Raw genomic sequence first — 122,782 nt, 5'->3', positions numbered from 1 at the left:
CTTAGGGCCTTTTAGCACATTCTCAATAATTTAGTCGCCAGTATCTATGCCACCAGTGCATGTGACTGAGATCCTTTTAGCACACAGCAGTGGAGCTATTTTACTAGATGTGGTTTTCATCAATAGCTTGTTTTATGTATTTTTTTGACAGAGGTCCTTTTAGCATGTGCCAATTTATTTTTTATTACTTTGGTAACTAAGGCAACCAAAGCCAATGTAATTTGGGATTTTAAGAATAAGGATAATAAAGATCTTCCCAAAATCAATCTTACGGCGCTGTTGGGCCAAAAACTTAACAGGGTTGACGGACACTTTCACTTGTTGCAGCAATTGAAATAGAGAATAACGTGCCCCCGGTCGGAAAGTGGTGGAGCAGCAATTAAAAACAAAACAGGAGTAGTTGTTGGAACACAGGAGAATGCGTGATTGTGTACCCAGGTACCGGTGTTAATTGGTATAATCACTGTTGTTAAACGACATTTAAAACTAGTAAAAATCTCAAGTGCCACCTCGCCAAAACGCTTCAGTGTGTTAAGGTCTTCTACAAGTGCATAAAAGTGCAGAGAATATTGCAGAATCTTGAGAAACAAATACATAAACCGCATATGTTGTCTTTACAATTTTTGAATCTGCAATTGTTCAAAAAAATCATTTATTTCATTTGTAAAAATTTGGAAGACGGAAATAGAATATTTAGACGGTCCTATAGTCAAAGTCAGATTGCTGTTTTTTTAGTTCGATTGTCCGGTGCTTTTTACTTATTCTGATAGTTATTGGAATATTGGAATATCTAATACTGCTAGTCAGAAAGTCCAAGTCCGATTCATGTATTAATCCAATATTCCGATATTTTTTTCTTAGTCCGATACAATTGGAATATTGAAATATTGAAAAGAAGTGATTATACCAAGTACCACCAGTACCTGGGTGCACAATCATGCAACCTCCTCTGTTCCACCAACTACTCCTGTTTTGTTTTTAATTGTTGCACGATATTCCGTGTTTGAATTCCTTCAACAAGTCAAAATGTTCGTCAGCACTGTTAAGTTATTAGCCCCAACAACTCCGTAAGATTGATTTCGGGTAAGATCTTTATTCTCCTTATCCTTAGAGTCCCAAATTACATTAGCTTTTTTTTTTTTGCTTAAGTTATCTAAGTAATACGAAACGTATATATATATATATATAAATATATATATATATATATATATATATATATATATATATATATATATATAAATTGCAAATGATAAAGTAAATGAAAATTACTGCTTTTTTTCTTTACAAATGGAGAAGTAATATTTGTTGTATTTTTATTTTTACTACTATTAATTATATTACATTTTTTTGTTTTTCTACCTCCTTCTACTTTTTATTTCATTGTATTTATTATCCAGTTGAGGTATTTTTTTGTTATGCGTCGCTGACTCAAGATTAGAATGAAAGTTACACTTAAAGCACAAGGTTTTCTCACTTCGAAGGATTAAAGAAATTGGTATGTATTTATTAAACATTTCTTAAACATAAAATTTCGACAGTTTAATTATTTGCTTAAAATGTCGACTAATTCTCAAGTTCAAATAGCTCTCCAAACAAAATCGGAGAGCTATTTGAACTTGAGAATTAGTCGACATTTTAAGCAAATAATTAAACTGTCGGAGCCAATCGGAGTTAATCCACTGGAAAGAAAGATCGAAAAAATATATTACTTGTTTTAAAGACAAACACCCAAATATGATTGTTGTAGAAAATATTAGAGGTTTAGACACCTTTTTAACAAAGGATTTTTCGGAAAAAGATTGTGGCAATTTCATTTGTTTAAGGTAGAAATATTTATTTCGTTTCAGTAATTTTTTTTTATTGTTAAGCTTTATTTTATCATTTTTAAGCTTTCTTATTATTATTGTTAAGCTTTTTTTATTAAACAATTATAAATTTTTCTTTATATGAAATTCAATGTAATAATAACAATAAAGAACTAGTTTTCTTACAAAAATATTTTTCATTGAAAACATTGCAATTGAAAAACATAATTGTATAGCTATGTTTTTATATTCATATCAGGGCTCAACCAACTGGAAACTGTCTGTACAGTTCTATCTCATTAGTCATCACTGGGAATAATTCTGTAGTAAATGAATTAAGATTGTCATCAATCGAGCTTTTCTTAAATGCAGAATTCTACTCAAACCATCCAACTTTTCAATAAGTTTTTTGTAAAAATAGAAATGTTTTTCCTTGTTTAAAAAACATTCTGCCGTTGTCAATATCAAAAAATTCTTTACATACAAGAAAGGAAAGCAAAGAGTTAGTATAAGAAGAAGCTGTTCATAATTGCAATTATAAGAACTGGTCTTCTTTCATTTGTGCTCTTGGATTATCAAGCATATGTGGAAAAAAAATAGAATGTCTTTACCCAGATTATGGCCTTACTAAGTACAAACTATTATTAAGCCAAATTATTTATCCCCGTATGAACTCTTTTGAAAATTAGGTGTCTTTATATCTTCTTTTTTGTTGTGAAAATTTTTTAAATGATTTTTCTGTCCCTTTTCAACACAATCATTATGTTTCATTAGTACTAAAAAACAATTTGAAACGTAAAGCTTCCAATGAAAGTGGCAGGAAATTACTTTTCATAGCAAATCCAAAGATCATGATGGCCTTATGAAATCTAATTTAAAAAATAAATCTTCTTTTTTCTAACCAATTACCAATACCTAGTTTTAATAAAGTAACTCAATATATACCATTTTCTATCACTTCCTATAATTATGATATTGGTTATTTGGTTTCTAATTATGATAGTTATTCCAGTGTTGCTTAAAATTTAAGTAAGTTTTCCATGTTTACTTTTTGGTCACAGCTTTCCTTCAGAATTTATTATCACAGAAAGGCTGCTCCGTAAACCATTCAACTACTGGAACGATGGTTTTGCTCACTTTAAGAAACATGTATTTGGAAAAATTAATAATAATCTAACCTGCAGAAACAAAGGATTGCATGTTAAAACTGCTGAAGTTTTATTTTATTTATCATCATTTTGGTCTTTTAAAACAGAGCCATTTTATATAACCTCTCGAAAAATAATTCAATCACAGTATTCTGAAAGTCGTACATTGTTGTTACCAATTATTGAAACAATTATTCTATGTGGGCGCCTTGGTCTTCCTTTAAGAGGTCATCGAGATAATTCAAAATTTCATCCTGGTAGAAGCGAATCTCCTATTGCAGGAAACTTCATCGAACTGCTTCATTTTCGTGTCAAAGTTGGCGACATAATTCTTGAAGATCATTTAAAATATCATCAAAAAAAAGGAATCTTATCAAATAGATCTCAAAATGAGCTGATAAATTGCGGAGAAGTAGTTACCGACAAAATAAAAGAAGAAATTAAAAAGTTTTTCTATCATTGCTGATAAAGCTTCAGAAAGTTCAAATAACGAGCAACTTTCTTTGGTTATTAGATTTGTTGATTCTAATTTAGACATAAAGGAAGAATTTTTTAAATTTATACATTGCTCTAATGGTGTTACTGGCGAAGGTTTATTTAAAAAGTTTTTTTTAAAAAGTTTGCTGTTCTTTCTTTGAATTTTATAAATTGTAGAGGACAATCTTATGATGGTGCTCGAGAAATGGCTGGACATACTAAAGGGTTGTCTGCTCGTATTTTAAATTTGAATGAAAAAGTATTTTTACTCTTTATTACAGCCACAGACTTAATTTAGCTATTTGTACATCATGCAATGTGCAGTCTATTAGGAACCTTTTAACTGATGTAAAAGAGGTATACTTTTTTAATCTTTCTTCATACAGGCAACAAAAATTAAAAGAGTATAATGATAAAATTACTCCATAAGCTTCAAAAAAAAAAAAGTTAAAAGATGTTTGTAGAACACGTTGGAATGATAAAGTACATTGCATGGATACTTTTCCAGAGCTTTTTATACCTGTAATCTCCTGTCTTGAAGAAATGTCCTTAAATATCAATAAAACATTCAATCGTACAACATCTACTTCTGCTTCCTCTTTACTGAAGTTAATAACAGGTTTTGATTTTGTTGCACTTTGTATAACAAGAAATGTTTTTGATATGACTCTTCCAATTACACGATTGTTGCAGGCAAAAAGTAATGATATTTATAATGGTTTGAATCTTATCCAGGCATTAAAAGATGCTGTGTCTTCTCTTAAAAATAAAGTGGATGAACACCATCAAATATGCTTTGAACAAGCATTAAAAGTTGCATCCAAGATAAATGTTATAGAAGAAAAGCCTAGAACTGCATTTATTTCAAAAAACAGAACTAATACTCCTTTTGAATCTGTCTCTCATTATTTTAAATTGGTTATCATTATTCCTTTGGTTATTACTATTTCTTTATTATCACTATTCCTTCGACCATCTGAGTACTGAGTTAAACACAAGGTTTAATGATACAACTTTAAAGTGTTGTAAAGCACTTGTCTTAGTTCCTTCAAAAATGAGTGCAGATGTTTAGTGTTCTAGTGATGCTAATCAACCAATAAGTTGACTCATTTACTCTTTGCGTGCTCTCCCTAAATAAGTCGATGCGTACTCTCCCTAAATTTAAAAAAGTGCGATAGCAGGGATTTTTAAGAATTTTTTTTGCATTATATAAGAATAGGTCGTGTGTAATTGTTAGGTGTTGGTGCTGACTATGGTTATCATCATTTTCTTCTAAAAATAGATAGCGAGCGAAGCGATGATGCTTGATAATAGTTAGCATCATGGGCAATAAAATATCGGGCGATTGATAAGCTATCTTATCTCATATATGCGTTTGTCAATGAGGAAGGGTGTAGGGACGCAAAAACTTAACATTTTTGCAGAGAGGTTAAAATTGCGACTTACCCAAAAAAAATCCTGTACTCGCCTCTGGGTTCGTTGTGCGATTCTTTTTTTTGTTGGGAAGTCATAAGAAGCATTAAAAATTGTTGTCGAAGGACAACAATCCTAAATTTTTCTTACAAAAATACGTATATATTATATATATATCCCAGTAAACATTAAGTAATCGGACCGGCGGAGGACAGCTGTCAGCACTTATGCCGTGCCTACGTCGGTCGCCCGCTGTGGTGCCGTGCTGTCTTGCACATCGTATTTATATTGGTTCAATTATTTGCAACCTGACATTTGCCGCCTTCGGTCCAACATCGGACCGAAGGCGGCAAATTGCAACTTTTTAATAACGGTCCGTTAGCGGCAAACCAATGAAGGTACGATAGCGGTTCAATATAGGACCTTTAGTGGTTTTTAATACCATTTCTAGGGATAGATATACTTGTTCACTTGCATTTTTAATTTTTTTTACGTACTAATCTATTGCAAAGTTAACTGATAATTTCTTTTTCAAGTAATTAAATCCTAAGAATAAGCATTTTTATTTTAAAGTTGCAACAGGGCGACACAATCTTGGATAAACACAGCCGATACTTTTGACCAAATGCTTAGATATATAGACATAAATAAATTCATAGATCAATGCAAGTTTTTGAAAAAAAACGAATACAAAAGTTACTCAGAAATGCTAAAACATTTTATTATAAAGATATTACAAATTACATATTAAAGTCATAATGAAACTGTTATCAATAAATATAATATACAAGAAATTGGCGGATAGTGTTTAATTTGTGTTTGCTAATCGATTTTAATTCTTCCGATATACGCAGTTTATTTTGAAATCTGCTGTGCTTTAGCTTTAAGCCATGTTTATCATCATTTCGATCAGATGCAATTTACAGTAGGCAAGTCATTTCGTGGTAAAAATCACTTTCTGTTACATTACTCGTCTGCAGATTTCTAATTTTGCCCTGAAAACAGACACAGATATATAATCATAATATAGCAAGCAGACATTTAAGAGATATTGCAATGAACATATTACAAAAAACACTATGTAACACTATACTTACACATATAACACAACAGAACACTAGCCATCTCAGGCTTTATATGCGTCTTTTGTCTCATCGCAAGTTTTTAGCTAGGAATTCTCTTTTCATGTGTGCCTACATGATAGATACAAATATAGTTTGCATATTGAAAATTTTTGCTGATCAAACGAAAGCATAGCTTAATGTAATAAACTATAAAAACTCCCTGAAAAAATTAAAAAAAACTATAAAAGAGGTGCATAACTGGCATACTGATTCCATACAAATGGTTGAGGGTTGTAAATAAGTATATGAAACAATTTCTTTTCATAAAATAATATACCAGCAACCGTATAAAGAACAAAAAAATATATCTTAAAAAAAAGTGCATTAGATCAAGTTTGCAAGTCAAACAACTTTGTTAACTCCATGCAATAATAAGGCATTGGTTAACATAACTTTTTGCCAAGATAGAGGTATAAGCTTGCAAACCTGTAAAAGAAATAGCAGTAAATCATAAGCATAACATTAAATCACAACCGTGTTTCCAGATGCTGAATTTTACAAAAATCCTTTAAAATATTGCGTTGTAAAATAACAAAGGCAACCTCGCAGACAAATTTTGCTAGATTTTCGTTCATCTGCTTCAGTGATTGAGTACCAAGTTAATTGAAGAGCGTTTTTTCAAAAGGGGCACTGTTGTAAAAAATGACTAAAAACTACTTTGAGCTGACCCGAGAAAACTGCTTTGACAGGGTGAAACTACAATGTTTCCTGACTCCAAAAATGTAAAATTTGAAACCTAACTATTTCGTCCGAGAAAATAATTTTGATTTTTAGTTTTTAGTACTTTGCACAATAGGTCGAAATGACAGCTTTTCAAATTTTGTATTTTTACAGCATTCAAAAACTCTTCAAAAAGAGCATTTATTACTCCAAAACATAACTGTCTAAAATTCACTTGAATAATAGTTTATTCTGACACAACTGATATAGTTTTTCATTAACAAGATGGAAATAATAAACACTTTCTTAAATAATTCTTTTAGTTATTCTAAGCCAAAACACAAAAACAACCTCTTGATTCTAAACACATAAAGAGCAAATGGTACATAAAATAAATTCTTCTCAATATTTGATTCTTCACAAATGCTTGCTGTTGTAGTCCACAACACATGAAAGAAGCCTCTTTGCATACTCAGGATGATTGCGGTCTCTTTTGTATCTCTGCCAATGTGAGCTGAAATTATGATGCATTGATTCTGTTGCCTGCTCACTAAAGATCCCCAAGGGAGCCCTTTTGATCTCAATGAATTGCTTCACATGGAAGAAAACAGGATGAACTTTTGGAGTCACACTGATGTTCATGATTGCCAAATATGAGTCTCTGAAGCGATCAATTTTTTCAGAAAAGTCATCCTCCAGAACCATACCAAAACATGCTGTCACCACAGACTTAAACTTTCGAAGGGCATCAATGATTCCAAAGACTTGAAAAGCAGACTCAGTCTCTGCAATTCTTTGAAGGAGGTCAAGATTGCTGAGAAGCTTGTGACAGGCATTCACTGCAAACTGCCCACCATGGTATGGTTCTTGTTGAATGTGGAGAGCTGAGGGCCACTTGACAACATTGGGCCAAACTTCTGTCATGGCTTTGCACATGTGATTGACCACACCAAGGAGAAGATGGAGTTCCATTGGTGGTATGAGCTCCAAGATGAGTTTGTTTTCAGAACCAGATAGCAAAGGCTCATGCACTACATTGCCAAAAGATCTTGCCTTTTTGATATCACCACCAGACTTAGCAAACTCTTGATAACAGGCAACAAGTGAGCTTAATGTCCTCAAAGATCCTGATTGAGAAAGATGCTTTGATTCTGTGTTGCACCAAGAGCAAGGGTGAGTACTTGCATGGCTCTGAAGGCCACAAAGGATGTTGGCAAGTTTCATGTCGCATGAGACAACAAAGTTGACTTTGTCTAACTTGATTAAAGACAAGATCTGCCTTACATTTTCAAAGTTTTCTGGTAGTCCTTCTGATAAAGCCACAAGCATTTGACGCTTTACACTACTGTCTTTGACAGTCCTCTGAGTTAAAAGTTTTTTCCGTGGTGGTGACCTTGAATCACAGTGAGAATCCAACTCCATGATGCCAAGAGAAACTTTCAGAAATCCTCCACCTCCATCAATTCCCAACTTGACAATATGATTCTGGAAAACTCTTCGAGAAAGCAGGACTTCATTCAAAAGCTCGGCAAGATCCTTGCAATGCACAACCACAAAGTCAGTGGAGTTACTCTCTGATAAAACTTGGATGCTGGTTTGAGTAAAAAACTCAGACAACTGTTTGCCAATGGCTTCAAACTTAGCAAGAAAACTAGTCTCCACAATCTTGGTGTCACTGACTCTGTTGATGGTTGATGCCAATATCTTCATGCCAAGGTTGGACAGTCCTGTGTTTAGCTGAACTTGTACAAGATCTTCAGTTTTGATGCTGGGTTCAGGAAAAAGAGCTCTTGCACTTGAGCTTCCTAAAAATGAAATTATATTAACACTTTTTGTAATTTTAAGTTTTAAAATTAAAGGTATTCCCTCTGAACCTGCCATCTTTATATGTATATATAAAAGTATCACCTGTTTTAACTCTAAGTGGTGGGCCGCCTTTAGGATGCGATATTTTGACAGTACCACCAGGTGTGGAAGGTTTAGTAGAGATGACTTGAGTAGCTATTTGCTCTGCAGCGAGTGGATCAGCTGCAGATAGCTGCTTGAGATTCTCTCTAAAAGTGAATGGAGTGCACTGATGTGGCAGACCTCTTCCAACTAGACTCAAACAATCACCACATCTTTGAGGGGTACAATCTTCCACAGGTTTAGAATAGTCCACTGGGCTCTTCTCATTCAACTTCAAATGTCCAACTTGACAAATAAGACAGTTGCAACCTTGATCTCTTGTTGTTGGTCTAACTTTTATAGATGAGAAAGGACACAAAGGTGGCAGGTTAACATCTTTTCCTTCATCTTTTCTCCGAAGAATTGTTCGACATGAGTCACAAATGCCTCTTGGCACTCTGGTATCAGTCAAATCAAGACTTGTATGGTAATGCTTGAGGATCTTTTCAACAAGGAACTGTGTCAACTCTCGAGAGCACTTCTTCAGACACAAGACACAGACAGATTTCCGACAATCTTCATGATTTTTTGAAAAATTTGGCATTTTGAAATTTTTCTCACACAACTGATAAGTGAAACACTTTAAATAAACATGTTCACTGCCAATTCCCGGAATTTTCGGCTTGTTTACAATTTTGATGCAAAACTTAAAATAAACATGTTCACTGCCTATTCCCGGAATTTTTAGCTTATTTACAATTTTGATGCAACAAAATGTTTATAATATAGTTCAACCATGAAATTGTAGGTAAAATTTTATCTTCTGAGTTAAAATAAATACAAATTATACTTGCTATATAGACTGTTATGTTTTAGAGTAATAATTGCTAATTTTGGAGAGTTTTTGAATGCTGTAAAAATGCAAAATTTGAAAAGTTGTCATTTTGCCCTATTGTGCAAAGTACTAAAAACTAAAAATCAAAATTATTTTCTTGGACGAAATAGTTAGATTTCAAATTTTACATTTTTGGAGTCAGGAAACATTGTAGTTTCACCCTGTCAAAGCGGTTTTCTCGGGTCAGCTCAAAGTAGTTTTTGGTCATTTTTTACAACAGTGGGGATATAAGTCCATTTTTACCAAAATTGAGTTTTTTTTACTTTTGGATTCTATAGTTTAAATGGCACGAATCTAACTATAATAACATTGATAGAAAATTATTTATCCACTTTACTTTCAATATTAAAATCAACAAGTTTTTTCAAAAGGGCATAAGTCCCAGTATTAGAAAAAATTATAGCAAAAACTAAAGTAAACGCTTGCGCAGTGGCATCTTCCGTTACAAACTTTATCTAAAAATGGTACATAAACAGAATGATTTTCTTCTAAAGTTTGTTAAATTAACTCAAGTTAAAAGACACAGGCCAAGGAATGAATATCTTTGTTCAAGAAAACATTCAATAAACTATATTACTGCTGACAGAAGTTGTAAAACAGTTCCAGTTTGTGAAAAAACATTTCTGTCCATAACATGTGTTGCAATAAAAAACTACTCTAAAAATGGATGTCTGAGACCTGAAAAATGCAGAGGATTTAGACAAACTATAGGTGATAAAGAAATCACCAATTCAATAATGAATTTTATCAATATAAAGGTTGTGTTTCACACTATGGGAGAGGAAAAAGTGTTAGTGTATCTTTCGCCTGAATTAAATGTTGAAAAATTATTGAGAAACTGGAAATGTTATAGAAACCAAGAAAATATGGGTATTTTATCACTTTCTAAATTTAAAAAGATTTTTTACACAAAGTTTAATGTTGGATTTAGAAACCCAAGAACAGATATCTGTTCTTTTTGTGAAGCACAAAAGAAGTTGATAAGAAAAACATTTGATATAAAACTAAAGGTAGAAGAGTTTGCTAAATATCATCTGCACAAATTAAGAGCAAAATAATTCTAATCTCTTATGAAAGAGAAAAATGAAAATCTTATTAAATTGTGCTTTGACATGCAACAAAACTAACCAGTTGGTGAAGTATTTTCTGCTCGACAAAGTTGGCTCTGTAATTTAACATTTGTTCAACATGATCAAACAGTGCAGGATCTAATGAAGTTTCTTTAGCCTGGTTCACTATTTTTCTAAGTTAGAAAAAGATTTTATTACAGAAAGAGGAGCTAAAGTGAAATTAGATCCACATTTATTTTCTGATGCTTGTTCATCACAGAACAAAAACTTTGTTGTTTTGTGTTGTTTGAAAAATTTTGTGGAAACGAGTGTTATGTTAAATGCTGTTAAACATTTTTTTCCAATTAGGGGTCATAGTTTTTTACCTCCTGATTGTATTTTTGGACCTATGGAAAAAGTGGTATGCAAAAAAGAAGCCATTCTTTCTCCTTTGGAACATTACAAAACTTTTTCAGAGAATGGAATAGTGCAAAAACTAGGAGAAGATTGGTTTCCTAAAGATTACCAAAAAATGGCTAAAAAGATTCTTAAAATAAAAAAAGCTATTTCCAATGAGAGATCAGAAAATTATAATTTAATCTCAAAAGAAAATCGAAGTGCAAAGTGTATATTCTGCAGAGCCTGGTCTAGTTAGTTCTTTATTAAAAAAAGGAAAGTTATTTGCAAAAATGACTGAAGCAATACCAAGACCATTAGAAAACAAAGTCGAAAAGGAAAAGAAAGCAGATGTAAAAAAGTTAATGGCATTCTTTGAGGTACCAGATGATGCAAAGGACTTCTATGCCTGTACTCTTGATGGTATTGAGGGAGTAATGCAGAATGATGTTGATGAGTTTGATGAAAATGAACTGTTTGTTTAAACTTAATAAAAAAAATTCTACTAAACTTTTGTTTTATTTTTGGTATCATAAAATGTTTTCTATTGTTGTCTTAAAATAAGATTGTCTAAAAATATTTACTAAAAAAATTTAATATTAAATCCATTCAAATAAACTTTTGTCCCAAACATAAAAGGGTCATTCATTAATGACGTCTCTGCAAAAGAGGGTAGGAGTATCTGTAAATTAATTCAGATGGTAATTATAGGTAAAATTTTGAATGAAGACAAAAATTTTTGATTAAACAATTTAGTTATATCATAGGCATCTTTAATTCCTTAAAAACTCTTTAACCAATTTTTGATTAACTTAATTGAGCATTTTTTTGGGTATAAAAATCTGATCTGCAGCATGCTTTGAACTGGTATGGCTGAAAACCATAGAGAAACGTTTAAAATAATTTCGCCTTTCAAATCTCCATTAAATGGATTTCTGACATCAAACAATTGTTTTTAATTTTTTATACAGCGTATGTATGAATTTTAAACTTTTACAAAAAAAGACACACAGAGAGGGTCTTCACTTATCATGTAACAAGGATAAGGTGGTCAAAATATTAGGAGTGTTTTAAGAACTTATGTTACAATTTTATAAGTTCATCCAAATAAACTTAATTCGCAAACAATTTGAAACGCAATTTCGTCACAAAAACTTATTTTTCTCTAAAAAAATGTGGACTTATGCCCTTTTTGAAAAATTTCTTACATTTTAACCCATTATAAGTATACTTCAAAAAAAGAAAAAATTTTAAAAGTGAAATTATTTTTATGAAAATCACAATAAACTACCGCTTACAAAAATAAAAATTTATATCTGTTGAAAATTTAAATAGATTATTAATTTTTTTTAGTTTTCTCAAAATATTTAAAATGTGACTTATGTTCCTTTTGAAAAAAGGGTCTTCAATTTACCCTTCCTTCATCATACATTCTGACTGTTTCACATATTTTTTAACTTAACACTATCAAGTTCAATTAAATTAAATTTAAAAATGATATGATCAAACATAGATCAAACAGTAACTTATATTATGGATGGGGTATTTCTTTCAAAATGAACATTAAAAAATATTTAACCAAACATTAATAAATAAAAAGAAAGCTCATCATTACATAATAAAGAACAATAAAACAGCCCTTATATACTCCATTTACTGGTAACATTTAATACGATGATAAATATTACACTAAATTCTCATATACAAAAGGTTACACTAAAAGGGATTTATATATATATATATATATATATATATATAAATCCCTTTTAGTGTAACCTTTTGTATATGAGAATTTAGTGTAATATTTATCATCGTATTAAATGTTACCAGTAAATGGAGTATATAAGGGCTGTTTTATTGTTCTTTATTATGTAATGATGAGCTTTCTTTTTATTTATTAATGTTTGGTTAAATATTTTTTAATGTTCAATTTGAAAGAAATACCCCATCCATAATATAAGTTACTGTTTGATCTATGTTTGATCATATCATTTTTAAATTTAATTTAATTGAACTTGATAGTGTTAAGTTAAAAAATATGTGAAACAGTCAGAATGTATGATGAAGGAAGGGTAAATTGAAGACCCTTTTTTCAAAAGGAACATATGTATATATATATAAACGGACTCAACAATATTTAATATCTAAATGATTTTCTTTTTTTAATTTCTGGCTTCATTGCTTTAGATTTTGAATGGTTTCTTATGTAATGTTCTTTCAACGTGCTTTTCAAGTGATGACAACCTTTCATGTGCCAAAATAAACAATTGAGATAGTTAAATACAACATGCAAACTTTCCTCACCTTTTTTTTCCCCATAAACTTTAATTTCTAATCCCTGTTTTAGAATAAATTTAAAAAATATGGGTTTTAAGCAAATGCGTCATTGGAGTTACAGATTGCTCATTCTAAAATTAAATTATATACTTATACGCAAAAGATTTAAAATAATTCAAATAAGCTAACCGAATTTCTACCTAAATAAAAGCAATCAGCAACAATTGATACTTTTTAAAGTATCTTAAGTATGGTAATTTACAATCTGCTAAACTCAAAAGATTTTAAATACCTCTCTAGTTCCTGAATATCATTCTCTTGAAAAGACTGCGAGCTGTTCATGAACTTTTGACATTTTGAATAATATTGAAATAACTGTTTAAATTTTTGGCTTACATTACCAGTAAATGACCATAAACTGTTTCAACAAAACCAAGATTTGAAATTAGTTTTGGAGTATCACAAATCAAGCTAAGTTTGAGGCAAAATTTCATCTCTATGTACCTAACAAATTTTATTACTCTTACTCTTAGCCCACCAGATAATAATTTTATTATAGTTTTTTGGAATTCTTGAGCTTTTGTTTAATGACATGCAACACTGCATCTTCAATATCATGTGGAATATGACTTGATTTACTAACTTTACATAAATCATCAATAACTGTGCTGCAGTTATTGCCTAAATGATCTTTCTTACACTCATGATTTACATATTTATCTTTAAAAAATTTGTCTTTGAAAAGTCTATTAATCATGACGTGGGTTGAGAATAAAGGACATTCTGCTTCACTTTCTAGCTAGACTGCAAAACGAGAGCTGACAATCATTGTTCATGAATGTTTAATGCAATATTCTCGCACAAAGTTTATATTTATTTGCATCCATCTTTAAAAGTTCCTGGTCTTCCAATATTGGGACTTGGTTTTCAACCTGCCTTACCAAAAATACATTTACACTCTTTTGTCGGACATTTTAACCAAGTTTTTGGTTAAGCACTGAAAAGTTTATTTCTTTGTTTTTCAATATTTCTCATAGTTGTATAACATTTCAAGCACATTTTTGATGGGTGAACTTTCCCCCATCAAAAATGTGCTTAAAATTGCACATTTTTGATGGGTGCAGATTGTTTCAAAGGTATTCTTTTTGAAAATCTTCAATTTTATATATTTTAAAAATATCAATTATTATTTCAGCCTTACTAGCAGTTGTTAAAGAATCTTTTCCTGTCAAATTTCCACAAATTCTGCAAACTCTCAATAAATTTTGTTGATGTTTTCCAGCCATCTATTAAGTTTTTGAAATGCTCTTAACTAAATATTGAAATTTCATTTCATAAAAAATGACAGGTTAAAGAAATCAATATTTTCGGAGAGATAATTAATAATTCTTTTGTTAAAAACTAACCCAAAATCATAAAAATTTTGCTTCGTTCATAATAGAAATGTATATAAAGTGTTATTTTAAACAATATTAAAATTTCTGTTCCAATTAGTGTAGTAGATGTTAAAACATAAACTTCACTTTGACTTTGTGCATATAACAGCTCAAATATGTATTTGTCCAAATATTAACAATCACTTAAAATTGCTTTTAGAAATTGGAAACAGTGCTGCAAGCTACATAATAAGTTTTTAACACGGTTAGTAAAAATTTAGATATTTGACTTTTTGGGCTAAACGTATGCGCATAATAAAATCTCAAGCTTTTATAAGTATTGAATCACCGTGCAAAACATAATACCAGAAAAGTCATTACGTTGGTACTACTGCGTACCGTATTGCATTTACCGATGTTGACATGCCTTTTTAAAAACACGTTTACAACGAAGCGTTTTACCGCTCTGCAGCTGATGGCGAAAGCCAAAAAAAATGGCATAATGGACCTTCATCATTTTCTCAATGACGGAAAGCCGCGCTTTAGATCACAGTGGGCCAGCATTGGCATGCCGCCTGCGGCTTTACGCATCACGTTCCGCTGAAAGCATGTTTACTTGGTAGGTATATATACATATACACACAGTCCCTGATCAAGTTATAAGCCACGTTGCTATTTTTTCTCATTCTAGTTGTAAAGTTTGGTTTTTTCTTCAAAAATACAAAAAATTTTTATTTATATGAAATATAGTTATTTTCTAACATAAAACACATAAAATTTTATTAAGAATTTGTTTATTAAGAGAAACTCTCTATATATTGCTGATCCTCCCTTATTTTTAATTACTGCACGAAGGCGATTTGGCATACTATAGAGACAATTTAAAGCCATTTCTTTCAAATATGCATTATGGTTCCAATCCTAAAGAACTTTTTCAATCAACTGGGTCCTATTTGTGACCTTTTCGGTGGAAATTTCTCTCTTTATTAACTCCCATACATTTTCAAGAGGGTTTAAATCCGGGGAGTTCCCTGGGCAATCAATAGTGAAATTTTTTGTGAAGCTTTTAATTTTTTAATGGATTTTGCTGTGTGGCATGGGGCTCCATCTTGCATTAATTTTTTTTTTTTTTTTGCTTATTTGGAAACCACTCCTTCAATTTAGGCAAAAGACAAGTTTCAATAACTTTTTTGTATTGATCCTGTTTTAACATTACATCTACAATGAACAGTCAACTAAGGAATTTCCCACTGATTCCCGACCAAAACATTACTTCAGAAGGATGTTTAATTGTTTAGATTATACAATCTTCATGGAAATTTTCATTGATAGTCCTTTGGACATATTGAGCCTTTTGAGTCAAAATTTTTATGGTAGACTCATCGCTGAACATACCTGAAGAAAACAGAATAAAATTTACCACAGAATATTAAGACTGAAATATTAAGAAAAGAACTTCTAATCATTATATTATAATGACTTTCCAATATCCAGTCATCAACAGTGAAACTACGATACTTCTTCGCCCAATCCAGGCGTTTTTTTCTCTATGCTTTGGTTAATTTTGGCGTTTGTGCTGGCCTTCTACTTCTAATGCCCAATCCATAAAAAATTTGTCGAAAGTGAATTTCGCTACATTTATTCCCACCTCATTTAACTTGCTGGTTATTGCAGAACACGTTGCATATCTATTTTCTTTTACTATTTTTACTAGCATTCTCTCATTCCTGGGTGTTATTTTCTTTTTTCGACCGCATTTGCCTTGTCTCCGAACACATAATGGGAGACCATTTTTTAATTTGTCTTGGATTCGTTTAACAGTGCGGCTTGATATATCATATTTTCTTGATGTTTCACTTATTGAGGAATGCTTGTTGGTCAAAAGATATTGAAATAACTGCTTTTTTTTCAGAACTGATGTCTTCTTTTTTTCCCATTTTGTAATTTAGAGCTTTTAAACGATTTTTTTTTACTGGAACTATTTTAAGAAATAAAAATTGGTTTTTATAAAAAAATACATAATAAAATATTGACATAGTTGCTTAAAAATTGTTCCAAAGTATACTATAGTACAAATCTTATGTAATTAAATAATAATGGTTTAAAAAACATCACTACAATTTAAAAAAACATGAAATCAGTATGGGTGACAAAAATGAATTTTATGAATTAAACAGGTGCCACTTATTCCCCTCAAATTGTTGTCACCCTAATATAATTTTGTATTTCTAAAAGCTTGAAAGTATTAAGTTATAAACAAAAAAATATAAATGAACCAGTAAAAATATTCCGATCAGGCTTAAATAGCACCAAAAATATTTAATCCCAAAAAATTAACAAAATTGATAGGTTGGGCTACCCAGCAAGCACACAACGTTGAAATAACGTTGATCAACGTTGATCAACGTTATTTCAACGTTGTGTGCTTGCTGGGTAATAATTTGATCAGGGACCATATATATATATATATATATATATATATATATATATATATATATATATATATATATATATATATATATCCCATTTTCCCAACAATCAATCAAATTTCGTAAATTGAAATTTACGAAATAATATTCATAATAATAATTGTAATAGCAATAACAATAACAAAAATAATAATAAAGATAAAAATAATGATATTCGTTTTTTTGCTGAATACTCGGCTCCAGCCAACTTCTCATTTTTTATGCCTGTTTCAACATTCCTCTTAAAATTGAAATTTTTATGTGGGTTGTGTCTTTCTGATTAATGACTAATTCAATTTCAGCTTAGTCCTTGTATTTCTTAACTGTGTCAGTATTTCCTCGATTGTTTAACAAAGGTGGGGTGTTCTGCGGTTTTATTGATTTTAATTAGAATGTACTTTAAGTATATTTTTTCACCAAGTTCTACTCGTTTCAGTTTACACAAATATTTGTGTATACCATTATCACTCATATGTGTAAGCTGATAAAAAAAGGATCATAATTTTTCTTTCTACGTATAAAAGAAGGTCATTATTTCTTTTGGTTATTTAAAGCGGTTATTGATAGATAAATGGACTGTTATTTGCATATATTGATTTTTTGTCTCAGTTTAGTTACAACTGGTAATAATTGCTCTTAAGTATTACACTGCAGTAATTCATGTAAATATAACTTCGCGTACTGAGAAATTAAGACATAACACATCAACACAATATATATACAAACTTTGCAAAAAAAAAATCTTACACCATTTTATTGTTAACAGACTGGACTTAACTGAACTGGACTGCACTTATCATCAGCACAAAATCTTTATGTTAATATAAACAAATACGAGACATGATGTTTTATTAGTTCTTTTGATCTTGGATCAAATCATCAGTGCTTTGATCCAAGATCAAAGCACTAATAATACTTGTTTTCAGCCCCGCTTTTTGTTTTTAGATAATATACTCCGTAAGGGAAAAATTACGAAGGGTTGTCGCGTGAAGTTTCGGAAAACGTTCCTTTTGATCGTTTTTTAATAAAAGCTTCTTTCTATCATTTTTTAGTCACCAAAAACTGAAAAGAAAAAAAGGTTTGCGCAGTTCTTTTCAGCATATTTATTAACAACTTTGCTCAGTTTTAATTTTGCACCTCATTCATTACCAACACTAATTTCTTTACTGTTTAGTTTAGGTAACCATAAAGACCGTATGATAGATGTTGTTGAAAGTTTTGGTGAAAGAAGGTCACAAAGTAATAATAACGAATTAAAATTCTTTTTTTTTTTGTTTTTTTTTTACAAAGGGAAACAAGCAAAAATCGATGTTTGTTAACAATTGAATAACTAACCAACTTAATTTACCAACTTAAAAGAAGTAACTTAAGTAACCAACTTACTTTACATAATCATTTCAAATTTAAGTTTACAAATCGAGTTTTATACAATCCTCCTTTGTGGAAAACAGACTTTTTCGTTAAGCATTTCTTGTCCTACACTTTTAACCCTTTTACAATGTAATTTGATCCTATTATTTGATTAAACCCTCATATTTGACGAAGACTTGAACTCATCTATGGCTTTTGTTATATTAAGTAAAAAAATCTGATACCATTTGAAAAACTGAGTTTAACCTCACTTAAGTAAGTTTATTTACATGAAACATTACTAACACAATTACATCGCTCTCAGTTTGGTTCATCGCAGATCTCATTTGCCAAGTTTTCATTTTCTAAAACCAGTGCAAACTTTTTATGAATTTGATATGGTTTTTTTTTGTCTCTTGTTATTTATGGTTTGCTGTTGCTTGATTCAGTTTCTTTCTATTTAGCGCTGAGGTTAAAGATTCAAATTTAAATTCTTTAAGGTGCTGGTTTAATTAAGTTCAAGAGAAACTGCAGAAACAAACACTGGCTTCGTCAATCAACCATTTGTTCACATAAAAATTGAAATAAAATTTGAAGAAAAAATAAAAATTGAAGAAAGGAACATCTACAGTAAGGAAAATGGAGATGCTGGAGCAAGAAATGAACCGGTACGTCATCTACTTTTGTTCTACTTGTGCTAATTGTTACCTAATTCTTCAACAGTTTTGCTTTCATAAATAGAAAAACTGGAAAAAAAAAGGAGAACAAAAAATGTTTTTGCAGATTTGAATAAGTAAGGGAGAATGATGCAAGAGTTCTTAAATAAGAACAAGTTTTGTAACTGAATATCAGTACTTAAATATGAGAAATTTAATTAACATAAACATAGCATATGAAAACAGTTTCAGAGAAGCTTTCTTGAACTGAATGAAATAGAATCCAAAATCTGTTCAACGATTTAAAATTTTATAACTTTACTTGTTCCCAAAAAATATTTTGTAAGTCTTTTCCAATTGAAGATTGGGAAAACTAACTGGTTTGACTTGTATTCATTCTCCTTGCGAGTTTTCTAACTTCTGAAAAAAGTTAAAGATATCAGCGAAGTTTAAAACCAGCATTAGGTATCATAAGTTACATATTCATAACATTTAGCTTTAAATTTCAAGCATACATTTAATAAATTCAGTAAGCTCCTTCAACAAACAAAGCAAGAAATAGTTTAAAAATTTCGAAAAATTAAGGTTAGGTTTGAATTCAACTCACATTCTGTGTTTTTCGTTTTTTAAAATGGCTGCTATTAGAATTTGTTAGATTTTTTTCCTCTCATTCCTAAAATGTTTAAGTGAAAGTGTTTGTTTAAGTAAAAGTTAGATAAAATGTTTGTTTAGATGGCGTTCAAAGGATTGTATCTCTTGAGACATAGAGCAAATCTATCCCTCTCATTGTGGGTTTTTTTCTAGAAAATCTACTTGTTCATTGAATTATGATTAGTGACTTCAAAAAGTTTTAACAAAACGTTATGTTAAAATTGTAATTGGAAGGTTCAAAAGAAAAAAAAAAAAAGAATCCTTGATATAGAAACAAGTTAATCTTTTGAAAACAAACGAGGATTATTTTGATAAAAGTTGAATCTGTTGTGATAGATAATCTATCACAACAGATTCAACTTTTAATTATTCAACTCTTAATTATTTCATTATTGTTATCATAATTATTCAACTCTTAATTATTTCATTATTGTTGTTCAAATAATGAAATAATTAAGAAACACTTAAAGTTGTTAACAGACGTTAAGAAAAAAGGTTGAGCAGAAAATATAATTTTTTTCCCATAGCTTCCACAAAACGCCTTACGCGCCAAGGGATTTCAAAATGGCGTTGGAATTTTCAAAAATTATCATAAGTCTCGATCATTTTTTAAAGCAGTTAGAAAACAATTAACTCATTCAAAAACACTAAAACCGACCATCGATCTCATCACCAAACCTCATCACTGACTATTTATGAGAGATTACCTTTTTTGCACAAATCCAATCTTTAGAGGTAGACCCCAGTTGTCATCTCTTTCTTAATTTGAGAAATTCGGATTTGAAAAACATTTATCAATATCGATAGCATCTGATAATAGCGGTTTTTCATGAATTGCTTTTTTTTTTCTTTTGGGTTTTTCTTCACATACAATGTTTGGCTTTTTTTTTTTTTTTTTGTTAATTTGATTTAATAATTCAGAATTATTGAAAAATGGAGGAAATAGTTGCTGCTTAACATAAAGTGGTCTTTTAAACTTTTGTTATTGAAATTATTAAAGCGGTTTGTTTGCTTTTTAATTTATTCTTACAATAACAACTCATTAATTTGTCATTAGAAGAAATAGACAAGCAACGTAAGGTGAACTCTGTTGTATTTCTGACCACATTTTGATTTCGTGCTTTTTTCCCTTGACTATTGAGTCAATTTAAACCATTCAATCTTTATGTTTTTCTCATATTTTGAGCAAAAATTAAACTCTTGAATTATTTCTCATTTGACCCAAAAACAACATCTAGAAGTATAATTTTTGAGCTTTTTAGAAAAGAATCAAATGGTAAATGTTACAGCATATACTTCACCATTGACCTTAATGCTATTGTTAGAAAATCATGCATTTTTTGGACATTTAATATTATGGTTTTGTTGAATATTATAAAGAAACTTCTGGCCAATCTAATGTCAATAAAGGCTTATATAACCATTTTCTATGCAATCAAAGTTGTCTAAAATAAATCCAAAAAATACATCCTTGCGATTTTTGGGAGATTTTTGTACCAAGAACTTTTTGTTCTTCAAGTCAAAAAAATTTCTTTTTTTTTTTTTTAATCCTTTTTTAAGTCTTAAGGAGATCGGTGCTGCGACTAGTTTTAACCAGAAAACATTTGTTGGTCTAAAGTAAAGTATTTTTTATTTCGTTTATTGTTTTAAAATCATTTATAAAATAATTTTTGTAGTTCAAGTGACTGATCTTGTTTTAAAGAATGACTACAAATTAAGGCATTACATTATTCTCCACTTAGTTTGAGTGTTTTAATAGATCTTGTTTTATATGACTTTATTTGGTCTTGAACAAAGAGCCATTTTTTTCCGTGTCTTAAAATACATCAAAGTTCAAAATTATTACGCGTAAAGTTTCTTATAGCAATACCATAAATAATTTGGTGATATCTCCATGAAATGCAGTTACAGTTTATAATGTATATACCTTTTTGGCCAAACTTATCTTCGTGCTTTTAAACCACATAATATCGTAAACAGTTTTAAATACGCAGGGTTTTTTCCTTTAATGAAATGAAAGGAAAAAATCCTGAAATGAAAGTCATTTTACAGTCAATTTGACAGTTTTACAGTCATTTTAAAGTCAATTTTACATTCAATATCTAATGAAAAACAATGTCAAAAACCCTCTTCAAGACAAATAAAACCCAAAAACAAGAAAATTATTGGCAAAACAGATTATTTTTAATCAACAGTCTGACACAAATTTTAAGGGTTAAAGTTCTGATGAAATTGATTTTGGAGTAAATATACCTGAAAATAAGTCAGAAAAGAGTGCAGATGTTTCATTTCTTACTTGGCAAGTTGAGTGGAATAAAATTATTTAGTCATATGGCAGAAGTTATTTACGCTGTTAATTAAGTTTACAATATGAAGAAATCAACAGGCAATAAATTCATGCAAGATGAAAATATTTATGATATGGAACTTAAAGATATTATAACGATAGTTCTACCACCAAGTGATGATCATGGATCACTTAGATGTTAGTTTCTTATGTTTGACGTTTTTCTGACATCTTTTACTGTACAGTAATATTTAATATAAAATATTCTTTTAATTTTGTATATAACTCAAAAAAGAATATTTAATAAAGAATGTTTTCAGAGAAGAAAACAGTGCAAAAACTAGGAGAAGATTGGTTTGTTAATGATAACTAAAAATTGGCTAAACAGATTTTAGAACATAATAGCCATTTCCAATGATAGATCAAAAAATTATAACTTACTTTGAAGGCAAGATTGAAGTGTAAAGAGCATATTCTGTAGAAAGCAGCTATGAAAATTGAATGGCTTTCAATAACATAGCAGTTGACGTGAGGGACTTCTATGCCAGTGTTCTTGGCAATGTTGAGAGGATAACGCAGGATGACGTTGATGAGTTTGAAGAAAACAAACCGTTTGTTTAAACTTAAAAAAAATATTCTAAAATTAAACTTCTCTATTAGACTTTTGTTTCGTTTTCGATATCAAAGAATATTCTATATTCTTGTTTTTAAAATGAGGTTGTTACAATTTATGTACTAAAAAAAACATTAACATTAAAACAATTCAAATGAGCTTTTGTACCAAACGTCAAAGGCTCGTAGATTAAAAACGTCTCTGCCGAAGAGGGTAGGATTATTAGAATGTTAATTCCGATGGTAAGTACATTTAAGAGGAGGATAAAATATTGGTTTAAGACAATATTTTGTTTGATTCAATTAATTCAATCATATCCTAGACACCTTTAATTGCATAAAAAAATCTTTAACCAAAAATAACTAATGTAATTGAGCATTTTTATGTGGTTAAAGAATCTACTTGGTGTGAACCAATACAAACCATCGTTAAATCTCCTCTTAACATTTTAAAAAATATTTGCGTCACCCCAATCTAAATTAAACGCATTTTGACATCAAACAACATCGATGGAGGTTTACTTTTAAATTACGATCGTGAATTGATAACGCATGAAGTTTAAAGTGTTTCAAACAAATGCAATCCCGAAGGAGAGTCTTCGTTTATCATTTAAACGAGAACGAGGTTGTAAAAAAATTAGAAGAGTTCTAGAGATTTGAAGTTATCATTTTTATAAGTCTATCCAAAATACACTTAAGTCGCATCAATTAAATCATTCGAAATATGGTTTTGTCGCAAAAAAGTTCTTCTCTCAAAATGTGCCTTACTTGAAAAACCTTTCACATTATAAATCGTTATAAGTATTGTTTTAAAAAAAAAGCATGTAAAGTATGACCTATATCTCTTTTGAAAACACCCCTTTAAATTATGCTTTTAAGTGCGTGTTGGACTTCAAGACTGTTCTGTAACTTATTGTTTAACTAATCATTATTTCAAAATAATGCCACAAATCTTAATTTAAGCAGATCTCAATCATGCAGGCATTGCTGCATTACTTGCATGAATTGTCAAATTTTTTAAATATTTATTATAGGAAAGATGAATCGTTTACATCATTTTTGTTCTTAAGATCCAGAGACCCCGTAAGTCAAGCCACAATAACAGTCAATTAATTCATTTATTGGCGGATAAATAGAATGCCAACAAAAATAGGTTTACTGGGATGACAACTTTGGTTTATTTTGCAACAGTTTATAATCAGCGACTTATGGGGTTTCTGAAATATCTCATTTTAATTTATCAAATGGATTACACTAGCTGATTTGCTGATTTATGAGTGGAATATACTTGCTCGGTATCTCATTGAAATATATCAAACGGTTTATTCAACATCTACATCTCCACTCATTTATTTTGACGAAGCACATTTTTTCCTTGTACTCGGTTATCAACCATGAAAATTGTTTGCTAATGTGTTTAGGAGCGTTTATTAAAGTTTATCGTTACCAATAACGGTATTCTTTTTCGTAGGACGACTTTAAAAGACGAAGTAATCATGGAAAACGAGTTCGATGATGTTAAGGGTGATTATATATTTTAAATGTTTCCATTTTGAAACAATTTGTCCATATTTCAAAAAAAAAAAAACCTCTCTTAGTTGAAAAGTTTCCGCAAGATGTATTTACGACGCTAGCTGATTTGCTGACTTATGATTGGGAAAAGTTTGCTAAATTTCTTTCGGTCGATGGCTTAGCAATCGATAACGTAAAAAAGGAATTTGAAACTACGCGAGAACAAACATTGCAAATACTAAACCGATGGCGTAAGAATAATCCATCAAAACAATGGCGAGATATGAAAAACGGATTACTTTTTTGCAACCGAAAGGATTTGGTCAGTGAATGCGAACAAAGTAAGTATTTTGAGCTTGATAGTTTTCATGCCGACCCTCCTGCGAATTTTTCTGACTGCCCCTGAATATTTATTGAAGATAAGGAAAAAAAAAGAAAAAAGACACAAAAAATACAAAAATGATTAAGACACTACAGGCCATTAAGATATTTTTTTCACACAAAACGTAAATTTTGAAAAGGAAAAAGTTTCTTTATTTAGTAGTTTGTCGCAAATCTTTCAGGCGATTTTTGCCTGCAAAAACATTTTTCAGCAAAAGTAACATTCCGGATTAAATTCACACATCGTCAGGTTAGAATTATTTTGTTCTATCTCCCATTTTAAACGTTGAAAAAAAGTTTTTTGAATTTTTCTATAAGTAAAATTTACTTAAAATTTTACTATTACTTTTTTAAGAAATAATAACTTATTCTTCAGATAATTTATCAATTTATATCTAAAGAAACTATTTAGAAAAGAAATTTTAAAAATAAATTGTATTTTAAAGTAATCATTATTTAGTAAAATCAACAATTCATTTTCTCCCAACGTTTAAAATTGGAGATAGAACAAAATAATTCTAACATGACGACTTGTATTAGTACAAAAAAAGGTATATATCTGGCGTTATCACATTTAGTTATTTAGATTACAATGCTAATTATTTTAAGATATAAACTAAAACCTAAATATGTGACAGAATTCAAAGTTTGCTTTCTGAATGTTTTTGCCGCCCTAGTGCATTGCACGTTTTTACCTTATCCATCCACCCCACCCCACCCTTCTACAAAGACTGCATAAACTACTATTAAAAATAAAATTAAGTTTTTAATTCAAAAGTTTTAAGAAAATTGTTTCCGATAACGAAATAATGATAATTTCACTGCGACTTTCTTAAAATAAATTTCAAAATATTCCACTGGAAGTCTTTTACAAAAAAAAATATTTCTTCTAAAAAAAGAGGTAATTGTTTCATTTTTTAATTGAAACTTTATAGAAATAATACTAACTTATACACAAAATAACTCAGCAGTTAGTGATGATTTTTCTAAATACAAGTTGTCGGTTTAATTATCTTTAAAGCCTTGAATATTTACTATGTTTTTCATATCAAAAAGTAAAAAACAGAAAACAGTAAAAAACTGACCATTCAAGAAATATTTTCCAAACATGCTTCAAAAATATGATCGCGTGGTTAAAATGAAATGTTTTTGTATTTTAGAGTTAATATCCCGAAAATCCAATTTCGGTGTCCTACCACCGACAAAAGACTTCTTTTCACGTGACGATGAACTCAATAAAATTCACAAACACGTTCTCCGAACAAACCATTCGTGTAAGTCAATCACGGTTTTAACTGGAATGTCTGGAGTAGGAAAGACTCAGCTCGCTAGAAAGTATGCTGCAACTTATAATAAGCATTTTGAAAGTGTTGTGTGGGTAGATGCAGCATTTGACAAAATACAAGTTTCTATGACTAATCTTTGTCACCAACTAGGGTTAAGCATAACAGATTCTCAAGGTGATCCGTTCGGTATTAAAATTGTTTCTAAAAAAATATATCAGTATTTTGAAAGAGAAAAAACCTTATACATCTTCGACAACGTGGATAAGGAAAGTGTGAAGAACTTTGAAAAATACGTGTCAAATAATAAAAACGCCTTTACTTTGGTCACATCGCGATGGAAAATGTGGCCAACCTATGTCAAACAACTGCAAATTTATTCTTTCTCGCCTAAAGATGCGTTTCTTTTTGCAAAAAAAAATATTAAACAAAAACTAGCAAACAATGACGATAAACTGAAAGAAATAGTAGAGGTGCTCCGATATCACCCATTCGCCATTAATCAAGCCATTCTCTACATAAACAACAACAGCGTTTCTTTGCAGGAATATTTAGATATTTTTCAATCGCATCCCATTGAAATGCTTGAGGAAAAAATCTTCACAGAAGTGGAAACAAAGTCCGCAATAACATTAACTAACATAGCGTTAAAAAAAGTAGAAACATCGATTGAAAAATCACTTGAACTTTTAAACCATTTCAATTATTGCGACGGTCAACACATTACCAAAATATTTCTTCACGGTATTTCAAAACACCTGCAAGTAAAAGAAGAGCGTTTAATAAATCAAGCAATCAGATTTTTAGTTAGTTATTCGTTGCTAGATCTATTCCACAATGATAATAACAGGTACGCGATGCACGAAATGGCTCAGCAAGCGTGTAAATGTTATCAAAGAAATAAAGAAATAACCGTAATATGCAACAAAAACATCGTCGATGTTCTAAGATTGCATTTGGAAGAAATAAAGAAGCACGTTGACGATGGGAAGCACTTTTATAACCATTTGATCCAAATATTTCAAATTAACAAATCAAAATGGTGTAGAGAATTCCATCAACAGAGTTCGAATTTCCAATATCTCTTGTCAAACAAAAGCATTTTCCTAGCAGGAATAAACATGCTCAATGCCATTCAAAACTATAGCAAAAAATCTTATGGAGCTGAAAGTGAAATAACTTTAGATACAAAAAATTATAAGGCACTCTGTTTAGATAATTTAGCAAAATGTATTGAAGCTTTAGAAATTTATTATCAAATTAATAAAATACAAACTGACAGTTTAGGTACAAAACACAAATCAATAACGGGTACAAAAAATAATAAATCAATTTGTGTAAATAGAATGGGAAAATATAATGAAGCTTTAGAAACTCATCATCAAATTGAAAAGTTACAAACTGATGTTTTAAGTATCAAATATCCATCAACATTGGATACGAAAAATAGTGCAGCATTCGGTTTGATGAAAACGGGAAAGTATAATGAAGCTTTAGAAATTTATTATCAAGTTGATAAAATACAAACTGATACTTTAAGTATCACTCATCCATCAACATTGGCTACAAAAATTAATATAGCAAGCTGTTTGAATGAAATGGGAAAATATAACGAAGCTTTAGAAACTTATTATCAAGTTGATAAAAGTAAATCTGACCTTTTAGGTATCAATCATCCATCAACATTGGATACAAAATGTAATATAGCCAGCTGTTTAAATAGAATGGGAAAATATAATGAAGCTCTAGAAATTTATTATGAAGTTGATAAAATACAAACGGATATTTTAGGTATCACTCATCCATCAACATTGACTACAAAAAATAATATAGCAATCTGTTTGATTGGAATTGGAAAATATAATGAAGCTTTAGAAATTTGGTATAAAGTTGTTAAAATACAAACTTTCATATTAGGTATAAATCATTCATCAACATTGGATACAAAATGTATTATAGCAAACTGTTTAAATAGAATGGGAAAATATAACGAAGCTCTAGAAATTTATTATGAAGTTGATAAAATACAAACGGATATTTTAGGTATCACTCATCCATCAACATTGACTACAAAAAATAATGTAGCAATGTGTTTGATTGGAATTGGAAAACATAATGAAGCTTTAGAAGTTTGGTATAATGTTGTTAAAATACAAACTTTCATATTAGGTATCAATCATTCATCAACTTTGGCTACAAAAAAAAATCTAGCAACCTGTTTAATAAATATGGGAAAATATAATGAAGCTTTAGAAATTTGTTATCAAGTTGATGAAATACAAACTGATATTTTAGGTATCAAGCATCCATCAATATTGGCTACAAAAAATAATGTAGCAATTTGTTTGATTGGAATCGGAAAATATAATGAAGCCTTAGAAATATTGTATCAAGTTGATAAAAGTAAATCTGATATTTTTGGTATTAATCATCCATCAACATTGGATACAAAAAATAATCTAGCAAACTGTTTGAATGGAATGGGAAAACATAATGAAGCTTTAGAAATTTTGTATAAAGTTGATAAAATTAAAACTGATATTTTAGGCATCAATCATCCATCAACATTGAATACAAAAAATAATATAGCAAACTGTTTGAGAAACATGAAACGGAGAGAATTGGAAAGTTGAAATATCAATTATTCTAGATAATTGTTTTTGAAAATGTCGATTTATTATCTTTTATAAGTAAGATATATGTATATAGATTTATATGAATTTTTTTCCTTTCTAATTGGAAGTTCTTCATTCAATGTTAGATAAAAAAAGTTTGATTGCGATAGATTTTATGAACTTAATAAAAATATGGTGGAAGAATTCAAAGGAAAAACAGAATTTTTATTTAGTTTATGAATGAAGTTAGTAAATGAATAAATATTTGTTCGAAAGATTGTTATTTTAAAAATATTAATTTTTTTTAAAGCTGGAAATTTAGAAACGTTAAGTTTCAGATAAGAACCTCGGAACAAGTTTTAAAATTCAAATGTTTTTATTTAAAAGTGGAATAAAGTATTCTAAGTTCTTTAGTTTCTTCTATAACTTTGTTTAAATATTATGCTTATTAATATCATTATTATTATTTTATTTATTGTTAAAACTTCTTACCTCATAATAATAGCATAATGAATAATAACTATTTTTCTTATAATTTTTGTTATTAATTAAAGTTTATTACTTTCTATATCTGGAGTGAGCATATTTTATTAATATTGAGTCAGATTACTTTACATTGAGTTAATGAAGGAAGTTAGCAAAGGAATGAGAAGTAGACATGCAGTAAGTAAATCTCTATATCAGAAGTGAGCGTATGCACGTGTAAATATTAAAGTTAATAGAAAAAAGTGCGCGCAAAAAAGTTACACGTCAAGCAAAATCAAATCATATTTCTTCATTTTATAGAATATTTAAGCATATCCACATCAGTAAAAATACAACTATTTGAAACCCAAATTCTTTACGAAAGCCTTAAAATAAGAAAATTAGAAAAATATATATATTCGAAAAAAACAATAGAAGTCACCGAAATATTCGATTGGGGTAGCTAGTTTGGCTTTAAAGAGAGAATAGCACAGAATGAAAGAGGTTATATTATATATTTTATGAAGATTTCCTCAAAAAGTATTACAATAATACAGAAGCGCTTCTATTTAAATTTGAAGGAAAAATTAAAAAAAGAAAACAAAAAAACTTTGCATAAGATGTGAGTGGCTAAATTAAATACAAACTTTAATAAAGGAATTAGAAAACGAACATTTAAGACGAAATATAAAAAAGACAAGAATAGAAGAATTTTTTAAACTTTTATATAAAAGAATTTATAGAAAAAGTTTATAGAACAATTTTATAATAAAACAACAAAAAAATTCAATGAGAAGTTTAAATAAGAAAATTGGATTAACAAAAAAATTAAATAGAAATTTATACAAGATTAAATGCTTAATTTAATTTTGAAATATAAACTAGAAAGTCAAACAAGAAATTCAAATTAGGAATTTAAATTAGAAACTTAAACTTGAAATATAAAATAGAAACTTAAATATGAAATTTTAGTAAGAGGTTTTTTAGTGAGAGTTTTTTAGTAAGAGGTTTTTTAGTAAGAGGCTTTTTAGTAAAAGTTTTATTGTAAAATATCAAGTTAGATGTTTAAGTTAGTAACTTTAAATTCGAAACTTTTATTAGAAATTAAATTAGAAATTCAAACAAAGAATTCGAAACGAGAAGTATTAATTAGAAACTTACATTAGATAAATAAGATAATAAATTATTTGAATCAGAATGTTAAATTAGAAATTTAAGTTCGAAGTTTAAATAAGAAACAAGAAATTGATAAAGACAATTTATCACACTTCAGCTTTTTTTAAATTACTCTAAATTCTGCTGATTTTTTCTTTTTTAAATAATTTTAGAGAAAAATTTAACGCCTTTTTCTTCTAGCTTTCACCAGTAAATATTTGTGCTTTTCCACACCGCTCTAACACCTGAAGAGTTTTTCTTAATACATTTATGACAATTTTGTGAAATTCTTCTCCAACTCTATCCTCTCCTAAATGTCGCTCAAATAACGTTTAAACAAGCAAAATCCGTAAAGTTGATTAAGACTAATTGCTAATTAATTATCTGTTATAATAATGTTATAATTAAATTGTTAATTAATTGCTCTATGTAGAGAAATATACTATTATTGGCGAATGGTACAACGGCACAAACAACCGTGATGGTTCTTCTGCTCTCTCCATACTCTGGAAAAGACAAAAGGTAATGTCTTTTTTCTACCTCGCAACCATCATGAGTAGTTCGGCAGGTTTCACATATCACATGAGGGACCCATGGTTTGTTCTGATTACCCATGGGCATTCCGAAATGTTTTTCGTACGCTATCCACGATATCATACCTTTCACAATCTTATGTAATACCTGCTTTTTACCAATATAATGTCTACATACATAGCAAGACATATCAGGAGGATTTCAACATCTTCTAGTAGCCAAGAGAAGAACAGAACTTATTCAGCGCAAATACGTATATAATGCGTATTAGATTAGCTGAAGATGTTTAAAAACAATTTTTTTTGGTTTTGAGTGCAAACTTTACCCAGAGACATTTAAAAGATGACTTTTATAGGCAGTTTTTTGGTTTTGAAATCGTCTCCGTAGACGTCTAAAACATGAGACGGTAAGACGCTTATCGAAAGTTATCTAAAATAAGTTTCTATTGCGTCTTTTAGATTTCTTCTTCTTTGCTTAACTGAAGCGGTTTTCTTTATGATCTTTTTTTATAACTATTATTAACTTAATATCATGGGAAGAAAATTAATAACAAGTTTTATTATTAATTGTCCTTCAATAATATCAAGTTAATAATAGTTAATGCATAGGAATATTTTATAAGATACATTTGTTGTGAATGTTATAAGATTTAAATATGCTGCTACGAGGTCATCTATATGGATAATATTAGGAAAACACATATTTATTCATGTCATATATATATTTGTAAAATACAAATAGTTTACACTCACGATACATATTAATATTGAGTGAGAAATGGGTTATTATAACTATTCATTATTATATGAAATGCACTAAATTTTTTTTTTCCTTTTTCTTTTATATGACATTTGCACCATTATAATCTTGCACCATTATATATTATTATCTTTAAAAGTTGTGAATATCACAAAAAAGAGAAACAATGAGAATCATAAACAACTTTGATTAATGTTTCATTAGTTTCTAAGTTCTTTGGAAAAATGCGGTTAAAAATATTTTTTTTGACTGCCAATGACCATCATTTATACTAAATACAAAATGATTTATATTATCTTAATCATCTCAATAAACAATTTTACTATGTGCCATCATGAGCAACTTCGAGCTGAAAAAACAGAATTAGGGTAGACCGGGGCACGTTGGCCCGCTTTTTTTTCTTTGATTCCTAACTTTTTCGCATTGTGTGTTTTATTTTGTTTCTTTATGGGAGGTTGCTAAAACTATATAAAATAAAAAAATCTTTGATTGAAAGCTTAAATAAACTTGTGAAAATTTTTAAAATGTTTTATTTAAGGTGATGTTCCTTGGGCCAATGTGCCTCTTACTTGGGGTAAGTTGGCCCATGGGTTGGGACAGATCAGTTCTCAAAATTTACTTACTGTTATTACATTCTTACATAAATTTACATATTCCCTACATAGTATGAGATTCTAACAAAATTATTAAATACCTAATTGATTTATTAGGCTTAATTCTTACCTAATGTTTTGAAACTGGCTAAAAAGTCTCAATCAGATTAGCGTTTTAATAAAAACATTCTATCACTGGCATTTTGTTCCATCACAAGCAGTTTAATATGAATTTAAAAATATGCATGCATAAACGGGGTACGTTAGCCCACATGGCCAACGTGCCTCGTTTGTGCTGGGTCAACCTGCCCCATTCCCATGTTTAGAGTAGAAGTTACTTTTTTCTTAACCCCTCAACAGAAATTGTGTAACATTGTATATTAAAATAATCCTCAGACTTTAAACTTCAAACAAGATACTTACCTATAGCACTACTGTCGAAGACTATTGAACACAAACACATCAAGCAAACTATTCAAAATATACTTCAGCTTATCCAAAATCGATAAAAAGATACAACACTGGCAACTGTGCTCAGATATCAGTGATACTTCTGAGGAATGAGGGGAGGAATGCTGTTGACCTTCCCCTTGATTCCTAGCGCGCCAAAGCGCATAGTCATAGAGCTAACTCTAAAGGGCCATCCTGCCCCTAGGGCCAACGTGCCCCGGTCTACCCTATAGCATTTTTTAATAAACAAGAAAATTGGTGGCTTGATAATATTAATTACAAAATGTTTGTTGCAATAAAATAATCGAAAAGCTGGATATTTCAAATATAAGTATATACTTTGTATAGTGTCTTTTGCGCTCTTTTTATTTTGTTTTTTAGACCATAAGTGTTGTGAAAAAAGCGCTATCTAAGGAAGGGAAAAGATTTTAATGGAAAATTCAAGTAGATACAGTTTCTCTACTAGTTCTTTTAATAAATATGTATTCAGTTCTTTACTCTATTTCGTTGGATATTTTCCTAAGCATTTTCATTCTTACTCAAGACAAGATTTTAATTACTTACCTATTAATAGCATTAGTAAAGAATGGCGACAGTTTTAGAGAAATTGGAGCTTTTTGAATTTTTTATGTTGGTTACCCAATCATCACAGATTTTTGTATCTTTTGAAAAATAGGGAACATACTATTGTGAAGGCAGGAATAGTATTTCTTGTAAGTATTTATCTTTGTGGAGCCCAAATTACGGAAGAAAAAAAGGTAAATGTTCTATGAAACATTTACCTTTTTTTCTACTGTAATTTGGGCTCCACAAAGATAAATAATTAAAAGAAATATCTAGAATCCTTGGAAAGAGATTCGCATTTTCTTAAAGTGAATACAGTCCTTTTTGAAGGAAAAAAATAAAGCGTTTGTGAATTAAGTATAATTGAAAAATAAGCATTGTAAGAAATTCGATGACGATTCTAAGAAAAACTTACAACAAGAAAAAAGAAACTCTTTAACGCGAACTCTTGATAAAGTTTATTATATTAAAAAATTTCCTGGTTATACATAGTTTTATTAAATGGGTAGAACAAGCAATTCCATAAAAGGTTTAAATCTATGTATGCAATTTATAAACTTTTACAAACTTTATCTTTCTAAGGAGTTTCTCTATACGAACTTACTAACTTTAATTTTAAGAAAATCAAGTACATGTACTGGTTCACTTGATTTCCTAAAAGCAGTTTGTAAAATGAAGTTAAAGAACCTCATAGAGGTTCGAAATATTTACGCTGGAACGTACCTTACATTGTAATCTTTTGTGTTGGTGTATATTTGAGAATGGGGATGAAGCTCATCTTTTTCAAACCGATCGAAGTCCCCATCATTGGCAACTCTCCTTTTAAATAGAATAAAAGTAAGAGACTTTTTCTGCAATCAACAGCGTCGTAACGCTTAGCTGTGAAATTATAATGATCCAGCAAATTGTCTTCGAATACTTGTTGCCACCATGTTAGATGGGGCTAAATACTATCAAGCTATTTTCTTCCGTGAAATTTTGCATCAACTTTGTTAATGAAAATATCAAACAGATATTTCTGTAAAGTTAAAGACACCTATTTTCGGGAAAGCAACTTGGGATATAAGAACTCCCAACGTTTCTCCTTTTACTGTTCGGGTTGGGGTTGATATCCGCAGCAGAGAGTAAAAAAGTAGCATTAGGCTACTTAAAAGTTGATTGTAGCCAATGCGTTGAATTCAACTAAACAAAGTATGTTGGGTCTGACTTGTATTGCTTCAAAATTTAGGATTTTAAAGAATGAGGTTTTTACAAGCCGTAGCTTTAACCTTGTATATGCCAGTGGGTAAGCTTATCGAATTCGCAATTTTTAGCCATTACTTCACCGTAATTTTCTAAATGGAAAGTCTATTAAAGAACGGTATTGGCAACAATATTTTTAAACATAAAGTAATTTAAAAAATATAAACAAGAAACCAGTAATTTTACATTTTCAGAATCATTAACTAATATTCGTCAAGTACCAAACGCAAAGAAGTCAGTATAAAAGAAATATTTAAACATCGAAGTTTATTGTTTGAGGTTGAGGTAAATGTTAAAGGGATTTAAAACTTTCGTAAGATGTAGCAAAAACAACTTTATAATGAAATAACTAATCAACTTAATTTACAAAACTTTTTTAATATGAAGATTGCAAATCTATTTCAAGGCGGTCCTTCTTAGTGGCAAATAGTCTGTTTTGTTCAAAAAATTGTCTAATGCTTTCATAATGTAATTCATTCCTATTATTTGGGGATGACTCATTATTTGATTATGACAAAATTTCATTGACGACTATTTCCTTAAGAAATAAAGAAAACCTGACACCAATTTAATAAAAATCACAATACAGGAGAGTTTATTTACCTGACGCTTTCGAAAGTGAAAATTCAACACCTAAGATACAATGACACCGATTTCTGCCTAGCTCATCATAATTCTTGTTAGGTAAAATTTCGTTTTACGAAGTAATTAAAAACATTTTATTGATTTCTTGGGTTTTATTTGGCTTCGTTTTTTAACGTTTGGTGGTGCATGGTTCAGTTTTTTTCATTTTAGCGTTGAAGTTAAAATTTCAATTAACAGGTATGTCTTCTATTTTTGTTTTATAAGTGCTACTTGTTAATAAATTTATGAAAAATTTCAGTTTGGCAGTTTGAAAAACTGGGAAAAAGAGGAGGAAAATGATTTCGCAGAATGAAATAAATAAAGCAGAATGAAGCAAGAGTTCTTACAAAGTAATAGATTTTGTAACTGATTATCAGAAATTAAATATAAGAAATTCATTACCAAAAACTTAATATTTGAAAACAATTTTAAAAAACCACCAATAGCGGCATGAAATTGAGGCTGCAAACTCTGTTCAATAAAGAAAGATTATATATCTTAACTCTACTCATCTAATTGGGTGATAGGATTGTTTAAAAACTAAGTTTTTTTAAAAAAAAACTACAAAACCTGATATCACTGCTATGCATCATCAGCTCCCGTCCAAGTTTCCAGAAGTGATTCCTTTCTATAGCTATAACAGAAACGTTTTGTAAAGAGATTTTATACTTTCATACGGATAAGTTCAGGTTGATAATGCTGCATATAACTTTTAGACAAAAAAATCTTAAAATGTTGAAGGATGTTATTGAGCGTATGACTTAACTTTACTTTTTTTTTTTTTTTTTTGAGGCTAAGCTAAAAATTTCTTGTACAAAGCATATCACTAGTGCGCATCATGAGCTCTCGTACAGAAGTTTCCAGAAGTGATTCCTTTCTATAGCTATAACATAAACGTTTTATAAGGAAATTTTATACTTTCATAGGGACAAGCTCAGGTTGACGCATACTATGTATGTGTAGAACTTTCAGTCAAAAAAAACCTTAAAATTTTGAAGGATGTTATTGAGCGTATAACTTAAACTCACTAATTTTTTTTTTCTTTTTTTGAGGCTAAGCTAAAACTAAAAGGATGGTGCATTTAAGTCTGTTAACGATGCTAATTAAAGTATTCTCCTTTAGCAATCTCAATTGAAGAAAATTATGTTTTTTTTTAATGAATATAGGGCAATAAAGCAATAAAACTTTAGTTAGGCTGATATCAGCTTTGGTATCGACTAAAAAGCCTCTTTGAATCCACCAATATTCAATTTAAGATTCCTTGTTCTTTCCTTGCGACAGGAATTTTTCTATTTTAAAAAGAAATATGATTCATATAATCAAAAACACCTTGATCAATCGAGCTTTAAAGTGCATGTTGGCGTCAAAACTGCTGTTTAAACTTATCACTTTGTTGACCATTGTTTCAAATGAGAGACGTGAGTCTTATTTTAAGGAGATCTAAATCATGCAGGCTTTGCTGAATTATTCACATTTGCTTAAGTTTTCTTTTAAAAATTTTACTTTCAGAAAGATTAATTAATGGCATAATTTTTGTTCTTAAGACGCAGGGATGTCAAATATTAAGCCACTATAACCACAATTAAGTAGTGGGTGTGGGACACCTCTTAGAGTACAAATATATATTCCATGAAAAGGATGCTTATTGGAAAAAACAGATTAAAATCATTTCTCAACGGATTTCTGAAAAACGGATTCTTTGACTTTTGAAAATCCGTGAACATTTTTTGGCGCAGCACCAGTTTCCTTACACGTTTTAACCGCATTAACCGCGAAAAAAGTTTGCTAACGTATTTAATAATGCGTTTTAATGTACTTTATAGTTCCCAATAACGGACTTTTTACTCATAAGACGACTTTAAAAGACGAAGTTGTCATGGAGAACGAGTTCGATGATATTAAAGGTATTATATTTTATACTATATTTCATGTTTTCCATATGACAGGAGTTTTCGGTTTTAAATAAAAAAAAAACCTTCCCTTATAGTTAAAAAGTTTCCACAAAATGTATTTACGACGCTTGCAAATTCGCTAACATATGATTGGGAAAAATTCGCTCGGTGTCTTTCGATTGATAACTCAGCAATCGATAATGTAAAAAAAAAATTTGAAACTACTCGAGAACAGACAATTCAATTACTAAACCAATGGCGTAAGAACAACCCATCAAAACAATGGCGAGATATGAAAAGCGGATTACTTTTTTGCAACCGAAAAGATTTGGTCAGTGAATGCGAACAAAGTAAGTATTTTGAGATTCATAACTTTCATGTTGCCACTTGTGCAGAGTTCTCCGATTGACCAAGAATATTTTTTAGGGATGCTGGGGAAATTCATGTATAAAAACAAAAAATTAAAATTTACAAAAGTAAAGATCATATAACTTTTTAAAAAAGGCCATCCAAATTCCAAAACATTAAAGTCATAAAAACGTAAAATATACATTTTGAAAAAAAAAACAATTTCATTCATTCTAATAGTTGATTGCTGCAAGTTAATGTCGCAAATCAATCAGGCCTTTTTATCAGCAACAAGAATGAGCACTTTCCGGACTTAAACTCACATTTGTAATGTCTCTTAAATTAAATTTAAAAATATTCAACTGTGATAATAAAATACTAATTTTTTATATAGCGTTTGTAACTGTAATAAATTTTTATGTTTTGAAATAAAGTTAACATAATGCCTAAATGTTTAACCATAATAAAACCGAGCGCACCGTAAGTTAGACTAAGGAGCAAGTGATTACTTATTTTCTATGACTCGTCAAATTAATCATCTTTTACAAAATAGATGTAAGTAGTAATTTTTTCTATCAAAAACAAAAATAATACTGTTTCAAAATGCTGTGCTAAAAAATAAAATATTTCAAAACATAGTTATTTCGTGAAAAAAAAAAGTAAATGTTTTGGTAATTTAGAACTAAAATCTCGACACTCCGTTTTCGGTGTCCTACCACCAACAAAAGCATTCTTTTCACGTGAAGAAGAACTTAATCAAATTCACAAACACGTTTTCCAAACAAATCATTCGGATAAATCATTTACGGTTTTAACTGGAATGTCTGGAATAGGTAAAACTCAGCTCGCTAGAAAGTATGCAGCAATTTACAGCAACCATTTTGAAAGTATTGTGTGGGTGGATGCAGCAAAAGGCAAAATACAGGTTTCTATGATTAATCTCTGTCACCTATTAGGGTTAAACGAAAAAGATTCTCAAGGCGATCCATTCGATATTGAAGTAGTTACTAGAAAAATACATAACTATTTTGAAAGAGAAAAAACGCTTTATATCTTCGACAACGTCGACGATGAGAGTGTAAAGAACTTTGAAAATTACGTGTCATATAAGAAAAATGCCTTTACTTTGGTAACATCGCAATGGAAATCGTGGTCTACCAATGTCAATCAAGTAGAAATTAAGTCTTTCTCGCCATCAGATGCGTTCCTATTTGCAAAAAGAAATATGAAACAAATATTAGCAAGCGATGACGATAAACTGAAAGAAATAGCAGAATTGCTCCGATATCACCCACTCGCCATTAATCAAGCCATTCTCTATATAAACAACAACAGCATTTCTTTGCAGGAATATTTAGATCTTTTTCGTTCATATCCCATTGAAATGCTTGAGGAAGGAACTCACACCGAAGCGGAAGCAAAGTCTGCAATAACATCAATTAGCTTAGTGTTGTGTAAAATAGAGTTATCGAGTGATAGATCACTAGAAATTTTACACCATTTAAGTTATTGTGATGGCCAACACATTGCAAGAAAGTTCATTGTCGGTATTTCAAAACACCTGAAAATAAATGAAGTGATTTTGATTAATCGAGCAATCAGATTGTTAGTCAGCTATTCCTTGCTTGATCATTTCGAGGATGACAACGACATGTACGCGATGCACGAAATGACACAGTTAGCCAGTAAACTATATCAAAAACGCAGAGAAGTAACTGAATTATACACCGAAAACATCGTCGATTTTCTTAGATTGCAGTTAGAAGACGTAAAGGAGCACGTTGACGATGGGAAGCACTTCTATAACCATTTCATCCACATGTTTCATATTAACGAATCAAAAATGTGTGAAGTGTTCCATCAACAGAGTTGGAGTATCCGATGTTTCATATCAAACAAAGGCTTTTTTCAAGAAGTAATAAACATACTTAATGCCATTAAAAGCCATAACACGAAATCTTATGGGGCTGAAAACCAAATAACTTTAAATACAGAACATATTATAGCACTCTGTTTAGATGATATGGGAAAACATAATGAAGCTTTAGAAATTTATCATCATGTTGATAAAATACAAACAGATACTTTAAGTATTGATGATACATCAACATTGGCGCCAATATTTGCTACAAAAAATAATATTGCGAACTGTTTGAATAGAATGGGAAAATATAATGAAGCTTTAGAAATTTATTATCAACTTAATAAAAGTAAATCTGAAATTTTAGGTATGAACCATCAATCAACATTGGATACAAAAAATAATATGGCAATCTGTTTGGATACAATTGGAAAATTTAATGAAGCTTTAGAACTTTATTATCAAGTTGATAAAATACAAACTGAGATTTTTGGTATCAAACATCCATCAACATTTGGTACAAAAAATAATATAGCAATCAGTTTAAAGAATATGGGAAAATATAATGAAGCTTTAGAAGTTTGTTATCAAGTTGATAAAATACAAATTGATATTTTAGGTAAGAATCATCCATCCACATTGAAAACAAAGGAAGTCATAGCAGGCTGTTTGGATCATATGGGAAAATATAATGAAGCATTAGAAATATATTATCAAGTTGACAAAATACAAAGTGATAATTTTGGTATAAATCATTCCTCAACATTGCTTACAAAAATTAGTATTGCAAACTCTTTGAATGGATTGGGAAAATATAATGAAGCTTTAGAAATTTATTATCATGCTGATAAAATACTAAGTGATAATTTCGGTATCAATCATCCATTAACATTAAGCAATAAAAATAGTATTGCAATCACTTTGAAAAAAATGGGAAAATATAATGAAGCTTTAGAAATTTATTTTCAAGATGATAAAATACAAACTGATATTTTAGGCATCAAACATCCATCAACATTGATTACAAAAAATAATTTGGCAAACTGTTTGAATGAAATGGGAAAGTATAATGAAGCTTTAGATATTTTTTATCAAGTTGATAAAATCCAAAATGATTTTTTCGGTATCAATCATCTATCAACATTGAATACAAAAATTGGTATAGCAGGCTGTTGGTATGGAATGGGAAATTATAATGAAGCTTTAGAAATTTGTTATCAAATAGATAAAATACAAACTGATATTTTAGGTATCAACCATCCATCAACATTGAAAACAAAAAATAATATAGCAAGCTGTTTGAAGGATATGGGAAAACAAAATGAAGCTTTAGAAATTTATTTTCAAGTTGATAAAATACAAACTGATATTTTAGGCATCAAACATCCATCAACATTGAATACAAAAGTTGATATTGCAATCTGTTTGAAAGAAATGGGAAAATGTAATGAAGCTCTAGACATTTTTTATCAAGTTGATAAATTACAAATTGATATTTTCGGTATCAATCATCCATTAACATTAAATACAAAAATTAGTATAGCAAGCTGTTTGTCTGAAATGGGAAAGTATAATGAAGCTTTAGATATTTTTTATCATGTGGATAAAACACAAATTGATAATTTCGGTATCAATCATCCATCAACATTGAATACAAAAATTGGTATAGCAAGTTGTTTGTATGGAATGGGAAATTATAATGAAGCTTTAGAAATTTGTTATCAAATAGATAAAATTCAAACTGATATCTTAGGTATCAACCATCCATCAACATTGAAAACAAAAAATAATATAGCAAGCTGTTTGTCTGAAATGGGAAAATTTAATGAAGCTTTAGATATTTTTTATCAAGTGGATAAAATACAAGTTGATAATTTCGGTATCAATCATCCATTAAGATTAAATACAAAAGATGATATAGCACTCTGTTTGAAAAATATGAAACTGTGATAAACGAAAAACTTAAATTGTCAGCTATACTAGATAATCGTTTTCGAAACCTCTGAATTATGATATCTTAATTAGTGATATGTATGTGTTTAGATCTCTATGTTTTTTATGAACTTGTTTATGTTCTCTTGTACTATTTATAACTTTGTTTTAATAGGGATTATCTTAAAAAAATGATTTGATCGCCTGTTTTTTTGTGTTGTAATGTTTTTAATTGTCTTAGAAAAATTTCTTTAACCCTTTCGTGCCGAAGGCGCACATACGTGCGCCTTGGATATTTTTTATTTATATTTTTGTTATTTATATATATATATATATATAAATAACAAAAAAAATATAAATTTTTTACTTTCTTAATTTAATTTTTGGATTCTAAATTTTGCCTGCTTTCCAATGATATATACTTTGTTTAACTTATTTTGTTAGGAAACTCATCTATTTTAGTGTTTCCCTGGCCCAGTATTGCGCTTTTTAAATCGCCTCAATAAATTCCGACACGAAAGGGTTAAACAGTGTAAAGTTATCCGCCGATTTTTTCAATTTGGTCCCGTGTGAAGGTTTTGGGAGAATTGCTCACACGATATTACAAATAAATATTACAAATAAAATATTTAAATAAATATTTAAATAAATATTTAAATAAATATTTAAATAAATATTTAAATAAATATTTAAATAAATATTTAAATAAATATTTAAATAAATATTTAAATAAATATTTAAATAAATATTTAAATAAATATTTAAATAAATATTTAAATAAATATTTAAATAAATATTTAAATAAATATTTAAATAAATATTTAAATAAATATTTAAATAAATATTTAAATAAATATTTAAATAAATATTTAAATAAATATTTAAATAAAGATTTAAATAAAGATTTAAATAAATATTTAAATAAAGATTTAAATAAATATTTAAATAAAGATTTAAATAAATATTTAAATAAATATTTAAATAAATATTTAAATAAATGTTTAAATAAATATTTAAATAAATATTTAAATAAATATTTAAATAAATGTTTAAATAAATATTTAAATAAATATTTAAATAAATATTTAAATAAATATTTAAATAAAGATTTAAATAAAGATTTAAATAAATATTTAAATAAAGATTTAAATAAATATTTAAATAAAGATTTATTTAAATCTTTATTTAAATATTAGAACCAATTATTTGAGATTTAAATCAGAAATTTAAATTAGAAATGTAAGTTAGAAGTTTAGAAAAGAACCTTTTATTAGAAAATAAGTTTGAAATGTAAATTGTAAGTCTCGTTGTTAGAAGTAACATCCCCTTCATCAAAAAAGGTTCGAAGATATAACACATGGTTATCAATTCATTTAAGATCTCCATTTTTTAAAATTGCATCATGTCTTCTGAAATTATCTGTTTCATCAAGAAAATGATGTTAACATTGAAAAACTGCTGGAGCTTGCATAAAGTTGAGCTTGATTGAGTTAAAGATGGCTTTGATAAGATATTTTGGTTGGTAAAAGTTGTTGGTGAGTTTTCCCGTTGGAGTTCTTGTTGTTGGTGTAGAATTTTTGGAATACTTCAATGTTATACCTTCATTCTTTTCAAATATTTTTCTTCAAAATGATTGATACATATCTCAGAGATTTCTGTAAAGATCTCATCAGCTTTGTTGTCAAACTCAATCCTGCAAATCAAAAATCGGTGCGTAGTTGCTGTTATTGGAGCATTCTTCGTTCTTTTGCTTTCAACAACATCTACAAACTACTACTGAACATTTTTTTGGCATTGGAAAACAAAGTATACAGTACAATCTCTCTTATTCGAATCTCCTTAATTCAAAAACCTCCATTATTCGACTAAGGGGGCATCCATAAAGTTCATACGCAAGTATGGGGGGGGGTTCAAGACAGCGACCATCTTTTTCAAGAATTATTCCTAAAACTTAATCTGTATATTAACAAAAAGCAATTAATTTCTCGAATGTAAAAAATCTATATCTTGCTTTTTTCTGACTTCGGTCACTGAAAGCGAGTGATCGTTGTTCAAATTATTTTTTATCTTCTGCAGCGTCGCACAGTGACTCAGTTTAAGCAAAAAACGCCAAAAACTCAATAAAAATTGTAAATAAAAATTTTATATGTGAAAATGATAGTTTTTTGGGTCAAAGAATTCAAATTTGTTAAATAAATTATTTTTTACGCGCACCTTTGACGCCTTTATTGCGTGTATACGCGTTCACGCGCTCTTAAGGTTTGGCTGCACTCGTAAAAAATAACTTTAATTAAAATTTTAGAATTTCTAACCCAATGCACAACATTTTGGTTCATTAATCTACTTGATATTTGCATGCTTCTGGCAGAATTACCATCATTTATTTCAGCTGCTTCTATTCGCGAGGTTAGAATTATTTTGTTCTATCTCCTATATTAAAAGTTGGGAGTAAATGAGTTATTAACTTTAGTAAGTAATGATTACTTTTAAAATACACTATGTTTTAGAAATTTTTTTCTAAATAATTTGTTTAAACATAAGTTACGTAAAGTATAAGTTATTATTTCTTTAAAAATAATTTTTACTTTAAGAAAAAAATCAAAAACTTTCACCCAACGTTTAAACTTGGAGATAGAACAAAATAATTCTAACCTCGCGTATTGGTATTGTTATACCATCTATGTAAACGCAGCTTTAGCAATATTAATGTTAGCAGCTGAAATTAGAGGAAAAATTTTAGGGTAGTATTTAACTTCCCCTGAAACAACGCGCAAGAATGGGACAAATATGTGTCCAAGGGCTAGGTTTTTGATCATTTAATACTGTTTATCGCCATGGGCGCCGGCAGGATTTTTTACAAGGGGGGGGGGGGGGGGCAAAATAAAATTCAACAGTGATATTTCAAAAACTACATAGATGCATCAATTACTCAATTCATTTTATTAGACATGTGACAACAGAAAATTAAAGAAAATGTAAAAATAAAAACACAAGAATTAAATCATTCTTATTCAGTAAATAGAAATTGTAGTCGTCTGCGTTCACTGCTAAATTTAATTACAATTTGTTCGATAAATTCAGATTTTCTGGAGCGTATTTTTTCACGATGCACGCTCAGCATGCAAAGCCCAGACAAACGCTCATAATGCTAATGCTAAATTATACCTAATAGTGCTAAATTATATAATAATATAATGATTAGTTAAAAAACATTAAATGATTTATTAAATACAAATTAGACATATTCCAAAAAACAAAACAAAAATTAAAATGCAGCATGTTAATGCAAATTAATCAAATTAAATATATACAATTATAGCAGCCGAGAGAAATTTTGGGCCCTGGGGAAGTTTTCTTAAGGGTCCCTCATTATGATCAATTATATACCCAGGACCAAAAGAAGCGTGCTCTGGTCATTGAAAATTAAAAATAAAAGTTAATTAAATCTTTTAAAAGTCAAAACTATTTAAATCTTTTAAAAATTACTTAAAAAAATTATTTTAAAAAATTATTTGTACACACACGGGGCCCCGGGAATCTTTCCCTCCCCCTTCCCCCCTCTCGGCGGCAATGTATATAATTATAATAATCAACATTTAGCTAGCAAAAAACACAAGGTAATATTATTACTAAAATGAGTATAACACAATAAATTGGAAAAAAAATAAATAGAAATACAATACAAACAAGAAACATTTTGCCAACAAACAAAAAAACAACAGCACAAAAAAGTAAATGAAACTGACACATTAAAAAATAATTTAAAAAAATTTGATCACTGCATCCAATTCTTTTTTCGTTAGTTCGAAGTTTATTTGTTTGCGCAAGAACTTTGTAATTGTAATTGTAATTCGATTTCTTTTTTTTTTATTATTATTTCCTTTATTTTCCTTTTTTTTCTTCCTCTCTTCTTTTTGTTTTCTATACTTCTCCTTTATCTATTGATTTGTTCTATTTATTCCTTTTTTATTTTTCTAAGATGTATTTCTATCGTATTTTTTTTTTAACTTTTATTCAAACTTTTTTTTAAAATATAAAATATGCCTTTATAAAAAAGCTTTCGCTATCGTGGAAGTCATTGCATTTGATAGTAATATTTCATTTAAACTGTAGACATTTACATTACTGTGAGTAAACTATAAATGAGTTAAATTGATGAGATATCGAAATAAAATCTTTTAACAGTTAAAAGAAATTTTGTGAATATTAAAGTTTGTTATTTTGCTTTTCCAGGGAGGGGCAACTACCCCCACTTGCCCCTGCCTGCCGGCGCCCATGTTTATCGCTGAGGTCAGCATTCACTTTTAAATTAAGAGCTTGCTTTACACTCATATTTAAAGAAGAGGTTTTATCTAAAGTGTCTTTACTTTTTTTATCTCAAAAAACATTTGACTTTTTTTAAAATGTGTATTTCTTGCAGAGACTAAAAATAGAGCATGATATTCAACAGCTTACTCTTATTTTTTTTTCTTTTGGTTCGCTCTCCAAATACAACCCATTGTTTATGGGGTTTTCCAGAACCAAAGTGGCTTCTTTTATTGGTCATAAGATTTTCTTCAAGCCATTGATGTTTTTTTCTATAAATGAATCATAATTTCTCGGAAAACAAGATTTTATGAATTCACTTACATTTGTATTTCTTGAATAACTCCCTATACCGCAGGTGACCGCAGCAATCTCTTTATATTCTAAAAGTAAAAGTGTTAGTGAACTAAAAAATATATATATCTCCTAGGAACTCGGTGGAACATTTTTTTATTGAGATTTAAAACAAAAAAGTTTGCATATATTCTAAATTATTTTAGAAAAATCTTCTAATTTGAACAAAAAAAATCAGTTTTGCAATTTTTTTTTCAATATGCTTGAAATATATAAAGTTAAAAGATTATCGTAAAAGTAAATATAGACTTTAATTTAGATTTAAAAAGTCTCCATTTTTAATAAACAAAATTCTCTCATTTTCCAGATTTGTTTGAAAATAATAAAATTTTTAACTTCTTTTAACCATAAAAAAACAAAATATAAGTTTTATGAAAAAAATTGATTTTACTTTTTAGATAAATAATCATTGTCATTTAAGCAGAGTTCATGTCTGCTTTCCATAACATATTCAATTTATTTAAGTCACCATTTGTGGAAATAAAAAACATGAATCCCTTTTTAAACCATTTTTCTTTCCTTTTGTTAGTAACTGCCCGTTTTTTAGTTAAGTACAGAAAAATCTCTAACTAAAAATGTTGATCTTTTTTGTATTTAATGTTTTGAAAGCATTTTTTTTTTTTTTGGGGGGGGGGGGGGGGAGGGGGGAAGGGAGTCTTATTTTTTAAATAAATAACGCGTACGTACGTATGCAGAGGGGGAGGGGGTGGTTAAAAGCGTACTAGTGCGTACAAGGGGGGAGGGGGGGTCGAAAATCATTGATTTTACTGCGTACGTACTTTACGGACGTCCCCTAAAAGTAAAGTCACCGCGAAATGCGCTTAAGTGACACTTAAAAATAAACATAATTTTGTTATCATGTTTGTTGCAATTTTGCAGTGTAGCAATAGGTTATAGAAAACTTATTGTGAGTAATAACTACAACTGTTGCGATGAATTTTACTTTAGAGGGTATGTACTTTGTATTTTATTGAAAATTTAATTCAAATAAGTGACACAACTAGTGTCCTGTAGATTTTAAAAACACTGTAAAAAATTGCGACTTATATTTGGTTTTTAAATTTTCAAAGCATGTAACTAAATTTATCCACATATATCCAAACTATTTTTTTACATACAATAACCACAACCCTAAAGTGTTTAGATAAGAAAGTTTGGCTACCCTTGTCTGCCCGCTCAATTTAGGCATAATTTTTTTCAGACCGAGTGTATTCTTTTACAAAATTGGAATTATTTGAAGAATGGCGAAAACTGAACGAAAAAAGAACAAAATTCTCTTCTATCATTTGCAAAAAAAAAAAAAATACAATTAAAAAACAAATAATACAAACATAATATAAATATACATAATAATACATAATACAAACAAAAAACAATTAAAAATTACAAGCTTATTCACTAAATTTGTACAAAAATGAAATGCAGCCAATAGATCAATGGATACTTTTTTAAATAAAAATTAAAGTGATTTGAGAGCAATAGTTTAGAATTTAAGATTAGTTTGCATCGGTCCTGTGCTTCAACGACATTTGAAGAAAGTCAGCCTCAATGTCGGCCAAAAAAAAAACTTTGATAACTCTTGTGTAAAAACCAAAAGACATAGAGTTGTAGACTTAGTGCAATCGCGGAGTGCCAGTGAATTAACCACAGCTGCTGAAATAGTACATCGTTTATCGGGTCAAAGAAGCGTAGCTACATCTATTAGAAAAAGTACAAAATCACTAAAGCGAAGAAAATCTTTTGATGTGATTTGTGGCGGCAGACAGTTGAGTAGCCATGAGGCATTAGCTTATTATGTAGATTCCAAGTGTACTAGTCACTCTTATAAACAAACAAGAAAGTGGTCTCTGAAAGCAGGACATGAAGTATTTCTTGCTTACAATAGTTCATGTTAATACAAAATGTTCTGTTACCCTCCATAAGACTTTATTTCTGTCTCAGAAACCATAACGAATAAAACAACTAAACAATTAATGGAAACACAAAGTCAATTTCTCAAAAATTAACCCTCTAAATTGTCACCTATATTAATAAGCAAATGAAAAGTGACGGAAGTTCTGGCAACAGTATCTACAAACAAAGATTTGAGAACTCCGATGCTAATGATGAGTTTCTGTTTGTATTTGCATTTCTCTAATTGAGATTGAGTGATGACTATCATAATATTATTTGGCAAATTCCCGGCCATCATCAATACTTTATTGCCGACCAATTAAATTCATCTTTTCAAAAGAAAAACATGAATTTAAAAAATATTATATCAGTGGTTCTACTCTAAAAAAAGATGAACGGTGAAGTAAAAAAGCATGGCCGATTAAAAATAAAACACAGTTTTGGTTTGTCTACCTTGCATACTTGGATCCGTACCTTTGAATGCTTGCTACACTTAAGCTACCTCTTGGACATAAAAAAGTGGCCAGCTAAAAGCAACGAGGATAAATTTCGTATCAGATAACGTTTGGAAGAAATCAAACAAAAGTTTTTAAAAAAAAATGGGACTTATTGTAGACAAGCCGAAACCTCGTTATGGCAGTACAAATGATGGCAACACAGCTTGGAAGTTTTTCTCTAAATCTGGAAATGAGCGGAGAGATTACACGATCAAACGCCGAAATAATTAAAAATTTAAGTGTTTCATTAAGAACGCTATCTTTTGGCCGTGACATTTATTGCGTCAAATTTGAAAAATTTTGCTCTGAACTTGGAACTTTATATTTAGATTTGTATTCGTGGTATGACGTGTAACTATAACGTGCCAGTTGCAGGTGCAAAGTTTTAATGTGAAGTACTGAAATTATAAAGTCGTATATTCTTTCGATCGGCCTGCTCTCGAATGAATCTCAAGAAGTCCAAAATATAGATAGCTGAAAATTTCGAGAGCATCGTACTAGGAAAAAGTCGCCTATTTCTAAAAATAAAGACTTGCTGAATATGCTCTTAATAACATCTGACCCTGTTATCAATTCACTAAGAGAACTGCCTTCAAAAAGAAGCAAAAAGTTGTCGGACGAGGTTTTGAATTTGATTGTCCCGCTTCCAAAAAAAGCAAATTGTAATTTTTAAGATTTCACTAAACAATTACAATATACATATTTTTAAAATACAATTCATTTGTGATTTTGGTATTCCTCTTACCTTATCCCTGCAATGCAACAGCTGCAGAGTTACGCGAAATTTTGTACTCAATTGTTTTTCTTGCCCATTTATAAGGATGTCTTTTAAAGTCGGACCAAGTCGGACATGAAACTATAATTATTGAAATCAACATCATGAGAATACAATAAATCTATAAATAATTGGTGACATTTCTAGACAATTTAAGAAAATTAACAATGAAAATTGGCTGTATTTCCTAAAAAGTAGTTATTTAATTGCTATGAAGAAATCTTTCTTTGGTAGCTGAAAAAATTAAAAATATTTTATGAATTACTATTATATTTCAATTACACATTTGTGTATTTGGTTTTTAAGAATTATCATTATACGTTTTATATCAAAAAATCCTAGTTTTCTTCTCTTGTCCCAAAAGCTCTTATTTTGCGTGGAAGTTTTTTTCTCTTCTGGTTTTAACAACTTTGTATTGAATTTCTTCTGGTTTTTTCAACTTTGTATTGAATTTCCTCTGGTTTTATCAACTTAGTATTGAAATTATTTTAGGTGTTCGTTATGGTATGGAGTTTTGTCACGTGATATTTTATCGCGGAAAAAAATATATCGTAGGTTTTTGAAAAACTTCGTCCAAAAAACGCAATAAATAATTTTATGTAGGTGTAGAAGAATAAAAACCCACCCATGAAAATAAATAGTATATACGTATATATAGATGTTATTTTTTTTAGAAAAGGTTGCACTACAATAATTTTTTTGGGGACGTCGTTTTGCTTTAGAATTGATAAAGTTATTTAATTTTAAATGTTTCAGTTTTGTTTATATACAAGTAAATTAAGCTAATTCTTTCGTCCCCACATAAAAATATATTCTGCAACTATTTATTTATTATGTCAATTAGTTTTTATTTTTTTTTTTGGTAGTCTAATAGGGTGGGTTTTTTGTTTTCTAAGTGGAGATTTTATAAATTTCCCCCGTCTTTAGATATTTTGTTGTTAACGCAACTTTTTACGCAAGAAAAAAATAAGAAAAAAAGTTTTTTTTTCGGTGCCAAAAGTTTAACGAGATACTTTAAGGAAATATTTCATAAAATGTATATGAATTGAAAATATTAAAACACCAATATCTTTGGAACCAAATAAGCTACAGAAGTGGTTGAAACCATTTTGAAAATAAAATATATTAAGGAATCCAATGCATTTTAAATAAAAAAGATTTACATTTGCTATAAAAATTGCCTAAACTCCCTAGTTATGGTAATTTTTATTTTTTATTTCAATAATATAAGCTATTAGCTTAAAGTAAAACCCGGAAATTTAAATAATAAAATTAATTTTTATTCTTTTATTGTAGCGCGATTTTAGGCAAAACTGAGCATTGTGGGGGTAGAAGGGGGAGGGGGTTGTGACCGAGGGGGTTTGCCCCATCCCTCCGCAAAAAAAAAGTCTTCTAAGTTACTAAACTTAAGGTAATTATTCAATAAAACAATAAAGTATTATTTATTTCAACCATTTAAGACTAGAACAATCGAATTGGTAAAGAAAATGTTTTTGTCCAATTAACTTGTATTAGACGATTTACCGTGAGTTTGTGACAATCTCTCCGTAAATCGAGCTTTTTAATTTCTGACGTAAATCGAACTTTTTAATTTCTGATAAGTAAAAACTCGTTAACTATTGTGCTCTTTTTTCAAATTTCGAATGTTTTGAGTTTTTGAAAAACGATTAACGTGAATTATCTTTTCTTTAAAAAAACATTAAGGCATCAAAGAGACCGCATAAAGAAAACAATTTAAAGCAGAAACATTTGAATTGGAAAAAGTAAAAACAAATAGAGGTTTCGAAAACCTTTGATATTCCACTAAATATTCTTTTAACTTGAAAAAAGAATAAAAATAAAATCTTAGACTCTTTTCGGTCAAGGAAATCTGGCTAAACGGGTGAATGCTGAAAAGTATTATCATGTCAACAAAGCTGTACTAAAATGGTTAAAACGAATGAGAGCTTTTATTCAAAAAAAGTCAATCTAAAATTGCTGACTTTTTTTGAAAATGTAAAATTTTAAAACACAATCTATATTGCATGTAGGCCTAAGAATCACAATTTGCTTGTTTTTTCATTTCTATTTGTTACTTTGACCAGAATATTCGAAAATAGTCAACTTTCTATAATTCGAAAATCTCTCTCATTCGAACTTTTATTTTTACCCATAAAATTCGAATCAGAGAGATTGTACTGTATATTTGAAAATTTTTTCACCTTTAAGGCAACAAATCGGGCTGCGTTATATATTAGGCCATGCGTTTATGTTTGGTAGATTTAAAATAGTTAAGAAAGCGAAGAAGAATAGTATGCAGCATCATGATGAAATTGAAACACAGCGAATTTGTAGGCTCGCAACTGATTTAACTAAGTGCACACGTGTGTGTACAAGAATGTGTTTGAGATTTGCAATGTTTTTTTTTTTCTTCAATTTAAAGCACTCCCCCTCTCTACTTTTTTTACCGTAATGAACGCCAAGACGTCAAAAGACATGGGTCTGAATATTCAACTGTATATTCATTAAAAATTATTCATTTGTTATGTGTGCATGCATATCTTATCTTCTGTGCTCTCAATTTAGCTTTTGATTTAACTTCTGTCAAATTGCGAAGTGTATCCTGACGAGTAATAATCCAGAAAACACCGGACAACAAATTTTTTTTTCTTCTTGAACACTGTCAGGTGTTTCTGATAGATTTTTGGGCGCTGATCACGAATATCGCATCAAAGTTTTCGTATCACATTTCGTATCTTCGGTTTTATCATTATTTTTGCGTAAATTTAAGAAAAATATTGCACTCAAAATACTTGTCGAGCCGGCAAAGATATTTTTGCCTCCTCTACACATAAAATTTGGACTCCTGAAGAATTTGGCGAAAGCACTGAACAAAAAAGGCGAAGGTTTTTGATATTTAAGACAGATGTTTCCAAGAGTTAGTGACGCGAAGGTTAAAGAAGGCATCTTTGTTGGTCCCCACAACAGACATGTTATGAGCGATAAGCGGTTTGAAGATCCGTTAGTTGGCCAGGAAAACCTTGTCTGCAGAGGCTTCAAAGTCGATGTTTACAATTTTCTGGGCTATTAAGAATGAAGTCAGTAGGGTATCATTTGTCCGGATACTTTTTTCCAGAGTCATTTTAGTTTTTCTTACCAAAAGAGACATCTACCTAGTGTAGTAAATGTTTGATGGTACACTTAGATAGAGCTTGTCGAGAGCTACAAAAATATACATAACAGTATGAGGTTTCCTTCATTTAACATAGAATTATACCTAAAAATAGTTTGTCCGGATACTTTTTTCCGTAACTGTATATATATATATATATATATACTTATATTTATTTTTTTACATTTAGACATTTTTCTTCTTCGAAAGGCTTAATGAAAATAATTTCATTAAATTGTGCGACTATAATTCACATTTAAGCGTACTTATAAATACGCGAAATTTCATCGCGAAATTCGGGACTTATTTTTTTTTTTAGATATTTTATATTTCGCTAAAGAAAAAAAAACATTTAATGGAAAAAAAGAACAACAAAACTTGATTTCTTTTTTTTTTTTTTCTGAGACTTCGTGTAACGTAAGTCTAAATGTCAATAACAAAAAAATTCTAATGCTGATTTTTAATGTCAGTGATGCAATCAACTGCCATGGAAGTTACTATTTTTAGTGTACTCACAGATTTATTATATATTCTTAATCGAATTATTAACTTACAGCCAGATTTTCAAAAGTTGCAAAGGTCGTACGTATTTTTTTTTATGAAGGCGAAGACTTCACGAGACTTTTTGTTAAGAAAAAAACGAAAAACGATCAAAAAACGCAAATATGATTTTATGTAGGTGTCAATAATAATTTTATATATATATATATTAGGCCGGATCATAAAAATTAATTTTTTTTAGAATTTGTGAAAAGTGGCGTGATATAGTGTTGTTTAATATTTACAAAAAAAATATTTCTAAAGAATTGATTATACTTTGCATTTTTAAGTTTTAAGGTTTTATATGCTAAGTATATTTACTTTAGTACATGCATTAACTGAAACATGCATTTAACCCTAATACTAGATATAATCCCAAGGTTATGAAACTAAACCAAACCTATACCTACCTAACTAAATTAACCCTAATGATATGATTAACTCCAACGCTATTATAACTTTATATTATTATATTATTATTATTATATTATTCTATTTTTATATGATTGTTTATTAATTTCTGCTTTTATCAACTGATTGCAGAATTTATCCGTCTCATCTTGTATTTTTAGAAATTAACTGAAATTCTGATATGTTATAAAATTGTAAAATAATTAATGATTTCAAGGTCTAAAGCTTCAAAGAATCGTCATATACTTTTTGGAGAAGGTCGTGAATTACCCAATTTTTGCTTGCCAACCCACAAGCAAGTAGGCAAAGCATACTTGTCTGAGAAGAATTATGAAACTGAACCACTACGGTCTGTTTGTAAGAGACTAGCAGAGAAACTTTCTCAGATATGGATTAAAGCATCAGTTCCTACTATAAGTCTTCGAGGCATAGAATTACAGCTGGAGAAGTACATAGGCAATGTTCAGAAAGTGATTCGATCAAAGTCTGCAACAGCCAAACAAGATGAAATAGAAAAAGATCTTGACACATTGTTTGACATTTGTTCGTGTAAATGCAAAGAACTTTCGTCTTGTTGCTGTCCAATGGTTCTGAAGGTGCCAGCAATTGAGCATGAATTCCTAACTGATCAACGCACTATACGTGTTGGCAGAATAGCTGGAATCGACAAGAAGGAATCCGCACGTGCTGAGAGGCGTTTAAAACGAAAATCTGTTTCATTATCAAGAAGAGACTGCAGTTAAGTGTGCCAGAGTCGTTGAAGCATCTGACAATGAATCAGATAATGAAACAGACAACAATTCTGACACCGAAACTTATTCCCCTTCCGTATCAGATGTCGATACCGAAGTCACATCTACTCGTCTGAAAAACCGTTGTTTAAAAAATATTGCTCTACAAGCAGATGGTTTTGGCATATCAGATAGAGCAGTTGCCGCGATTGTATCAGCAACTCTGGTTGATTTTGGTATAGAACATATGGGGCCAGTGGATCGGAATAAAATTCGCAGAGAACGAAAACTACTGAGAACATCCTGTAAAAATGCTGATTGTAGAATTACTGGATTGTATTTTGATGGAAGGAAAGATCAGACTTTAAAACTTGAGGGGGATAGGCAGACTGTGATTTCTGAGGAACATATTTCCATTTTATCAGAGCCAAATTCAAAGTATGTTGATCATTGTACGCCAACAAGTGGATCAGCCAAATCCATTGCAGATTCAATAATTGATACTGTTGACTGTACGAACCTTGTTTGTATTGGTTCTGATTCAACTAACGTTAATACTGGTTTAAACAATGGAGTTATACGCAGAATGGAAATTGAACTTGGTCGACCACTGCACTGGTCCATTTGTCTTTTACATCTGAACGAGCTTCCTTTGCGACATCTTTTTCACTCCTTAGATGGTGCAACAACTGGACCCCATTCATTTAATGGACCAATTGGCAAGTCTATTTCAATGTCTGTTAAGAAACCCATAGTCAGCTTTGCCATACTTGTTGGTGAACCTATTATATGCAATAAGCAGTTGTTAAGCAGTGATCAACTGTACTTTTTCGAAATTATTAATGCGGTGAAGACAGGTGTTGTACCAGATAGATTTAATTCTAGAACACCTGGGCGACTAAACCATGCAAGGTGGTTGACACTAGCAAACCGTGTTCTACGCCTCTATATATCTACTGAAGATCCATCAAATGAACTAATACTTTTGGCTAAATTTATTGTGAATTCATATGCGGTTGTTTGGTTTGACATTAAGAAACATTCAAACTGCTGGAATGCTGCTCCACACTATTATAAAATGATAGAAACATCACGATTTCTTCCTGTGCGTTATCGAATAATTGTTCAGCAAGTTTTGAAGCGCAATAGCTACCCGGCTCATATCCAGAGCATTATTCTGGCTATGCTCAAAGACAACCGTCAAGTGATCCGTAAGCTTGCGTTGAAGAGAATTCTTCGTGCTCGTGAAGATGACATACCAAATCGAAAATTTCAACTCCCTGAGATACGATTTCAAGCGACTAGTTATGAAGAACAGATTGACTGGCAAACACAGCCCCGCTTGGAACCTGTTCTGACAAAACATATTCCAACTGTACAAATATTGGCATGGCTTTCGTCAGTTGAAGACATAGTTATTGACATTGAGCCATTTCCATGTCACAAATCAAAGTGTTGAACGTGTGATTAAAATTGTGACTGAATCAGCATCTAAAGTTTATGGTCATGAAAATCGTGATGGCTATATTCGCGTTCAACTGGAGCGCCGCAAGTTGATGCCTCACTTTGACACAAAATCTGAATTTAAGAACATTTAAGTATAGTTTCTATTCAACGTTTGCTAATGATATATTGTTTTGACTGTTCAAATAATTTGAATTTTATTATAAATTCAATCAATAAATTATGTAACAAATGAGCGTTTTTAAGTTAATTTATTTGAAAACTTCAAAGGTAAAAATACAAAGTATAGCAAAGTAGTAGCGAAAAACGGTTTGCAGCATTGCATTCAGCGTATTTGAGAGCCAATTACTGGAAATTCCCGAAGAAATTTTCCAAATTTTTTTAAGTTATGATCCGGCCTAATATATATATATATATATATATATATATATATATATATATATATATATATATATATATATATATATATATATATATATATATATTTACGTTTGTTAGCGTAGTGAAAATGTTTTAATAAAGAAAGCCACCGATTTCTTAGTTTAAACTTCCACACATTCAAATTTTTTTTTTTTTATGTAGGTTCATATAAATATAGATTCATATAGGTTTTAAATATCTAGCTGAAATTTTTTTATAACCTCTGTTTTTAAAGTTGTTTTTAACCTCTAAGCAAGCTTCTTGCAAGCTGCCAAGTTGTTGTTACTGAGTGGATGTGTGGATCCAGATTCCTGATGCCAGTCAGTTGTTTTTGATTTTGAACCAAGAGGGTCCGTAAAACCATGAACGTGAAAACTTTTTTATCATAAAAAATTTTCACTTCGTAGTAAAGTATGAATAAAGGGTAAAAATAAACCTATGACTATAAAATAAAAATAAAATTATTACTTAAACTTAGATGTTCTTCTCAAAGTTTGATTAGGCTTAACACATTAAAAAGATAAAAAATTTTAAAATCTTTAAAATTTATTTTAAGACATACTTTGCTGTTAATTGACCATTTTCATGGTCCTTGTTTGTAAACCCCAAAAAAAAATTTATATTCATCAATTCAAAAAAATATAAAAATTGTATTTTTGAATTTGAAAGTTTCTCGAAAAATTTTTGGTCCCAAATATTTAACGAGATACCTTAGGAAAATATTTGATAAAAAGTCAAACTGTTAAAAATATTTAAACACCAAAATCTTTGGAACTAAATAAGCCAAAAAGCTGGTTGAAACCATTTGAAAAATGATAAATCTTAAGGTATGTAATCCGTTTCAAATAAACAAACTTTAATAGAAACAAATAAAAACTATAATAAACGTCTTTAAAAAAAACAAGCAAATAATGAATTTGAACTTTATCTACTGTGATTGTAATATTTATTTTAAGAGCTTTTTAAGTCTCTACGAACGAGAGCGCTAAAAGCAAAAGATATAAATTATTTTACGCCGCTTAACTGCAGTATTACCCTTATTTTATCATATTTATTCTAAATAACAAAATTTAAGTTGCCTGAATATCTTAATAAACGCCATAAATTTACTTTGAATACAACGTAATAAATTTACACCAATTTACTTTATGTATTTTACCTATTTAAGATTAATCAAAGAATCACTTGGCATCTTTTTCCTCATAAACTGTTTTATCATTTAATTCATCATGATCAATCGAGGTTATTTTTGTCGCTGTCGTTTCTGCATCGCTGGTCAGAACCCTATCAGACGCAGTTTTTTTTGGCTCAACAGCATTTACACGTTTTGATTTTTGTCCTTAGTCTGTTTTGCTTGAATAAAAGATGCTCCGTGTCGAAAACGTGCATACCCCACATAAACTTTAGGTAAAACTAAGCAAGCCATGAACGTGAAACCCAAGACACTGGCTGTAAACGCCATCACCACCGCCTGAAAGTTTCCTTTTACGTATTAAAAAGTGGGTAAAAAAGCAACGATGATGATGCATAATGCAATACTCGTGAAGCTTAAAAATTTTGGCTCGTAAAAGGTATGTGCGTTATTCCGCTCACGAAAAGCGCAAAAGGTTGCCGCAATAAGCAAAATAAAAGGGACGAACGTTGAAACTAACCTAGCCGCCGTAAACTCCAAGAAGCAACGTTTCTCAATCTTAAAATCAGCTTCAATGGTTGCTACAGGATTTTGTTCTGAATCAATCCTGACCCACGCAAATATTGTACCTAACTCCAGAAGAAGTAGCAACATCATTAGCATCAACTGCATCAGAAACAACCGCCCCTTTAAAAAAGGCTTCGCATTTTTTTCGAGGTATTTTTTAAAAATTTAGTCTTGATGATCAGAAATGAAGAAAAGCCCATTAACAATAAAAAAAACGCTCCGTTTCGCACGTGACACAACGGCAATGATGGCTCAACTATATGAAGAAATCCAAAGCAAAATGTCAAGAAACACAACAAGCATGACAATGTAATAATATGCGGAGATGATTCGTCTGTTAAAATAAATTGCCGAAACTTAAAGAGAAGAATGCCCGAAACAAAAGAAAAGAGCAGCCCAATACCACTTGCTATAAAAATTGTAATTCCTTCTGCATTTTTAAAAGTTAACCAGAAAACAGGTGTAACGACACAATTAATATTATCACTCGTGTGATAACCTTTGGGGCACGTTTCACACTTTGACGCCATTATAGTATCACTGTAGTTTGTGCCTTCACACTTTTTGCATTCCCAACAGCAATTAGTCTTGGAAGTGTAATATTCTCCTTTTTGGCAATTCTTGCTACATTGAGAGTCTGGATACTTATTGCTAATTTCTTTAAACCAAAATGGCCATTGGATTTGTACTTCGTTCAACACGAGGCTATTCGTACGCGTTCTGCTCCAATTTCCGACGGTTTTGAATTTTGGTGTACCGTTAATGAATTGCAAATTCTCAATGGAATAGAAGACAAAAGAAGCGTCACCCGATTGATCGAACCCAACAAGGTCTTGTGCGCTATTTAAGAACGAAATGTTTCTCACTATGTCAGTTAAAGCAGCAGGATCGATTTTTGGAATTGAACAAGTTTGCCCGTGCTTACAATTTTTTTCTAGAAACACGTAAATAGCGCGAGTGAGAACTGTTGCTGCATCTATTAAGTTACTAGTTTTTTCTCCGAGACTCGACAATGTTTGAACCAAGGATTTGATTACAATAGAACAATTATTTTTCCCCGTAAGAATTTCTTTGTTTATCGAAATGTTTGTCGGTTCACAATGAAAATTATTTTTCAAATAGTTTTTTAGCCACATGTTACATAGATAATTTGTCTTTACTTCGTTTTCCATGTATTCTACAAACTTCGGTAGTGCTTGCTGTTTAATTGAAACAGATATTATACCATGCAGCTGATTTTTAAGTGTTACGTTTATGGTTTCTGCGGTAGGGCTCCAAGTGTCACTTGTCAACCAAATGCGCCCTAAACCCATTTTGTTTGCTTCCATCAAAATATTTTCTCCTATGTCAAAGACATAACAAAACAGGATGACAACTTTGGCCTTTGATCCTTTTATGATATTGACTGCTTTCTTTACGGCGGATTCAGTATTTAAGAATGAGTTAACAGGTATGAAAAATTCGTTATCTACACAGATGCTAGTGTTAACTGTTCGACTTTTAAGATCACTGATTACAAGTCTTCCATAGCCGTCATCTGAGCCGATAGCAATAATGTAAGTCCAATTGAAAGTTTTTATTATGTCCAGCATAACTGAAACTTGATGAACGTCAGATGGAATTGTTCTAAAAAAAGACCTATATAAGTTTGTATTACTTAACAAAGGGCTAGAAGCAGCATGGCTGATAAGCGGAATCTGATACAGCGACATTAAACCTGCGAGCGGAATAGTTGTAGCACTTCGATCGGTTCCAATAAGAGCAGTAGCTGGTTGAATGTTGTCGGGATTTGTTTGGTTGACCCCTGAGCAGTGTAAAAACTCTGCCCGACATACAGAGTTGCTGCGCACCATTGATACAAACTCAATAGCTATAGACATAGTTACTGGTAAGCTTCTGTGGTCATCGTCAAGACGTAATCCAATATTAGCCCACTGTGTTAAGTTAGGATTTTTGTTTGCGTTATCAACAGCGTATTGAACAGCGAATGCATTTATCAAGCCATAAAGGCTCACAACATCATATGAATCGTCCTCTGTGAATTTAAGTACTCCTTGAATAGTGTAATTTCCTTTTTGAATACTAATGAGGCGGCTTGGATATTTATTATTTATAATATAGCTTTTTTGCAGACATTGATTTTGGGCCATTCTATATTTTATCGCAGCAAAAAAAAAACAGATTTGAAACCACATTATTTTTTTTTTTTCTTTCTTGCTTGCTTTTTAAATAAACTTTATTGCAAATTTTGGCTTGGGTGTGTATATCTAAAAAATCTTGAGTTAAATCTTATGCTTTTAAAAACAACCAAAAATACAAACTTGCTTTCAAAACGTATGGCCGTATGTCGACTCACCAAGTAGTAAAACTAGAATTTACATTTCAGAATACAACAGCTCCAAAAACAAAACAGCAGAAACTTTCAAAAAACATGTATACATAAATATTTCTTATGTTGAAAGAAAATAGTTTTTACTCAATAGCACAACTATTTTATCTCTCTGTATAAAAACCGCCATTAAATATTTCCTGAGTTAAATAATTTAGCAAACGCTCTAATTTGTTTGAATTAATTTCTTTTACATTTCGTATTCTTTTGTGAAAAAAACTGTCGTAAATTTTAAATTTGCTATAAAAACAGCCTAATAATATTAACAAATGAAAATGTTGTCTAAACAAAATTGTTGAACGCAATGAAATTCATATTTCATTTTTTATAAGAACTTATATTGCAAACTCTATATAAATTTTAGTCAAGTTCAGTTTAGACTAGTTAAATATATCTATCCAAACTTTCTTATGAGTAAAAATTTTTCAAAAAACAAAAGGTTGCACCCTACATCACCAAATTTGCTGAAATTTGGCACAAAAGTGTAAAGATGTAAGTTAGGAAAGACTGTGAATTTTTTTTAAAAATTTTTTATCCTTTGAAGAATTTCAGCATTTTAAAGTTTGTTAGATTTTGACTGAAAAATGAGGGGGGAAAAGTGCCGAAAAGTGTTCGTTTACTATTACCCTTATAAGGTGCTCGTAGTAATTTTGCAAAGCTTAATTTTGGTACCAAAGGAGTTTGAATCCTGTTTAATCTGAAAATTATAGATTTGTGTCTCTCAAAACAAAAAAATATAGTTTATTTCAAGATCTACAAACGCACCAACTAATGACAATAAAAAAGAGCATTGACAACTATAACTCTAGAAAAAATCTGACTGATAGAAAAAACTTTTGGTTTTAATTTTCTTAAAGATTAGACATAAATCTACTTTACGAACCAATTTTGTTTTGGCCTTATGTTTTGCTGAGAAGTTATTGATGTTTTGGTTTTTCACTTTTTCTAAAGAAATTTAAAAAAATAATTTAGCAAATTCATTTTGGTTTTGATCTTACTACAATTATATTTGTTTTTAATTTAATTTTGAGTCAGTTAATTAAAAAAAAATAGAATGTGTGTTACGTGATTTCAATTTTTACAAAGTTGCTACAAAATATTGTTAAATATTTTGTAAACTTACAAATTTGTTATTTTCATTACATAACAGTTATAGCATTTGCATTGTTATTTTCATTACATAATAGTTATGTAATTAAATTAAATAATATTATGTAATCTTTTTTTTTTTATTGATTGTTTTATTGTAATAAAATAGTGATTATCTCATCAATAAAATAAGTAATAAAATGACAAGTGTACATAATAGTATCCAATAAATATTACCTTGTTAAATTATATAACTAAATATAATTATATTTAGTTGTAATCTACTTTCACCCTTATTTTTGGTAGATAATTAGTAGAGAATTGATAATAGTTAGTAGATAATTAGGCATTTAAAGTATGTCTATTAAAACTAATAGCTATTTGTTCAAGCAAATGTCCTTTATAAATATAACTTTATTTTTATTTTAACCATATTGTTTGTGTACAAGTGTACTTTGCTCATTAGGAATATTGTATTGAAGATTTCTTCTATTTAAGTGTTTAGACTATGATTCCTCATTATAGTTTAAACGAACAAATTTGAAATTTTTTTTTTGAATCTTTTCTGATTACTTTTATATCTCACTATTAACATATCATCGTGATATGTTAATAGTGAGATATAAAAGTAATCAGAAAAGTTGCTGTAATCCATTTCTGACTCACAAAAAGGTGTGTAGAGGTAAAAGTTTATACATTTACATAAAAATGGGTAATACCATTGTTAATAAGTTGTTTATTAGGATTTGTTCATTGTTTTATATTAATAGTATAATTAATGTTATAGCATTTGAGTAATATCCCAGCCAGCATTTCAACGTTGATTTAACGTTGATTCAACGTTGATTTACGAACGTTGATTTAAGCGTTATTTGGAAACAAAATATCGACGTTGGTTCAACGTTAAAAAATCAACGTTGAACTGACGTTACGTTTTATGACCTTTCGAGAGATAATACTTTAAAACATTTGCTTAAATGTATTTGTATTTAAAAATTTACAAGTGGGGGTAATTTCTCTTTTTCACCACTTCGCTTTCGTTTCACTCAACGTCACCCTCTACTGCAAAGTCATCGTCATCTTGATTTTCTTTATCACCTTCTTCAAGAACTTCTTCATCTTCTACTTTGTGGTTGCAGGATTTCCGTTTACCTCCATTTAAACGATAAGGAGCATATTTCAAGCAGAAGGCTATAAACGTCCGAGTTTCTTTGTCTGTAGCTTTTGCATCACAGCGCTTAATCGATTCAAGAAAATAAATTCAAAAATATTCAAATTTGGTGAAGTGAATAAAAATGCAGAGAAAGGAGGAAAGAAAATCTTCCAGCAACACTATTTTATTGTAATACATGATGTTTTCAATTTTTAGTCGTTTAAACAGATTTATTTTATTTTTTGATGAACTTGTGCATAAGAAGTTTGACATCTAATTTTTGTGAAATCAACTAAATTTATTTATTTTCAACAGGCAGCCAATAAATAGTATACAAAAAAGTTTTTAACAAAACAATATAGATCTGCATCTTACCTAATTTTTAACATTTAAAATCTAAGTAATATCCTACCAATTACAGCTTTATAAATATTCAACCCTTCCATAGGTAATTTCACAGTTACTTTTTCTTTCAAACCAACCAAATTAAACTTTGAAATCTGTTTGTCATCAGCCCTAAAATTAGAGAACTGATATAAAACGTTGGCAACACAAGATTAAACATGTCAAAAGAGAATTTCAACATTTAAAAATCTTTCTAAAAATAAAAAATCGGTGGAACTATTTTTCTTTACAAAACTAGTAAGTGTTATTGATTAAAGAAATGTTTTAACCTGTTTATCATGTTTGTAATACTTTTCTTTTGATTGTTACGACCAATGGAAGATAGCTGCCTCACCTGATGTAAAAATAGAATACAAAATAATATCTCTATGAACAATGTGGCGATCCTGCACAATAGAAGATCTATATTCTCAATGGACATTTTTGGGAACATCCACCCAATACCCAAGATATAGATAACGTCCACCCAATGACATTAATCAGTGGTGCATTTTAATAAAAAATAACTTACAAACATTTTAAGAACTCTTTTGTCAACTCCCATTTTTCAATCAAATTCATATAGAAAATTAACATCATCAAAGTGTATTAGTATCTCTTTTTTAGCAAAATTAATTGCGCTCTTTATCACAAGTGAGCTTCATAGCGTGTCAATATAAATGTCAATAGAAAAAATATAAAAGCTAATAGAAAAAAGTGCGCGTAAAAATGTTACTCGTCAAGTAAATTCAAATCAGATTTTTTTCACTTTACAGAGCATTGAAGCATATCCACATCAGTAAACACAAAATCCTTTTAAGCCCAAAACCCTTTATGAAAGTCTTAATATAAGAAACTGCAAAATATAAAATTTAAAAAAAAATAGCAGTCACTCAAATATATTATTTGGGTTGTTAGTTTGGTTTTAGTAGAGAGAATATCACAGGATTCCAAATTACAATTAATATTTTTTCTCATAATTAAAATGCTGATCTTTTGTGAACACTTCCTCGAAACATATTAAACAAAAACACAACAAGCGCTCGTATTTAAATTTGAAGTAAAAATTAAGAAAACAAACAAACAAAAAAACATCGCATAAGCTGTAAGTGGCTAAATAAATTTATTATATGCAATAAATAAATTAATTAAATACAAAGTGTATTGAAGGAATTAAGAAACGAACTTTGAAGACAAAATATAGAAAAGACAAAAAAATGAATTTTTTATATTTGAAATTGGAGAATTTACAGTAAATGTTTAAAGATCAAATTTACATAGAAATAACGTAAAAACTCAAATAAAAATATTCAATTAGAAATTAAAATTTGAAATTTCAATAAGACGTTTCAGTAAAACATATGAAATTTCAATTTGAAGTTTTAATTAGAAAATTCAAATAAAAAGTTCAATTAGAAATTAATAATAGAAATTTCGATTAGAACTTTCAATTAGAAACTTTGATTAGAAATTAATATTAGAAAATAGGATTGATGAAGTTTGGATTAGAAAAGTTGAATAGAAACTTATAGATAACCAAGTTTTTATTTTAATTTAAATTAGAAACTAAAACTTGAAACTTAAATTTGAAATTTGAAGTTTATTTGTAAAAGTTCAAGTTTGATGTTTACGTTAGCAATTTAAATTAGAAAATTGTATTAGATATTAAACTAGAAATTCAAATTAGAAACTGTAAATAGAAATATTAATATAAGACTTATCTTACGCTAGATAAGTAAACTAGAACTAATTATTTGAGATTTAAATCAGAACTTTAAATTAGAAATGTAAGTTAGAAGTTTAGAAAAGAACCTTATATTACACACTAAAAAATTATGATGTTATATTTTAAAAAAATATAACGACAAAGTTGCGCGAACTAACATCATTATAACATCAATATAACGTCATTATAACATCAAAATGATGTTATATTTAAAAAATATAACATCATTTTTCAAGATATAACATCAATATAACTTTATTATAACATCAATATAACGTTATTATAACATCAAAATGATGTTATATCTGAACAATATAACATCATTTTTCAAGATAAATCGTCAATATAACATCAATGTTTATTGTTATATTGATGTTATATCTTGAAAAATGACGTTATAATTTTCAGATATAACATCATTTCAATAAATTTCATCACAATATTTAAATAAATCTGATACACATAGCTGTTATATATAATATAATACAAACACAATATTTAAATAATTCTCTTGACCTATTCATAGAAACTAATCCTATATATATATATATATATATATATATATATATATATATATATATATATATATATATATATATATATATATATATATATATATATATATATATATATATATATATATATATATATATATATTATTAGCACTTTAATAAACCATATTTTTTTAAATAGTTGGTTGCTTTATGTGACTTGTAGAGAAAAGTGTCCTTCAAAATAATTTCCTGTAAAACACCTAGTGTTTGCGCATAACTCGATGGATATGTCAGGTCCATAAGATAGTAAACGGCAATGATGCAACAAAACACTTCGCTGGCTGATGAAATCTGTGCTTTCTGTAGCTCACATCCATTTCTGCTACGAATCATAAAATGGGTTTCATTGAATACTACTTGTGGACCTGGTATTGATACTTCCAGCATTTCATCCAGATTATCAGCCTGTTAAACAATTTCATAATTAAAAATTTATATTGCAGAGTAATCTATACAAAAAATAATGTTACTATTTACCTGAATTAAATGGAAAGATTGGAAAGAAGACTTTTTACAGGAAACATCACCTTGAAACTTCACTAAATTCAAAAAAGCTGACCCTTCGGAAAAAACTATATTACAAAACTCTTTAGAATTACGCTCAAAATCTTTAAACATAGGATAAAGCCTACAAAACTCGCTTATAAGAAGAAATGGAGATAATTGCAGTCGAATCGGAATCCTTTTAAATATCTGGGGCTCAAACAAATTTCGATTTAAAATTGCCAAAACTTGAGTCGAAGGCTTATTTTTCTGCAGCTCAATCTGTTAAAGAATATGTATTGTGAATACAAATGTAAATATTAAAATAGTAAAAAAATTATATAAAATATACATTAAATTTAATACTTTATATAAATACAACACCAATGATTAGATTTATTGATAAATCTATTTTATAGTACAAATTTTAATTTTGTACAATTAAAAGCTATTTATATACAAACCTCAACTTCATGAAGTAACTGTTTTTTACTTAAAACAGGTTCAGCTGAATTTACTAACGCCAACAAAGAAGATGATTTTTTGGATTTAGAAAGTTGTCCAAATTTTGGACTTGCCTTGTTTGACTTTGTCCATTGTTGCTGTCTTAATGTATTAGCTATTAAACCTAAAAGCTTATCCTGAAAATAATATCATATCTCAAAATATTTTTGTTTTATATTATATTGCTACATTATTGGCAACACAAAAATTGTTGCAAACTAATTATTGAAAACATAAACTGTATTATATTATATTTATGAAGTTAAATTAATAAAGTAAACGCACCCAGTCCTCCATACATAATGGAAATCGACTTATCATTGAAGACTTTAGACGTGCAAAAAACTCTCTTCTTACCCATTTATCATTGCTTTGAGGCAGAAAATCCTTGCAATAATTAATTAAGGAGGTTTTTAACTGTTTTTTGATATCGTTGATAGAAATACTTTTTCCATTCAAATACTCTATCACTGAAAAATTAAAATATTCTTCAATGCTACGAATACCAGCTTCAGGAAATGGTACTTTTAAGATCTAAAGAATACAAAATATTTACAATTACAAAATTTTTCTAAATAATAAAACTATCCCTGAACAAATATTATTGATATTAACTCAAAAAGCACATTTTTAATAATTATGACGCAAAAATAATTCTAAAAGAATTATTGTTTCTGAAATCATAATAATGTAATTAATTGTTTATCACCAATAACTATTTCACGTAAATTTATAAAGGACATTTCCAGAAAAAAATAATGTTTATATTACAAAAAATTTAAATTGGGTATTGCTGTTGGAAACAAAAGTATTTTATTTGTGTCATCAGAGCATAATTGAAGAACACACCAAGGAAAAAGAAGACTGTCTGCTTCTATATATTTAATACCAGGCGAAATTTCAGCTGTGATGTAAGCAGAATAACTTTTAATAATTAACTTCTGCGCTTTGAAAATACGCTTTTCATTTTCTGTTAAAATTTCAAGAATTTTATAGAATTCTAATTTATTTTCATTTGTGTCAGAAACAATGTCACCTTGCTTATAATGAATTCCATTAATGACTGCACTTGAAATAAAACCATCCTTAAATTTTAATTGATCAACCTCTCCATAAACATCACATCGTCGTTCACCAAAAGAATTAAAAAACAATCCAGTTGTATTTACAATCATTGCTTTGCAAGCTGAATACGGAATATTTTTAAAATTAAAATGTCTGAAATTTTTTATTACTTGATGTTTACGTTCAAACGCAAGACAGAGATGTCCACGTAACGACCCAAATAGAGATGCTTGTGATGGATAGTGTACAAGAAAATGTAGTTTTGGAATAAAACTGTTTGAATATAATTGAAGGAAACTGCAATGATGTGCTTGAATACAAACCTTTAGGTCCTTAATATAAATATCAGTTACTAACGGAGACATACATAGCTGCACTATTTGTATAAGTTTAACTAAGCATGAAAGGTGAGGATCAGATAAATCCATAAATCTTAATAAATAAAAACACAGCACACGAGAGAGAGTTAATACTTGTCCACTACCAAATTGTCCTCGGATTTTAAGTGAAGGTAAAATAACACCAGGCTTTTCAACACCAGAAGGATATATATATGATTGAAGCCATTGGTTAAGATCAGCTAAGGAAAACTTTTCTGGTATACAGTACAGTAAAAATAATTCTAAATGTAGTGGCACAACCCCTTCCAATAAATCATGCATTGGATCAAAAAGCAACTGCTTGGTGACATCGAAATTCGGAATATCTGATAAAATACTGAAGTTAACAATACCATAGTTTCTTGACCATTTTGTTCTATCAGTTTTACTTAGCCCAGAATTCAACTCATTTAAACGTATGACATGTTCAGGCAAATTTCGAATCAGACACTCTTCATGTGTTGTAAACTCAATCATTTCAGCCCGCGTAGAATTACAGCGCCTACAGCAGCGAACAGTTTTTTGACTAAATCCTTCTTTAAATCCTCCAATTGAACTTGCTGTTAAAGAATCCCCAGAAAAGTATAAAACCTCAGCTGTAACTGTCATTAACTTTCCAGCAATACTTATTTTTACGCCTGTATATAACATTTGTATTGTTTCTTTAAAATCTTTAAGTAAAGAAGAAAAATAAACAAAATTCTTAGTAAGCTTACTAAATGTAAAAACCAATGGGAAAATAGATGATGTTCTACCTCTATACTTTCCAGGAATGTTAAGAATTTGAAAGTACATAACCCAAAGTTTGTGTTTCGAATGGGCTTTACCAATTGGATTTGTAATGCCAATGTCATCTGCATAAATAGCTAATTTAATATGATGATGTGTGTTTGATACCTTTGTAAACTCTTTAATCTCAGGTGATTGTAATAAAAATTCTAGCATCATCATAAATGGAACAACTGATCCTTTACCAACAATCTTTATAGTAGGCATAGAAAATACATGTTTAAAGTATTTTTCACGAGAATGTTGCGATGATAATTTTTTACAGGAATCATTTAGTTTTTTTACATCATAAATTGGGTCAGTAAATAGCTCTTTTAAAGTTGAAAATATAACATCTAAAACAGTCTGAGAACATCTGTACTTAGACTGCAAATGTAAAGCTAACATACCAAGATAATCATTATTTAAATCATCAACATTGTCATACACTATTTGATCAACTATTATATTAGGTTCAGTATTATTGTCAACAGTATTATTTTCTTTAGCACAATTAGCAATATGCTTTTGATAACCATATAAACTTTTAAACTTGGAAAAACAATTAATACAAAACACTGCAGCACCATTACCATGTAATTTTAAATGATTTCTCATTAAAGTGTAAGTATTTGAAATAAAAGGACAATTAGCACAATAAAAAGTCACCTTTCTTTTGGTTATTTGAGGTCTATTGCAGTTAGATGAGCCTGCAACTAACTCTGTACCACTGTCAGTTTCTATAGATATATTTGTTAATGATGTTGTAGAGCAAGCTGAATAATTTTTTAACGATGATTGTAATTGTGATTGATAATTAAGAGAGGGATTGAAGGAGATGTGTTGATCTATATTGACAGCAGAATCAACTTCATTTCTTTCTGAATTGTTGAATTCTTCTAAATGAGCTAAAAACCCATTTAATGGATAGCTATTTGAAATATCTTTGAAACTGGAAACTTCTACTGTCATTTCCACTGATTGTTCACATATTACTGCAGGAAAAGTTGAAGTGTTTACCGCGCAACCAAGCCATTTTAAATTTGATATGTTTTGAACATTAAAAGTAGAACATACTAAAAAAAACAATATTACTATTATATATACATACATATATAATTTGGGAACTCTGTATATAGTTGTATTATTAATTAATATTTTATTCATTTATAAACTATATCAAGTACACTTACTATTTGCCATAAATGCATTTAGATCATTGGATGTGGCAACAACAATTTTTGACTCCCCATTACAAGTAACTTTTACAGCTTTCATATTAAATCTACTCTTTGTCATTTATATATAAAGTTATAAATAATAATTCATATATATATATATATATATATATATATATATATATATATATATATATATATATATATATATATATATATATATATATCTGTGTGTGTGTGTGTGTGTGTATTTTTTCAAAACTTCCAGATCGAGTTAGAGCCCTTTATTTTGATGAAATTTGTTGTTAAATACCTTTTTTTCCGTTTTAAACAATGATCTTTCAGAATCTGCAAAAAGTCTTGAAACGAGGCATATTGTTAAAACGGCCTCGTTTCAAGATTAAATAAAATAATTTATTCCTGAAAATATAACATCATTTTAACATGTTAAGTATAACGTTAAATATAACATCAAAATACAAATATAATGTTATTTTAATAATATAACATCATAAATCTAAATATAACGTTATATATAACGTTAGAATCCAAACTTTAGAATTAAATGATGTTATAATCATGTTATTTTTTTTAGTGTGTAGAAAACAAATTTCAAATGTAAATTGTAAGTCTCGTTGTTAGAAGTAACATCCCCTTCATCAAAAAGTGTTCGAAGATGTAACACATGGTTATCAATTCATTTAAGATCTCCATTTTTTAAAATTGCACTATGTCTTCTGAAATTATCTGCTTCATCAAGAAAATGATGTTAACATTGAAAAAATGCTGGAGCTTGCATAAAGATGAACTTGATTGATTTAAAGATGGCTTTGATAAGATATTTTGGTTGGTAAAAGTTGTTGGTGTAGAACTTTTGAAACACTTCAATGTTATACCTTCATTCTTTTCAAATATTTTTCTTCAAAATGATCGATACATATCTGAGAGGTTTCTGTAAAGATCTCATCAGCTTCGTTGACAAACTCAATCCTTCAAATCGAAAATCGGTGCGTAGTTGCTGTTATTGGAACATTCTTCGTTCTTTTGCTTTCAACAACTTCTACAAACTACAACTCAACATTTTTTTGGCATTGGAAAACAAAGTATGCAGTACAATTTTTCTTATTTGAATCTCCTTAATTCAAAAACCTCCATTATTCGACTAAGGGGGCATCCATAAAGTACATACGCAAGTATGGGGGGAGGTGGGGTTACTAAAAAACGTACAAATGCGTACAGGGGAGGGGGGGGTTCAAGACAGCGACCATCTTTCTCAAGAATTATTCCTAAAACTTGATCTGTATATTAACAAAAAGCAATTAAATTCTCGAATGTAAAAAATCTATATCTTGCTTTTTTCTGACTTCGGTCACTGAAAGCGAGTGATCGTTGTTCAAATTATTTTTTATCTTCTGCGGCGTCGCACAGTGATTCAGTATAATCAAAAAACTCCAAAAACTCAATAAAGTTTGATAAAAACTGTAAATAAAAATATTATATGTGAAAATGATAGTTTCTTGGGTCAAAGTATTCAAATTTGTTAGATAAATTATTTTTTACGCGCACCTTTGACGCCTTTATTGCGTGTATACGTGTTCACGCGCTCTTAAGGTTTAGCTGCACTCGTAAAAATAATTTTAATTTAAGTTTTAGTATTTCTAAGCCAATGCACAACATTTTGGTTCATTACTCTACTTGATATTTGCATGCTTCTGGCAGAATTACCTTCATTTATTTCAGCTGCTTCTATTCGCGAGGTTAGAATTATTTTGTTCTATCTCCTATTTTAAAAGTTGGGAGTAAATGAGTTATTAATTTTAGTAAGTAATGATTACTTTTAAAATGCGCCACGTTTTAGAAATTTTTTTCTAAATAGCTTGTTTAAAAATAACTTACGTAAAGTATAAGTTATTATTTCTTTAAAAATTAAAGCTAAAATTTTAAATAGTTTTTATTTTAAGAAAAAAAATCAAAAGCTTTCTCCCAACATTTAAACTTGGAGATAGAACAAAATAATTCTAACCTCGCGTATCGGTATTGTTATACCATCTATGTAAACACAACATAATGTTAGCAGCTGAAATCAGAGGGAAAAATAATTTCAGGGTAGTATTTAACTTCCCCTGAAACAACGCGCAAGAAGGGGAAAAATATGTGTCCAAGGGCTAGGTTTTTGATCGTTTAATACTGTTTATCGCTGAGGTCAGCATTCACTTTTAAATCAAGAGCTTGCTTTACACTCTTATATTTAAAGAAGAGATTTTATCTAAAGTGTATTTACTTTTTTAATCTCTAAAACATTTGACTTTTTTTGAGATAAGTATTTCTTGCAGAGACTAAAAATAGAGCATGATATTCAACACCTTACTCTTTTATTTTTTTTCTCTTTTGTTTCTCTCTCCAATTACCACCCATTGTTTGTGGGGTTTTCCAGAACCAAAGTGGCTTCTTTTATTGGTCATAAGATTTTCTTCAAGCCATTGATGTTTTTTTTCTGTAAATGAATCATAATTTCTCGGAAAACAAGATTTTATGAATTCACTTACATTTGTATTTCTTGAATAACTCCCTATACCGCAGGTGACCGTTGCAATCCCTTTATATTTTAAAAGTAAAAGTGTTAGTGAACTGAAAAAATACATATCTCCTAGGAACTCGGTGGAACATTTTTTTATTGATATTTAAAACAAAAAAGTTATGCATATATTCTATATTGTTTTAGAAAATTCATTTAATTTGAACAAAAAAAAATCATTTTTGCAATTTTTTTTCAATATACTTGAAATATATAAAGTTAAAAGATTATCGTAAAAGTAAATATAGACTTTAATTTAGATTTAAAAAGTCTCCATTTTTAATAAACAAATATCTCTCATTTTCCAGATTTGTTTGAAAATAATAAAATTTTTAACTTCTTTTAACCATAAAAAAACAAAATATAAGTTTCATGAAAAAAATTGGTTTTACTTTTTAGATAAATAATCATTGTGATTTATTATTATTAAAAAAAGGGTTATATATTTACAAAAAAGTTGTGAGTTGTTTATTGCCATTTTTTTGTTGTTTTGAGTCACTGTGCGTCGTTTGATTGTGCATTAAAAGCAAATTTTTTCTGAATTTTTGTTTTTTTAAATTACTCAACCTGGTTTTTATCTTTTTTATTAGAATGTTACTACAAATTAGATTTTTATCATTATTCTAAATTAATATTGTATAATTAAATTTTTTATAACACTATGCTACTTCAAATTCTTGTTAAAGTTAAAATGTATTTTTTCTATAATATAAAATGTATTTTTTCTATAATTTCAGCCTTCAACCCCATTGAAAGAAGAATGGCACCTCTTTCTCGTGATTCGGCTGCAATAGTTCTTCCCCATTATTATTTCGCCAATCACCTTGATTCTTCTGGAAAGACAATCAACCAAGAAATGGAGGTAGAAAACTTGAAAAACGCGGCTAACGTTTTATTCCAAGTTTTGGAGAGAATCGTCATCCACTGTTACCTTTTTAATTGCCAGGCAGTACCCCAGTTGCCGGGCACTACCCTAGTAAGGAAAGCATATAAACCGCCGAATCTTGATTTCGTTTGGGTAGAGAAATATTGCCAGCAATCGCAATACTGTCTTAAAACTTTGAAATGCCATCTCCCAACGTTTCATTCCATTTCCGGCAATCTATGAGTACTGCGAGATTGGTTAAAAAGCGATGGAACCGACTCGATATTTTAAAATAGTTCAAATCATTCAAACTTTGCATTTCTGATGCATAGGCTTTTGCTACAAGATATACCTACAGTAGGCTTAAAGCACAAGATTTTACCATTTGATCTGTATTATCCTTGGTTGAAAAAAAAACCTTTAAACGGAATCTGAGTCAAATGCAATAAATACTGGCCGAGAGATAAGCAAAGAAAGATTAGAAGCAGAGTTCAAGCCTGGTTTCCATAACATATTCAGTTTATTTAAGTCACCATTTGCGGAAATAAAAAAAACACGAATCCCTTTTGAAATCATTTTTCTTTCCTTTTGTTAATAACTGCCCGTTTTTTAGTTTAGTACAGAAAAATCTCTAACTTAAAATGTTGATCTTTTTTGCATTTAGTGTTTTTGAAAACTTTTTTTTTCGGGGAGGAAGGGGGATGGGGGAAGGGTTTCATTTTTTTAAATAAATAACACGGTACGTACGTACGCAGAGGGGGGGGGGGGGGTCCAAAATCATTGATTTTTCCGCGCACGTACTTTATGGACGTCCCCTAAAAGTAAAGTCACCACGAAATGCGCTTAAGAAACTCTTTTGTTTATCTTTCTATAGTTCGAACCTCTATAATTCGAAAACAAATCAATAATTCGATCGGATTTTTTGGACCAGTTGCACAGTGAATCATCTAATACAAGTTAGGTGAACAAAACTCAATTCAAGAAATCAATTAGTAGATAATCTCATGATATTTCTGAACACTCCTAAGCGAAAATTTCCTAGTATTAATTAGTGCACGTGTTTTTAAGTGTTGATTCATTAGCGCTTAAGTGACATTTAAAAATAAACATAGTTTTGTCATCAAGTTTGTTGCAATTTCGAAGTGTAGCAATAGGTTATAGAAAGTTTATTGTGAGTAATAATTACAACTGTTGCGATAAATTTTACTTTAGAGGCTATGTACTTTGTATTTTATCGAAATTTTATTTCAAATGAGTGAAACAACTAGTGCCATGTAGATTTTAAAAACACTGTAAAAAATTGCAACTTATATTTGTTTTTTTTTTTAATTTCAAAACATGTAACTAAATTTATCCACATATATCCAAGCTAATTTTTTTACATAAAACAACCACAACCAAAAATTTGGCTACCATGGTCTGCCCGCTTAATTTATGTACAATTTTTTTCAGACTGAGGGTTTTCTTTTACAAAATTGGAATTATTTGAAGAATAGCAAAAACTGAACGAAAAAAGAACGAAATTCTCTTCTGTGATTTGCAAAAAAAAAAATACAATTAAATATTACAAGCATATTCACTAAAATTGTACAAAAATGAAATGCAGCCAATAGAACAATGGATACTTTTTTAAATAAAAATTAAAATAATTTGAGAGCAATAGTTTAGAACTTAAGATAAGTTTGCATCAGTCCTGGTCTTCAACGACATTTGAAGAAAGTCTGCCTCAATGTCGGCAAAAAAAAAAACCTTGTTAACTCTTCTGTAAAAACCAAAAGACGTAGGGTTGTAGACTTAGTGGAATCGCGGAGTGCCAGTGAATTAACCACAGCTGCTGAAAAAGGACATCGTTTATCGGGTCAAAGAAGCGTAGCTACTTCTATTAGAAAAAGCACAGAAACACTAAAGCGAAGAAAATCTTTTAATGTGATTTGTGGTGGCAGATAGTTGAGTAGCCATGAGGCATTAGCTTATTATGTAAGTTCCAAGTATACTAGTCACTCTTATAAACAAACAAGAAAGTGGTCTCTGAAAGCAGGACATGAAGTATTCCTTAAATAGTGTGTGGGCGGCGGATTTTATTTTTTTCTATTTTATTTTTATTTTTATGTTGTGTGCTCAGAGTATATTGAGTGATGCAAAAGTGTGGGACAGCGATAATGAAAACAGCAATGTGAGTGTGAGGGCAGTGGATTTTTATTTTAAATTTATATTTTATTAATTATGTTAAATGTGATTTTTAAATGTGACTGCGGTGGTTGGTTACATGTAAGTGTAATGGTAACGCAAATATAGAGAGTGATAGAATGTGAGGTAGAACTCTCAGTGTGTAACGCAGATGTGGTAAAAGCGCGATAGGAGCATCAGACTTTTTAATAACAATTGTTAACTCAAAAAAAAGCAATAATAAAAATAATAATAATAATAATATTGCCTTACTTAAAATGAAAACAAAAGTAAAAATACTTACGACTGATGTTTCTTCTCTTACTTATTTTTCTTAATCAATATTCTCAATTATTTCTCATCAATATATATATTTTCTTAATATCAACTCATACAAATAACAATACATTAATACTTATAATAACACAAATTGAAAGTTACTCAAATACATTTCCTTACCAAATCTTTCTCATAAGTTCCTCTTTAATTGTTCATAAATTCTTTACATTAAATTCTCTTTAAATCTTCAAAAATCCTTTTCTCATAAAATCCTCTTTCAAAATCTCCTAAAATTCTTTTAAATTCCTTTCTCATATAATCTCTTAAAATCTCTTAAAACTTTTTTTTTCTCTTAAAATTCTTTTTAAAATCTTTCATAACTCTTTCTTAATACATCTTCAAAAACTCTCTTTAAAACACTTCATCAAAATTTTCCCGAAAACATTTCTCTAAAGAGAGGTCTCAAAAAAATCTACTAAAATCTCTCTCAAACAAATAAAAAATCTCCCCAAAGAAAATCTCAAAAAAAAATCTAAAAGAGTTTCTCAACCGTTCCTTTTCTATCTGTCCGCAGGTGTTATTTTGAATTCTTGTCCAGACAATAGATTTCTTTTTCTTCAAGTTCGTTCAGTACTTTAGTTTCAACTGCTGAGTCATGGTATTCTTTAAAACAAGTTTGACTAGTTTTCTTTTTATTAGTCTTTATATCAGAGTGGCTACAGAACTTTCTAGAACTTTACTAATTAAAATCATATCATTGTGTTTCAAGTCGTGTTTGCAAAACAGTTTTAATCATTTATGGTGTGACTTATTCATTTTTCATGCTATAGGACATGTGTGTCCACCTGGTGTGTTTTTGGTTGACTCGCTCTTTTCCTCGTTCGAATGTAGCGTGTTAGAGTCGGGTAAAACTTAAAGATAATGTTTACAATTTTCTTCATCTTCCCTCCTCACAATAGCATAGTTTATGTAAATCCAAAATGTTTTGTTACCCTCCAGAAGACTTTATTTCTGTCTCAGAAACCATAACGAATAAAACGACTAAATAATTAATGGAAACACAGAGGCAATTTCTCAAAAATTAACCCTCTAAATTGTCACTTATATTAATAAGCAAATGGGGATGTAATAGAAGTTCTGGCAACAGTATCTACAAAACAAAGATTTGAGAACTCCGATGCTAATGATGAGTTTCTGTTTGTATTTGCATTTCTCTAATTGAGATTGAGTGATGAATATCATAATAATATTTGGCAAAATTCCCGGCCAACATCAACACTTTATTGCCGACCAATTAAATTCATCTTTTCAAAAGAAACACATGAATTTAAAAAATATTATATCAGTGGTTCTACTCCAAAAAAAAGATGAATGGTGAATTAAAAAGCATGGCCGATTAAAAATAAAATATATTTTGGATTTGTCTATCTTGCATACTTGGAGCTGTACCATTGAATGCATGCTACACTTAAGCTCCCGCTTGGACATAAAAAAGTGGCCAGCTAAAAGCCATGAGGGTAAATTTCGTATCAGATAACGTTCGGAAGAAATCAAAGAAAAATTTTTTTAAAAAAAGGGACTTATTGTAGACAAGCCGAAACCTCGTTATGGCAGTACAAATGATGGCAACACAGCTTGGAAATTTTTCTCTAAATCTGGATATGAGCGGAGAGATTACACGATTAAACGCCGAAATAATTAAAAAATTTAAGTGTTTCATTAAGAACACTATATTTGGCCGTGACATTTATTGCGTCAAATTTTAAAAATGTTGTTCTGAACCTAGAACTTTATATTTAGATTTGTATTCGTGGTATAACGTGCCTGTTACAGTGCTAAGTTTTAATGTCAAGTACTGAAATCATAAAGTCGTGTATTCTTCCGATCGGCCAGCTCTCGAATGAATCTCAAGAAGCCCAAAATAAAGATAGCTGAAAACTTCGAGAGCATTATACAAGGAAAAAGTCGCCTATTTCTAAAAATATAGACTTGCTGGATATGCTCTTAATAACATCAGACCCTATCATCAATTCACTAAGAGAACTGCCTTCAAAAAGAAGCAAAAAATTGTCAGACAGGTTTTGAATTTGATTGTCCCGCTTCCAAAAAAAGCAAATTGTAATTTTTCATATGAACCATTTAATGTTTCAAATGGTGAGTCTTCTGAACATTCGGAGGAGTCAAATGATGAGTTTTCTGATAACTAAATATTAGTTTTGTTGTATAATTTTAAGTACCCTTGTTTTTTAAATATGTTTTTTATATTGTTCATCTTTTTTTTTTCTATTGCAGCTGTCAATTCGATAAAGAAGGGGAGGCAGAATGGTAAAAAAAAAAAAAACCCGCGTAACTCATAATTTTACTTTAAAAGTCAATAATAAAAATAGAATATTACTTATAATTATAGTTTCAAAGTGTTCTATGAATGTAAACTAGTAAATTCCTGTATAAAATATGGTAGTTGAACTTTTTTCAAACAAATTGACTTATTGTTATTACAAAAAGGTTTATTTTACGATTAAAAACTTTTACAAAAAAGTTACAAAGTGAATTTAATATATGAATCAAAAATCAATGAAAAATTTAATAGCCAGTAAAGAAATATCCAGATAAGAGCACTGACAAAAATAATTATTTAATAAGACAATAAGTTCATTAGAATAAAAGTGTCACTCTTCATAATCGCTCTCAAGCGCACTTTCTGAAAGGTTAAGTACAGGTGTTTGTAAATGATGTGCGATATCAGGTGACAATGGCTTTTTTTGGCTAAACAATTACAATATATAAATTTTTAAAATACAATTCATTTGTGATTTTGGTATTCCTCTTACCTTATCCTTACAATGCAACAGCTGCTGAGTTACGCGAAACTTTTTACTCAATTGATTTTATCTTCTTGCCCATTGATAAAGATATCTTTTAAAGTCGGACCAAGTTGGACATAAAACTAAAAATATTGAATTTAACATCATGATAATACAAAGTCTATAAATATTTGGTGATACTTCAAGACAATTTAAAAAAATTAAAAATGAAAATTGGCTGTATTTCCTAAAAAGCAGTTACTTAATTGCTATGAAGAAATCATTTTTTGGTAGCTGAAAAAATTAAAAACATCTTATGAATTTCTATTATATTTCAATTACACATTTGTGTATTAGGTTTTTAAGCATTATCATTATATGTTTTATATCAAAAAATCCTAGTTTTCTAGATTTGTCCCGAAGCTCATATTTTGTATGAAAGTTTTTTTTTCTTCTGGTTTTATCAACTTAGTTGAAATCATTTTCGGTGTTAGGTATGGTAAATTTTATTTTATATTTTAATAATATAAGCTATTAGTTTAAAGTAAAACCCGGAAATTTAAAAATTAAAGTTAATTTTAATCTTTTATTGTTACGCGATTTTATGCAAAACTGAACATTGTAGGGGAAAAGGGGAGGGGGATTGTGACTGAGGGGGTCTGCCCCATCCCTCCGCAAAAAAAAGTCTTCTAAGTTATTAAAGCCAAGGTGATTATTCGATAAAACAATAAAGTATTATTTATTTCAACCATTTAAGACTAGAACAATCGAATTGGCAAGGAAAAAGTTTTTGTCCAGTTAACATGTATTAGACGATTCACTGTGCGTTGGTGAAAGCCTCTCCGTAAATCGACTTTTTAATTTTTGACGTGCAAAAAGCTGGTTAACTTTTGAGCTCTTTTTTCAAATTTCAAATGTTTTGAGTTTTTAAAAAACGATTAACGTTATAAAAACACTAAGGCATCATTGGAATTGGAGGAAGCAAAAACAGATAGAGTTTTGAAAAAATACAATTAAAATACAAATCATATCAAAAGATTTTCTTCGCTTTAGTGATTTTGTACTTTTTTGAATAGAAGTAGCTACGCTTCTTTGACCCGATAAACGATGTACTATTTCAGCAGCTGTGGTTAATTCACTGGTGTTCCACTATTGCTTTAAGTCTACAACTCTATGTCTTTTGGTTTTTACAGAAGAGTTAACAAAGTCTTTTTTTTTGGCCGAAATTTAGGCTGACTTTCTTCAAATGTCGTTGAAGCATAGAACCGATGCAAACTTATCTTAAATTCTAAACAATTCCTCTCAAATCACTTTAATTTTTATCTAAAAAAAGTATCTAGTTTTGAAAATCTTTGATATTCCACCAAATATTCTTTTAACCTGAAAAAAGAATAAAAAATAAAGTCTTACACGCTTTTTTGTCAAGGAAATCTGGCTAAACGGGTGAAAGCTGAAAAGTATTGTCAACAAAGCTGAACTAAAATGGTTCAAACGAATGAGAGCTTTTATTCAAAAAAAGTCAATCTAAAATTACTGACTCTTTTTTGAAAATGTGAAAGTTTAAAACACATAATCTATATTGCATTTAGGCCTAAGAATCACTATTTGGAGCATCCATAAAGTACGCACGCAGGTATGGGGGGAGGGGGGGTTACCAAAAAACGTACAAATGCGTACAAGGGGAGGGGGAGTGTTCATGACAGCGAGTACGTACGCGGTTTGACTATCTTTCTCAGGAATTATTTTTAAAACTTGATCTGCATAAGAAGCAACGAACTTTTCGAATGTAAAAAATCTATTTTTTAAATTACGCAACCTGGTTTTTATCTTTTCAATTAAAACGTTACAACAAGTTAATTTTTTATTATTTTAAATTAATATTTTATTATTAACTTTTTATTAACAATGTACTACTTCAAATTATTATTAAAGTTTAAATGTATTTTTTCTGATTATAAAAAACAAATATTTTTAAAAACAACAATTTTAATGTGACACCTTTCACTGCGAAATGTAACTGCAATTAATTTGAGTCGGGTTATTTTTTTACGTTCTTCGCTTTAACGACACTTAATCTTATGATGAAATTGTTTATTTCCAAATAAACAAAAACTTTTATCTTTCTAATCGAATAATTGAAAACGTTGCAGCAAAAAAAAACTGCTTACTCCCAAGATGTCGAACGAATTTGTTGGGAACGAGAAAAAGTATCTTCAACTCCTTGAGTTATATAAGAAAGCATATTCAACACTTGAAAAACAAAAGCAGTATTAGCACGCACAGGAGTTGTGGAAAATAGTAATGATCAGTCTTTGTATGAAAAAAAAAGTAAACGAATTAAAAGTGAAAGCAAAAAAGTCAAAAGGATCAATCATGTCATTCTGAGGAAATGCTTTATCACCGCCTAGCAAAAAGAAAAAAGATATCCATCCAGTGCCGTCTTCGTCAAATAAAATACAAAGTTTTCCGAACGCAACTACGACAGAACCTGAAAGGATTGAACTTAGTAAGCCATTTTTTGTAATAATTTACAAACTTTTTCTCTCGTGATTTTCTATATATTGAATTCAACCGAATTGGTAATTAAACTACATTGTACGACTATATTGCAATTGCATAGTTTTATTCATCATAATTGGACAACTTGACCATTTTCTCTACATCCAATCTCTATAACTGTCAAGAATTTATAATAGTTTATTTTTGGGTATTTCCTAATTTAGATTTAACATCAAACGAGAAGGAAAGAGCAAATCCGGCGCAAGTTAAAAGTCGGAAGAAAATCTCAGATCTTGAATCACAGCTTTCATCCTTGATAATCTTACGCGATTCTGGTTTGTCTACTGTAACGAGGAAACAATTAGACAATGTGAAAGAAAGCATAAGAAGAGAAAAAACAAACTTGGACAGGTAAATGTTAAGAGATATATCGAATAGAGCTAAGAAGTATAGACAGACGTCTTGGCCATAAAAACCAAACTTTTAAGCAGGCAGTAACTTTCAAAATTTTGTTTTTCAAATTGTCAATAAGAACTTCTAATTGAGGATTTACAAAGTTCGCAGAATCCAGGAAACCTTAATTATAGAAGGTTTTATAACGGAATAAAAGATTTATGTAATATTTTGTTATGTCCAGAAAATTCACTGCGAAAAAGAAATGATGGTAGAATGTTTGCCAAATCTTTTGTTGATGACATGTTTGAAGTTTGCAAATTGTTTGGACCAAAAGCTGTGCTTTTCATGTCCAATGATGATAAAGCCAGGGTACCGTTGGGTCTTACTGCTGCAAGGCTTCAAGTGCCGTTGCTGATGCATATGGAATACAAGGTCAAACTTATGGATCATGACTTTGTCGTTGGCCCACAGCACAAGTTAATCCCATCGGTGTATGGCATATGCGAAGTTAACTATAATGGAAATGTATCCTACAGTGGAGACACTTTCATACGCATAAGAAGTGGGAAACACGATACATCGAATGCTTTTACACATGCTTTTAATGTTAGGGAGCTTTTTGAAACCAAGATGGTTAGACGTAAACCAATTATGTTAATGGAGACTGATGGAGCTCAAGATGAGGCACCACGCTTCCCTAAAACGTTAGCAGCTGCTGTGGATCTCTTCCGCTTGCTGGATTTAGATGTCTTGCTTCACGGTGTGAATGCAGCTGGGCTTTCAGCCTTCAACCCCATTGAAAGAAGAATGGCACCTTTTTCTCGTGATTTGGCTGGAATAGTTCTTCCCCATAATTATTTTGGCGATCACCTTGATTCTTCTGGGAAGACAATCAACCAAGAACTGGAGGTAGAAAATTTCCAAAAAGCGGCTGACGTTTTATCCCAAGTTTGGGAGAAAACCGTCATCGACGGTTACCTTGTTAATTGCCGGGCAGTACCAGTTGGAAAAGCATATAAACCGCCGAATCCTGATCCTGTTTGGGCAGAGAAACATTGTCAGCAATCGCGATACTGTCTACAAACTGTGAAATGCCAGGACAAGTTATGTTGTTCATCGTTTGAAACAAATTGGCTGAATACCATCCCCCAACGTTTCATTCCATTTCCGGCTATCTACGAGTACTGCGAGAATGGTTACAAAGCGATGGAACCGTCTCGATATTTTAAAAACATATCAAACCATTTAAACTTTGCACCTCTGACGCATAGGCTTTTGCTACAAGATATACCTACAGAAGGCTTAAAGTACGAAATTATACCATTTGATCTGTATTGTCCTTCATTGGAAAAAAAGCTTTTAAACGGAATTTGCGACAAATGCAATAAATACTGGCCGAGCGAGGCAGCAATGAAACGGCACAAGAAAGCACATAAAAAACAAAAAATAAAGAATGATATGGAGAGTGATTTAAGTGAAAGTGAAGAAGTCAGTGAGGAGATTACTAATGAAAGATTAGAAGCAGAGTTCATGCCTGTTTTCCATAACATTTTCAATTTATTTAAGTCACCGTTTATGGAAATATAAATAGCTAAATTGATATTTTTGTATTTAATGATTTGAAAACTTTTTTTTTTTTTTGGGGGGGGGGGGGGGGTTAGGTCATACTTTTTAATAAATAACGCGTACGTACGCAGAGGGGGAGGGGGTGTTAAAAGCGTACAAGTGCGTACAAGGGGGGAGGGGGGGTCTAAAAGCATTGGTTTTACTGCGTACGTACTTTATGGATGTCCCCTTTGCTTGTTTTTTCATTTCTATTCGTTACTTTGACCAGAATATTTGAAAAAAGTCAACTTTCTATAATTCGAAAATCTCTCTAATTCGAACTTTTATTTTTTACCCATAAAATTCGAATCAGAGAGATTGTACTGTATATTTAAAAAAATTTTCGCCTTTAAGGCAACAAATCGGGCTGCGTTATATATTAGGCTATGCTTTTATGTTTCGAAGATTTAAAATAGTCAAGAAAGCGAAGAAGAATAGTATGCAGCTTCATAATGAAAATGAAACACAGCGAAATTGTAGACTTACAACTGATTTCACTAAGTGCACACGTGTGTGTACAAGAAGGTGTTTGAGATTTGCAATATTTTTTTCATCAACTTAAAGCTCTCCCCCTCTCTACTTTTTTTACCATAATCAACGTCAAGAAGTCAAAAGATATGGGTCTGAATATTCAACTGTATATTCATTAAAAATTTTTCATTTGTTATGTGTGCATGCATTTTTTTTCTTCTGTGCTCTCAATTTAGCTTTTAATTTAACTTCTTTCAAATTGCGAAGTGTATCCTGACGAGAATCTAGAAAACACAGGACAACAAATTTTTTTTCTTCTTGAACACTGTCAGGTGTTTCTCATAGATCTTTGGGCGCTGATCACGAATATCACATCAAAAATTTGCGTATCGCGTACTGTTTAAGAGAAATCTTCAGTTTTATCATTATTTTTGCGTAAATTTAAGTTTGTTCCTGGAGAGAAAAATATTGCACTCAAAATACTTGTCGAGCCGGCATAGATATTTTTGCCTCTTCTAAACATAAAATTTGGACTCCTGAAGAATTTTGAGAAAGCACTGAACAAAAAAGGCGAAGGCTTTTGATATTTAAAACAGATGTTTCCAAGAGTAAGTGACGCGAAGATCAAAGAAGGCATTTTCGTTGGTCCCCAAAACAGACATATGAGCGATAAGCGGTTTTAAGATCTATTAGTTGGCCAGGAAAAAATTGTCTGGAAAGGCTTTAAAGATGATGTTTACAATTTTCTGGGCAATTAAGAATGAAGACAGTCGGGTAGAAAGACAAGGTTTAAAGCTTGGTCTTTCTACTCTACTACCTCTACTACCCTACTAGCCTCATTCTGTTGAACATTAAAAATTTCTATATCACAACTAAGTACAACTTTACTATCAAGGATTTAAAAACCTAACTTTTAATTGATCTCGAGAACTCCTTTTTCTGATTTTTCAGAGTACATCAAATTTTTTTAACTTTCCTTAACTTTCGTAAAATTTTTTAACTTTTTTTAACTTTTTTCAACTTTTTCATAACTTCTTTTATTCCTTTGTACATCATAGCTTTGTTTGTTGTTCCAAATAAAACGTTCGATGAAATTTAGTGGACTAGGCTCGAGCAGCAGTTTTTATTTAATTTTTGTTCTAAACAAAGAACAAAAGTAAGATAAATGGAACTCCACGTAACAACGATGGATTAATTTACTATTTAACATTTTAAAAAATCAGAATTCTATGTTTAAAAACATTAATATATATATATAAATATATATAATTATATATATATATATAAATATATATAATTATATATATATATATATATATATATATATATATATATATATATATATATATATATATATATATATATATATATATATATATATATATATATATATATATATATATATATAGGGGAGAGTTGCCTTAATTGGTACACTTTAGGAAAAAATATTTTTTAACCAAAGATGGCTTAACTATGAAAACATTTATGAATTAAATAATATAGATATACAACCCTACTATGCTTTTATTAATGATTCGACTCTATTGATCGCACCCTTATTGGATATAAACTTTGATTTTTCAAGGCACCATTTTGTTCCAATAAAGGCAACTGGTCTCCTTGAATGGAACACATATATTCTTTAGTTAGAACAGTTCTAATATTTGAATAAATTACAGCTATAAAACTTATGGCTCAAAGGAAAAATTAATTGATTAGCTTTTTAATAAAAGATATTTAAAAGATATAATAACAAATAAAAATTACAACAAATATTTAATCCTTTTTTCGCAATTTATAAGTCTTTTTTTCTTGCAGCTTCTGCACTTGGGATGGTAGTGGTGATATGTGGTGTGCTGTGGTGGCGATGGTGATTTTACTTGATGTGCTCAATTTCATTTGGTCCATGGTGATTGAGTCAAGTGCTACTTTGCTTTCCTGTGGTTTTTGCAATAGTTTGGCAGTTATTGGATTTAGTGTGAGCTTTTTTTTTGTAGATTTTTTAATTTGTTTGGAAGCTATTTGATTTAGTGTGTGCTTTTGATTTCTTGGTGTAATTTCTAGAGCACGTCTATATGGGGAGCTTGTAAGATCAGCCGCCTGAGTTGTTCGTGATCTTCTTTTTTTGTTTTTTACTTCAAGTCAAACCACTGGCAAAAGAGACAAAGTTGAAACTGAAACATGACATTTTAATTTTTTTTCACTTGATTTATCTGTAGATAGTTTTGTCATCCCATCTATACTTTCAGGTGACTGAAGATTGTTTGAAGGACCAACATCAGTAAATGAAGAGGCTGTAAAATCAGAATCAGTGAATACATTTATGTCCAAAGGCCACAACCCACTAGCCTGAAATCCTTTCATAGCAATTCTCAATGATGCTGCCTGACTATATGCGTCACCAAATAATTCTGCAACTTGCCAAGTTGTTACTGTATGTGATATATGTGACCGCATCCATTTTCCCATAGCTTCATCATAGTATGTACCAAGTGGTCCAAAGAACGCAACGTCTAATGGTTGCAGTCTGTGTGTAGTATGGGGAGGTAGTGATACCATACGCACTCCAGCATTTCGTGCTAGATATATCGCTGCCAAATTTTTTGAATGTGTAACATGACCATCAAGTATCAACAAAACTTTTGATTGTTTTGAAGGTTTAACAACTTTAATGAAATGATTGAGCCAATCTAAAAAACCTTCATTTGACATCCATCCTTTCTCTTGAGTACTAAATACAGTTCCTGGAGGTGCACCATTTGTTATTTCTGGCTTCATTCTTTTGCGTTTATATATTAACATAGGTGGAACATAAAATCCTGCTGCAGATACACAAACTACAGCTGTTACTGAATTTCCTCGTTCACTACTAGTCATAATTCCAACTCGTTTTTTGCCCCTTGGACTAATAATTTTTATCTGACCATCTTGTACTGTTGATAAACTAGTTTCATCCATATTATAAAGTCTGTCTGGAGTTAACTTTTCTTCCATGTATAACTTTGAAAGTAAATTAAAGAAAGATTCCACTCGCTCTTTATTAAAACCTTGTGCACGTGCAATTGATGTTGATTCAGGCCCACGAAGCGACAGTTGTGGGTGCCTTTGCATAAATGCATAATACCACTTTTTTCCTGCCATTTGTGTTTGTTTGTTAAAATTATGTGTGATGCTGTTAGCTTCCGCAATATCAAATGCTAGACGACGAAGATCATCAATCCTTAATCCAAAGTACATCGATTCTAATAATAAACAGTGATCAGCTAGTTCTGTTTCAATTTCATTAGGTAAGGTGGTAAGTCGAGCATGAAATTTCACATTTGCAACAGCAACTTTGTTTTTTTCATTTATATGCCTTGACAAAGTTGCTTTTGGAATACAAAATTCATAAGCGGCTTCATTTAAGCTGATTTCTCCTTGTTTTATTGCTTCAACAGCCTTTTTCAAGTTTTCTACTTAACATTTTCCATATTTTCGTGGTGTTTGCATCTAAAATAAAAGCAAATTACTATGAAGATACATAAGGAGAGTTTTATAATCTTATTACAGGCTTATTTTTTCATATATTTATTTGTTATTCATATATGATTAAGTTAATTATATACTCATTATATAATCATTATTTTTCATCATTTTTGTTTAGTTAATCATTAACTATATAAATCAAAATCTATATTAACTATATAAAGTTTGCAACTTTATATATTAACTTCTATATACAGTAAAAAACTTATGCTGGGTATATACTTTATGTTGTCTTACAAGTTTATCCGTTAAATAGAAATGTATAACTTTTGTAAAACTTTTACATTTTATTTTTTACTAAAAGATAAAAGAAAAATCATTTCATACTTTAAAGCAAGACTAAATACCAATTCCAAAAAAGCAACAAATGTCTAACAATAATACTATGTCTATAAAAGAAATTCGCTTTAAAAAATATTATACAGTCGGACTAATAAAATTTTCTGATAATTCGGACGTCAAGTAACGTGTTATGAGATGACATCATTTCAATTACGGCAACTTTTGAAGTTCCATTTTGGGCAACATAGGACCATGGTGTTGCAGCAAAATATTTACATACAAGTAACAACTTACGATATAAGCTCTTAATATCACATAGACTTGAAAACCTTAAAATTTAAAATTTTAAAAAAATTATCATTAAACTCAATATCGTTAAGCTTCTGTAATCGTTTAAATGCAACGATAAAATTAGATCGCAAAAATTTTTTTCTTTAAAAAAAAGTAATTTTATTCACATACGTGCAGTTTTTAAGTTTAAATACTAGAAGTTTCAAAAAATAAAGAAAATTATTTTCTTTACAAGAAAAAATATTCATGAAAGTAGAATAAGTTCCAGTTTCTAAATAAAGCTAAGTGTTCCAATTAAGGAGCTGTTCCAATTTCGGCAACTCTCCCCTATATATATATATATATATATATATATATATATATATATATATATATATATATATATATATATATATATATATATATATATGTATATATATGTATATATATACATGTATATTAGGTATATGACAAAGAAACTTTTTTTAAAGTTTTAATTTTCCTGATGTTGCATTTGATGAACTTTTACCAATAGATCACTGTTTTGAGGTTTATTTCATTGGATCACAAAAAAAACCTCCCGCACGTAGCACCTCACCACTTTTAACTTTTTCGATTTTTCACTTGATTTTGTTCCCAGTTCTTCTTTCCTTATGCTTGACTTTTATTTTTAAAACTGTAAACATATAATATTGTATATTGTATAGTTGTTCATATCATTCAAAAAATTTTTTGTTTATTTGCATTATTTATCTGCAAGATTTGCTGTTTAGAGCCATGGCCTACTTAAATACACGGCCTTCTTTTCTGCTTAAATCGAAAAAAAATAGAAGGCCAGTTTAAAAAACGTATATTCTGTAGGATGGACAAACTTTCTTAACATATTTTAATTATTGCGCTATAAATTTTAAATAAGTATATCCGGCATAGGATAAAAACTTCAGCGTTTTCTATATCTTCACATCAACTAAACCTCATATACTTGATTATAGCTTCTTTTTATAAATAGATAGTAATTATGGTTAATAAATGCTGTGTTGTTGGTTGTACCTCCAATTATCTAGGTGGTGAAGTAGTTCCAGTTTTCAGTTTTCCAAAAGATGATGATTTAAGAAAGTTATGGATTAGATTTGTAAATAGAAATTTCTGGACTGTCACAAAATCATCTGTGATCTGTTTAAAACACTTTGAGAAAAAGTTTGTACATAAAGGAGCATCAGAAAAACGATTTCGTTTGCTGTATAACCTAAAGCCTGTTCCTACAATATACCCTGCTAGCATAGCAACTGCTTCTCTTCCAGTTATATCTGGACCAAGAAAATCACCAGCTAAAAGAATATTTCAAGAAGATGAATATCAGAAATTTTTATTAAAAGATATTATTAAAGATGTTGATTCCCTTTCAGCTGCTGATTCACCAGCAGGATATTTATTTTCAAAATTTGATGATTGTGTTGTGTTCCATAGAATTATTCAAAATGAACTACACATACCTGAAGTTGCTGAGTCTATTTGTATCAACAAAAATTTACATGTCCAACTTTTTTATAAAAATCTTCCAGTTTCCTTACCATCATGGTTCAGAGTAACCCACCAATGTATGTTAAAAAGAAGGAGTATGCTGGAAAATCTCAATTCACATTTTAGTACAGAAAAAGAAAAGTTGTCTTCTATTCTTGAAGAACTCAAAAGTCACCAAATAAAAAAAAAACAAATTTATTCTTCAAATGTTCTTCAATTTGCATTAATGTTGCGGTACACTTCACTGCAAACTTATCATTTACTGCTGAAGGAATTCCCACTCCCATCTATATCTTTGTTAGGCAAGCTTAAATCAGGTGAAATAGATTCTATGAAAGTTTTGAAGTTGCTACATGAAAATGGGAACTTATCGAAAGATCTTATAATAATTTTTGATGAAATGTATTTGCAACAATGTGCTGAATATTCTGGTGGCAATGTTATTGGGATTAGTGAGGAAAATGAATGTTATAGAAGCATTGTCTCTTTCATGGTAGTTGGTTTGAAAGAAAGTATCTCCTGTATTGTCAAAGCAATTCCAATTGTAAAATTGAACAGTGACTGGTTAAAGTCTGAAATTCTTAACCTGATTCAATTTTTAATAAAAAATAATTTTAATGTTCAAGGTGTTGTTTGTGACAATCACGCTTCAAATGTTTCTTCTTTTACAAAATTACTTGATACGCATGGTGAAAAAAAAGATGGTTTGTTTATTAATGTACTATCACAAAAAGTTTACTTATTCTTTGACACAGTGCATCTGATTAAAAATATTCGAAACAACTTACTTAATAAAAAAAGATTAATTTTTCCAGAATTTAATTTTTCAGCTTTCAAAAATGAAATTCATGTTCAATCAGGAGAAATATCATGGAAAATATTTCATGATTTATTAGAAAAGGACAGTCTGTTGGATGCAAGTTTAAAAAAAGCACCAAATATAAATAACAAAGTTGTCCATCCTGGAAAATGGAAGCAAAATGTCAGTGTTGCCTTAGGTATCTTCCATGAAACTACAGCAGCAGCAATAATTTCATATTTTCCTGACCGTTTAGATATTGCATCATTCTTAACTCTATTCAATAAATGGTGGACAATTACAAATTCAAAAAATCAGTTTTCTAATAATTTTCTTGGTAATGCTGCTATTATAAATGATAAAAAACCTGAGTTTTTTCGAGCTTTTGCTGACTGGTTAAACAAATGGAAAAACACAAAAATTCCAAATTTTGAGAAATATACATTATCTCCCCAAACATCATCAGCACTGCAAAGAACTTTATTATGTCATGCTTCATTAATTGAAGATCTGCTGGAAGATAAGTACAAATTTATATTGACTGCTCGTTTTCAAAGTGATCCCTTAGAAAGAAGATATGGACAATACCGTCAAATGAGCGGTGGCAGATTCCTTGTCAGTTTGAAAGATGTCATTTATAGTGAGAGTATAATCCAAATAAAAAGTTTGATAAAAGAAGGAATTGACATTTTTGAAAATGATATCAATGCTGATAAAGATATAGAACATGTTAGATCCTTAATGGAGCAGATTAAAGAAAGAGATTTTGATTGTGTGACTTTATCGGATGATTCTCGTGAAGTTGCCAGTTATATTGCTGGTTTTATTGCCAAAAAATTGATTAAGAAGTTTGGAGTATGTTGCAAATTGCTTTGTACTCAAAATTGTCAACAGGAGTTAAATGATTATAATTATTTAAATATATTATCCAGAGGTGGGCTAACAACTCCATCAGTACTGCTTTTAGAATATGTCTGTGACAGTTTTGCTATGCTAGATCACATTTTTGATGTTATTTATCAGTCTCAAATGCAACACCGTAAAGCAGCAAAGTTAGTTCTTGGCAGTAGAGAAGGGTATCAACCATTTTTATGTTCAAACCATCAAAGTCATGGAAAAGAAATTATACACACTGTTATTTCAAATATTTATTTTAATAACACCAGAAAGAGAGTCGGGGATTCAATTGTTGCAGATAACATAGTTGCATTTAAAAAAAGACAGAGAGAAAAATGAAAATATTTTGTTTCACTTTTAATCAGTTTGTGTTAGAGTTTTTTATACTTTTGAAGCTTATTTTTGAGAATTTGTATATTTTTATTTCATGCACAGAACTTGACAGTCCCAAAATTTCTATTGCAAAATATAACTCATATCTTTCTCAAATCATTGTAGTTTGGAAAACAAAAAACTGAGACTACTTTACAACAGAAATAATTAGAGGTGCAACCATTATCTTATACTAAAAAGAAGCCACAATTAAGTATTCACAATTAAGTTTATTGAAATTTAGCAGTTAAGATTTAGCTAGCTAACGTAAAATTTTTTATCCTGTGCCAGATATACATACTGAAAATTTATAGCGCGATAATCAAAATTAATTTGAGAAAGTTTGTCCATCCGGCCGAATATACGATTTTTAAACTGGCCTTCTATTTTTTTTCGATTTAAGCAGTAAAGAAGGCCGTGTATTTAAGTAGGCCATGTTAGAGCTTTTTTTTGAAAATATGTCCTTTAAAAGTAAAAAGTCAAAATCAGCAGCGGAAGCAGCTAGTGAAATGTGGACACAAAATTTGAAATCAAGCACGAAGCGCCGTCCTAATATACCACAGGAAAAACAGGATATGAGCGACAAATTGTATAAAATACCTTCCAACAGAGATATCGTTGGAAGATTCTTGGGACTCTTTGATGAATTGAAAGGACGACATGATCGACTAACAAAAATATCCGAGGAATTGATGAATCGTTGGCAGAAGTTTAATTTTCCTGTTCTTTCCAAACAACAAGTTTCTGCTAATGTTGACAAACTTATCACATCATTTGAGAAACACAACAAGCGACCAAATGCAGTATTTGAAGAAAATCTTGCTCTTCTGTTCGATATAACAAAACCAGATGGAAATTGGCTTTGTAGTGAGGACAAACAACTGTACAAAGTATAAATTGAATCAGATGGCAGGGTGGGATATACAATTATGAAAGTGGCTCCTATGTGGCTCATATGATAGCTACCTTTGATTTTGATTTATTAAGTTTATTAAAAAATACACTTAGTTCTTGATGTGTTGGCTTTTTAACAAATTTCTTAATGGTAGAACAAACTACTGCAGAAGTACTGCAATTATTTGGGTCACTTTCCAAACTTTTGTCTAATATTCATTCTTTGGTTATCCTTGATCGAAAATTGATTTCGTATTTTGGTGTTAAAATTGATTTAGCGTTTTGGTGTTAATTGTGCTGGAGAGTTTGGTGGTAGCCAGTAAGATTTATAATCAGTTACTGTTTTAGATTCTCGTATTTTAACAGTTATGTCTATCCAAAATAGAACTGCAGCATTATCTGTGCATGCTTCAGCAAGACCTGCCATGCATTTACAGTGTGCACATACAATTTTACCACTACATTCTGCAACAATCCATAGATTAAGTAGAGCCTCATTAAGGCGTTGTGAATGAAACACCTTAAAATACAAATTATAAAGTACAAATTACAAATGGATGTAAACATTAAAAAAATATATAATTATGTATATATATGCTTTATAATTATAGATATATATATGCTTTATCAATATTTTGTTTCTTACCTTTGCCATAACAATTCTCAAACTTCCTACGCTAATAATTTCCACATTCCTAACCCATCCTTCTAACACTTGATTATATGCTTCTAAGCTTTTATGTCTACAAAAGCTTAGAAGCATATCCTCAGCTGTATAAGAACTTGGTGAAAACACAAGATAATTTACTATATCAGCGTAAGTTACAGCTGGAAAAGTTTCTTCACTGTGTTTGAATTCGCTGTCTGGTATTGAGTAAGGATCTATAACATTTATAAGTAGAATTTTTTTATCATATCTGGTTTTGGAAGGCAGATCAAGTGTTTTGAAATAAGACATTTCTTTACAGTAGATCTTTAAATTGTAAAACTTGACATTTATTTTATTTAAATAAAAAAAAGGTTTATACTAACGGAAAGTTGATTAATAAGCCACGCTGATACCAAAATCAAATTAAAACAATTACAAATTACTTTTTAAATGAATACTGCAAACAGTTTGTTTACATTTTTATCCTCTCATAATGGCAAAATTTTCAAAATCACATTTTTTAGACATTTTTCTTCTTCGAAAGGCTTAATGAAAATAATTTAATTAAATTGTGCGAATATATTTCACATTTAAGCATACTTATAAATACGCGAAATTCGGGACTTTATTTCTTTCTTAGATATTTTATATTTGGCTAAAGAAAAGAAAAACATATATTGGAAAAAAAGAACAACAAAACTTTAATTTTTTTTTTTTTCCTCTGAGGCGTCGTGTTATGGAAGTCTAAATGTCACTAACAAAAAAATTTTAATACTAATTTTTAATGTCAGCGTTGCAGTCTACTGCCATGGAAGTTACTATTTTTAGTGTACGTTTATGTCAGCAAAAAAAGTATATTGTTGACATGTATTTTTTTACTTCACAGATTTACTATACATTCATAATCGAATTATATATATATATATATATATATATATATATATATATATATATATATATATATATATATATATATATATATCACCGTAATAAAACAGGTTTTGCAACTACTTGTTTATTTTTTAAATAAATTTTTTTGAGGCATTTTTATGGTTAATTAGGATGTGTAGTTTATTTTCTTACAGGCAACTTGCAGACTTTCCCCCGTTTTATTTACGTTTGTAAGCGTAGTAAAAATATTTTAATAAAGAAAGCCACCAATTCCTTAATTTAAACATACTTCCACACATTAAAATAGTTTTTTTTTTATGTACGTTCAAATAAATATAGGTTCAATAGGTTTATATATCGAGCTGAAATTTTTTTATAAATTCTGTTTTTAAATTTGTTTTTTAACCTCTAACCAAACTTCTTGCAAGCTGCCGAGTTGTTGTTACTGAGTCTATGTGTGGATCCAGATTGCTGATACCAGTCAGTTGTACCTACTTAGTAGTAAAGTATGAAGAAAGAGTAAAAATGAAATTATCATTTAAATTTACATGTTCTTCTCAAAGTTGGGTTATGCTCAACACATTTAAAAGAACAAAAATTTTAAAATCTTTAAAATTTATTTTAACACATACTTTGCTGTTTATTGACCATTTTCATGGCCCGTGTTTGTAAACCCCAAAAAAATTCATATTTATCAATTCAAAAAAATACAAATAATGTATTTTTGAATTTGAAAGTTTCTCGAAAAACCTTTGGTGCCAAAAATTTAACGAGATACCTTAGGAAAATATTTGATAAAAAGTCACACTGTTAAAAGTATTTAAACACCAAAATCGTTGGAACTAAAGAAGCCAAAGAGCTGGTTGAAACCAGTTGAAAAATGATAAATCTTATAACAAAATTTAAGTTGCCTGAACATCCTAATAAACGTCATAAATTTACTTAGAGTACAACGTAATAAATTTACACCAATTTACTTTATGCATTTTATCCATTTAAGATTAATCAAAGAACAACATGGCATCGGATCTTTTTCCTCCTAAATTGTTTTATCATTTAATTCATCATTATCAATCGAGGATATTTTTGTCGCTGTCGTTTCTGCATCGCTGGTCATAACCCTATGAGACGATGTTTTTTTTGGCTCAACAGCATTTACACGTTTTGATTTTTTGGCCTTAGTCTGTTTTGCTTGAATAAAAGATGCTCCGTGTCGAAAACGTGCATACCCCACATAAACTTTAGGTAAAACTAAGCAAGCCATGAACGTGAAACCCAAGACGCTGGCTGTAAACGCCATCACCACCGCCTGAAAGTTTCCTTTTACGTACTTAAAAGTGGGTAAAAAAGCAACAATGATGATGCATAATGCAATAGTCGTGAAGCTTAAAAATTTTGGCTCGTAAAAGGTATGCGCGTTATTCCGCTCACGAAAAGCGCAAAAGGTTGCCGCAATAAGCAAAATAAAAGGGACGAACGTTGAAACTAACCTAGCCGCCGTAAACTCCAAGAAGCAACGTTTCTCAATCTTAAAATCAGCTTCAATGGTTGCTAAAGGATTTTGTTCTGAATCAATCCTGACCCACGCAAATATTGTACCTAACTCCAGAAGAAGTAGCAACATCATAAGCATCGACTGCATCAGAAACAACCGCCCCTTTAAAAAAGGCTTTGCATTTTTTTCGAGGTATTTTTTTAAAAATTTAGTCTTGATGATCAGAAATGAAGAAAAGCCCATTAACAATAAAAAAAACGCTCCGTTTCGCACGTGACACAACGGCAATGATGGCTCAACTATATGAAGAAATCCAAAGCAAAATGTCAAGAAACACAACAAGCATGACAATGTAATAATGTGCGGAGATGATTCGTCTGTTAAAATAAATTGCCGAAACTTAAAGAGAAGAATGCCCGAAGCAAAAGAAAAGAGCAGCCCAATACCACTTGCTATAAAAATTGTAATTCCTTCTGCATTTTTAAAAGTTAACCAGAAAACAGGCGTAACGACACAATTAATATTATCACTCGTGTGATAACCTTTGGGGCACGTTTTACACTTTGACGCCATTATAGTATCACTGTAGTTTGTGCCTTCGCACTTATTGCATTCCCAACAGCAATTAGTCTTGGAAATGTAATACTCTCCTTTTTGGCAATTCTTGCTACATTGAGAGTCTGGATACTTATTGCTAATTTCTTTAAACCAAAATGGCCATTGGATTTGTTCTTTATTCAGCACGAGACGATTCGTGCGGGTTTTGCTCCAATTTCCGATGGTTTTGAATTTTAACGCACCGTTAATGAATTGCAAATTCTCAATGGAATAGAAGACAAAAGAAGCGTCACCCGATTGATCGAACCCAACAAGGTCTTGTGCGCTATTTAAGAACGAAATGTTTCTCACTATGTCAGTTAAAGCAGAAGGATCGATTTTTGGAAATAAACAAGTTTGGCCGTGCTTACAGTTTTTTTCTAGAAACACGTAAATAGCGCGAGTGAGAACTGTTGCTGCATCTATTAAGTTGCTAGTTTTTTCTCCGAGACTCGACAATTTTTGAACCAAGGAATTGATTATAATAGAACAGTTATTTTCCCCCCTAAGAATTTCTTTGTTTATCGAAATGTTTGTCGGTTCACATTGAAAATTATTTTTCAAATAGTTTTTTAGCCACGTGTTGCATAAATAATTTGTCTTCACTTCGTTTTCCACGTATTCTACAAATTTCGGTAGTGCTTGCTGTTTCATTGAAACAGATATTATACCATGCAGCTGATTTTTAAGTGTTACATTCATGGTTTCTGCAGTAGGGCTCCAAGGGTCACTTGTCAACCAAATGCGCTCTAAACCCGTTTTGTTTGCTTCCATCAAAATATTTTCTCCTATGCAAAAGACATAACAAAACAGGATGACAACTGTGGCATTTGATCCTTTTATGATACTGACTGCTTTATTTACGGCGGATTTAGTATTTAGTAATGAGTTAACAGGTATGAAAAATTCGTTATCTACACAGATGCTAGTGTTAGCTGTTCGATTTTTAAGATCACTGATTGCAAGTCTTCCATAGTCGTCATCTGAGCCGATAGCAATGATGTAAGTCCAATTGAAAGTTTTTATTATGTCCAGCATAACTGAAACTTGATGAACGTCAGATGGAATTGTTCTAAAAAAAGACCTATATAAGTTTGTATTACTTAACAAAGGGCTAGAAGCAGCATGGCTGATAAGCGGAATCTGATACAACGACATTAAACCTGCGAGCGGAATAGTTGTAGCACTTCGATCGGTCCCAATAAGAGCAGTAGCTGGTTGAATGTTGTCGGGATTTGTTTGGTTGACCCCTGAGCAGTGTAAAAACTCTGCCCGACATACAGAGTTGCTGCGCACCATTGATACAAACTCAATAGCTATAGACATAGTTACTGGTAAGCTTCTGTGGTCATTGTCAAGACGTAATCCAATATTAGCCCACTGTGTTAAGTTAGGATTTTTGTTTGCGTTATCAACAGCGTATTGAACAGCGAATGCATTTATCAAGCCATAAAGGCTCACAACATCATATGAATCGTCCTCTGTGAATTTAAGTACTCCTTGAATAGTGTAATTTCCTTTTTGAATACTAATGAGGCGGCTTGGATATTTATTATTTATAATATAGCTTTTTTGCAGACATTGATTTTGGGCCATTCTATATTTTATCGCAGCAAAAAAAAAACAGATTTGAAACCACATTTTTTTTTTTTTTTCTTTCTTGCTTGTTTTCTAAATAAACTTTATTGCAAATTTTGGCTTGGGTGTGTATACCTAAAAAATCTTGAGTTAAATATCATGCTTTTAAAAACAACCAAAAATACAAACTTACTTTCAAATTGTCTGGCTGTAAGTCGACTCACCAAGTAGTAAAACTAGAATTTACATTTCAGAATACAACAGCTCCATAAACAAAACAGCAGAAACTTTCAAAAAACATGTATACATAACTACTATGATTTGCGGGTTCTGGCTCATTGATACTTTTCCTATACTTAAGGGTTCTGACTCATTTCCATTTTTGCGCAGGATTTTTTGCATATTTCCATTTTTGCGCAGGGTTCTAGCTCATTGATACTTTTCCATAGTTAAGGAATGCAAGATGGCGTCGTGTTTTGTAATGTAAAGTGTTGTCTGAATATTTTTTCCCGTTCTAAAATTATTTCTTTGCGCATTTTCATAATGAGATGACATTATGAAAAAAAAAGGTTGTGAATGTCTTAATTTATTCTTTGTAGTAGTTCAAGTATGGAAAAAGGTGTTTATATTTTTCTCTTCGCGTTTCTCTAATTCTTTGTGCATGTTGTTTTTGTCGTTGTTCTTCAAATCCATGTTTTAGTAAGAGTTTAGTATTGATATGAATGGGTAAGGTATTTACTTTTTTAATTTTATTAAGATAATTTTCATCAATTCTTTTTTTGTGATTATCATCGTGGAATTGTATAACAAGTCTGTGTAATTCTGGGTCAAAAGTGGGTTTAATTATTTCCTGTAGTTCGCTGTAAAGGAATTCCTCAAATTCTTCTTGTTCTGTAATACTCATTTTTTATAGCAAGAAATTTATTTAAGTCATTTTCAAAATTTTCTTTCATCTGTACATTTGATCCTTTGGATCAATGGAAATTCTTCGATTTTTTAAATCCGTTTGCGGATTCATGGGAAATCTTCGATTTTTTAAGCGTAATAATAGACTTGTCCTAGAAGAAGGTAAAAGCTTCCGGATTGACCGACTTGAGCATCACCAGAGTTGAGCGTGACAACGAGTCTTCTACCAGCTGCGACAGTAGGAATAGAATCTGCTTCTCCGAAATTTCTGTAAAAGGAGATGGTGGTGGTGGATACGATGGATGAAGTGGATTGATACAGCAGTCCTGTAGATTTGTTGTTGAAGGAAGTCACATTTGATCCGTTCCATGAGGATAAGTAAAAATCTTCTAATCCAGAAGAGGAAAAGAAGCATGTGCTGTCACCGTCATATCCTGGAAAATACGTGTAATTGTTGGTGTTGTACGGTGTCCAAGGAGTGAGAACAGTACCGTTACCTGGAGGTAAATTCCCATCGTACATTCTAACTCTAGATTCCCACCAGTTTCCAGAGGCGCCAATGATGTGCATCCTGATGTATTTCAACGACACACCATTTCCTTTTCCGTTGTTGTTCATCAAAACGTATTCGCTGCCATAAGTGGTGTTCAAATATCGAAACGTTCTGCAGTACAGCTTGAAAAGAGGGATGGTTGCAGGAATGGAAGCAAGTGTGGAAATGAACGGTTGAATCCAATACGTGATGGCAGTAGCATTTCTGTTGACGAGTTGAATGGAGACGTCGTTTCTGAAAGGCATGTCCAACGTGAAATATCCTCCCAAGGAAGTGGTGTTAAACATGTTGCATCCCTGCAAAGAGTTGGTGTAAAAAGCTCCTCCCAAAGGAGAAAAAAGCAAATCAGTGGCAAGTCCTGTTTGATCCACACCGATTCCTTCCGTGGTTTCTGCATAATTCCCTACATTGATTTCTCCATCTGTAAAGATTCGAATGAAAACTTGACCTGGAATATTAGTACCAGAGGTGCTGTATAAAGCCAGCCACAATCTTCTCAGCACACCAGATTTTCCAGAAAACGCAAACACAGGAGAAGTCGTTAACGCCGCAACCGTCTGAGACTTAAACCCCAAACTGGTAAAACTGGATCCTGGAACGACACTGGTCAGACTCGATTTTTGCAACAACAAGTCCACATAATTTTTTGTCGCTCCATCTTGTGAGTTGCTTGGATCAGTCACGTTGATCAATTTGTGAGAGTTCAAATCCAAATCTGCATTTCCCACAGTCGTTCCACCTGAAGCATGCGTGTCCACATAATTTTTCGTAGCTGAATCCGAAGCTGATGTAGGTTCTGCTAAATTAGTTAATTTGTGCGACGTCATGTTAATGTCGGTGTATGAAATAGTGTTGTAAGAGACTTTGGTGTCTACATACCCTTTTGTCGCTGCGTCTTTTAAAGCGGTAGGATCAGTTACATTAATCAACTTGTGAGAGTTCATGTCGATGATCCCTGTGATCGTGCTGGATCCGTCTGTTTTAACACATAGACTCGAGCTGACGTCGACGTAATTTTTAGTGGCAGCATCATGCAAATTGGTAGGTTCGTTCAAATTGATGGCTTTGTGAAAATTTAAATCCAAATCTGCAGTTCCAACTACAGTTCCAGTACCACCTGTCACGTGATTGTCTACATAATTTTTAGTGGCGGCGTCGTGTGCGTTGGTAGGTTCACCCAGGTTGATGATTTTATGAGAGTTGTAATCCAAATCTGCAGTGATGGTGCTCGATCCGTCCGTTTTAATATAAACGTTGCTGGTTGAGTCTGATGCAAGATTATCAAAATAAGCACTGAATTCGCTTCTGTTGAATTTGTCAATCATTTTTTAATGGGAAAAAATTTTTTTAAATGGGTGAAACTTTTAAAAAATCACCAAAGGGTGTTGACAACGTCTTGAAAGCTGTCTCCCTCTTCGCATTTTTTCAAGACGTAAAGACACAAGTGTCCACAATAAGACGTGTTTCCAAATTGAACTCTTTCACTGTTGTAAAAGACAGGACTTTTCAAATAGTCAACGAGCTCGACGAGAGGTGGCTGAGCGTAAGAGTCAAAGCTGAATTTTTTGTCTCCGTCTTTGAACCAACACACCCAATGAAACCCATCTGTGCTCGAATCCCCTCTGTTAACAATTCCACATTCTTTTTTTCTTGGCTTTTTTGGCAACGCGTCTCTGACAAAAACTCCTCGAAAGTTTTTTATTTTTAGTTTTTTTGCTGCTTCCATCAACTGAATAGTGGATAAAGCCTCGTTTGGTAAAACAATTCCCTCCACATTTATTTTTTTGTTTCTCATTTTTTTATTTTGTTATTTTTTTTTTAGATCTTTCAGATCCTTGAAAAATTCTTCGAATTTTTTTAAATTTGTTTCTACTCACCTTTATCACTTACCTTTTTGTCTCCGCGATTACCCCTCTGCACTCTTCGATCAACCTTTTTGACTTACCTGAAATTTCTTTGTTTTCCTCGATTATCTTTCTGCACTCTGCGATCAACCTTTTTACCTCTGCACCGTGTTCTTCCTCTGCCTCTGCCGATTTTTTTAATTTGTAGTGACCATAAGCCAACGTGTGTATTCCATCTTCCAAAATAATCCTTTTGTCGTCGTTAGAGCTGAGTGCGACTTTGTTGATTTCTTCGGTGTAGACATCGTGATGATGAGATCGTAAGACATTCATTTTTCTGAGCTGTTCTTCTTTAGTCATTAAGCATTCTTTATAATCTTGATGAGTGATGTGCTTTTCAACTACACATTTCTGAATTCCTTTGCATTTTTTCTCTTCTTTTTTTTCATTAAAGACCTCATAAGAGTAGAGCTTAGGACGAAGCCCAACAAACTCTTTAATTTGCTTACCACCTGTTTCATCTTTAAACTTACCGATAACCTTTTTATTTTTAAACCCAACGTCAAATCCAAAGTTTTGAATGGCAGGATGATCTTTAGGAAAGTCGCTCGTGTCAAACTTGCTTTCAACGTCATCGGCAATATCTTTGTAAAAGTCTTCCGTTTCTATTTCATAAAAGAGCGAGTCAGTATCAGTCATGAGTAATTTCAGCTTATCACCGTATTTAGGTTTCATGTAGTCGTAGTGATGTTCATACATGAGGGTTTTGCTGATGTCTAGGATGCTCATTCCCAAGAAAACAGGTTTGTCGTAAAAAACAAATGTCTTTTCCATGTGAACCGCGATTAAGTTTTCATCAAAAATGGTGTTTCGTTTATATTTAATTTTTTTAGATAATTTTATAGCTTCTTTTCTCGTGGTAATGAGTCTAACGTCAACGCGTTTTAGAATATTCTCCATGGTTTTCCCAAAGACAGAGTTGTTCATGAGTTTGAAAAATTCTTTATCAGATTCGTTTGTAGCTTCTTTTCTCTTATCGGTGTTGAGATCAATGTACTTTTTAATGAAAGGTTCTTCTTCAAAGGTGATACCTCGATGAATTTTAGTAGTGATCAACCCCATTCGTTCATAGAGTTTTAGGTTTTCATGGTGAATGACATATTTTTCCTTGTTGTTTAAATTGGGAACTAACTTTTCCACTTTTCCAACGAGCATTCTTTCAGGAGCTAAAGGGTAATCATTGTGTAAATCGTGAAGACTTTCAGGATAATCTAAATCAACTTCGAGAATGCAAGGCATGGATTTCCAATTTAAAAGTTCATCCTCAGTCATCCATCTAAATCCTCTAACTGGAAGGGGTTTGCTCATAGCATATCCATAAAGATTATTGGCGTCTAAATACTGAAGGAATTTCGAATGTTCTGAAGGTTTATAATCATCACTCATGTATTTGTTGTTAGCAGTTCCATGTCGATTGGAGATCATGCAGATTCCACCGCGTATTCCTTTTCGAAACATGTTGAGCATATCAATATCGGTTATAAGCTCTATTACAACTTCAGTTTTCTTTAGCATAGCATCCCAAGCCAAACCAGGGGAGGTGTAATACCAAGCAGGATCAAGACCGTAATGTTTCATGCAAGTGTCTCTAAAAGTTTCAAAGGCATCTGCCAGTATCAACACATCCGACACGTTGTACAAATCGTGATAATCTCTGAACGTTTTGCATTGAAACGTACTCCAAACCTTTTGCGCATGCGCGTATTCTTCATCGCTTATTCCCTCGTGTTTAAGTTTTGAGAAAAACGCTTCTTTTGGCGGTAATTGCGTTTCTTGAAATTTATCGAATCCGTCCACCCAATCGTAAGGGTACACTCCTTTTTTACAAAGCAAATTAAATTTTTCACCTTTAAAATGTAATGCAAGGCTTTTAAACTGCTCTGGCTTTAAATTTTTAGACAAAGTATCCAAACTGAAGGAAAGGAATTTAAAGCTGTCGATGAACCTCAATTCAATTTTTTTGTTTTTTGGTTTTCCATCTTTTCCAATGTACTCTCCCACTTTGATTTTTTTCGAGAAGCTGATATATTTTTCTTCATTGTTGGGTATACAAGTGATCTTTCCACCTAATTTCTTGATAAACAAATGAGTGTCGTAACCAGACAAGTTATGAAAGACAACAGGAATGAATTTTGGAACTTGAAATTTTTTATTGCAATCGTCGTGAGCCGCTCCTCGATATTTTCCAGTAAAATGACAGTGATCGCGTACTTTGTCGTCTTTGAGATTTTTATTGCAAATGTGGCAAACTGTTGCGGATTTGAAATTATTTTCGTCCTCTTTTGTCAAAACCATCTTTTTTTTCTCGATTTTTCCAAAAATTTCTTTTATTTCTTTTTCCAAACTTTCGACAAAAAATTGAGCCACGTCTTGGTTCTCGTTTGACGATTCGGAAATGGATGGTTCAACATCATAAACGGTTTCATCAAAACATTTGATGTAATAGGAAAAGGAACTTGGAATGTGTCTTTGAAACTTTTTTGTGTAAGACTGGTTTGAGTTGGGAGCGCACGAGTCTATCGGCTTGATAAAGCTTTCAAAGTCAGCATATACGATAAATGGAACCCTCATTGACTTTCCGATGCCTTTAAACTGAAGAGTTGCACCCTTTTTAGGAAGTTCAATTCTCATTGACGCGTTTTTATAACAATCTTCTCGATGTTTTTGAAGCTTTTCTTCTTGATCATAACGTTGAAGACACCTTCTGCAAAAATGTTGTTTTCTTTTACCTTTTGATGCTGAGGAGCCGGCAAATCGACTGAAACTATTAATGAGACAGTAATGTTCTGTGTCTTCGTTTTTAATATACAGCAAATCAACATTATGCTTTCGATCGAAAAAGTCAGATACTTTCAAAGGGTTGGGTTTTTTATTTTCATACTCAAAAACGTTGATGCTAATGTCTGGATTATTTTTTTCAAACTTGTCAATATTATGGTAATTCACAGGAAACTCCATTCCTTCCCAATTCAGCTCTTTTGACTTTTCAATCAAGTCTTCATCAATTCTTTCGTTGTTTTTATTTTTCAGATTCAACGCTCTGGTAACTGACCATTTAAAGCATTGATTGTCGTTGTTTTTCATGTTGATGATTGCTTTTTTGTCTTTTAGATCGTCAGTCAGCTCAATGTAGGATCCACCGCTGAGAGGTGTGTAATCGATAAAGTTTATATCCATTCTTAAAATCTTAGATAGGGTGCTATTGGAACCTAAAGCATTGTATTTGACACTACTTTCCAAGACTTTTTCTTCCATCTCGCCCATGAGTTCTCTTACATCTGTAGCTGCTCGAATAATTTCCGAGCTGGATGAAAAGCTTGCTTCCCGAGTCACTTCTTCACCAGTCATGATGCTTACAGATTTCATTTCGCACGTTAAAATAATTCTTACCTTTGTATTCCTTTCTCCTTCCATGGTTTGAAAGGCAGACTCTCTTACCAAATTTAAAAAAGGATGCAATGTCTTGATATTGAGAAGAAGGCTCGTAAGAATATAACCTAACAGTACTACCCAACGCGTGTTCAGTCAACTTGAATTTTATTTTATAAGGCTTTGACACGGGCTGTTTATACACTGTTTTTAATACAAGTGATTTGATAGACTTTATCTTTTTATCGATTTGTTCCACTGATTCGCTTACCTTCTCCTTGACTACTTCAGGAACGTAGGGTTCTATCCATTCTTTAATATCATTAAACTTAGTTTTAACATACGACGCTACACTTTTTGCAGTTGTCATTAGACTTGAAAAAAATGAAGGTCTCGGTGGAATGACTGGTTTTGGTGTTATGACAGGTGTTAAATCTAAAACCGGTTCATCAAGGATGTGTTTTTGCAAATGAATTGGTTTCGGAGCAATAGGAGGCTTTACCACAGGTATTGGTGGAATGATTGCCGGTTTCGGAGCAATAGGAGGCTTTATCACTGCAGAAGGAACAAACCTTACTTTTGTTGGCTTTATTGAAACTTTTGCCGGCTTTATTGAAACTTTTACAGCTGGTCTAACAAACCTCACCACGGTAGCATTAACAGGCAAAGGTCTTGCCTCAGTCGTTCGCCTACGAAGAGCAGCAGGAGCAGAGACAACTCTAGGAGGCTGCAAAACCATTATAAGTTCTCCCTTTCTCATTTTAGAATACCCTCTTATTTTTTGCTCTTTAGCAATTTCTTTTAATTCTTTCAACGTTTTGTTTTCCATTTTTAATATAGCAAGAAGTTTATTTAACCCAAAATCATTTTTCTAATATTTTTTATTTCTTTTCAATTCTCTGAAAAAAGAATTGAAAAAATTTTTTTACATTTCTCACGGACTTTTTCTTTCAAGCTTTTCCGAATTTAAAATTTCAATCTTTATTCCATCTTCCACTTTTCCATTTCAACGTTCCAGAAATCTCCATCCATGCCCTGTCTTTTTCATTGCTTTGTAAAGGGATTTGTATTCAGTCACTTCCCCGGTTTCCATATTGGTTGTTTTCACAGACACAGGTTTATTTCGAATTGAACCAAGTCTCTCGTATTTTGGATCGATCGGTTTTTTTTCCGTTTTCTCATTTTTCATTTTTATTTCTTTTTTTGGTCGACCCACTGACCTGTGCTCTTTTACACCTTTCAAAAGCGAATCTTTACTTATTAGATTATTCTCAATCGCAATCATCATCAAAGGCAACAATTTGTTTGAGGTTAATGTGATTCCATTTTCCATAAGCAAATTTTTCAGATAATTTTTTGTATATCTCATGTTTTATTTTTAAAAAGAAAAAAATTTATTTAAATCATTTTTGTTAAGAATCTCATGACGGTATTTCAAACCTAATAAACAACGTTCATGCTGGTTCCGTTGGAAACGAAATTGAGCAATTTGTCGGAAATGATCACTGCAAAAATAACGGTGTTTTCTGGTACTGCTGTTCGAAATTTGAGGTTGACCACCAATTCTGCCGTTTCAGAAACAACTCTTTCTTTTTGCTTGCTAATGTCTACAAAAAACAACGGAAACAAATTTTTATATTCAAGCAGAGACAAACCAGATTGACAAACAAGTTCGTTTGTACCATAATATTTATCGTCAAAAGAGAACGCGTCAGAATGAGCCATGGTAATTTTCTTTTCTCCAAAATTCAAGTCGTAATTGTAATTTGGATATTTTATTCCATTGACGGTTACGAAAAAATTGCTGACATCACAATGGTTGAAAATGGCTGGATTTACGATTTGACTGGAATTCTTGTTTGTCTGAAGCCCAAACACGATATATCTCGGAACACTTTTGTCCGTGATTCTTCCAAGGGTCCAAGTAAATTCTGTGAGACCGGCAGGAATGGCTTGTCTTTCGACTTTGTTTGACTTATAGGCCACTGGGACGGAAATTTTACTCGCCATTAATTTCAAGAATTCGGCTTTCTTCGAAACATCCAACTCAATTCTAGGCATAAAAAGTCTGAATTTTTTAATGTCGATCATTCCTGCGGCAACAGTCTCAGCTCTGTAAATGGCGTCGTCGTATTCTTTTTTTGTAAAGGTGATGGTGTGTCTGAATCCATAAACGACTTTGTCGTAAGTTTCGCAAAAACCAAAAATGTGTTTTAATGGTATCTTGAACGAAAATGCGCCAATGGATGTCGTGTCTGCAAACAAGTGGTCTCGTCATACAACAAACCCTGAATTTCCGGTGGCGTTTGAAGTGTCTTTATACCACATTTGCTTCAAACCATCGGCAAGCTGAAAACCAAAAGGGTATTTCAACAATCCAAGCATGTTTGTTCCTTGACCTGGATACATGACCCTTTCCACTTGTTGTCCTGATAAATCATAGGTGGCATCGCTGAACAAATACATGATGGCGTTGTTTATCAGAGCAATGTTGTCTGTTGCTGTGTATGCAGTTCCATCCGCTTTTTTGAGAATCCCTTCAACGAGGATGTAAGCATCAGACGGAACTGTTTGCACAGATTGACAACCAATTTCAAAAACGATCGATCCTGAAGAATTTAAATCGAGGTTTGTTGGGAGGTACTCGAAAAAATCAACTTTTTCAATTCCAGTGTCATACTCTGGCATTTCATCAACTCTTAATCTATCGGTGTTTATCATTTTTAAAATGAGAAAAAAAAATTTATGTCATTTTTGATTTGTTAAAATAATTAAGCAATCAAAAGCCCGCTCCCCATTTTAACGAGATCTTGGATTCTAGCCGCGTTCTTTTTCGTCATTTTCTTTTTCACTTGAATGGAAGAACCAAACATTTTTTTATGCAGCTCTTCCATTGGATTAATATACGGATCAGCCTTTGCCGCTTCGTTTACAATCGTGGTGAGTATTTGGTTTGGATTCACTGTTCCTGTCTTGGCGTAAACTTTTTCAAGCGCTTTTTTTCCTTTGTCGATGGCAACGTCTTTAGCAGTGGATATAGCTGAAGAGGCTAATTCTTTTCCAGCTGATTTGGCGGCTGTGATTGCTTCTCTTCCAATTTCGCTTGCTGCTGCTTTTCTCAATAAATGAAGAGACGATCGTGAAGCATTTGTGGCTGCCATTCTCCTCAAAAAATTTTTAATCGCGTCCATGATTCCTCCACCTCCAACGACGTTCTTTTTAAAATATCTTCTGTTGTTCACAATGAGCATTTTTTTAAAATGAGAAAATATTTTTTTAAATCTGTTCTCACGACTCGATGTATTTTTGAATTGCTCTGTATTCTTCTTTGTTTATTTCCCCCTGTCTCAAAAGTTCGTCACAAATGGCAACGGCTTCGTTTCTCGATGCTATATTTCCAGCATGTCCTGCGGCGATGCTCAAGTTAAGCCTTTGCGTAAGCACATTCGGATCGCTTGGAAGAATGATTACTCCTCGACCTTTTTTCCCCCTCGTTTTTGTGTAATTTTTTTCCCAAATTTTTGAAACAATCGTTCCCCACTTTTCACTTCTCGAAGATTTTGGCACGGTTGGTCTCCCTTCCTTCTCCATTGCATGCGTTTCAACGAGTATTTTTTCATAATTTTTCATGTCCTCGTCTGACACCTTTGTTGTATCAGGCTTGGATCTTGTGATCAACTCCCAAAGACCTGTCGTCCCCTCGTACTTTTCTCCATCAATAATAACGTCGTTATTGTCGATAAAAATTTCTTTGTCTCCAATAAACATTTTTCCGCGTTCTTTTGCGTGAATTCCAAACACTCTGTCTGCATAAAATTTTTTGGCTGCATATTTGGATAAATATTCCAAAGCAATATTTCCAACATTCATTTTTCCAAAAGTTTTATCACTTTTTGGACTTTCAAAAGACGGCTCGCTTTCTGGATAAGTCAAAGCAAGTGGAGTGTTTTCAACCTCTCTGTATGCGATGCTTTTTAGTTCGTTTTTTATATTTTCATTGCTCTCAATCAGAGGTTTAAAAAACTTGCTCAAATCAGTCTGATAATTTGCATCTGAAATGTTGGTGTTGAGACTCTCATTATAAAGCTTTTCTCTATTAGCTCTATATTCTCTCAAAATCTCATCTCGCTTTTCAGGATCTTGTATTCTAAAAAAAGACATTTTTAGAATACGGAGAAAAAAACTTAAAACAAAAACTCGATTGCGTTTACGATTTCTTAAATCCGCGAGCGGATTCATGGAAAAATCTTTAATTTTTCTTGAACAGGTTGTTGAATGCTTTTATCGCGTCTTCTCTTCCTTTTTGGATCAACGACTCTTTAGTCAATTCGTCAATGGCGCTTTTTGTCTTGGTTCGGATTTCTTCACTCATGACTTTGAATTTTTGAAGCTCGCTGAGAATGAGTTCGTACTCGGAATCACTCACAAATCCATCCATAAGAGATTTTGAAATGTGGTCACTAATCGTATTCAATTTTGACTCGGAAAGAACTTTCAATTTTTCGTGCTTTTCAGCCTTTAGCATCATTTTTTTGTTCTGATGATTTCCTAAAATGGATAAAGCTCCCAATACAACAGCAACCCCTTCACACGCAATCGAAACTGGAGTGGCAACGACGGTTGATAAAAGTGCAATCCCTGTAACCCCTAAACCAATGCATACCGTTTGCAATCCGTCGTCGGTGAAACGAATTATTTTTGCCGCTCGATGGTATTTTTTACTCAAAGCCATTCGTTTCACTTTTTCATCCTCTATTTCTTTTTGGATCTCGCTTATTTTTTGAAGTCGATATAAATGTCCTCCATCTGATGGTGCCGTTGGAAGAACTGGATAAATTTTTTCAGTGTTTTTGATTATCTCCATCTTTTTAACAAAGACACATTTTTTTAATTCGAATCGATGTAGTTTATTTTACAAAGCTTTTCACCTTTTTTAACGGTGACTTCCTGGTTGCTGTAATTGTGTATGGTCATAACTATGTCATCCACAGACTCGGAAAAAATAGCATCGTTTTTGAAATAATTCAATTGGTTGCTTATTTTATTCATCAAAGTGACGACAGCAATTCCTTTGTCTAATTGTAAACCTACAGACAACGATATCTGCTTGTGAGATACAGGAGGAAATTTAATGTCTTGTTGAGCAAAAATCTCGTGCTGTCTGTAGGTGTTGAAATAGGTGGGATAATCCAACTTTTTCTTTGTTACAATAATGTTTTTCATATTTTTTCGTTCCAACTCTTTGATTCTATCCTCTAAATGACCCAGATGGAAATTAAAATTGTGAATCTCTGCTGAGGCGCTGTTTTTAAACAACTTGTGTGGGACATGCATTTTTAATATGAAAATAAAATGTTTTAAGTCGTTTTATTTTCAGTTTTTCGTGCTTTTTACATTTCCTCGTCAGAATCCATTTCTCCCAAATCCAAGTTTTCACACATCATGATGCTATGAGGTAAAGATGCATTTTTTACGATGATGGCTTCGGACAGTTTAACTTGAATAGACACAATCGAAGGACCAATATACACCCCATCAATTCTAAGTGCTCCAATAGCGTAACATCGTTGATTGATAAAATCATGTTCAGAAGATAAGACCAAATTTTTATTATGACGTTCTCCTTTGACTCCATTTTTTATATCAAGAGCTGTTTTCTTTCTATGAAATGTAGAAGTAATGAATATTTCGTCTTCATTTTTAGATCCTTCAGATCCATGAAAATTCTTCGAATTTTTAGTTATATACATTTTAGCATAAAACACTGGCGTTGCATCAGCATGGTCAGCTTTATATTTTAAAATACTCAATTCGTTAGAGTTAATTTGCTTTCTTCTTCCTACATTTTTAAGTTTGGATGACAATTTATCTACTTCACCTCTAATAAACAAAGTAATCTTTTCCATTGTGCTAATAAAATTTGCTTCTTCTTCAGTTTTACCCTTTTTAGCATCAAAGCAAACAAATGACATGGAATATCCAGTCAATTTTTGTGTTACCGGATCTTTATTCTCACACACACCATACGAAAATAATGTAGGTGTTCGTAATACAAGAGGTCCATCTCCAGTTGGATAAGAATACTTTACTGGCACTTTTTGATAGACTACTGGTTTTGTTGCTGCGTAAATTTCCCCAACTGATAATTTGCTCTCATCAAAATTTTCAATTGTAATAAAATTCATTTCTTTTCTATATACAAGATTTTTATTTAACTCAAAATAAAAATTTTTTCACTTCTTTATTATTCTACCCCTTGGCTAAGGAATTAACTTTATTATCATTTGAATTATTTTACTAATTATACCACAGTGTCTATGCAAGTTATTCATGTATGTTTCCAATTTCATATTTCTACTATCCCATCGAAAATAATCTTCCACTTCTAAAAAATCATCAGCCAATTCACTTTCAAAATAAAACATCTTTTCAAGGATATCATTCCTATTATCTAAATTCACTGCTTCATGCATACTACAACGCAATTCATTCAACATCAATTGGTGCTTAGACATGAACCTATTCAAGTCAATATGTTTCATGCTTTCATACATATCAGCTTCAAGCACATTTATTTTTATAATCATCTCATTCATTGTCGCATTCATTTCTTTTCTATATACAAGATTTTTATTTAACTCAAAATCAAAAATTTTTTTTCTTGCCATACAAAACGACGCGACTATTTTTGCAAACGTATCAATTCTTCATTATTCACCCATGAGTTGAAAGAGTCTGGATATCCAAACCATTTGACTAAAGATTTGTTCTTTTGCTTTCGAATGACTTTTTCAATTCTAAATATGTTTTGATTGGTCTTTTGCATTTCTTGTTCATAAAATGTACCTTTAATTTCTTCACCGTTAGCATCAGCAATTTTATACGTGGGTGGATTCGTATGCTGAACATTTAACACGGTAAAAACCTCTTCAGTCCATCTCGGTGTATACCCCTTTTCAAAATGAGACTTCTTTTTTACGATCCTCACTTTGTCACCCATTAAGAATTTTGGTCCTGCTCTTTCTGTTTGCGTCTTTCCATTCAGGTTCATCCAAACCCTATATTTATTCTTTTTATCGCTAGCTTCCACTGGAGTCATTTTGATGGAAGAGTGCTTTGTGTTGTTGTAATTTTTCACCATTTCATCTAATACGCCAATGTATTTATTGGTGTTGTTGGCTGAAAAATATTTAAACATTCTCTCTTTCATCGTTCTATTCCATCGTTCAACAACAGAACTTTTTTCCTCGTTTTCAGTGGAATACAATTGCACTCCCAACGCTTTCACATGCTTGTTATAAAACTCTTTACCTTTGTCTACCCACATCTTTGTACACCTTCTCTCCTCAAATATTTTGCTTAGAGCGTTAGCTACATCAACTCCAGTTTTACTCTTTAACGGAACGATCCATCCATACTTTGAAAACACGTCGATCACCATGAGCAAATATTTTACCCCGTTGTTGAATTTTGAAAACGATTGCATGTCCACCAAATCTGCAGCCCATATTTCATCCATGTCGTTCACAAACACTTTTCTTCTTTTAAAATGATGAATGGCTGGTTTATGAAGCTCGTTTGCAAGTTGATCCGTCCATTTCAGGTTCTCCGGTGCTTTTTTTTAGATCCTTCGGATACACCTAATCCGAATTTAGCTTTGGCTTTGATGATGGGTGTGATCAGTTTTCTTTCGTTTATCTCTTTTTGAGTGGGGTTTGGAATGGAGTTCATCTCTTCAAGCATCATTTGATCTGCCAAATTTCTGCTTTGAACGTCGTTTAAATATTTATAAGCTAAATCGTGATGGTATGCTGCATTGTCCACTCGGTCTACTGGTTTGCTCCACTCTTGATACATATCGGTGGATGTGAGTCTTTTGTCCAAGTTTGTGCCAGGTCCTGCAAAATTCATTCCTGGAATGTGCATTTCTCCTGGAAATTTTGCCCATGGAAGCTTTATTTTTTTTGAAAAATTATTGATCGATTCCACCAAGTCTCCTCCTTTTGCCGTATGCGAAGATGATCCTTTGAGCGCATGCGCAGAAACAAACTTACATTTGGTCGTTCCGCAAACGTTGCAAGCCCCTTTGACTATATGCCGGTTGTTTTTTGTGATTTCGTTTCTCAAATGATTCGTTTCTGTTTTCCTTTTGCATTTAACACAGTACATTTTATTTTAAAAAAAATATTTTTAAACTAAAAATGGAAGTGTCTGATTTGTCATGGAATATTGGAAAAATCAAAAGAAACAACAACAAGCTTTTACCGAGAAGCATTCGAGGAATCATCGTTGGAAAATCCGGATGTGGAAAAACAACGTTGCTTCTCAATTTATTGCTCAGACCTGGATGGTTGGATTATAACCATTTGCAAGTTTTTGGAAAATCTCTTTTCCAACCTGAGTACAAAATACTAAAAAGTTCGTTCGAAAAAAAATTACCAAAAAAAATAATTCTCGACTTGTTCAAGGTACAAACCGAAATTGAAAAATTGAAACTAGACCCTGAATGCGTTATCAACGATCTTTCAAAAAATTTTTCCGAAACCGAGGGTATGGAGTGTGAATTTTTTGAAACGGCTGACGATGTGCCTAATCCTGAAGATCTTGATTCATCCAAAAACAATTTAATGATCTTTGACGATTTGCAACTAACCAAACAAAACAAGTGTGAAAAATATTACATCCGAGGAAGACACTCTAACGTCGACTGCTTTTACCTCGCTCAAAATTATTTCATGCTCCCAAGACAAACGATTAGAGAAAACACCAATTTTATCTGTCTCTTTCCCCAAGACTTAAAAAACATTAACCACATTTATCAAGACCACGTTTCGAGCGATATGGGAAAAAAAGAGTTTGAAAAGTTTTGCAGACATTGTTGGTCTGAACCTCACGGATTTGCGGTGATTGATTTGTCGTCAAAAAAGGATAATGAAAAATATCGAAGCGGATTCGACACTTTTTATTTTCCAAAAGAAGCCATTTAAAAATTCACAAGTGAAATTCCATTGATCCGCAAACGGATCTAAAAAAATGTCACATAATAAAAAATGCCAGGCATAATCATCGACGTGGATGGAAATTCCAACGTAATCATAACAGAATTTTTAGACAAAATCGTTTTTGACAAAGGAAAAACTTATGAAATGGCTTTTCTAGGGCTTGAGACGTACAACAGCTTTCCAAACATCATCAGCAAAAACAATTCTTTCCGGTATAGCATGAACAACGGAATCAATTGGGAAAATGTCGTCATTCCAGACGGTAGCTATGACATTAAAGACATTAACAATTATTTACAAAAGACCGTCTCAAACACAATAAAAAATTATGCATCTCAAAGCGCAAGCTTCGTCACAGCAAATAAAATCAGCTACTCTCCTGATAACATAAAAATAGGATCCAATTTAAACACTTTAAAATCAACCATCACACTTGGATTGAATTATATGATGGATTTGAATGTGGATAACAGCATCGCCTCACTTTTAGGATTCACAAAAAGACAATTGGATCCTAATTCCGAATATGAGTCTGACGATATTGTTAGAATTTCAAGCATCAACACAATCAGAATCCTCAACAACGTCATCGGGTCGGCTTACATCAACGGCTCCCAACTCAATTGCATCTACTCTTTTTATCCAGCTGTTGGTCCTGGGTTTAAAATCATCGAAAGACCCACTCATTTGGTTTACCTCCCTGTCAAAGTCCCAGAAATTTCCACAATGATCACTCGCGTTGTTGACCAAAATGGAAATTTGGTTGATTTTCGTGGAGAGGACATTACGATTCGTTATCACATTCGAGAAGTGAAATAAATATTTTTTCCCACATTTAAAAATGAGCAAATATGTTAGTGTTAAATTAAATGTGTCTCAGGGACAGATTGAAAAAATAAAAAAATCAATGATAGCATGTAAACCTGTGAGCATCCGTATTTCAAAAGATGATTTTAACGGAAACGATGTTTTACTTGTAACACAAAATCAACATCGAAAACTTTTGGACGCCCTCCATCGAGGAGTTGGAGTCACCATTAAAATGAGCAAAACCCAATTGGAACATAACGCAAATGTGAAAGGAGGATTTATTGGAGCTCTTCTACCTTTATTGGGTATGTTGGGTAGTACACTTGCAACAAGAGTAGTTCCAGCTCTTGCCACCGGATTGTTAGCAGGTGTAGGATCTTCTGCAGGTTCTGCTATGGTTGATAAAATTGCAGGAAGAGGTATCGTTTATTTGAAAAAGAATGGAAATGGAATGAAAATGGGAACGCACAGAGGAAACGGATTATTTTTAACACCCTGGCCTAAAGGAGGGTCATTCAAAGACGGAGTTTACGTTAAAAGCGGAAGAGGATATGAATCTATCGGCGCTGGTTTGCTTCTCGGACCAAACTCTCCATTCTCAAGCATCCCTTTTTTAAATTTAATTTTGTAAAATATACAGTGAAAAAAAAAATTTGAAAATGACTTAAATAAATTTCTTGCTATAAAAAATGAGTATTACAGAACAAGAAGAATTTGAGGAATTCCTTTACAGCGAACTACAGGAAATAATTAAACCCACTTTTGACCCAGAATTACACAGACTTGTTATACAATTCCACGATGATAATCACAAAAAAAGAATTGATGAAAATTATCTTAATAAAATTAAAAAAGTAAATACCTTACCCATTCATATCAATACTAAACTCTTACTAAAACATGGATTTGAAGAACAACGACAAAAACAACATGCACAAAGAATTAGAGAAACGCGAAGAGAAAAATATAAACACCTTTTTCCATACTTGAACTACTACAAAGAATAAATTAAGACATTCACAACCTTTTTTTTCATAATGTCATCTCATTATGAAAATGCGCAAAGAAATAATTTTAGAACGGGAAAAAATATTCAGACAACACTTTACATTACAAAACACGACGCCATCTTGCATTCCTTAACTATGGAAAAGTATCAATGAGCTAGAACCCTGCGCAAAAATGGAAATATGCAAAAAATCCTGCGCAAAAATGGAAATGAGTCAGAACCCTTAAGTATAGGAAAAGTATCAATGAGCCAGAACCCGCAAATCATAGTAGTTACATAAATATCTTTTATGTTGAAAGAAAATAGTTTTTATTCAATAGCACAACTATTTTATCTCTCTGTATAAAAACCGCCATCAAATATTTCCTGAATTAAATAATTTAGCAAACGCTCTAATTTGTTTGAATTAATTTCTTTTACATTTCGTATTCTTTTGTGAAAGAAACTGTCGTAAATTTCAAATTTGCTATAAAAACAGCCTAATATTATTAACAAATGAAAATGTTGTCTAAACAAAATTGTTGAACGCAATGAAATTCATATTTCATTTTATATAAGAACTTATATTGCGAACTCTATATATATTTTAGTCAAGTTCAGTTTAGACTAGTTAAATATATCTCTCCAAACTTTCTTATGAGTAAAAGTTTTTCAAAAAACAAAGGATTGTACCCTACATCACCAAATTTGCTGAAATTTGGCACAAAAGTGTAAAGATGTAAGTTAGGAAAGACTGTGAATTTTTTTTAAAAATTTTTTATCCTTTGAAGAATTTCAGCAACTTAAAGTTTGTTAGATTTTGACTGAAAAATGAGGGGAGAAAAGTGCCGAAAAGTGTCCGTTTACTATTACCCTTATAAGGTGCTCGTAGTAATTTTGCAAAGCTTAATTTTGGTACCAAAGGAGTTTAAATCCTGTTTAATCTGAAAATTATAGATTTGTATCTCTCAAAACAAAAAAATATAGTTTATTTCAAGATCTACAAAACGCACCAACTAATGACAATAAAAAAGAGCATTGACAACTATAACTCTAGAAAAAATCTGACTGATAGAAAAAACTTTTGGTTTTAATTTTCTTAAAGATTAGACATAAATCTACTTTACGAACCAATTTTGTTTTGGCCTTATGTTTTGCTGAGAAGTTATTGATGTTTTGGTTTTTCACTTTTTCTGAAAAAATTTAAAAAAATAATTTAGCAAATTCATTTTGGTTTTGATCTAACTACAATTATATTTGTTTTTAATTTAATTGAGTCAGTTAATTAAAAAAAAAACTGAATGTGTGTTATGTGATTTCAATTTTTACAAAGTTGTTACAAAATATTGTTAAATATTTTGTAAACTTACAAATTTGTTATTTTCATTACATAACAATTATGTCATTTGCATTGTTATTTTCATTACATAATAGTTATGTAATTAAATTAAATACTATTATGTAATCTTTTTTTTTTTATTGATTGTTTTATTGTAATAAAATAGTGATTATCTCATCAATAAACTAAGTAATAAAATGACAAGTGTACATAATAATATCCAATAAATATTACCTTAAATTATATAACTAAATATAATTATATTTAGTTGTAATCTACTTTCACCCTAATTTTTGGTAGATAATTAGTAGAGAATTGATAATAATTAGTAGATAATTAGGCATTTAAAGTATGTCTATTAAAACTAATAGCTATTTGTTCAAGCAAATGTCCTTTATAAATATAACTTTATTTTTATTTTAATCATATTGTTTGTGTACAAGTGTACTTTGCTCATTAGGAATATTGTATTGAAGATTTCTTCTATTTAAGTGTTTAGACTATGATTCCTCATTATAGTTTAAACGAACAAATTTGAAATTTTTTTTTTGAATCTTTTCTGATTACTTTTATATCTCACTATTAACATATCATCGTGATATGTTAATAGTGAGATATAAAAGTAATCAGAATAGTTGCTGTAATCCATTTCTGACTCACAAAAAAGTGTGTAGAGGTAAAAGTTTATACATTTACATTTTAATGGGTAATACCATTCTTAATAAGTTGTTTATTAGGATTTGTTCATTGTTTTATAATAATAGTATAATTAATGTTATAGTATTTGAGTAATATAGTACATTTTCTTTTCAGCATCTCTACGTGTGATTACAATGCATACTGTATTAGAAGCAGAAACCGTAGGTGTAAATCTTATACCTGGAAAAAAGTTGTGTCCAAGCTATCGATGTAAAGTTATGAAACATTTATCAAAAAGTATGAGTGAAAATGATGAACATTTTGATATTGTTAGTGAAACATCCATTCAAAATAAAAAAGAGGGTGTAAATTAGAGTTGTTTACCGGAATATTTTGTACAATTCCGGAAAAATAAAATTCTTGCGGAAGGATATAGAGAATCAGGAATTTTTATTTTCGTACCGAATTTTACGAAGCAAAAAAAACCGTCGATGTTCATTTCGCAAAAGCCACTTACGAAATGTCGCCTTTCGCAAGTTGAATTGCGAAATAAAACCATGGCCGTCTGTACTAACAGGCTTCTCGTAAACGCGTAAATCGGGGCCTGGAGCTGGGGGCCAATTTAGTACTCTTAAGGTGGCTTTACAGGAAATAAAAGGTGTAAAATCAAAAAAAAAAAAAAAAATTGAAAAACATGATTTTTGAGACTTTTAACAATGCTGAAAATGATGGTACAATTATTTTTTAATAATTTTAATTTTTTAAGCAACAATTTTGCATTTTGCAGGTATGATATAAAGTAGCTTCCTTAGCAACGCCTATAGCAACGGAAAAAAGCAGTATGAAAACTTTTGTTTAACCACTCTTTTGGTATGTTTTCGTGTTCTGCAATTATAAAAGATTTAGTTTAGAGGCTAACCATGTTCAGTTTTAAAAATAAATAAGTTAGAATAGGTTCACGTTTGAGAAGTCGACGCAAAGTGTCATATGGCAATAAAAAATTGTCTGGAAAAGGGAGATTAACTGAAGCAAGTGTAAATACATTACAGAATGCTTTTGGTATTGCTATCAGGCAAACAGCTGCAAAACAAAATTTAACTGATGAACAGAAAGTGTATCAAATGAAAAAAAACATAAAAGCTGTTTTGCGCCATTATACAGATTTTGAAGACAAATCTCATCGACATATTCTTTGCCCAATTGGTCCAGATAGCTGGTGCAAGTGGAAAAAAAGTAAAAATGCAGATGCAGATGAAAACTAGTCTCCTAAATTAAACTTGCCTGAATGGATTTATGAAATTATTAAGAAAGACTTTGATGAATTGAGTAATGACAGTTTATTGAAAAAATGTCTTCATGGGCAAACTCAAAATTGTAATGAAGGACTAAATAATATCATCTGGTCCCGATGTCCTAAAAATGTTTATGTAAAGACAGATGTTCTTGAAATGGGAGTAAACTCAGCAGTTCTTTCTTTTAATGAAGGTTCATCTGGTATTTATCGTGTATTTAAACATTTAAATCTAGACTTTGGAAAAAATACAATAACCAGTTCAGTAAAAAAAGACCGAAAGCGGTTACAGAATATGGTGAAAAAAGGACAACCAAAAAAAAAAAAAAGAAGAAAAGAGTTGAGAGGAATTAGGAAAGGTTGGATTGATAAAGATCAAGAACAATTATCAAAAAATAGCTACAAAAAGGGATGTTTTTAAAACTTTTTTAACTTATTTGCCTTATATCTAAAAATGAAGATTTTAACATAATTTTTAAACTCAAAACACGATATCTCAACATTAAAAAATGCTTAGACCTTCAAATTTTCCCTAATTGTCCAATACATATATATGTAGAGAATGAACTAGAATCTTGATAATTGAATGAATATTTATTGATTGCTAAGTCTTTTTTTGAACCCTACCCCCTAAAAATTAGTCAATTTTCAGTTTTTAGGGACTTAAAAGAAATGTTTTTGTTTTTATATATTGATCTTAGTTCATCCTCTACCTCATATATCAGATAATAATATTGCAAAGTTGCGAGTTGTTTTAATTAGCCATTCTGGTTTAATCGTGTTTTGAAAAATAAATAAATATATGCTTTTTTATGCGTTTTTTATAAATAAAGTCCTCTTTTTTTTTTTTTTTTCAATAAGCATTTATATTGTATTGTTATTTTCATTAAATTGAATTTATAAAACTGATTTTAGAACAGATTTAAGTTATTTTACTAAAAAAAAAAACATTTCCTGTGAAGCCACCAAACTATTAATTATTATTACGTTCAATAAATCACATTTTTATTTTTTCATACCACTCTAATGTATATCTCAATTAAACTAATGTAAAATTAAACTATTATAAACAAATTTTTAAATGTCTAAGGGGCTGTTTATATGGACATAGGCTAGCCCGTTTGCCGAGATCTCAGCAAAAAACAGTAAGATCTCACTTGCCGTATTACATTTTATATAAATTTACATAGCTTTTTTGGCTTCACAGGAAATAAAACCATGGCCGTCTGTACTAACAAGCCTCTCGTAAACGCGTAAATCGGGGCCTGGAGCTGGGGGCCAATTTAGTACTCTTAAGCTATCTTGTATTAATAATTTCTTGGGACATTTCGGTTAATTTTCAAATTAAGTAAAATATTATCTTGTTTGAATCTAAAATCTATCTGAAATGCCTAAAAAATGTTGCGTGACCAACTGTAATGGCTATTACAATAAGCAAAATAAAGAGAAAGTTTTTCGGCTTCCTTCTGAAAAAAAAGAAGAATATAATCCTTCTGAAAAAAAAGAAGAATATAATCGTTGGATGAATGCCATTTCACGAGATGATATACCCGACAGTCCAGATACAGTTGTTTGCGAAAGACACTTTCCATCTGGATATTCAACAGTTACCAAATTTGGCCAAAAAAGGCCTCGCGATCCTCCATCAGTTTTCACATGTGTCAAGCCTAGATTGATACCTACTTTTTCACCACCGTTAAGAACAACTTTTAAAGCATCTTCATCTGTCCGGAACATTATGGCCGATGAACTTGATATGTTTTTAGCTGCTGATAAGATTGCCTGTTTTAAATCTTTACATCAGAAGCTACAAAATAAAGAAATTGATTTTGGTGTAGTTGAAGTAACTTGGTATTTTGCTGGTGAACATTTGCTAATCATTCAGTCAACAGACTTTGAAGAAAACTCTTTGATTGTCAGATTTATGCTTAAGATTAAAGATGAACTTACTTTTGAGGGATACTTTTGTGGAGTTAAGTACAAAGTTGCATCTCTATCTCAAAATAGGATTTTTACAATCGATTCTTGCTCAAAATTACAAGAAGCTATTAATTTTTTGAATAACTTAACCAAAGGCAGAAAAATTATGAACCTTTACAGCTCATCTGTGACATGAGCTCTGCTACAATTGGGAAGAAAAAATACAGTACAGAAATTATTGTTAGAGTATATGATTATTTTGCAATTTCAAGATCATTATATGAAAGATTAAGGGAAGATTTTGAACTTCTAAGTATTTCCCTCTTAACAAAACTATCTTCAAAACTGGATTCTGCAATGGATGATAGAGTTTTTAAACTCAGTTTTTTCAAAGCTTGACAATGAAATGCAAAAAAAATGTATACTTTTAATTGATGAAGTCTATGTTAAATCATAACTTACTTATCATGCTGGCTCAGTCTTTGGTAAAGCAGTAAATAAACCAGACTCTTTAGCAACAACTGTTTTAAGTTTTATGTTAGTGTCACTTTATGGGCGGCCGCAATATCTCTGCAGAATTTTACCAGTTTGTGAGCTTGATTCTAAATTTCTCTTTGACCAAACTCAATTTGTCTTAGAAGGAATAAAGAGTGCTGGAGGGATACCTGTAGCCCTAATATGCGACAATAATCAAGCAAATCAAGCACTATTTAAAAAGTTTGATTGTGTTGATCCATGGTTGACTAAATACAATATGTTCTTGTTATATGACTTTGTGCATTTACTTAAATCTGTTCGTAATAACTGGATCACAGAAAAAAGTCAAAAGTTATGTTATGAATATGATGTGAAAACAAAATATGCATGCTGGTCTTGTATCTTAAGTTTGTTCAAACTTGAAGGAAATAACATTGTGAAGTTGTCTAAATTTACAAGTGTGTCTGTTGCACCAAAACCTATTGAGAGACAAAAAGTGTCCACTTGCCTACAAGTCTTTTGTGATGAAATTGCAACTGCTCTAAAATCTAACAGTGGCATAAAAGAAGCAGACGGTACCATTACTTTTATTGAAATATTTGTGAGGTTCTGGAAAATTGTAAATGTAATAGGACCTTATACTGATATTCGATAAAAAGATCCAGACAGAGCAGTCATATCAACTTCAGAAGATGCCAGACTGGCATTTTTTACTTTCTCTTGCAACTATGGTAGAACAAATGTCCAGCAAACAGGGAAACAGACAATATCAGTTGACCAGAGATACAGGTGCAGCTTTAGCTCATATGTGTCGTGGTTTAGTAGCCGTTACTAAATTTTTGTTACAACATTCTTTTAAGTATGTAATACTGGGAAAATTTACAACTGACACACTAGAAAAAATGTTTGGAAAACTTTGACAAGGATCTGGAGGCACATATTTTATCAATGTGCAAAATGTCATAGAAAAAGTCAAAATTCAAAGAGCTAAATTAAGTCTCCATATTGGTATAGACATTGATTTTTTATCTGCAGAAAGTGGACATAACTGCCGAAAATGCGGATACTTTCTTAGCAGCAATGCTATTGATATATTTGACAATTTGCCTGAGTTAGAAAAGTGTTTGCAAATAGATAGAAAAGCAGGATTAGTATATATTGCTGGATATATTGTGCGAAATGAAGTTGAAGAGCAAGAAGAAGCTAAATTTTACTATGGAGAATTTGGTGATAATATTGCAGAAATAAATCGTGGAGGTTTGAAGATACCAAATGACAATCTTTGTCAGTGGACTATTTTCTCTTATATTTTATTTCATGAAATTGTTAGTAAAGTCTGCTGAAAGTCACTCTGCAATCTACTAATGTTGATATCAGAGTCTTTTAACTTTAATATGGAAAGAAAACATGCTAATTTACTTTCAAACATTTTTTTAAAAAACTTTGTTAATTTGTATGCACCAAGGTCATCTAAAGAGCCACAACAAAAGATTTTGAAACTTTCAAACTAAACCTATCAGTTTTTTAATAACTTTTATGTTATATATATGCTTTGTATAAAATCTACTTATTAAGTGATTTTGGTAAAAAATATAACACTTTAAAATAAAGCTGGGGAGTTTTTTAAAAAGTGTTACAATCTTGCTGTTACTTACATTTTTGACTAAAATTATTCAATTTATGTCTTTGCACTTTAAAATATACCTAGGTTTATTTTGTATGGGTAGCTACCTTGTTATATTTCCTATATTTTCTATGTATATGTTCAATCAATGATTATGTGATTTTGTAAGATTTTAAGCACCTTATAGCTAGGGAAATGTTTTACTAGGTGTTGTTTTTGTAGATAAAACTTTATAGCTAGGGAATGCTTTTTTTTATTTTTGTGTCAACTTGTTATTTATAAATTGGTCTTATTTATTTAGTAAGATAAAAAAAAAACTAACTATAGTTCATGCATACTAAATGTAAACGGTTTTTTACGAGCAAAAGTTCATACAATCATTAACTTTTCTAAAGTTGTTGTTGTTTTTTGATGGCCCCCAGCCCCAGGCCCCGATTTCCGCGTATACGAGGCCTGTTAGTACAGACGGCCAGGGCCTGCTGCCAATGTTTTCCATTTTTCAAGGCAATCTTGATGGTCATCTGATACTTCATGATTATGTAATTTTGAGCTCAGCTTGTCATAGTACTGCAAGGTCCATCCTTGTTCTGAAAAGTACCACTTCCTCCTTTGATAATTTCAACTGTAACATGATATGGAACAGGTGCATTCCAGAAAGAAGCATCAGATAAAATAATTCATTTTTTCTCATCTACTTTGCTCAACGCATTTACAGTATCATGACAAGAATCATTATCAGCATGCATTTCTGTTTCAAAGTCATTCACTGCTACTTCATTGTGTATTTCTGCATCAATTTTGTAATTGTGATTCTCTTCCATACGTTTTTTTTTTAAAAATTTTAGTATAAAAACATACTAATTAAAATGAAAACGTAAAATAAAGATATAGTTTATCCTAATACTATATTTTTTATTTATTGAAATGATATCCACTTCAGATACATATTTTGGATTAAAGTAAGCCTCCTTTTGTGGCGACCGGTACTCCTGAACAACCTGAATAAAATAATAATATAGAATGTGTTCAAGAAAAAAATAACAAAAAATTAAATTTGTTTATACATACCTGTATCAAAAATTGTTTTTGATGCTCATTTTTCGTCATTTTTTCATTGTAATCCTCAATCAACTTCCCTTCTCTTTCTGCAATATCATTTATACATTTTAAGGTTGAAATGATATTTTTTCCTGCGCGATAATCCTCTCTGTTTTCCCAATTCAGCGGATCGTCCTGAAGAAATTCAACACAAATACCGAATCGTTTAAATAACTGAAGTGAATTGGCTGACAATAATTCAGTTGGTAGATTTTTTTGAACAAAATTTTGGACATCTCGGATTTGCAACGATAGTTTTTTCTCAATGACTTCTGTCCCTTCATTTTCTTCTTCTTTTTCATTCACAGTCTCTATGTTTTTACTTGCACATTCCATAATTTTTTGAGCCATTCTAATTTTTTCAACTCTCTCAATTCTATCGTCAAATATTGCCGTGGCAGCACACTCTTTACTAAATGATATGCACCGGGGGTGCATGGCAGCACACTCTTCATCTCGCTAAATGATATGCACCGGGGGCCCTAAAACTCACATTTCGTCAGGTTAGAATTATTTTGTTCTATCTCCCATTTTAAACGTTGAAAGAAAGTTGTAGATTTTTTTCTATAAGTAAAGATTACTTAAAATTTTACAATTACTTTTTTAAAAAGTAACTTATTTTTAAAATAATTTATGTTTAAATAAACTATTTAGGAAAAAAAAAATTTAAAAATAAAATGTATTTTAAAAGTGATCATTACTTAGTAAAATTAAAAATTCATTTTCTCCCAACGTTTAAAATGGGAGATAGAACAGAATAATTCTAACCTGACGATTT

The 122,782-nt window shown here is 30.8% G+C and overlaps 6 protein-coding genes, 2 long non-coding RNA genes and 3 pseudogenes across 14 annotated transcripts; 4 read left to right on the top strand and 7 right to left on the bottom strand.

Annotated features, from left to right (window-relative positions):
* Positions 1 to 1,406: 1,406 nt before the first annotated feature.
* LOC145187697 (uncharacterized) lies at positions 1,407 to 40,946 on the top strand. Of its 5 annotated transcripts, none has more exons than XM_090068881.1 (7): positions 1,407 to 1,495; positions 17,921 to 18,053; positions 18,155 to 18,214; positions 18,826 to 18,993; positions 24,003 to 24,055; positions 24,130 to 24,384; positions 25,585 to 28,440. In XM_090068881.1, the coding sequence occupies exons 4-7, from the start codon at positions 18,965 to 18,967 to the stop codon at positions 28,338 to 28,340; spliced, it is 3,093 nt and encodes a 1,030-aa protein (XP_089925007.1). In that variant the 5' UTR covers positions 1,407 to 1,495; positions 17,921 to 18,053; positions 18,155 to 18,214; positions 18,826 to 18,964; the 3' UTR covers positions 28,341 to 28,440. The 5 variants fall into 5 exon arrangements, with proteins under 5 accessions (XP_089925007.1, XP_089925006.1, XP_089925008.1 ...); XM_090068880.1 differs by having other exon boundaries at positions 18,150 to 18,214; XM_090068882.1 differs by lacking the exons at positions 1,407 to 1,495; positions 17,921 to 18,053; positions 18,155 to 18,214 and adding an exon at positions 38,955 to 40,936 and having other exon boundaries at positions 18,599 to 18,993; positions 25,585 to 28,302.
* Positions 2,699 to 4,738, top strand: LOC149881488 (52 kDa repressor of the inhibitor of the protein kinase-like; annotated as a pseudogene).
* Positions 5,609 to 22,641, bottom strand: LOC149881487 (uncharacterized). Of its 2 annotated transcripts, none has more exons than XR_016445663.1 (3): positions 22,361 to 22,641; positions 5,941 to 6,036; positions 5,609 to 5,838 (listed from the first exon to the last, which is right to left on the bottom strand). It is a non-coding gene; the product is annotated as an uncharacterized LOC149881487 (long non-coding RNA). The 2 variants fall into 2 exon arrangements; XR_016445664.1 differs by lacking the exon at positions 22,361 to 22,641 and adding an exon at positions 18,359 to 18,478.
* A 12,420-nt stretch (positions 40,947 to 53,366) lies between the features above and the next one.
* Positions 53,367 to 54,857, top strand: LOC149881486 (uncharacterized). Its single transcript, XM_090067995.1, has one exon. The coding sequence runs from the start codon at positions 53,646 to 53,648 to the stop codon at positions 54,855 to 54,857; it is 1,212 nt and encodes a 403-aa protein (XP_089924121.1). The 5' UTR covers positions 53,367 to 53,645.
* Positions 54,858 to 56,351: 1,494 nt separating this feature from the next.
* On the bottom strand, positions 56,352 to 59,492 carry LOC149881485 (extracellular calcium-sensing receptor-like; annotated as a pseudogene).
* A 1,926-nt stretch (positions 59,493 to 61,418) lies between these two features.
* LOC149881484 (uncharacterized) lies at positions 61,419 to 63,260 on the bottom strand. Its single transcript, XR_016445662.1, has 4 exons — positions 62,529 to 63,260; positions 62,287 to 62,351; positions 62,025 to 62,128; positions 61,419 to 61,696 (listed from the first exon to the last, which is right to left on the bottom strand). It is a non-coding gene; the product is annotated as an uncharacterized LOC149881484 (long non-coding RNA).
* Positions 63,261 to 64,364: 1,104 nt separating this feature from the next.
* LOC149881483 (uncharacterized) lies at positions 64,365 to 68,807 on the bottom strand. 2 transcript variants are annotated; one of them, XM_090068902.1, is made up of 6 exons: positions 68,670 to 68,807; positions 68,146 to 68,552; positions 65,549 to 65,797; positions 65,224 to 65,400; positions 64,754 to 65,041; positions 64,365 to 64,681 (listed from the first exon to the last, which is right to left on the bottom strand). In XM_090068902.1, exons 1-6 carry the CDS (start codon positions 68,773 to 68,775, stop codon positions 64,382 to 64,384), a joined length of 1,527 nt encoding a protein of 508 aa, XP_089925028.1. In that variant the 5' UTR covers positions 68,776 to 68,807; the 3' UTR covers positions 64,365 to 64,381. The 2 variants fall into 2 exon arrangements, with proteins under 2 accessions (XP_089925028.1, XP_089925029.1); XM_090068903.1 differs by lacking the exons at positions 64,365 to 64,681; positions 64,754 to 65,041; positions 65,224 to 65,400 and having other exon boundaries at positions 65,428 to 65,797; positions 67,464 to 68,552.
* Positions 68,808 to 79,390: 10,583 nt separating this feature from the next.
* Positions 79,391 to 81,836, top strand: LOC149881482 (uncharacterized). Its single transcript, XM_090068907.1, has 2 exons — positions 79,391 to 79,849; positions 80,067 to 81,836. The coding sequence occupies exon 2, from the start codon at positions 80,512 to 80,514 to the stop codon at positions 81,823 to 81,825; it is 1,314 nt and encodes a 437-aa protein (XP_089925033.1). The 5' UTR covers positions 79,391 to 79,849; positions 80,067 to 80,511; the 3' UTR covers positions 81,826 to 81,836.
* Positions 81,837 to 84,034: 2,198 nt separating this feature from the next.
* Positions 84,035 to 86,750, bottom strand: LOC149881481 (uncharacterized; annotated as a pseudogene).
* A 6,579-nt stretch (positions 86,751 to 93,329) lies between these two features.
* Positions 93,330 to 96,254, bottom strand: LOC145189366 (extracellular calcium-sensing receptor-like). Its single transcript, XM_080065982.2, has one exon. The coding sequence runs from the start codon at positions 96,145 to 96,147 to the stop codon at positions 93,454 to 93,456; it is 2,694 nt and encodes an 897-aa protein (XP_079922108.2). The 5' UTR covers positions 96,148 to 96,254; the 3' UTR covers positions 93,330 to 93,453.
* Positions 96,255 to 105,090: 8,836 nt separating this feature from the next.
* Positions 105,091 to 105,537, bottom strand: LOC149881480 (uncharacterized). The gene has a single exon (XM_090067994.1). It carries the CDS (start codon positions 105,535 to 105,537, stop codon positions 105,091 to 105,093), a length of 447 nt encoding a protein of 148 aa, XP_089924120.1.
* Between the last annotated feature and the right edge of the window lie 17,245 nt (positions 105,538 to 122,782).

This window comes from Hydra viridissima, unplaced genomic scaffold, assembly GCF_058129835.1.
Source record: "Hydra viridissima isolate aposymbiotic clone 2 unplaced genomic scaffold, HvirCarnegie_v1 scaffold_12, whole genome shotgun sequence".
In the NCBI taxonomy this organism is placed as follows: Eukaryota; Metazoa; Cnidaria; class Hydrozoa; order Anthoathecata; family Hydridae; genus Hydra; species Hydra viridissima.
The sequence above is the reverse complement of the archived record's forward strand: the minus strand, read 5'-3'. Positions and strand labels throughout refer to the sequence as shown.

Excerpts from the sequence above, each read along its gene's own strand:
- LOC149881486 (XM_090067995.1), top strand. The coding sequence starts at position 53,646 with ATGGGGCCAGTGGATCGGAATAAAATTCGCAGAGAACGAAAACTACTG.
- LOC149881482 (XM_090068907.1), top strand. The coding sequence starts at position 80,512 with ATGTTTGCCAAATCTTTTGTTGATGACATGTTTGAAGTTTGCAAATTG.
- LOC149881480 (XM_090067994.1), bottom strand. The coding sequence starts at position 105,537 with ATGATAAACACCGATAGATTAAGAGTTGATGAAATGCCAGAGTATGAC.
- LOC149881483 (XM_090068902.1), bottom strand. The coding sequence starts at position 68,775 with ATGACAAAGAGTAGATTTAATATGAAAGCTGTAAAAGTTACTTGTAAT. Across the intron at positions 65,401-65,548 it reads CATTATGTATGGAGGACTGG|GATAAGCTTTTAGGTTTAAT; the intron begins GTGCGTTTACTT and ends TATTATTTTCAG. Across the intron at positions 64,682-64,753 it reads AATCTTTCCATTTAATTCAG|GCTGATAATCTGGATGAAAT; the intron begins GTAAATAGTAAC and ends ATTGTTTAACAG.
- LOC145187697 (XM_090068882.1), top strand. The coding sequence starts at position 18,965 with ATGGAGATGCTGGAGCAAGAAATGAACCG. Across the intron at positions 18,994-24,002 it reads CTGGAGCAAGAAATGAACCG|GACGACTTTAAAAGACGAAG; the intron begins GTACGTCATCTA and ends TCTTTTTCGTAG. Across the intron at positions 28,303-38,954 it reads AAAAAATAATATAGCAAACT|CACTCTGTTTAGATGATATG; the intron begins GTTTGAGAAACA and ends AACATATTATAG.
- LOC145189366 (XM_080065982.2), bottom strand. The coding sequence starts at position 96,147 with ATGTGGTTTCAAATCTGTTTTTTTTTTGCTGCGATAAAATATAGAATG.